This window comes from Protopterus annectens, chromosome 9.part0 (genome assembly GCF_019279795.1).
Source record: "Protopterus annectens isolate FY-2018-M chromosome 9.part0, PAN1.0, whole genome shotgun sequence".
NCBI lineage: Eukaryota > Metazoa > Chordata > Ceratodontiformes > Protopteridae > Protopterus > Protopterus annectens.
The window spans coordinates 1,110,421,353-1,110,565,531 of record NC_056743.1 but is presented as its reverse complement, the minus strand read 5'-3'; positions in this window follow the sequence as shown (position 1 = coordinate 1,110,565,531).

Genomic DNA, 144,179 nt, shown 5'->3' with positions numbered 1-144,179 from the left:
CTTAGTAACAGTAAAATAGCTAATTGTAACTAAAAGTATCCTCTAGTAAACTGCCTAATGCAAATAAAATATTACATGGTATAGTACTGGTTTATTTCAAAAAAGCATGCACTAACATTACAAGAAAATGCAAGGTCAAGGTACTGCCTAAAGTACTTACATTCTGTAGCTTTTTGAATAAAGTGGTAAGGCGTTTACATACATCAGTATGGGGGCTGCACTTTTTATAATAGAAATTGTCCCAGACAGCCCATTTTTCTTAACTTTTTAGTAATTTCTAGCCACCTGGTGGTGTGAACATTGGCTCTAGATGATCACTGCTGATGTGGCACCCTGACTTCATGAGAAAAAGAGCATGATGAATGGATGGTGGGGCGGGGAGTGGATAGCTGGACAGACAGACTACATTCGCCAGATTAGTCCCATTAGGAATGGCCTATTTTTCAAAGGAGATAAGAGGTGGCATTTATAGTTATCAGAATTGTTTTTGGCTATGTGACTTAGGCAACTGCTTGACTGTTTGTGATTAAGGATCAGAAAGGAAAACAATAATTAGATAACTGAATTACTAAATGAAACCTGAATTACTAAATGAAAATGCATAAAACATTATGTGACTCATAAGAAAGTGATGACATAGGATGGTAACATTATGAAAAATATAGTTATGCTTCGGAAGATATGTTTATTTTCATTATATTATGTCATGAAGGGTGTTTGGGCATAACAAAAGTCATTATAAGATAAAGAGTTTTGAAAACGTTATAAGCTTTAATAAAAATCAAAAAAAACTCCTACTCTCTAGGATATGTACAATGAGAACTTTTGCATTTAACTGAGTGACCACCAGTTCATGTAGATGGGATCTTGGTTCAACATCTCATTTGAAGGACACCATTTCAGGAGTTGAAACTTCCCATTAGGGAGCATTGCACTTTCAATACTGTATTATGAATCAAAGTATCTGCTTCAGGTATAAAATCCATATACTTTTGAACTTCCTGGCAATAAAAATGAGTGTGCTTCCTGTTGACAGGTTCAGGCAGAACTATTCTGGATCTCAGGTGAGAAAGTGGTCATTAGTGTTCAATGGTCTACTCTGGAGTTGTAATATATGAGGTCTTCTGCATCAGTCAGTCACAGCACTATAGATTGGGTAAGAGTCAATGGAATAATGATTAAGGTATATTGGAGCATCTGAAAAGAACTATAATGGGCTCCTTGTAATATGTCTTTGGGAGTCAGGGTAGCCTATTTCTTACTGGTAACGTAATGGCTCTTTTGAAGAAGCACCTTTCAACATATTGCAAGGGGAAACAATCAAGTCTCAGTGAGGCACAGTAAAGCAGGGTGAAGGAGTGGGAGATAGAGTCAAATGTTTCTGTGAGATCCACAATCACAACCCCTGTAAGATTGCCTTTTCTCCACTCAATACATGGAGTTAGTAAGACAACTTATAGCTGTAATTGCACAGAGGACTTTACCAAATCCAAGGTTAATGTCAGACAATTGCCCTCATGCAGAGAAAAAATCTTAGCTACTCTGACACTATTATCCCTGGAACCTGAGACAGAAGTGGCATTGGTCAGATTGACCACTGCTGACCTAAAGCAGAGGGTCTGGCAGTTATATAGAGGTATAACTTTTGTTTCTTTCTAGACGTATTGAACGTTACCTTTACTTAGTGAAAATATGACATTCTGAGTGAGGGGAATGGTGATAGAAGAGTTACAAGTTGTCATAAATTTAGGGAACAAGTTATCAATTCATTGTTTCTCAGAAGATGAAAATCATTCCCAGTAGTTTCTTTTAGCAATAATCCATGACTTGGTGTGAGTATCATAGGATTTATCTACAAACAGCATGGTTTGATCACAAGGATGAAGCCCAAGGGATTAAACAAATTCAACCATGGCTAAATCCTGTGATGCCCACATGCAGGAGTGGATTATTGCTATTATACAATAACTTTATTTAATAACGAAATGTCTCTTACCTTTTGTAAAATAATGCCATTGTATAAATGGACTTTAGTGCTCTTCCATTTGCTGCTAGTAGACTGAGGCATGAAGAATGCGTACTCCATCTCAGCTAAGCCTGTAAGCGCTTGTAAATAACATTCAACTTTTATTCCCCTGAAGTGCTAGTGAGTTTTCGGTTGTGTTTTTTTTTTTTTTTTTTTTTTAATTCAGATGATGTAAAGTTCACGGAGGAGCTTTATGTCCACTTCTCCAAGCCAGCTGTTATTTGGGCACAGAATGCCCACAGAGTATGCGCTTTCATACCTCACAGCTTACTGAAAAGTTTTGGGTTTAATAAAAGATGACAGGCGAAAGCACATAGTCATTTTAAAGTTTTGGGTTTAAACAGACAGCTTGCATGCTTGTTGTATAACAGCTGTTTCCTTCACATTTTTTTTCCAATTTCCTCCAGTCATCGAGTGAACTTTAATATCTGCTTATACTTTCAAGAACTTCAAACTTGTTGGTGCATAGGGAAGACATAATATTTTTTCTGCTTTTTTTAAGGTATTTTGTTTTCTGCCCAACAAAGCAGATTAGTGATACAGAATAAAGTGTGATGCATGTTTTTAAATAGTTGAGTCTCCCCTCACTGCAGCAACAGTCAGACTTCTTTTTACTCAATTGTCTCTGTTTACAATGGGCACACTGATTCTGTCACATTTTTGAATATGAATAAAGCTTTATTGTATAACTGTGGTTTGAACAGCAACTGGTCTGAAGTTAAAGTGAAGCTAAAACACAAGTAGTCACTTCACTGAATGTTCAACCTGATAAGTATAAGCTTGTCGGAGATTAAGGAGTTGGCAACCATATGGAATGTGCACTACGTGCAAGCCAGTTGTGAAAATGTGTAATCTAGACTTATTTGACAACTAGACAAAAAGCAAGATAAATCAGGTGTTTGCACCCACTTTCAAAAAATGTTTGTCTGTCTAAAATGCCTTGGAGTACAAAGTATTTTGTATTTTTCTTGAATACTTTGATGTATTTATAAATGTTGATTTGTTTAATTAATTCCAAAACAAAGCAATCAAACATAACTGTCAGTGGATAAGCCTTGTTTTTGTATTTTGTTCAAATAATGTTCCAATTTTTAATCTTTCCTTTTACCTCGGGCGTACTGCAGAGAGTAGGAGTCTTGCCAACACTCAGTTTGGTTTGCAAAGACTGTTTTAGCTAAAAGGAGGATAGTATAATATTTAAAAAAAAACTTTAGTGTATTGCTGCAGACAATGTGTTGCAGAACATGTTTCCAGATATTATTAGCAAAGTCCAAAAAAGACGGTATTGATATGCTTTAATGAATCAATAAAATAATAGTGAATTACTATTTTAACACTATTTAAATCTTATGGGAAGGTAATCAGTGAAATAAGCAATTTTTTGAGGTGTTTCACTATCTGTCGGCTAATTGTGAGATTCCATTTGAGGATTTTTTTTCTTCTTCTTCTTTGGGACTAGATTAAATGTGATGGGGCAGGCAGTTTCTTTGGCTAGGGTTAAATCTCCTAGTATGATATGCACACATAATATTATTATCTGCATATGTAACTTATTGGTGAAGGAATGTAAATCATTCACAGAAATATACTACAGTGACTGCTAAGCAGCATTTTCATTAATTCAGCAAGGACTGTGGTCAGCGTTCCTCACTTTTTTGTGAGCAGACCACTAAGAGTCTTGTACTTTATAACTGCATTACCAAAATGAATTAGCAAAAGCAAAATGCAGAAACCTGTAAGTATTACACGGCATAAGATAACTAAATATATCCTCTTGTAGGCTAGAGCTTGAACAGAAAGCTATTTTGAATAGTTATTTAATGTATCTTGTCTACTCCAGTATGGGCCAAGAGTAAACATTACTTATCTTCTTGACAGCAGGTTCATTAACATTTCAAACACAGTAATATTTGGAAGTCATATAACATTGACAAAATGCTGTTTTTATTTCCTTGCATCTGTCCATCCATTGTAAATTTAAAAAATGCAATACTAAGCATCAGTATGCTAGGCTATATGGCAGCAGTGACTTTTGGAGTAGTGTATATTCATGGCAGTAGTGACTGTTGGAGTAGTATATATTCATGGCAGTAGTGACTGGAGTAGTGTATATTCATGGCAGTAGTGACTGTGACTATTGGAGTAGTGTAAATTCATGGCAGTAGTGACTGTTGGAATAGTATATATTCATGGCAGTAGTGACTGTTGGAGTACTGTATGAGCAGTAGTGACTGTTGGAGTAGTGTATATTTATGGCAGTAGTGACTGTTGGAGTAGTGTATATTCATGGCAGTAGTGACTGTTGGAGTAGTATATATTCATGGCAGTAGTGACTGGAGTAGTGTATATTCATGGCAGTAGTGACTGTTGGAGTAGTGTATATTCATGGCAGTAGTGACTGTTCGAGTAGTGTATATTCATGGCAGTAGTGATTGTTGGAGTAGTATATGCTCATGAGAGTAGTAACTGTTGGAGTAGTATATATTCATGGCAGTAGTGACTGTTGGAGTAGTGTATATTCATGGCAGTAATGACTGGAGTAGTGTATATTCATGGCAGTAGTGACTGTTGGAGTAGTGTATATTCATGGCAGTAGTGACTGTTGGAGTAGTATATGTTCATGGCAGTAGCGACTGTTGGAGTACTGTATATTCATTTAGCCTGTGTGGACAGTTTAGACTTCATGTACATTGAAAGATTATAGGGTGGTGGTGTTCTTTTACTAAAGATCCCACCTTCTTCCTGTGTTGCATCTGTAATGTTCCTGTTACAGAAACACAATAAATAATAATAATAATACCAATAGTAGTAATAATAATAATAAATGCAAAAAACAGCATCTGTTTGTGGCAGTGCAGTGAAAAAATGGCGTTAAGACAGAGACAAGTGCCAGTATGTCATTTCAGCTGTACTGTAATGCCCTAACATGGAACAGTGAAGTGTTGCAGAAAAAGTTTTGTGTTGACATTTGCAGCTGAAGCTCCAAGCAAGATATCCAGGAATTCTTAATAAAATAGCCTAAAAATAATGCCTAGTTTGCGTTAAAATGATAGGTTCATTGTATAAAACATAAAAGGTTATTTAGCTGTTGGATATCTCCTTTTGGTTTTCAGTTTAAGGAGATTTAGCACTTCTTTAATTATTGTTTGCAGATAGAAATAAACAGCAGTGAAGTGTAACACAATATTTTTTCTATGTACTTCTTTTTTATTTTATTCTTAGCATTCATACATTTTAGGGGAATATGTGAAGACAAGATGAGGTTGTAATTGCAAGATGAATATTTCCTCTTTTCTCTAGAAAATAACCACAACATCAAATGTGCATTTTCTAAGTGCTAAAATACCAGACTCTATCTCTATTTGTGCAGTCTTCTGTAATTCGCAAACTAAAAACAAGCCCTGAAAGTCATGCATGCACGCAACATCTTGTTACATGTAACAAGGTGCTGTTTATGTGCAGTGCACTTCATAAACAGGTGTTAGCAGCTGTTGTGATGAAGAAATACAGGCCCATGAAAGTCACTTCACATCTGACATGTTCTACATTATCAGGTGTGCATGGTCAAACATGTATATGTCTTAGAGGGAACAGCATTGATGGCATTTCTTATCTGGAGAACTAGCAGTCAGATTGAGAAGCAGAAACCCATCCACACTTCAGTTTCCTGATATCATGGAATGGCATATGTGATACTCAGCAATTATAAGAGTAGGTGTTACTAAGTCACATCTAACCCTATGTTTATAACATCTGCTCTGTCAAATGAGTTACAAAAGCACTAAAGTTCATATGCTGTTATTTTGTTTATTAGACTGCTACTACTACTGTCATTTTCATAGCAAATATAATATTGTTGTTGTTGTTTGAGTTTTGTAAGGGGGCATCTTGCTGTCCAAGATTCAGTTTTATGTTACCTGAAAGAACCATTATAGGTATAGGCAAAGCCATAATGTGAAGTCAAGGTACATTAAGGTTTGTAGTAGTAACCCTGTAAGGAGATTTTCCTGTGTTTGCTCCATGGGGAAATTGAGAGTAGGAAGCATTGGCTATTTATCCATCTATGATCAATAAGTGAGATGCATGGTAAACGCAGAGCTAAATTGTCAGCATGGCTAACTAGTAGAGGATTGATTAAATGTATTTAATGAAACAGGAGTGTTATACTATGTTATTAGCTGCTTGAGCTGTTACCAGCGGGATTAGAACCAGTAAAATACAATGTTTGAGAAGAGCGTTTGAAATATGATTTCAAGTGCCATTTTTATGTCACACTTAAGAGGCATAAGTCAGTGAGTGACCTTTAGTCATATGGTTTGCAAAAGACAATCTCTGATATATTCAAAGAATTTCTGAACTTCATGAGCCACAGAGAATAGACTTATGCACTGGAAGGTGGATTCAGCAAGCCACACAATTGCAAGTCCTGGAAATTCCAGATTTTACTGGATAATTCATGATAAGAAAATATATCAATAGCTTAAAAAGGAGAAATATATCTATATCTACATATATCTATATCTATATCTATATATATATATATATATATATATATATATATATCTATATATATATATATATATATATATATATATATATATATATATATATATATAGGCCTAGAAGCATAAAAAATCCCACACCAAGCTTATTGTAAGGAAATAAAATGATGAGCAAGGAATTGTCTCTGGATATTAATTTGCGTAACATTGTTTAATTATTTTAGAAGCATTGAGATACTTTACTGGTTGCACCAATGCAAGTAAAGTATTTCTCTAAATGTATGCATAGTAATGTATAACTTATAAGGGGGTTCTTTCATTAGTTCATAGGCACTTGATATACAATTGAGAACAGAAGCATAGCTTTACATTTCCAAGGTAGTTTGTAATCTTTATATTTTGCGTATGAATAACCTAGAAGTGGACAGAAACAGAGATATGCTTGGGCATTTATTTGTTGCCCCTATGCATGAGGGACATGGGTGTTCCAGCCAGGAGTGACTTTGCATGCAGCAGCTCATAACAAATGAGTCCATTTGTCAGATTACATCTGAACAGAGTAATAGAAGTACTTTGCTTCATAGGAAGTGGAAGACAGTTTCATAGAAGAGATATTCTCTGTGATGCATACCTATCCATCCAACAAGTTCTATTTATGTTGCAAAAGAGATTAAGATCCCTTGAGTGAGTGCTTACTTTACCATTGGATTTACAGGTGTGTAACAGGTCTGACAAAATAGGTCTGCTGAGGCTCTAAACATGAGGCAGAGGTCACCTTTTAGCAACCTGTATGATATCTCCTGTTGATTTATGTTAGTTCTAATATATACAACAACAAGGGTAGGTGAAGGGTTTTCATTTCTTGATCTGTTTTACAGCTCATTTTAGCAGTCTGCATTTACTTTAGTCAAGGTTTTTAAGCCTATGTTAGTAATTCATTTAAATAACTATAATGCACTCTTGCCATTTAAGTTGTTCAAACTGTTGGTATTAAGCCCTACTTTCTTTCTTCTAAGGTGACAATCAGGCAAGTCCATGACTTTCATTTGTCTTAAGGCAGTTCCATGCTAGTCAGCTAGATAGCTGAGTGTCAGAATTTATTATTAGGCCAAGCTGTTACTGCTGTGTTCTTTTGAACCTCTACTGATTTGTGATATTACTAAAACATACTGCAGCAAGGAAAAGAACCCAACCATTTGTAGGTTTGCTGTAGAACTTTGAAGTGTTGTTTGCTATTCACCAGTGTGCTTGAATAAACATTTTTAGTTTTCACTTGTATTTGCACAGCCAGGAACTCATTTGCTATGAGCTGCTGTGTGTTGTCACAATTTTCCACATCTTCTTCTTTTGGCTTTTTCCCAGTTAGGGGTCACCACAGCAGATCACCCGTCCGCTCATGATTGGCAGTGGGTTTTTTTACTGTGTCGAGTTGCCAGCCCGGCGCCAAACCTTCCACAGAAGGCACACACACTCACACCTGTTTGTCTAAAATACCATTTCTGCAAGACTTTGAATAAATACATTTAGTGTTCTTATTCTGTTTACTGTAATAGTTATGCCTTGGTTTAACTCTAGTGGGAGAAGAGAAAACACCTAGCCTTTTTCTAGGCCTCTGCTTGCTATATAGCTTTGAACAGTGTCATTTTGCAATTAGCCAGTGTGCTTATTTGATTATTTTTAGCTTTTTTTAAGTTTTCTGTGTTACTATAAATTGCCACATCATACAGCCATGTTTAACCATGAACTTCATAGATTCAAGCACTTAGAACCTTAAATTTCTCTAGAAAAACCTACTCCGGGGGACTTATAGTCAGAACTTGCCTTAAGAGGCCCTGGTTTGAGTTGAGCTGAGCACTGCTTTTCATTTATAGAGTGTTTGTTTTAGACTGATTCTCCCTCCTCTAAACCTCTTAGATATACTTCCTTCTATAGCCTTTCAGTCTGCATTAGTATGCACCTGGAACCTGAACAAGGGATTTACAGTTTCCAGTCATCTTTGTTACCAGCTTCTTTGAAATGAACATTCATGGTACAGTGTAGCAATTATCTCATCTTTATTGACAACCACCAATTACTTAAACAGACACAGTGTGCAATAGATGCAGTTATATAATGTAATTGGAAGCAAGGCTCTCACACAGAGCCACAGCAAACATGTTGTCAGTTCGGCGCAACACTACACTAAACCACCCACACTCAGCTCTGACCAAACACATTGACCTATGTATCCTCAGGCTCCTAAAAGAAATTTACCTAAACCACAAAGTCCTCCCACATGTAAGCTAAGAACCATGTGTCCTTTACAGCCTCTTAAACACACAACACAGGCAGTTCCCACCACGAAACATACATCTTACAGCAACTCATTTCCAAAGTCCATAAGGCAACCCCCCACAATCCAATATTTTAATTATACATAGGTTATTCTAGGTGAAACACACAGATGCACCACTCACCAGGCTGTTCAAAAAGAGGGTCACAGTCATTTGCTTAAGTGCCAGGATTCACCATTCACCATATCATACATGTGCTCAAGTCTTTGAACCACAAGTACACATGTGATAGTGCATTTCAGTGTAAATGACTTGACACATACCTCCCTGGACTGTAAGAAGACAAACATGATCAAGCTTACTAAATATATGAATGAAGCAAATATGCAGCTAGTCTTGAGCAGTGTATTACCATCACCTAAAAATGATGCTGCAAAATGAGCAAAAGACAATTGGCTTAGCTTCTAGTATCTTTCAAAGGGGTTAAAATATATATTAGCCTAAAGGAGTTGGTAAACAGTCCTAACTACTTTTTTAGGTGTAGATTGTACCCATCCCCTCAAGGCTTTTATAAAACTATCTTTCGGCTTTTCCCAATTAGGGGTCACCACAGCGGAATTCCGGTCCACTAATGATTGCCAGTGAATTTTTATGGTGTCGCATTGCCAGCCTGGAGCCCAACTTTCAAAGAAGGCACACCCACACATGCTCACACCTACCTGCATGTCTTTTAATTCACTTGACCGCAGGGAGGACATGCAGACAACACATAGAACGTGCTCCAGCCGAGAATCAAACAGGAGAACCTCTTGCTGTGAGTTGACAATGCTAACCGCTGCACCACCGCGGCCTCATTATTCATCCCCATAGTACCATTTTTAGCAATGTCAGTCTTTAAAGCTTCCACTATAACAAAACAGAATCTAGATATCATATAGGTGTATCTGCCTTTCTGCCAAATCATTAAATCCTCAGAAAACATGTAACCAGTTACCTCTTTCTTTCCCATCACATCTCCAACATTTGCTGTTAAAATTCTTTGGAGCCTGCTTGAGGAATAAAAATATCTATGTAAATACTTCCAAGCAAACATCCTAAAAATCCTAAATTTTCTAGATTTTGTTGCATATTTGGGAGAGATACATACATTCCCCCTTTGTTTCTTTGTGAATTGCTTATCCATTCTCTCTTCCCAATCTTCCTAACCTTTTCTGATTGATTCTTACAGTTATCATAAAATATTTTATATGCTCTACAAATTATTCCTTTAATGGCCATTTCTGTTCTAGATTCTGCTAAGAACTCAACCAGTGCTGGTCTTTTGTTTAAGACCCCCTATTTATTTCTCTTTGTACTGTGATATCAATCATTGATATGGAAGGCACTCTCTAACCTGCAGTCCAAAGAAGTTCTTAGCATTTTCCCATTCTATTACCTTTCCCTCTAAAGTTATTTGCCCCCAATACCTTGGTTCCTTTGCCAGTTTTCTCCAATATACTCCCACTCCCTCTTGCCTATTGTCTGTATCCCTAATTGCAATCATCCCTATCAGCAGAACCTCCTTTTCCCATTCCTGTATTAGCTTAGTTCTTAGAATAACTCCTTTTGCTACTTTATGAATATAATAATGTGGTTATTTTTGTTCTCCTTAAAGGTTTGTATCCAAAATCTGAGTCTCTCCTTGTTGCTCAAACTTCCTCCCTTTTTCTTCATCATCTCTTTCCATTTTGAGTTATAGTTTTCTGTTGTGCTATGTATAAGAGCCTTAACAGTGTTGCTGTAAAATACCCTTTCAAATCGGGTAATCTCAATCCAGCCTGCTCTATTGGAAGAATAAGATTATCACACTTGACATATGTAGAGATATGTTGTCCAGGATCAGAGATTTAATCATTTCACTGTACTCAGCTATCATTAGGCCTGTCAGTGAATATACTGTCCCTTTTGGTATGTACCTGTCCAAATAGTTGTCACAACTAGATCAACTACAATGCTTTCTAACTAAAAAAATCAGGAGATGAAATAAAAATTATGCAGTTTGTTTCAATGTCGTGTCCCTGTTCTTAGTATTGAGGAGGTAAGAAAGAGTAATCCATGGGCCTCAGTTTGTTATTGGAAAAATAGATCCTGTACTATTTTGGTGGCTGGGGCTTGATTTAGCTCAGGGTCATAGGGTTTTGAGCAGTGGAGCAATACTCTAATCTTTGTGGTTTTTCTTCTATGCTTCGATGAATGGGGAGTTCATTGATGTAGGCAGTATCAGTTTTTACTGCTATATTAGTAAGGATTGACATTATTTTATGACTGCAAATTGAAAGTTCAGGTGTATGGGAGACGGTGAGCACACTAAGGACAGAGGAGAAGAGAATAAGTAATTTTCTTCCTTGCAGGAAACAAAAACGGAAAGAAAGATGGATAGAAGGATAGATTTAATTTTTATTCTGGAAATAAGTAAGTGTGGAATTGAACATCTCCGAGTTTTCCTGCACAGAAAGTTAATACTGGAAATAGACAGTCCCGGTTTTATCAAAACATTAAAATAATGAAGACAAATAAGCAGAGTATAGTTTTCTTTAATGCAAGAATTACCATGCGAGACTGATACCTGCTAGTGTCATGAATCTGGTGAGGTATATACATACAGATTAGGCATAGCCATTATTATACAAGTACTGCAGATTTTGTTGAGATCTATATACAGTAGATTTGAAGGATTTGCAATAATTATTTAACTTAATATAAATCACACAAAGCAGTTTACAAAGTGGATGTTTTTCATTTCTTCGTGTTGCCACTGATGTTCTGAAAAATAACCTGTTTTTAAATATGGTAAACATTTTTATTACAGCATCACATTTTAAGTTGCAACATAGGTTTACAAACATTTTATAGAACAGAGAACAATATCAGTTTCCAATCTTATTGACATGCAGTTCACATTTTTATTTTTACCAATTTTGCTTCAGCATTACATAACTTGCATAGTTCCTGCATTTCCTTAAACCTCAGTCCTTCTCCTGAACATCCTTCTGCATTTATTGTTCTCACAAATACCATTTCCCCTATGAAATTTGTTGATACTCTTTTCTAAAGATCCCACTTCTAGTTCTCTTATCTCTTTCATAATATCTAGCATATTGGGAATAGAGTTTGATTTCCCCTTTCTAGTAATTGTTTTATGATCGCTATTAATATTAAACTTTGTAAGGCATTATAATGTCTTGACAATTTAGATCATATATCCTAGCTCAAAAGAATCCTGTCCGTGGGGGCCTGGCCAAGATGGTGACAAGATAGCAGCATTATTTTTCTACTCTGCTATTTAAAATAATATTTTCCGCAGGAAATTTTAATTTTAAGATATGTTAAATATTTCTTGTCAAATAACTGACTCTACATCATACTGAAGGATATTATCTGAAAATATTGCCATTCAGCAATATTTTCCTGTCAATATTACATCAGAAAAGTCAGCACTTGTATTTTTGAAATTAGTCATCTAAAAGCCAATATACAAGACTTAAAGAACTGCTATCAGTTCTTACAAATATACAAGAACTTTTAATAAAGATGGATACATTGGATAATAAACTTGCACTTTCAATAAAAATGGATACATCAGATAATAAACTGGATAATTTTAAAGATACATGTACAAACCAAATGGAACAACTACATGAGATAATAAAATGATAAACAACTCAAATCTTGAGAAACAAAGAAGCTCTAAATGATATAGAAGGAAGAATGTAGGAAGGAGAACATAATACAGACTTTCTACTAAAACAAAACATTTTATTGTTAAAATTGATGATGTGGAAAACAGATCAAGAAGAAATAATATTCAAATGCATGGTTTACCACAGAAACCAGAAGGTAAAAATATGGTGAACTTTCTCATATCGTGGTTGCCAAAAACATCAAATTTACCTGAATCCATGTCCTTTGGTACTGAAGGAGTGCATAGACCCCTGTCTGTTTTTTCATTGAATAAAAATTCTCCTCCAAGGTTCATAATTGTTAAATTCTTCTCTAGTCAGGACAAATAACTGATATGTAAAACAATGTGGAATAATTCTCCAATTAAAATAAATGACATAATAAGATTTGATACTGACTTTTCTACAACAGTAATGACATAAAGAAAATAATTTCTACCATTGGTGAAAGGGATCAAAAAAAAGAGAGATTAAAGCACATTTGTAATTTCCAGATAGACGTAAAATATAACAGATGATACTAAAACATTTGCAAACCTGGAATCTGCTATGACATTTTTAAAAACAAACCGAGATCAAAAAAATGGAGCCAGCAAATGGTGATAGAAAAATATTGTATTGAAGTTAAGGCATCACAGCAAATACAAACATACCGGTTTCGGCTGGTAAATTACACAGCCTTCATCAGTGTATGAAAAAGCCATTGTATTTACAAGCTGTTTAAATATACATACAAAGGATATCATTGGTGGAATAATTATAAATATTCATTAAGCCCAGGGGAAAAAAGCCCACCCAACTTAATTATCCACTTTTTTTCTTTACAGTTTAAAATGCCATGCCAACCAGCTTTGTTTCTCCGATCACCCTGAATTACATCAATAATAGTGAAAAGAAATTTTGCAGATGGATGTGTCAACTGGTGTTTATATAAAGCATTGGTCATCTTTTTTTGTTTAATGTTACTGTAGTGTTCTGAAATTCGTAACCTGATGCACCTAGAGGTTTGTCCAATATAGAATGCACCACATTTGCATGTGGCCAAATAAATGGCCCAATCACGAATACAATTACCGAAAATGTTTATATCAAAAACCTTTGCACAGTTTCTACTTGAAAATTCCTTTGTGGTGCATATATATTTACAATTTATACAATGACCGCAAGGAAAACAACCATACAAACTGTGCCCAGAAATAGTAGTCTGAATTTTGTCCCTAAACGTGTAATCCCTAGTCTTATAGTGGTTAAAGTAAGATTTCAAACTTTTACCATTTCTGTATGAAAACATACATTCGTCAGGAATAATCCTAGCAACTTCTGGATCACTCTGTAGAATGTTCCAGTGTCGCTGTACAATCCTAAGTAAACCATTAGTATTTCGTCCATAAGTTGTAGTGAGTCTAAGTGGTTTAGATGATGTATTGGACTTATCCTTGTACTCAAGCAGATCAATACGTTCCATATTTTGAACCTGACCTATTGCAACTGCAATGGTTCCTTCCTTATAACCCCTTTGTTTGAATCTTTGTGTGAGATCATCTTGATTCATACGATATGTGGAATGTTGTGAGCAAATACGTTTTGCTCTAATAAATTGGGACTTTGGTATGTTTCTGGCTATGTGTGGAGCATGATAACTAGAAGTATGTAGCAACGAATTGTATTGTGGGAACTTCCTGAAAATCTCTGTCTCTAACGTACCATCCGGAAGTTTGTGTATGGAAACATCCAAAAAGATGATGTTGTGAGTGTCATGATGTTCTGTAAAACCTAAACCCCACTCATTGTTATTCAAATATTGAACAAATGCCTGCAAACTAGACTCGGTTCCCCTCCACACAAGCCATATATCGTCAAGATAACGTCTTCAAATATCCATGTCCGAAAGGAAGATGTTTCTGGTAAAATCATAAATTAACTTAGTTTCAACATAGGCCATAAAAAGGTCAGCATATATGGGGGCAAAAGAAGCCCCCATAGCTGTACCTTTGATTTGCCAGAAACATGCATCCTTATAATAAAAGACATTACAAGTAAGAACATATCTTGCCATGTCCACCAAAAATGAATTAAATGTGGAGCCATATATACCTGTGTGATTAAGCCAATATGCCAAAGCCTGGAGGCCAGCTTGATGTGGGATGTTGGTATATAAAGCACACACATCAAGCGTGCACAAGAACCAATCTTCTTCCAGTTGGGTATCGGATATAATTTGTAGAAAGTTTGTTGTGTCTTTTAACCTGGAACGAAGGAATGGTAACAGAGGTTTAAGGTGTTTGGTCAAAAACAGAGATAAGGGTTCAGTCAGATATTTTCTGCCAGATACTATTGGTCTTCCAGGAGGATGTTTAGCATCTTTGTGAATCTTCGGTAGAAAATAAATGTATTGAGAATTACAGTCCTTAATGGTTAGTTGATGTAAAGTATTATTGGAAATTACACCCCTGTCATAAGCATCCTTAAGGAACCGTTCAATACATTTCGTAAATCTTTTTATAGGATCCACAACCATATGTGTGTAGTATCTGGCATCAAACAACTGACTGCGAGCTTCCCTATCATAATCAATCCAATTTTGTACTACTACGGCACCACCCTTATCTGCTGTTGTTATAACAATCTGTTTATTTTTCTGAAGTTCTAGAATGGCCTGTTTTTCACTAAAAGTGATGTTATTATGTTTTAATGCCGTATCTGAACTAAGAAAATGGATATCCTTAAGAACACTATTTTGAAACTGGTGAACAACAGCATTCATAGGGGGAGAAAAATTGGATTGGTGATATGTAAATTTCCCTTTATCAGTGTCAAGACCAGAATGACCAAAAAACATTCTCAGATTAATCAATCTACAAAATTGCGACAAATCTTGTGCAAATACATCTTCAGAAATAATAGAACCAGGTATAAAATTTAGACCTTTATTCAAAATCTGAACATGTACATCAGACAAAGCATGGTCAGACAGATTCAGAATGTTCTTGACAGTACATAAATTTATGTCCCTAATGCCAACTCCAACAATCCCTGTACGTTGTGAATTTTTCTTGTGTTTACGCCCACCCCGTCTGTATGTGCTCCTAAAGGGGCACCTCCAGAGCTTCTTTTGGGTGATGGGGATCCTGTTGCTGCCAGGGATTCATTATCAGTCCCCGATGATGTATCATCAAAAGATGAAATACCATCCTGGTTACTTTTCCTCAGTATCGATCTAGGTCTTTTCCTTTTCCTAACTGCAGTGGGGAGATTATTAAATCTCACGTGTTTGGACTAGGAAGAGAATGGGTTGCCCCGAGAATAGTCCTCTTGATCCCTGTTGAACTTCTTCATCTTACGAGAGCGTAGTTCAGCATCAAACTTTTTCAGATCTTGGGCAACTCTATTGAGCTTACCCTCAAAAGAGGGCTCTTGTTCATAACATTTCAATTTGTCTGCCAAGATCATGATCTCTGACAGCCCCTTGTCTATAGCCCGATTATGAAATTTGTAAAGTTGGACCACAAAAGACATTGTGGCCTCATGTTGTATTTTTGACCACTGTGTGGTCAATTCATCATCTGCATTACTCACATGTGGGATAGTTCATATCCTTAGCCCCATTGGGGTCATGTTCGCAGCCTGATAGGCCTTAAAAAGCTTACTATGCCACACATTGGCACGTAGTGCCCTTAATTGCCTATTCAGGTCATCAATTAATTTTTGGCTTGATATATCAGAATTGCTGTTCTCAATCTGATCTACATTCCCATTTATATTGGAGCTTAGACCAAAGGCCCCAAGATCTTCCCTATCAGCCACCAGCCCTGAAATAAGATTTGATAAATCCATATTTATTAAGACTGGAGAAAAGATAGATCACTGAAAATCTGACTGTCAATAATGGTCAAATAATAATACCACGACAGCAGACTTAGAAATGGTTGTTAAGGACAATAACAGCTATCAAAGTGATAATATTCACAATGAAGAAAAAACTGCGTCCATATAATATCCAAATTCCAAAACAATTATGCAGATGATGAGACAAAAATTATTTTAAAATTGAAAGGGGCAGCCAAAGATAATGAGCAAAACCCACAAAGGAATATATATAAAAGTTTAATGCTGAACTACCATAGACAAAAAAGCTACAATAATTGTTATATTAAATATAATGACCCAGGATTAAACAAGCAATACCCTAAAAACTACTATAATATCTGGGGATTATTGGCCAAAAAACAATTGTCAAAACCCTATGTATATAAGTAGGCCGTGATAATAATTATCATAAATTGTAATGAGATGTTATCAGCAACACCAGCTACCTGCTTATATAGAACACAAAGTTGATGTGTTCTTCACCAAAAAACAGACAACCCTTTCCTACCATGAATTAACAAAAACATGGTATATTAATATTATAAACCCGTATTGATGTTAAGATGTTATAAATGTAGACAATAACCGAATATGTATATGCGAATCCCCAGCTCTCAGTCTGAATGGGCACCCATTTTAAAAACAAGCAATGTTCTTGTCCAAGTGGAAGAAGTGGATTGGAATAACAGTTCCCTGAAGAGACATTCAGAGAAAATGGATGGAAAGTGATTGAGAAGAAAAAGAAACTAAAGGACAAATACCTTTTTATTTAACCAAATACAATTTACTTTACATGTTGCTCATACATATCACCTGTTTTTTCTTCTAAGTATTGTCTTTTACAAGTTAAATTTAGAAGTGGGAAAAAAGGTGAAAGGAAAAACATGGATACATACATATGGTAAATAAGTTCTAACTTTACTGATAAAACTACACAATTTATAACTGAAATATAATCTATTAATAACTATAAAATAAAGAATGAAGTCCAGTAAATAAAAAAGCTTCTCGCTATTGTAACAGATAAAACACCATTTATTAACAACGTGGAGTGAGCGCTTTCGCCATAAGGCTTCTTCAAACTCTTATAACAGTTAAAAACTTTTTAAAAGTCCTTTATAATACATTCATTGTATTCTCATTGGTTAAAACTGCGTCACTTCATCAAATCTTAAAGTAACACAACAAGTATAAAACATTCACTCATTATATCAATAATTTACATGCTTAATACATAACTTATCAGTCTTACAGTGACCTAAGTCATCTAACTCTATACAATAAATGATGCGAGACAAGTTAACATTTATTCCGTGACATCCGTACGCATCTAAATGCATCTGAAGGATGAACGGAGTAACATGTATGGATCAGAAGTCATGACTATAGTTACGATAAAATATAAATCTAGTGCAACTAGCAATGAATAATAACGTGTATGACTTTTTTAAAAACTGAAGGATCTTTCATGCAACATGTGCCAGATTAACCTAGATGGCTGTAAATGCTGCACGCATTATATATGGACAGGTACAAGCAAATACATCCACTAGAATAACATATTACAGTTTGAGAAATAAAGCATGATATTTCTTTCTCAATGTGAAAAATGCAGTAAATGCTGCACGCATTATATATGAGCAGATACAAGCAAATACATATCTGTGCTAGACAAACCTGGATGGCAGAAAATGCTGCACGTATTATATATGGGCAGGTACAAGCAAGTACATCTACTAGAATAACATGTTACAGTTTGAAAAATAAAACATGACATTTCTTTCTCAATGTGAGAAATGCAGTAAATGCTGCACGCATTATATATGAGCAGGTACAAGCAACTACATATACTAAAATAACATATTACAGTTTGAGAAATAAAACTTAACATTTCTATCTCAATGTGAGAAGATTGCACATAATATATCATAGAGTGACCAATGCAGAAGGATCGTCAAACCTAAAACAACAAGTGGATGGTCGTGTAAGTGAGTATGAATATGTATATGACGGACAACTAAATAAAAAGGTAGATGACATACTGCTATATAAGCATCAACATTACTCGGGTATTTAGCTGTAAATATATACTAGGTAGGGAGATGCAGATGAGATAGAATATAATAAAGTAATGTGTACATAGGGTAATAGAAAGACAACATATTCAGTAGTCCCACTAAGGACCAATGACCTATCTAGTATGTTCATTCATTAATTCTTTACTCTACGCAATTTTCTATTTCTCAAGAAAGGTTTAATCTGTACCTTATCATTAAGCCCTGGGTGTCTGTCCGATCTCCATCTAATAATCCATCTGGTCTCACTCTCTAAAGTTTTGTTTATCAAGTCTCCTCCTCTGAAACCTTGATAAATAGTCTGAATGACGTAAAATCTAAAAGTATGCTCTGTACCTGTCGCTTTATAATGTCTAGCCAGAGCGTTGAGGTCAGATCCTGTTCTAATTAGATAATTATGTTCTCTAATACGTTCCTTCAGCATACGCTTCATCTTCCCTACATAGTAGGCATTACATGCATTACAGAGGGCAACGTATACTATGTTCTTACTATCACAAGTAGTGTTTGTGTTGAAGTGAAAGATACGTTCAGTGACCGGATGTTTAAACGTGTTCTCCTTACAGATAAAGGGGCACTGGTTACATCTGCCACAAGGTATTGTGTTCGTATTCTCTGAGTTACTGCTATAAGGTACATTTCTAGGTCTACATAGTAGACTTTTCAGATTTGAATGATTCTTGAAGGTTACGTGTGGTATGGGACCTATCACCTTACTCACCTCTCTATCTGACCTTAGTATGTCCCAACGTCTATGCATTGCTTTTTTAACTTCCAATCCCATCTTACTGAAATTCAAATTAGCCCTGATTTCATTATTAACAGTGGGTACAGTACTCGGCTGCTCCAAGTATTCTGAGAAGTGCGGTCTTGCACTACTAGATCTAAGAATTTTTACCGTCTGTATGGTATCAGATATTTCTTCTTCATGGTAGCCCCTCTCTAAAAATCTATTCTTCATCTCCTGTAAACCATTTTCGTAAAGGGAATTGTCTGGGTTCAGTCTAGACACCCTCATGAACTGTCCCTTAAGTACATTACTGAATATATGTCGTGGATGCATGCTTTGTCTGTGTAGTAAATTATTTCTCTGGCACCCTTTCCTGTATATAGAGGTATTTAGCATGCCATTTGATAAACGAGAGATTTCCACATCCAAAAATGAAATTTTGTCATATGAAAAGTTCATGGTAAATTTCAAAAACTCAGTTGTGGACTCAAGATACGTCACAAAATCTTTAAGGGAGTTCTCATCCCCTAACCACAAGAAAAAAAGGTCATCTACAAAGCGACAATACATGCCCACGTATTCATTAAACTGTGTAGTACCATGAAGGTATTTGTCTTCCCATCTTGCCATTACGAGGTTGGCGTAGCTATTTGCACAGGACGTGCCCATAGCTACGCCATCCCTCTGTAAGTACACTTCTTCATTAAAAACAAAAATGTTGTTTGTTAAGACAGTCTCTAGTAATAATGTGATTAGATCTACTTTCTTAACAGAAAAGTCCGAATGTTCAGTCAGGTACTCAGAAATAAGTCTAATACCTGTATCATTGGGAATTACTGTGAATAAACTTACAACGTCCAGAGTGACTAATGGGAAATTATGCTCATCAGGTAGACGTTGTATATGAGAGTATAGATCTACTAAGAATTGTTTGGTATCCTTAAGGATTGTCTTATTCTCATTCACTAGTGGCCTCAGTGTATCCTCTAAATATAGTGACATGGGTTCTGTGACCCATCCTTGACCTGCTACGATGGGTCTCATCGGCGGATCAACCCTGTTTTTATGGACCTTTGGTAAACCTTGGATTACCGGTATAATTGGATCCTTAACCTTGAGGTAATCATATAATTGCTCAGTTATGTCGAAGGACATGACCAAATCATCTAGGGTGTGGTATACTCTGAAAACCTTATCAGTCAATTCATCTTGGTTGATCTTACAATATGTCTGTGCATCATTCAGCATAGTATTCATTTTATTTTCATAAAAACCAGTGTTCATAATCACAACTGGTCCACCCTTATCTGCTGGTCTGATGGTTATAGACCTATCATTTCTTAATGTCAATAATGCTTGTCTTTGTTTATAGTTTAAATTCTGTCCATGTTTAATGATTTTCTTATCCTCAAAAAGTTTATAGATGTCATCCTCTAAGACATTCCCAAAAACTTCAACAGTTGGGTGTGATTGTGGGACATACACACTGTTAGCACGAAACTTGTTCATTCCAACTCTACTATTATTTTGTCCAAAGTCAATCCTAAGTTGTAAGTTCCTAATAAATAACTTCGTATCTATAATCATATCTTCCAAGTTGCTGTCTTTAGTGGGAATAAATCCCAACCCTTTATTCAAGACTTGTACTTCATGTGTACTAAGAATTCTATCTGACAGATTCAAGACTAGGGATTCTGCTTCCCCCACATTTTCTTTATAGTGGGACCCTGCGGTTGCTCCTCTATAGATCCTTTCCTTTTCTGTCTCCCCCTGCTGTTTGACCGTTTTTTCTCCAAAAAATAATTCTGGGCTATGGGGAGTGGTGCAGGCAAGTTGTGTGAGGTAAGGGTAGTGCTGTTAGATTTCGGTCTAACTACAGCAGCTCCCGATCTCTGTACATCAGTGATACAACCTGTTAAACAGTCCTCTGACTCTGAGTTCATATTTCTACCCTCTGTATCTACTACAGTTGAGATGTCATTGGTTCTCACATCCTTGTTTTTCATTGCTGGTGATGCAATGGAACAAGTACTTATATTTAGACTGCTATTAATAACCGACCCATTTGAAACATTACCATCAGATGTTGTTTGAATATGTTGAGTGTTCTTATTGACAGCAGTCTGAGCGGCATAGCTGAGGCCTGAGGCACTGCGTTGCTCACTCAGACCAGTGTTATTAGCTTGTCTGGTAATATACCCTGGTGGTCTTGTTATGGTATTGTTATTAAATTGACCTACATTTCTATCCCTAGGCCAAGTGAACACGTGATTGTTTTTAAAATCACGTATGTCTCGTGTTAACTTAGTCTTCTTCTGATCTAACATCCTTTTCTCCATCAACATTACATCCTCTAAAACTTTCTCTAATTTCACAATATACACATTCTCAGTATATTTCATTTTAAAATCATTAAATAATTTGTTAACTTGTAGTCTCAGTTCGTTTTCTTCAGGAAGGTGAAAGTCAATCATTAGCTTCATGTAACTGAAGCTCAACTCTAAATTAAGTTGTTGCCAGCGATATAGCAAGTCCGGGAAATGATTCCCAGATGTGGGCATCTTCAAAATATGGAGCCCACGCGGTATAATACGTTTTGATAGGCATACTTCAAAGTAATGCCTTTGGACTTGCAGCCTTTTCAATTTTATAAAGATAGTTTCTAACTCTTGTAGCTCTCGTGTAACGTTGAAGTTACTTACTTCAGTTTATTTCAGTAAGATGGGATTGGAAGTTAAAAAAGCAATGCATAGACGTTGGGACATACTAAGGTCAGATAGAGAGGTGAGTAAGGTGATAGGTCCCATACCACACGTAACCTTCAAGAATCATTCAAATCTGAAAAGTCTACTATGTAGACCTAGAAATGTACCTTATAGCAGTAACTCAGAGAATACGAACACAATACCTTGTGGCAGATGTAACCAGTGCCCCTTTATCTGTAAGGAGAACACGTTTAAACATCCGGTCACTGAACGTATCTTTCACTTCAACACAAACACTACTTGTGATAGTAAGAACATAGTATACGTTGCCCTCTGTAATGCATGTAATGCCTACTATGTAGGGAAGACGAACCGTATGCTGAAGGAACGTATTAGAGAACATAATTATCTAATTAGAACAGGATCTGACCTCAACGCTCTGGCTAGACATTATAAAGCGACAGGTACAGAGCATACTTTTAGATTTTACGTCATTCAGACTATTTATCAAGGTTTCAGAGGAGGAGACTTGATAAACAAAACTTTAGAGAGTGAGACCAGATGGATTATTAGATGGAGATCGGACAGACACCAGGGCTTAATGATAAGGTACAGATTAAACCTTTCTTGAGAAATAGAATATTGCGTAGAGTAAAGAATTAATGAATGAACATACTAGATAGGTCATTGGTCCTTAGTGGGACTACTGAATATGTTGTCTTTCTATTACCCTATGTACACATTACTTTATTATATTCTATCTCATCTGCATCTCCCTACCTAGTATATATTTACAGCTAAATACCCGAGTAATGTTGATGCTTATATAGCAGTATGTCATCTACCTTTTTAGTTGTCCGTCATATACATATTCATACTCACTTACACGACCATCCACTTGTTGTTTTAGGTTTGACGATCCTTCTGCATTGGTCACTCTATGATATATTATGTGCAATCTTCTCACATTGAGATAGAAATGTTAAGTTTTATTTCTCAAACTGTAATATGTTATTTTAGTATATGTAGTTGCTTGTACCTGCTCATATATAATGCGTGCAGCATTTACTGCATTTCTCACATTGAGAAAGAAATGTCATGTTTTATTTTTCAAACTGTAACATGTTATTCTAGTAGATGTACTTGCTTGTACCTGCCCATATATAATACGTGCAGCATTTTCTGCCATCCAGGTTTGTCTAGCACAGATATGTATTTGCTTGTATCTGCTCATATATAATGCGTGCAGCATTTACTGCATTTTTCACATTGAGAAAGAAATATCATGCTTTATTTCTCAAACTGTAATATGTTATTCTAGTGGATGTATTTGCTTGTACCTGTCCATATATAATGCGTGCAGCATTTACAGCCATCTAGGTTAATCTGGCACATGTTGCATGAAAGATCCTTCAGTTTTTAAAAAAGTCATACACGTTATTATTCATTGCTAGTTGCACTAGATTTATATTTTATCATAACTATAGTCATGACTTCTGATCCATACATGTTACTCCGTTCATCCTTCAGATGCATTTAGATGCGTACGGATGTCACGGAATAAATGTTAACTTGTCTCACATCATTTATTGTATAGAGTTAGATGACTTAGGTCACTGTAAGACTGATAAGTTATGTATTAAGCATGTAAATTATTGATATAATGAGTGAATGTTTTATACTTGTTGTGTTACTTTAAGATTTGATGAAGTGACGCAGTTTTAACCAATGAGAATACAATGAATGTATTATAAAGGACTTTTAAAAAGTTTTTAACTGTTATAAGAGTTTGAAGAAGCCTTATGGCGAAAGCGCTCACTCCACGTTGTTAATAAATGGTGTTTTATCTGTTACAATAGCGAGAAGCTTTTTTATTTACTGGACTTCATCTACGTTTTATTGCCATCAGGGGTGCTCGCACATACTGCTTGACATTTTATTTACTCATTTGCGAAGACCCCCGTCTCTGCTTGTGGCTGCCTGCACTTGGATTATATCATAAAATAAAGAATGTCTAATATTTAATATATCACTTGAATTAATAAGTTTAGAAGATAAAAGGAAAGAAATCAGCACAAAAACATTTGAAAAGAGTTAGTTTGTTATATTGATTAGATAAGTAACAAACATTTAAAAAATTAATTATATTTGACAGTAATTTTATTTTACCAAAAAATCCCCAGCAATCTGTTATATTGTCTCTCAGATTTATGGCAAATTGATTATGATGTAAAGGGTGGGAGGGTATAAATCCCTGGGATTTTATTGTTTTTCTGCTTCATTCTTTATTTTTTTCAGGTGGTGATTCGATGTTGGGGTGTTGCTGTTTACATTGTAAGGGAATAATGAAATATCATAGTAAAAACAAGCTTAAAATAAGATTGGACACTATATGAGACTAATGTGTTTCTTGCTAATGTGCAAGAAGCTTATTGATGAGGGAGTACATCTGCCACATTCAGAAATGCAGGCTTAGGCTTATTGTCAGAAATAAATTCCAATTAGCTCTTTTTTATTATTTATAGTTTATTTCTTACACAGTTGATATGACTGGTTGAGTTTATTTAATTGGTTGAATGTATGGTTTGCATGGCTCTGCTGTTTTAGCTGTGTTGATTTACTAAGTATGAAGCAGCTGTTTATAGTTGAATAGAAGCAGAGAGGTTATAGTTGTGAAGTTTCATGTTCTTTCTTTTTTTTCTGATGTTGTGCCAAGTTGTATTATCTTCTTTTTACTTTCAGTTGATTTTTGGTTAACTTGGTTCCACCAAGGTCATACAAAGCTACGTGCTGTGAATGGTTGATATAGGAAAAGGAAAGAAGGAGAGATTTGTGTGTGTTAAAGAGGAAAGACATCCAATGCCATTTAAATTAGATTAAAGGTCAATGTTGAAATAGTTAGAGACTTTTTAATAGACAAAGAATTAATAAGAATACATTCTATATTTAACATTAATATGTGCAATGAAAAGTTTAAAAGTTATAAGACAGGCTGCAGTTGTTAGGTGAGCAGTTTTTAGAGAGTATGGTTTTCTGTTAAAATTTACAGGTGAGAAGTGAATATATTTACTGTTAACTGAACATGTTAGTGTTAAAAGGAGACCTACTTTGAGATAATGGAGGGCATCAGAATGAGGAGGTGGATTTTTATAAACATTCAATTTTAAACAAGGGAAAATAGTGGTACTCATTTGTATTACTAACACAATATTTTAAATTCTAGCTTGTGTGGTAATATTTGGTTTAACATATTTTCTTGATGCTACAACATATACATATGGCTTTAATATGCTAAATCTGTTTAGTCACTAAGGCTAAGAGATGTTCACCAAAGATAGTTTTTTTAAATTTTATTTTCACACAGCTTGAGTTTTGTTGTTGCTGCATTTCAACATACTAGTTATGGGTTATTAAGGTAAGATATCTTTCAGCAACAAATGTGAATATCAAACTATTGTTTATTTCAATTTAAAGTATCATATAACTTAATACATATCTTCTTTAGTTGTATAGTGGATTGTATTTCAATTGCAAATAAAGGCTTTATCTTGGTCTGATGATTTAGGGGCAGTAATGATGGAAGTACTGGTGCTATTCACCTATTTTCTGGCATCACATAACTTAAGTCCCATATTTGCCTTTTTTGGCAAATGAGAATTTCTAATTTACTACATTGGACACACATTAGTGCTATATAATAACCAGTGCTAACATAACAAAAAAAAAAAAAAAAACTGTTTAGACATAATGCTGTGATGTCCATATAGAAGATAGTGAGGGCTGGACTGAGTATGATTTGTGTCTGCGCTACTAGAACATGCTTTGTTTGCTGTTTTTAATTATTGTCATTTGTTTTAAGATACATAGTGAAATTTATAACTCGCCATTAAATGCAGATATGAATATTTTATAGAATAATTATTTGGATAAGTTAAGCGAGATTAAATTTAACAAGTAAAAATACAGCATTAACTTATATAGATAAGTATGCATTAGCTTATTTATATTGATGTTTAATTAATTTATTGACTAGAACTGTGTTGATTTAATATAATAAATATAATTTAATACATACTGACTATTGTAATTAATAGATTTAAAATACATATGTTAAATATTATCACGTGCTTACTGACCTACTTAATTTAAATTTAAATAATAGCAGTAGTAAAGTTTGATCTGATTTTATAGATTAGTTGGTATGTTTGAATGGAAATACTATTCAAACTAGGAGTGTTAAACTCCAGGAAGGGCAAATAGGAAGAATTAAATCTGTTATTAGTTGTTTACATTATACTTGCTTTTTATTGGTGTCTACATATATTAAGAGAATAGATTTAACATATAGGTTCAAAATTATTAGAGCTAGACTTATAAAGGAGCGGTATAACTTTTATAGAAGTGATTCATCACTTCTGATATTTAAACAACTATTTTTTTCCTGAATTGTGCTTCCATTAATGTTAATGGATTGAAAAATGGTTGTAAGATGAGTAGTCTAAACCAGCACTTAAAGATATTTAATGCTCAAGTTGTAATCTTGCAAGAAACACATTAAATGTAAGAAGAAATAGATAAAATTAATACAAATGACTATACTGTACTTACTAGTTCTCATAAAGAAAAGAAAAGGTGTAGCTATACTATGGAGGAGTGTTGCAACAATGCCTAGGATTTTAAGTACAAATAATGATGAGAAAAGAATGTTTTGTCTAGTGACTCTAGAAATAAAAGGGAAAATATATGCTTTAATGAATGTTGTTGGATTCCTGGAATAGGAGTGAAAGTTATTAAATACCAGTTTGAAGGGAGAATTCAGAATTTGAAAGGGAATATAATATCTGCATGTGATTTTAATTGCATATAGAGTTATAAAGATTCTAATGTTATTAATAGGTGCAGAATATCTGCCCCAGTCAAAGTTTTAAACAATTTTATAGAGTCATTTAATGTTATAGACACAAATGAGTTTTCAGAGCCAAATTCACTATTTTTTTATACAATTCTCACACAGGCATGGTACCCAATCTATAATAGATACATTGTATGTCTGAATGATACTGCTACCAGATTAAGTAAAGTTAAAGCAGTTTTTTTGTATTGTCACATCACAATGCAATTACATTTGAAATTAAGTTAAATACTAAAAACAATATTAAAAGAATACCAGCATATATAAGTAATTTAAAAGAATTTAAGACGTTTTTAAATAAAGAAGTTCAATCCTTTATAGATATAAATTGTGTAGAAGGTATATCAGAGTTATCTGTTTGGGATTCTTTAAAAGCATACTTATATAGAAAAGTTAGATGCTGGTATATAAACAAGAAAAAAAAAAACAATGGGACAAAGAACTTACAGATTTACAAATAAAAGCTGACAAGTAAAAATAGATATCCCAAAAGGTAACAAAAATCTTGTGGGAGAACATAATAGATAAATACATTAAATAATAAAATATTTAGACATTTTACAAAACAAAACTGAGAAACCTAGAAAAGATTAAAAGGAATACTTATTCTGTAAATCCTAAGAATATGCATACATTAGCAGTTAGATCAAGATGATTATTTAATCAAATCATATTAAGGTTGATTATATTCTGAACAGTAAAAAAGGTTACAGATTTAGAAGATACTCTAGGAGCTGTTAGGATTCACTTTAGTAAAATTAATCAACAGAAACCAAAAGATCAGATAAAACTAATTGATAAACCTATTTTAATGTCTGAAATTTCAAATTAATAAATTAAAACAAACAAAGCTACTGGGAATGATGATGTTATACCAGAATTATACAAATGAATGCCTAAAGAAGCTTTGGTTGTTCTATTAAAAGTATACCCAATAGTTAAAGGCTTGTCAAATGTTCCTCCATCTTGGAAATATACACTAATTTTCCCTATGTTAAAAGCTTACAAAGATGTTATAAAATGTTTCTTCTACAGACATGTTTCATTGCTGAATATAGATTACAAAATATTTATGGCAATTTATACAAAGAGAATTAAACAATCTCTTCCCATGTTCATAACTGAAGACCAAACTGTTTTCATAATGAATAGAAATTCTTATAGTAACATTAAAAAAATTATAATCCAGCTCCATAACTGGATACTAACCAACTCCTCTAACCTATATCACCAACCCTCTACACTACCAGATCACCTCAGTGACCACCTACCTACCTCTATTTTTAGGTATACCTCCCCAGCAAATAAATCAAACCTGTTCAGACAGTGCCGTAATCTCACAAACTTTAACACTACCGAATTCAACTCCATCTTATCCTCTATCAACTGGTCTTTTCTGACTAAGATCCCCCCTAAATGATGCTGTACCCAGCTTCAATAACATATTCTTAAACACCCTTAATTCCCTTGCTCCCTCCAGAAAGATTAGAGTAAAAGCTAACTATGCCCCATGGCTCTCCTAGATTCTAGATCCCTTAGGCTCCAAAGAGACAAGGCATGGAAAGCATGGATGAAATCCAAACAGCCACCCCTCCTCCAGAAATACAGATAACTCAGAAATCTAACCAAAAAACAAATCAACCTAGACAAAAAGTCCTTCTTTAACTCTGATCTAATAAACAGCAAATCAAAACCTCAGAAATTATAGTCAGCCATTAACAATATTCTCTCTCCTGGCCACCCCTCTACTCCCTCTCCCTACCCTAATACATATGACCAAGAAACAGCTATACTACTAAATACTCACTTTATCAATACTGTACAGACTCTCTTATCATCTAGCAGCAGCACTACTCCACCTATCCCTATCAACTTACCTGACAACAATTCTTTCTCCCTTCAACCTGTCTCCACATCATTCATCTGAGCTATTCTTCTAAAGCTAAAACCCTGCTCCCCCTCCCCTGACAACTTACCTCCTGTTTTCCTAAAATTAGCAGCTAACTCAATAGCATTCCCAATATCTATTATCATTAACAGATCTTTCCAGGAATCCACCCTGCCTATCCTGTGTAAATCTTTCTATACCATTCCCTTACACAAAGGTGGAAATTCCACAGACCCATCCAATTATCGGCCTATCGCCATCTTATCCCCCCTCTCTAAAGTTCTTGAAAAGAGCATTCATACTCAACTTTTCAAACACCTACTCCAACATAACCTTCTCACTCCAACCCAACATGGTTTCCGTCCCAGACACAGCACAACTACTGCCCTCCTAACATTCATTCACACCATTGCTGAGGCTCTCGACAACAATAAACTCATTACATGCCTGCTCTTAGACCTATCAAAAGCCTTTGACACAGTCTCCCACCCTCTACTTTTATCCAAATTCACCAACCTCAACCTATCACCCTCCACCATTTCCTGGTTTTCTAGATACTTGTCTGGCACACAGCAATCTGTTAGATGACTCTCCTCAACTTCTCCCTTCCTACCTGTTCCAACAGGGGTTCCTCAGGGCTCCATCCTAGGACTCCTCCTGCTCAATATTTTCACCAATGACCTTCACACTTCATGTAAGCTATCCTCTCTTATATAATACGCTGATTCTACCCTCATCTCTATCTCTGACAGCATCTCTGAACTTCATTCCCTTACTCAGCAATCCTTTCTATCTACTGAACAGTGGCTAACAGATAAGCTACTAATCCTCAACCCCAAAAAGACTAAACTCCTATTATTCCTCCCCGATCACTCTCCGACCTTAAAACATCCTTCTCAGTTAGCTCCTCAAACAATACTCTTATTAAACCTGAAGCTCATTCTAAACTTCTTGGAGTCATTATCGATGATGAACTTAAATTTAACCTACATTACCTACACTGTATAAAAAAGACCAACCAGAAATTAGGCTTATTCTATCGAAATAAAAAATACCTAACTCCAAATTCCAGGCTCACCCTAGCCCAAGTGTTTCTCCTCCCATTACTTCTCTATGCTACCCCATTGTTTACTAATATTCAAACCACAACTTTACATAAACTCCAACAAACCTACCATAAGACTGCAAGATTGATCACAAACTCTCCATACAAAACACACCACTGCACAGCCCTTACATCCCTTAACTGGCTTGAATTCCCTCACTTACTGCTGTTTTCACAACTTCAAATGGTTCACTCTATTCACTACAAGCCTGCATCTTGTCCTGCTCTTTCAATTTTCATCTCTTCCTATAAATCTGCTCGTACCCGCCGCACCTACAACCTACAACTACTTCAATCCTTCCAACCAAAGAAATCTGTAGGCAAACTCTTATATAAATGCTCTATAGTCCAAGCTTGGAACAAACTTCCTACAGACATATGCTCCACTATTCACCCAGCCCACTTTAAAGAAAAGCTCAAACTCCATCTACTTAGCTCCAAAATTTGTTCCTGCATAACCCCAACCTAACCCCTCCCTCTCCTATCTTAGCTCTCCCACCTCAATTACCTTGAACGTCATATCTTTATTGCTTATTACACCTCTATTATATGTACTGTTAACCTCCCCTCTATTACATCTAAGTACACCTTACTTTCTTTTCCCTACTCACATATACATGTCTGAACATCAGAAATTCCTCTACTTCGAAATACCTCTCTATACTTTTAGGTACCTTAAAAATAGCTCTAGTCTTACTAACTGTAAATATGCAAATAACTCCATCTTATTTTTTTTTTATTTCTCCTCCTCTATATCTTACACCCCACCAGATAAGATAACTGTGTGCTACCATGTATGCCTTGAATATTATAATGTTTGTATAACTCAATTACTTGAATGTTTCATTACTATAATGTATTTTTTATCAACGATGTATAACACAATAGCTGAATGTATTTTGTTACTGCATATCTTGGAGCTTTCCTCCTTGGGTCTCCACTGAAAATGGGCCAAAAGACCAGCTGGACTAACCCGGTTAACAAATGTCAATAAATAAATAAATAACAATCATAGATTTTGTTAATAATTCGAATGAAAATTCAACTTTGGTTAGCTTAGATATTAATAGTGCATTTGACTCTACATTAGGATTATTTACTGTCCATTTTAGAGGAATATAATTTTTTTAAAAACTTTATATAGCTTGTTAAACTTATTTATGAGAATTATTAAGTGTATATAAAATAGGTTTATATATTTCCAAAACAATTGCAATAACTAAAGGCACTCAGTAAGTGTGTCCTTTGTCTCCATTATTATTTGCTTTAGTTATGGATCCTTTTGCAAATTACATTAGAGCAAATATAAATATCAAAGTTATACAAATGGATGATAATTTAAATAGTAAAATCCAACACTTCACAGATTTATTTTTATTTAACATTTGTTTACTGAGAAAGAACCCATTTTCAGCAGAAGCCCAGTGAGAAATGCTACAGGCACATGTCTTTGCAAAGTGGGAGGAAAATGGAGCAGCTAGAGGAACTCCATGCCCAATGCAGGGAGGACATGCAGACTCTACATAGAAGGCACCCCAGCCAAGAATTGAACCAGAGAACCTCTTGTTGCACCACTGCACTGCCCAATGATGATATTTTATTAACAAATGATAATAATCCTCTGCATGCTTTATTTAATTCAATAGAGGACTTTCAGAAGAAGTCAGGACTTAGTTTTAATGAAAGTAAAACTAAAATACTACTTATAAATAGTAATACATATAAATTGATGAGAAAGTTACTAAGTGCATCATAGAAGACAAAAAATAATTACTTAATAATTTTGACTGATAATGTTAACATTATTATTACACCCATGTATGTTAATAGTTTGGATGTAATGAAACATCATATTAATAAACTGAATACATGTTTTTACAATGGAAGAGAGATTGTCTTTAATTAAAATGATTATATCATCCAAAAATAATTTATATGATATAGTCTATATCTCTTACTGCTCCTCAAGATCCTATAAAACAGTTTAATTCTTTGCTTTTAATTTTTTTCTGGTATCCAAAGATACCTTAGAACATCATATAGGAAAATGGTCAGAAGGAAGTGTCAGTTTTCCAGATCTAGACGTATATACTTTATCATCAATTATTGAAACCATAGCCTTATAGTTAAATACAAGAAAAAAATCTGGCTAAAATCTAGTCACTCAATAACAGTATAACAAAATATTAAGTATCAACTTTAAATGACTGTTAAGAGATTATTTCTCAGAAAGTAGAAATAAACCAATAAGATTAAATTATATTACTAAAAGGTTAAACATATTTAGAAACCTTATTAATAAAAATCCAGAGTACAAAGCATGGCTATTTTTAATATTTCTTATTGCCTATACAAAAGATAATATTAACACATTTAATTTATTCAAAATGTCAAAATTTAAAGAAAAAATAATATATTGACATCAATTGTTAAATGATGAGAAAATACATTCTACTGATTATATTATCAATAAACTCAATATAAATAAAGAAATGTGGTTTGACTTGCAAATTTCCAGACACACTATTGAACATAAAATAGAGTTAATGCAATCTGCAACAAGATTCACATTTCCTGAATTTATAGAATATGTGATCACACTAGAATGTCAGAACATAATAGGAAAATGTTATTTATCCAAGATATATAAAATGGTTAGGAACATGAAATTATATCATAAAGATAAGTACTGGGATTATTTTAGGTTAATTAATGGATATACTCCAAGCCAAGAAGATCTACGCCTACACTGAAAAAAATTTAGGATCATTGCTAATAATGTATGTCAGCTTGAACTAATTACAATTAAAACAAGATCAGGCAGAATTACTTCATATTATAATGCTTGGTTGAAATTTAAAGATCTGTTAGAAAAAAATAGATAATAGATAAGTAAAGAATGTTAGACATGGACTTGGTCAGAAATACTTTATTGTTTATGTAGGCAACTTTGTAAATAGTTAATTTAGTTATTTGTTAATAATAATTCTTGTTATATAGTTTTAATGTATTAAGTTTTAATGTTACGTATTGTTAGCTGATTTTAAATCTTTAATAAAAAGAATTAATAAGAAAAGAATCATGCCCATAGTAACAACTAATTGTTCCTCCAGAGTTCTGTCAAAGTACTCTGTATGTAATGTTTAAAAACTTCCAATTAATTACTCCCTGAAAAAAATCAAACTTCTCCTAGTTACTTTATTCATCATCATCACACCTCCAGCATTTGTTATTTACATGAGGAAATCTTCTCTGAAGTCAGTTTGGGCTACTAAAAATTCCTATGCAAACACTTCCATGTAAAATTTCTAAACCTTCCATACTTTGTTGCATACTTCAGAGCTTTACAAATTTCTTCTAGTTGTTCCTTTGCAAACTGTCTTTCAGTTCTGTTTTTTCTCAGTCTTTATAATCTCCTCTGTTTTTTATAGCAATCATGCAATATTTTATATTTTTTACTAATTTTGCATTTTTAAGAGCAGCTTCTCTTTTACAGTAGCTAAAAACTCTACCAGACAAGCAGAAAAATTCAATTAACCCTACACGGTCTGTTTCTACCATGTGCTTGTAGCTCTGTTACACACGCACACCATAGCACAGAGTCTTAGATTAAGTAAGTACTATGTAGAGGCACAAACCACTGCAAAAACAAGATAAACACTGTGGCGTGCTTATTACAACATAAGCAGCTGAACTGCATGCTAATCAACCAATCCAACACATTGGAGCAATTCAACAAGCTATAAAACAACCATGTAGACTCAGTGTTGGTTTTCCCTGGAAATTCCAAAACCTAATGGAATACAGCCACTGGAAGGAGTCTACACAGAAAGAATGTTAGGGGATGCTGTTGCTTTAATTCATTTGTATGTGCAAAAGGCTGAAGCTGCTGCCAATAGACCTATGCCAAGAAGGAGAAGAGTTTTCAGGCCTTGTTTTACTTTTCACACCATACATGATGTGGAAATTGTAGAGCACTACAGGGTGGATAGGGACACATTACAGGAGCTCAACAACCTCTGTCATCCTGAATTCAGAGCTAGGGACAACTGAGAGGAACCAATCCCAGTGGAGACAAAAGTATTGCAGCACTTAGAATCATAGCTACGGGTACCTTTCAGAGACCAACAGGAGACATGCTGAGGGTGACACAGGTATCAGCATCTAGGATCCTCCATCAATACCTGAATGCTGTGCTCCAACATGCCAGTGACCACATCTGTTTTCCCTCGTACTCCTGAAGAGAGGTCCAGAAATATGCAGGAGTTTTACCGTGTTGCACACTACCCTGAAATACTGGTTGGCATAGATTGCACACATATAGAAATTAAGGCACCACCCAGGAAACAGGATAGGTGCTACATAAACAGAAAGGGCTACCACTGTATTAACTGCCAAGTTGTATGTAATGCCAAGGGAATCATCTTGAATGTGCATGCTGGTAACCTTGTCATTTACCATGACTCACATATCTGACACACCTCCCACCTGTACCAGATGTTTGCCAGAGGATAGTCCTCAGGGTCATTTACTGTGGGATGCAGGGTATGCACTGGAACCCTGGCTGATGACACCGATTAGAAATGCACACCCACCAACTGAAGAATGCTATAATGAGGCACCTGCCAAACCAGAACTATCATAGAGCATGTGTTTGGGATGCTAAAGTCACAGTTGCAGTGTCTACATACAGCTGGGGAAGCCTTGCAGTACATACCATGGACTTGTACTGAAATATTTACAGTATGTGCCATGCTATACAACATTATCATGAGAAAACAGCTTCAGCAGGAGCAACAAGAGGAAGAATCATACATCCCACCCCAATGCCAAGGTCATAACAGTCACAGGCAGAGGAGTCAGAGGGTGACCACCACCTGTTGTGGGTGTAGGCAGATGTAGGTGTACTCAATATGCCATTGCATTGGCTAAGAGACAATGCATAGCACTCTCACTTGCCATGTATGGGCCTAAATCCTTCCTCCTACACACATACATATAATAACATTGGTCCCAGGCAACTCTCACAACCTTTACCTCCCCATGTATTGGCTGTGTACTGCTTGCATCAGACAGTCAGTGCTGGAATGAAAAATGTGGCAACTACTACATTTGCAAGGTAAGTCTTGAACCTGGGTATATTGCGTAATAATATGAATGAGTGGCATATCCTTGCATGTTCTTACTTGGTAATGTAAGCAAGTAAAAGGTGGGGGATTTGTACAGAAATGACCTTAACATGTGATAGCAGAGACATATTTGATGTGCATGTGCAGGCTGAATTCAAAATAAGGACAGTAACAATAGCAATCTATTCTTGTTTGTGCCATAACAGAAATGCAGATTTGCTCCCCCACCCCTAAAAGAACAAGCAAATGACATGTTTGACTAACAAAGCATCTTTGAAATGCTAAAAGTGCTATCAAATGACCTGTCCTTGATACATGTCTACAGATTTAATGCAGAATATTCCATGTGAAAGTACTACCAATCATGCATATCTGTGAAATGCTCAGACAAACTTGCCCATGCCATCAGTACACTTCTAACTAATGCATACAGATAAAACTGTAAAAGCCTTTGCTTATATATATATATATATATATATATATATATATATATATATATATATATATATATGTAAGCTCTTGAACAGATTATTCATAATTACATGTCAGCATATGCAGTATGTAGCTGACAAAATGCCACCATACCTTCTCAAAATCAGTAATCCTCTATGCAGATATATCCCAAAGTAAAAGCCTCTCTTCTCAGAGTCAAGTCAAAGTCTAAGTAAACTTTATTGTCATTCACCCACAGACAGTGCAAGTTAAACTAAATTACATTGCTGCAGTTCCAAGTGCATGTATCACACACAACTACAGATAATAACAAGGACACAGTGCAGTAACATATACATATACTAAAGAAGACTGACAAGATCTGAGATAACTTCTGCAACACGGGTAGCAGCCTTCATCAGATATTGCACATGTGGAAAAGCAATTATTGTATGGAGTGTACAGAATATACTGAATAACACAAGTATATTGTACATAATGCTCAATTACTACTTATTGCACTTTTAAAGCAGCTTGATATAGCTATTGCACAAGAAAACAGCTATACTACTGATTGTTCCACTCACCATCTGTTGATATATTGTAGAGATTAACAGTCTGATAGCATGTGAGAAGAAGCTCCTACTAAACCTGGAGGACTTACAATGCATACTATGGTGTAATTGTCCTGAAAATAAGGAGGCGAACAGTCTCTGATAATTATTTTGGCTCAGCCAATACATTGTGTTTCATATGGCCTGCCGAACTGGAAATGGGGACCCGATGATCTTTTCTGCTACCTTCACCACCTTTTGTAGGACCTTTCAGTCTGGGTCTTTGCAGTTCCTGAACCAGACTGTGAGATTACTTGTCAAGGTGCTTTCAGTGGTACCCTTTGTCACACTGCCAGCCCAGCTATTGGGAATTCTGTAAATAATTATATGTCATTTGTGAATATTAATAGGAAATGTAACAAACTGAGATATCGCCAGCACAGCTATCTGGAATTTTGTAAATAATTTTGTGTCATTTGTGAATATTGATATGATTAATACAGAAGTGTGTGTAAAGTACTGAGCTAAAATGTAGCCACAGCATACCCTATTGGAATAGAAGAGGAATGTACCTGCACTATTGTGACTGTTTAGATGTATATGTTTAATGGAAACTGGAACACGGGAGGGCTAACTTGAAAAAAATTCAGAGAAAATAGTTGAAATTAAATTGTTTCATAACCACATAATAAAAGAGATGTTATCTCTCAGTTTCATTGCAGTAGCAGACACAATGTCTAGGTTGGAAGTTTTATGCACTGTCTTGAAAGAGAAGTAATAAGTTTGAGATGTAGAAGTATTTTATTATTTTATGACTTCCAGGATCTGCAAACATCCGAGAGAGATGCATTTTTCACAGGGAGATGCTAAAATTCTGTTTCTGACAAAGGGGGGTTAGCTTGGTTACTGAAGTCAGGTGACAAAAAGGGATGTCATCCCAGCTAACCCAGCAGTAATATCTGATATTAATTTAGGAATTCTCTCAGAGAGAAACTGTGCATTTTGTATTTTGTCTTTGACCTAACAACATCAGCTGGAAACGCTCACTCACCTCTGCACTTGCTTTGCTGTAAGTAAGTTTTTAGGGGATAGTAACTCTTTTAAATTCAGATTGGAATATAGTAAAATGTAGCTTAGATGTTTTCTTTATTTATTTTAGACTGTCCTGCAATGTTGTTTTAAATATTTCCTGTAATTTTGAACTCTGATGTAACTAACTTGCTGAGTATTGTCTTGTTCTTTTATTATTCATTATTAAATATATTTAAACGTTTTAATTGTGGCTGGTCTGTTTAGAGATATTTAAACTCTTAGTGTACTTGCATATCTATTTGTGACACTGTACAGGCCACTCCTGAATAGCCTTGCTCTTGGTCAGACTGCCATTTGGATTAATAGTAACATTACACAGTAGGATTGGACACTCTTTGCAAAGGGCCTTAAAGTAGCTGATAAGAGTTGGCTGGTGGCAGTGAAAACTACCTTATAGTCTGGGCAAAAGTGGGCATAGCTAGTAAATCTGTGCCAGCCTTTCCCAGGTGTGTGTGTGTGTGTGTGTGTGTGTGAGTGTGTGTGTGTGTGTGTGTGTTTGTATATAAATCAAATCTCAAAGAGTGTGTGTGTCAGCTACTTGGGCAGGGACACAAAGCACTGGTTGGACAGAGAGAGTACTGGAGATCTTGGTTTGGGCACTCAGCTGAGATCTCAACCCTGTAGCTGTGCCAGTGGGAAGTCTTATTGGGGATCTGGAGAAAGAGGGATAAACCAGCTCCAGACTGACTGTGATCTCTGTGTGTTCTTAAGGGAAATTGCACTTTACTGTGTGTGTACTTGCTATCCTACCAATGTGTATGTCCCTTACTATTGCCAGTGGTGAAGATTGAGGCTCCTTGATTACTGGGCCAGTGCTGGGGTTAGAAGGTTTTGAGGAAAGAGGAACAGAGACTAGCTTCCCTCAGCTTCTGCAAGAAGTGCAAGCATTGATGTGCTTTCTTTACAATGTGGATGGCATCTGTTGATCTTTTTAAGTCTTCAGAAATATACACACCCAGAAATGTGGTGCTACTCTTTCTGTCTAATGTTTCCCCTTTAATCACGAGTGGGTGATGTGAGTCAGGAATGTTTCTACAGTCCATTACTAACTCTTTGATTTTATTCATGTTTAGGACCAGGTTATTAATGTTGCACCATTTAATGCAGTGATTTACCTCATCTCTGAAGGCAGTCACATCTCCACTCCTTATAAGACCCACTTCAGTGGTGTCATCCGTGAACTTGATGATCTTGTTTAAATTATGTCTAGCAGTGCAATCATGAGTTAGTAAGGTGAACAACAGAGGGCTCAAGACACATCTCTGAGGGACTCCTGTACTTAGTATTATGCTCCTTGAGCTGTTGTTACCCACATATACTTTTTTGGGGTATCTAAATGAGAAAGCCCAGGATCCAGTTGAATAAGCAGCTGCTGACATCCAGCTGGACATGCTTCTCAATCAGGTGTAGTAAAGGCAGAGCTAAAATGGATGAATAGCATTCTTACATAACAAATTTTGTCAAGATGCACTAAAGATTCATGAAGAGCATCTGTTGTAGAGTGGTTGGCCCTGTAGGCAAATTGAAGCAGGTCTAGTGATGCTGGCAGGTTTGCAGATAAGTGGTCGTTGGTCAGCCACTCAAAGCATTTTACCACCATTGAGGTTAGAGCAACTGGACAGTAGTCATTTAGGCTGGCTTGCTGTGATTTCTTTGGTAGGGGCATTATAGCCGTATTTTTGCAGCACCTCTGTACTTTTGCCTGGCTCAGAGATATGTTGAAAATGTCCACAAGAACTTTTGGCAGTTGTGCAGAGAAGTCTCTGAGCACTGTCCCTTAAATATTGTCAGGGACAGCTGCTTTTCTGGGATTTACTCTGCTTAAGATATTTTGGACTTCCACTGGGTTAAAGCGGAGTACTTCCTCATTTTGTATGATGGGAAGTTTAGTTGCCATGGTTTTATTCCCCTCATAGTACCTACTGAAGTAGTTAAGTTCATTCAAGGATTCAATGTTGTCATCACATTTTGAAGAAGCAGACCTGTGGTCTGTTATAACCTGTATCCCCCGCCACAGCCATGTCTCTGGTGTCATTGATGTGAACCTGTATTATCTGGCCGTACTCAAATTTTGCCTCCTTTATCCCCCTGTTGAGATTATCTATGGCCACCCTGAGTGCATCTTTGTTATTAGCTTTGTATGCAGCATTCCTTGCTTTCAGGAGCTCATATACCCAGCTTGTCAGTATGGTTTCTGGTTTGCCCATGTGGTGATACTTTTAATAACTGTGACATCAGTGTTCACCACATAAACAAGTCTGATCATCTTCAATTTCCCTAGCTATATGGTTGCTTTTCTGGTGTAGATTCAAGGCTGTCAGCAGTGTGATAATGCAAACGAGGTGTGAACTCATTGGAATTGCTGAATCCCAAATCCTTGTATCCATGTAGCCAATGTAAAGTGCAGGCACTCCCTTAGTGTTTATGTTTAATGGATTGCAACTGTGAATGATTACTGGTTGGGTTAAGATAAACAGAACAGCAATGCAGGCTGCCCTTTAGCAAGTGGGTGTGTCAGGTTAGTCTTACAAAGTGAAAAGACCAATGGTTAGACCACAGCTGAAGATAAAAATGGAATAATCCACAATAGGAAATAAATCACTTGCAGCTTCACAGTAGTGCCCTTTATAAAACCAAAAGTTGTAACTGAGATGTAGTAAAGGTAGAAAACGATTCACTTGCAGTTTCACACCACTTTATTAAACAAGAGTAAGCGCTTTCACAATCTAAGTCAGCTGATCGCTTCTTCAGACTCATAAAAACAGTTAAAACATTGGTATTTAAAATATGGTTCAACCAATGAAAACACATATAGAACTATGACATAGACTAATTAAAATTGCATACATCAATACATTAATTTGCCTTATATTCTGCATAAGATGAAATAAAATATACATATAACATACACATTTTATGTAATAATCCATATTACTTAATGTTTTAGTGGTTTGGATTTTAAAAAAGGTTTCAAGGAAACAGCATTGTTCAATCCAGGAGACCTATCTGCCTGAAGTAGTAAAATCCATCTTTGTTCTGCTTCCTCTACCTTATTCCTTATATCACCTCCCCTCTTACTTTTATTTATTATTTCTAAAACCATGAAATTAAAAATATGTTTCCTATCTTCTTCTTCCACATGTTTTGCTAAAGCACTTGTGTCTTTTTTATTTCTTATATCTCTAAGGTGTTTAAGGATACATTCCTTTAGACACCTATTGGTTTTGCCTATATAAAAGGCATGACTGACAGTGCAGAAGCTGAAATAAACCAAATTTTGTGTTCTGCAGTCAGCATAAAAATCTATATCAATTATAAATCCTAGTGTAGGATGTTTATATGTAGATTTATTATATAAATAGTCACATGCTGTACAATTTCTGCAAGGAAAAGTCCCCTGCCTATCAGATAGGATCATTCTTTCATTGTTTCTGGATTTATAACAGAGTTGCCTTTTTAAGGACCTCTTATTTCTAAAAGAAAAGCTGGGTCTATCTTCTAACAATTCTCTCAAGTCAGGATCCGACAATAAAACATTCCAATTCTTCTCAAAAATATTACAGAACCTTCTGATGTCACTTGAATAAGTTATAGGGAATCTAACTTTAAAATCATGACCTTCCTTGCTTTTAACATCTATAGTATTTGAGAAGAGCAGTTTACATCTCCCATCCCTATTTTCAATGGTATATTTAGAGCTTTCATTTATGTCTTTCTTACTATAACCTCTGTTTAAGAAGTCTTTCTCTAATATAGTCATTGTCTTCACAAAGCCTTCATCTGTATTATGTAAGCGGCTTATTCTCATATATTGTCCTTTCACTACATTTTTGTGTACAAATGTTGGATGCATACTAGTCTTATGTAAGATACTATTTCTCCATGTTGATTTTCTATACATCCCTGTTGTAAGTTCATCTAACGCTGTCTTCTTAACCAAAACATCTAGGAACTCAATAGAGTCCCTGGAATGTTGACTAGTGAATCTTAAAAATTCAGTGGTGCTATGTAAGTACTCCACCATCTCTTGCAACAAGTGCTTTAGCAAAATATGTGGAAGAAGAAGATAGGAAGCATATTTTTAATTTCATGGTTTTAGAAATAATAAATAAAAGTAAGAGGGGAGGTGATATAAGGTAGAAGAAGCAGAACAAAGATGGATTTTACTACTTCAGGCAGATAGGTCTCCTGGATTGAACAATGCTGTTTCCTTGAAACCTTTTTTAAAATCCAGACCACTAAAGCATTAAGTAATATGGATTATTACATAAAATGTGTCTGTTATATGTATATTTTATTTCATCTTATGCAGAATATAAGGCAAATTAATGTACTGATGTATGCAATTTTAGTCTGGCATAGTTCTATATGTGTTTTCATTGGTTGAACCATATTTTAAATACCAATGTTTTAACTGTTTTTATGAGTCTGAAGAAGCGATCAGCTGACTTAGATCGTGAAAACGCTTACTCTTGTTTAATAAAGTGGTGTGAAACTGCAAGTGAATCGTTTCCTACCTTGACTACTACATCTCAGTTACAACTTTTGGTTTTATAGGTTTAGGTTGGGAGGGTGGCTTAATGGTTAAGGTGTTTGCCTTACAAACACAAGGTGCAGGGTTTGAGTCTCACAAGGGATAATTGGCTAGGCTTAAAATGGCTCACAAGGGCAGTTAGCTTAGTACTAAACTATGAACCTATGAACCTATAAAGGGCACTACTGTGAAGCTGCAAGTGATTTATTTCATGACGTGGATTATTCCATTTTTATCTTCAGCTGTGGTCTAACCATTGGTCTTTTCATTTTTTTTCGCTTGAGGTGTATACCAGGCATTTATCCAGCTTTTGTTTTCTTTCACGTGTAGTCTTACAAAGTGTTAGATGACCTTTTGTCAAGGTTGGAAATGTAAGTAAACAGCACACAGTTCACAGGTTCTGTTAATTAACATCCAACCTCCCCTTCATTTGTTGGCAACTGAATATGATATTACCATTTAATATCCTCACACATTTTAAGGCCAATGATATTGAATGGTTTATAGCCTACATGTTACACATAACTGTTAATATAAGAGAAGAATGACCCACAAACACATAAAGGTAACACAGAGGTGTATATTTGCAAGCAATAATCATAACTGGCTGTGTGACCACTCAGTGCACTACATCCAAAAATAATAAATATGCAAATAGTTGTATAGTGTCATATTACCATAGATGATGTTGCAGTTGGTTGTACAAAGCTATTTTTTTATTGTGTGGCAAAGAGGGATAAAGCAACTTTACTGTGTTTTGAAAGATCTGGGGAATGAGATCAAATCCAGACCTCTGTAGAAATACCTCATGTGTACTAAAATTTCTAGTGTATATGTCATGCATTTCTTTTCCTCATGTCAGCTAATTTTCCCTTGTTTTTCTTTTTTTTTTGTCTTTAATTTTTTTTTTTTTTTTTTAATTTTATGTTTTGAGGGGGCAAGTGTTTGCATGATGCTGCGTTTAGAGCAATCATAGGAACAGAGGAAATGAATGGCGAGTTTGACTGTATTTCTCTAATTTGCTCAAGATGTGGCAGTGCACAAACTGGACAACTGGTCCACCCAGAAAGCAGACAGGACCCGGACAGCCAAAAATAGAAACCAGATACATTCAATTAATTCTATTCAGCACTGTGCAAACCCGCTAATCGACATTACATGGTGGTTAACAGACAGACCTTAAGAATGATAATTAAATTATGAAATGTCATGTAACTAGTCATGTGGCAGCAGGTGTAGGGCTGAAGTACAGATGGTTGTAAGTTCTAGTATAGGATGTGCAACCATTTTTTTTACTGTTGTGACATTGCAGTTGATAGCAATAAACTGAAACACGAACAGATGTTATTTCAACTTTCTTGTGGCAACAGGTATTAAGTGTAGGACTGTCATACACATGGTCCTCAGTTCTAATACAGGATATCCCATACAATTGTCCTGTTGTTCCACTTCCCATTATATTCAATCTCACTTATAATACTTTAGGTAGTGGACCTGATATTAATTGTGTATGAATGATGAGACATTGTTATTGTATTATCATATTAACCTTCCAATTGCAGTTATTTCATTCCTCACAACTTGGCATGGCTGCTCTCTACTTACCATGGCACAAACATTTCTCAGGTGTGCATACTCCTATCAAACACAATAACTGGAATTGACAGTAAAGCATCAGTCTCCATTGCTCTAGGTCTGCTGGTAGACAAGGCTGGCATTAGTGGAGAATGTGCCAGGTTTAGGGCACAGAGGTGGGGTGTTCAGGAGTCCAGTGTATATTTATTGGACTCCTAATAAAGCACCATGGCTACAAGCTTCTGCAGGTGGACTATTCTGGCTCCCAGTACAAGTCTGAGGCCTGAAATTGTTTAGCCTAGGCTGTATCCAGTGCCACTGGTATCCCGCACACTGGAGGGCAATGTAGGCATCATTTTAATAACATACAGAGGAGAAAGGGTGATATTCTTGACCATTGGTTAGAAGAATCTAAGACTAAGGACATCCCACAGTTGTATAAGTATCAAGTACATAGAGTCCTTGTAAAACTTAGAAAGATGAATATAGGCAAGACTGGTATACATAATGGTCTTCCGTTCTTTTCTGTTTCTTATCCAGCTGTCACTGATCAGGAGTTCAATGTTCAGGCCCACAGGTCTACATTAAAGAGATGGAGGGATGCAAGTGGTATGTATACAGCAGAAGAGAAGTGTTATTGTAGCATTAAAAGTTTTATAGCTTTTTTTGGCATTTTATAGAGTTGTATCAAATTGAGAATGCATATCCCAACTGTGAAAGCAAGTATGCATGCATTAATCTGTAGCACAAACCAATTGTAGGAGTCCAATATTAGAATTAGAGGTTGTGGGTTCAAATACCACAATTCACAACTGAATAATACTGTTATTAAGTCAATACTATTTACATTAAATTAAAACCTCTATAACAGTGACACAAATGTCCTGCTCTAAACTGTAATCTATATAATTGGAACATACATATGTACAATATATGCATATTTTAAGGATTACTTGCAGCAATCTGTAGTATAGTATGTCTCCGTTTGGAGGTATACTTAAATGCAAAACTAAAGATAATATAGCTGTATAATTATATTACTGCATTGTATGTTATATATGATGGTACTAATTTTATTTATTTTTTTCTCTCATCCCAGGCTTTATCTGTCTTTTTTATTTTCTTAGTTTTATTTTATCTTATTTTATTTTTAAAAATAATGTTTTATTGTATGTTTATTTTATTTTGTGTTTAAAAATATTTTTTTATTTTATTTTTATTTTATTTTTAACTATTTTTAATTTTATTTTATATTATTTTTCTTTTTTCTTTTTATTATATGTCATCAAAATGTGTCCATGTCATCCATGTGTACCACATCACTAAATGCTCCACTGCACAGCAAGATAGGTTAGGCCCATTGGATTAGCCTGCCCCCATTCAACCCACTCCAGCACCAATAACCAGCATGTCTGGGAGCCAACCTGGCAGCACTGCCTCTGCTGTCCCTGCATTACCTGCATCCTCAGGTAGTCCTGTCCCAGAGGCTGATCCAGTGGTATAGTACAGCCATGTGTTGCCACCCACCATCAGCTGGAGCACTGAGAGAGGTGGTGATTTCATCACCTGCAGCAAGTTGCCAGGGATGGGGTATAGGGTGGTCCACTGCATCATTGGTGCATGGCTATGCTGGAGGCTGCTCTCCCTCATATTCCACAGTAGTAGTAGGAGGAGGAGCAGGAGACATCAAGCACTCCAACCACCTGCAGAATAAGGTGACAGTGATGACAGTCCAGTGTGTGAGGATGTGATTCTCACTGACACAAAGCTTGATGGCCGTGGGCCTGGGTTATCCTCACATGGTGTCTCCCAGCCTTTTGTGTCCATCACCATTCCTGCCTCTTGACTTGTTTGTATTATCTGTCTACATTTGCTTCCTCACCTACCCAACTTACCTGGCCCAGACATACCTACGTACCTTCACCAATATTCCTCTCTCTCCCTCAAATAAAAAATAAATGGGCATCTGCCCCACAAAAAAAAAAATGTCCCATACATAGCTCTCCATTTTGCATGTGCCATCTTGACACACTTGATGTGACCCAATTGGCTATACAACATGATTGCATTATGGTCACCGCTCTTTCTGGAGGTGACAGTCCAAATTCAGTTAATATTCTACACATATTTTCAGTTTACACTATCAAAGAAATGCATATCTATGGTTCTTTCCTACCTCACTTGTACACATTCCTGTCCTGGTTTCCCTTTGTTCTACTTCCTGTTTGCTCTCCATTTCATCACTCTCCTATGTACCCCATTTTCACCATTTTAATCTGGTCAAAAAATAGACTCATACGCAACACACACAAGTTGATAAAAAAGCAATGAGTCCCTTCACTTTTTGGGGTCTATATTTGTGATGAGGTGCACATTGTGCAGCAATGGTGAGTGGTGTCAATGTACTGCTGTTACCTCCATGCAATGCCTCTTAATCCTACTGCACTATGCCAACACACAGCAACACATGTATTATAAAGTATTCATGTTATTGACTTAACAATATTTATGTAAAAGTATTTAAAGGTATTAAGTACACTTGGATTCAAACCTAGTACCATCTGGGCCCAAAAAGAAATGTATCAATGCATTAACAAGTGCTGACACAAAGTCAGTTAAGCAGCAGGTGTGTTTCATAGACTGAATAGAAACTGTCAGAATTTAGCAATGAGGCTCACATTTGCACACTGCTTAGTTACACACAGACATGTATCTTGCATGCATATACACTTTGCCAACTGCTGCACAAACCTGCTGCTCGCTGTGCTATGGAAAAGTAAATATTGTTATATATTAGTGCTGTTTACTGTCCATTTCCTGTCTATGGCATGAAATTACATGCGGAAACAAAACAAACTGAAGGCTCTATCTAACAATATGTCACATATTTATAGTACAGCCATGTGTTGCCACCCACCCAAAGCACTGCAACCCTGGTGTCTTAGTACTTTTTTCACACATATATTATCTACATTACAGAAAGTAATATCCAATGGTGTGTGATATGCAATGCACATCAATCAACTATTGCCCCATAAGCCTAAAAATCCTTAATGCAATGCTAGGGAATGAATCAGCATGGACCTTTTCCACAAGGACTTAGGTGACCTTCAACACATTGACAAAACCCATTTTGTTTTTGTTAAGGGCAGATCTTGCTTATTAAACCTTGTGTGCAACCTTGATACTGACCTCAAAGACCTGGATGAGGGACAACAAGACATAACACCTATGTTGAGTTATCCAAGTCTTTGGACATATTCTCCCACACATGTTTCATGGTGAAGATCTACCATCTGAGAATGAAGCCATACATTACTAGATGGATAGCCAACTGGATCAATTTATATAAAGTTACACAATTGATTAATTAATTAATCATCTTAATTCATTAGAGACAACATAAATTAAAAGGGCCATACATAGAGGAAAAAGCACAAAAAGGAATAACACACACCCCACACACTTAGTAAAGTGCTAATTAGAAAAAACAGCTTAGGAAATAATTCTACCTGTATATAACCAACTTTAAATAGTAAGATTATTTTCTAAGTTTAAACCTTTAGGTTTTAAAGTGCCAAAGTTAAGGATAAACATGCTTTCCAATTTTAATAATTTATATAGGAAATTCCCATTATTACAACTGCCAGGTCTAGCCAAGGCACAAAAGAAGAAGGAGTCCAACTTCCCATTATGTAACATATTAAAATGTTCTGAAACTGGACTTTCTATCCTCCCATTTCTAATGTCACCCATATGTTCCATAATTCTTAACTTTAATTGGCGTTTAGTCTGTCCTATATAATATTTTGGTGGGTTACACCCACAACCTATAATATAAACCACCCCACAAGATCTACAATTGAAAATATCCATAGCTTGGTATTTGATGCCATTGATACAATTTCCTGTTAAATTCCTAACATTTTGGCAAATTTTACATTTTCCACACTTGAACATACCCTTTTCTGATGAAATAACTTTTTCTCTATTTAGCCTCATCTGAGATTTAAATTTTAATTTCTCTTTCAGGTTTGCATATCTACCAAATGAAAAACGAACCTTACTAGGAAATAGATGGCCAATTTCATCATTATGATAAACAAAAGGCCACAAAAAATCTACTATTTCTTTAAGAGAGGAAGAAAAAGGAGAATATTTACTAACATAAAAAATTCTATTCTCATCATTCATAACAGATCTATTCTCCCCTTTTAATTTATGTTGTCTCTAATGAATTAAGATGATTAATTAATTAATCAATTGTGTAACTTTATATAAATTGATGCATTTGTCTGTGAATGATTATTCCTTTGAAGGCTGTGGAAGCCGAGGTACCAGAATAAACTTCTGTGTATCAATTTGAGGTGTTGTTCCTGCTCTTTTATGGTGGTTTCGTATATTACTTGTTCTATTTGGTTGTGCTGTGGATAGCCAACTGGCTCACTGACAGAACACACACTCTCAAAGTTGGGGATTGCACCTCCACCACTATCCCACTTACCAGTGGAATACCACAAGGATCTGTATTGGGCCCTCAACTGTTTGGAAACTACTTATCTGAAGCCCAGGCAACAGTAGTTGGCCTGTGGTTTGCCAGGTTTGCAGATGACTATTAACTGGACACACACATACAGAGACCCCAGAGATGTTAATATATTACAGAAGGGGCTGACACAGACAAATGATTGGTGGCAAACTCATGGATTGAACCTTAAAACAAACAAAGCCTCATTGTCCCCTTTGGCAATGAAGCAACCCTGCTAATTATGATATACATAGCATACCACTAAGCTGAAACAGTTTTGTGAGACTTGGGAACACATGTTGATAGCAATCTACACTTTTATCACTATGTGTCCATAGTGGTGCGACACACATTCTGCATTGTGCATCTCATACATATGGACATCACATCTAAGACCAGGGACGTCTTAGCTCTGCTGTACTCTACCCTTATCAGACCACTAATTGAGTACAATGCTCCCTTCTGTCTGTACCTCAACAGACATCTGCTGCAATTGAAGAAATTACAGAGGTTTGTGACTAGGAGAATCCGGTGCCTCCAAACATGACATACATGGAAAGGCAGAAAGACCTATCAATGTACTCAGTATCAATGCAGGCTGCTGAGAGGTGAACTATGTCTGGCCTACAGACAAGTCTCAGACCCTGCCCTAGTGGAAATGCTGGACATCTGCAAATCAAATGGGACAAGAGTAACATGCTCCAGGCTTCTCAACCTAGCCTGTGACATAAACAGAACATGCTAGGGAAACAGATATATACCCCAGTGATTGACACTTCTCTGTAATAGGCTCCCACTGCATGTGAAGCAGTGCTCCTCAATCATCCTGCTGAAGTGCAACTTTCAAAACTAGTTGGGTGATTGTAAAGTCACCTCTGGGGTGGCACCTATGTCCCTCCTGGACAGGGACAGTTGATGCTGCTCAAAAAACAACTCTGCTAACAATGACCACCTAACTATGCTCAATAAGTGTACTTGAGTTTTTACACAGCTAGGCTTGTAAACACCTTAGGGCTATTAGGCTAGTAACCTCCTATGAACCAATAAAGCTATGAACCCATGCAGGCCTCCCAACATTGTCTCCCACATGGTCTGCTGATGTCATCTACCATAAATTGACCTGCATACTTGTAAAAGGCAGACTTGTGCCATGGCGCTTGAGTAAAGTACTGTGTTCTGTAGTTTGTGTACTTAGGTAGGGGGTTGTATTCTCACTGCAGTCAACAGTGTGTGTGTCTAGACAAAAAAAGTAGAAGTGTGTATCCTGCAATTACTGCTCCAATGCCATGGATTGACAGTGTTTTGATACTTTCACATATCTACACACCCATTTCATGCAGGCCTTCTGACATCTTGTATCCCACATGGCTTGCTGATGTCATGTACAATAACTTGCCTTGTACTGTAAAAGGCAGACTTATTCCATGGCGCTTGCATAAAGTACTGTGTTCTGTAGTCTGTATAGTTAGGTAGCAGTTCTATTTCATTGCAGTCAACTGTGTGTGTGTGTGTGTGTGTGTGTGTGTGTGTGTGTGTGTGTGTGTGTGTGTGTGCGTGTGTGCATGCACTCTTGCTTGACATTACTGAGAACAATTTACACCACCATGTAGGACACTGTTATTGCATGTTGTCATCAGCTGTATCAAATTTGTGGATATGCAGTACTCTCACCGGGCAGGGTCAGAGACTGGCCTGGAGGCCAGGCAGATGTCACATCATCCTATGCAAGACTGATTACAGTGACATGGCTTTTAATCTATCCACATACATATTAGCATTGCTTATAGGCCACGTGTTTTCTTGATGAGAAAACCCTGTGGTCTCCCCAGCTGCTGCATGTGTCTGATGAGGTACATGCAAAACAGAGCATTATATACTATTACTATTCTGATGAAGTTTGAGTACAGTGCTGTCATACAATCCTAAGATATGAATATGATGGCATGACTTATGATGTGAACACGATAGGCTTTGAATACCAGTGAGGACACTTGGTGGTCGATGTTCAGATTGCTATCCACACCTGTTGAAATAACTGAACAAACTGCAGTAAACCACCTGGAACAGTGTTGCAAAATCCAATAGAAAAAAGGCTCACAAAAGTAGAGACGCTTAATTTATTTAAACCAGATAAAAGTTTTTGGGATGTACATATCTTCAGTTTTCAAAGAATATATTTCACATAGAGTCATCTCATTTTATATTCTCAAGCATAATAGCACATGACACAGCCAGCCAATAAAAAAACACATCATATTAACAGCTAATTGGTCTAAAATAAGTATTAATGACAAATAAAATACAGAAACAACTTTATATGCTTGCAAAGCATATTAGCACACATTTAAAACAATTACTTGAACATTTTTATATTACTTCATTTGCTATTCAGCTAAGTAAGGTTTTATAGTAACCATGTTGTTTAAACCAGAAAACTTAGCTTCTAGTCTAGTTATCCACCCATATTCAGCTATATCCAATCTATTAATCATAATGCCCCTCTTATATTTTTATAAACAACTTTCAAGACTTTACATTTAAAGGTATGTATAGTGCCATATTCAATAACATGCTTGGCTAAAGCATTTGTCATCACATTTCTCCTTATATCTGACTTATGCTCTATAATTCAGTCTTTTAACCACCTAGAGCATTTACCTACATAGAAACATGTACATTTTGTACATGTACCTAAATAAACAACAAATTTTGTATTACAAGTTGCCTGATATTTTATATTATATCTATTTCTAGTTATTGGGTGCTCAAAGTCAGATAGAAGACAAATGTTACTACAGCAACTACAATTATAACAGGGAAGTGTCCCTTTCTTTACGGTACAATATGTCCTAATATCAGTCTGGAAATCTTTACAACAAAGTTGTCTCCTTAAGTTTATGCTATACCTATATGTAAAATAGGGCCTTTTCCCCAGTAGTTTTTCAAGTTCTGGCATTGAAGTTAATATTCACCAGTTCCTTTTTACAATAACTTCTATATTTGTAGTCATTCTATTATATGTAGTTATATATCTCATATTAGCTGTTATTCCCTTATCTTTTACCTTACATAAATTTTCTATCCCTTTATCACTAAACAAAGGGGGGGGCAATAGCTATCCTATCAGTGAATATTTCTTTCATTGTTTCAAAAACAAAATGTTGATATCTTCTGTTAATAAAATCTTGCATTAATTTTTCCATTTGCTCTTTACATTTAACATTTTCTGTGTTTAGTCCACTTATTCGCATAGATTGTGCATTCACTATACCACAAAATACATGCTTAGCATGCATGCTATCGGTCTATATTAGAACATCAAAGTTTCACAACTGAAAATAGTGAAGCTGCAGAACACCGAATTTCTTCCTAGGGAAGGAATTTGGTTGGCCATTCCTGTGGCTTTGCTATGTTCAGCACTGTGGTGGAAAGCTACGGGTTGTTATCAGGTAAGTGTGCGATTGTGTGGATGTGAGGGTTAGGACATGGCGTAGGTGAGTTAGGGTTTGGGCGTGGGTCAGGTAAGTGTGCGATTGTGTGGACGTGATGGTTAGGGTTGGGTAGGTGAGTTAGGGTTAGGGCACGGGTGAGGTAAGTGTGCGTTAGTGACGGACCTTAGGGTTAGGGTTTGGGTTAAGGTAAGTGGATAGCTAGTGGTGTGTGTACAGTTTAGTGTAGGGTTAGATGTAGGATTTTAGGTGTATGTGTGTGGATTGCTGTTTGTTTGTGTGCGGGAAGAGCAAATTTTTCCCTTGGAAAAAATTTGCTGTTCTGCATGTTCGATGTTGTCAGCGTTCACTGAATAGGGGTTGATATTAGAACATTCGATGTTTTAAAAAGTCGATGTTCTAATATAGACCCCATGCTATCTATATGTGTATATCTATTTACCTTAACATCCTTGCTGTAGACACAGATGTTAATCACACCAGAAACATTAGTACGTTGTACATCTAAACATGATATCTCATTCTTAGAGTAATGCATAGTAAATTTTAGAAATGAAGTGGTATTATTTAGATATTCTACAAACTTTTCCAAAAGTTCCCCATTTCCTCTCCAAATCAAAAAGCAGTCATCTACAAAGCATTGATAGAATAACACTTTATCTCTGTATTGGTTCTTGTTCCCATATATAAATTCCCATTCCCATTCATTTAATGTTATATTTGCATAAGTATTTGCCATGGGCGTACCCATGGCTACTCCAGAGGTTTGCAGATATGGCTGCCCATCAAATAGAAATGCATTTTTAGTTAACACTACTACTATCATACTACAGAAATGTTCTATCTTTCTACCATCCATTTCTGAATTGTTACACAAAAATTAATGTATTGAATTAATGCCAAATGTATTTGGAATCACAGTAAACAGGGAACTTATGTCAAGTGTAACCATCAAAAAATCCTCTTTTCCATCATTATTCTTATACCACTGATACAGCTTATTCAAAAAGTCTCTGCTGGCTTTAATATAACTTTTGCAAAGTGGCAGATACTTACTTAAGCTACCTTGCACATATACTGAAAGTGGTTCTGTGACTCAGCCCCTTCCTGAAACAACTGGTCTCACTGGGGGCCAGGGCATAGACTTATGCAGCTTTGGAATGCCATATATAACAGGCATTTGTGGACATGGTACTGTTAAAAAAATTAAACAATTCTAATGAGATATCCCCCTGAAGTTGTGCATCATAAACATATTAACCTCAGATATTAGCCTTTTGACTTCTTCAAAACATATCTTCTTAAATGTACTAGTGTCTGACAAAAACTCTAACATCAATTCTATATAACACTGTCTACTAAACACAACAGTTGCTCCCCCCTTATCCAATTGTTTAAGGATAATCTGATCATTATTGTTCAAGGCTTTTAAAACTTGGTACTCATGATAATTAATATTATAAAAAAAAAATTTTCATTTTAATTTTACTTGCATAAAGTTGCCTTATCTCATGCTCTCAAACACTCAAAAAAGCATTCACAACCAGACAGTTAACTGGTATAAAAGTAGTAGACTTCTTGAAACTACATACATCTTCTATTGTAGAATCTTTGAAAATTAATTTTAAGCTGACATTCCTACAGAACACTCTGAGATCAGTTAATGCCTCTACAACAGTATTGCATTACATTGGAACAAATTGCAAGCCCTTTTTCAACAAACTAATACAAGATGAAAACAACACAAAGTCCGAAAGGTTAACAACAGTGTCCATTATCTTACTTTTTGGTATCAGTGTCGCCCCTGCTTGCTCAATGGTAGCAGACTGCTGTTCTTTCTTTCTTTCCATTGTAACTGGAACCTTTCTGTTGCTGTGATCGCCCTCTCGATTGTGGATGTCCCCATGCTTCCACCTTCTCTGGTAGCCAAGCCGAAACAGTTCTTGTGGAGTTGAAAAAAACCTCAACATGCTGGACACTATTTGAGGCCTCGCTCATTGCTGCTGCTGATTCTGACGTTGACACCTGCGTGGGATTAACTTGCCGCTGATTGGTTGAATCTCCTTCAATCACATCCTGCTCTGACCTATGTGTAACAGTGGTGGTGCTTGACGGTGTGAACGCCCCCTGTGTAATCTTGGCCATTTCACTGGGCAAATTCAGATTTCTACTCATTTGATTGGTAGATTGACCATTCCCTTCCCCAAAGGTGTCTAATTCATACATAGCACCTCGCAGGGTATGCTTGGTTATGGGAATATTACTTTTTTATCTTCTTTAGGCCAAGAGAAGATATAGCCCAAATTATAATCACTGATGTCTCTAAGCAGTTTAAGTTGCTTGACAGATTCTAATTTCTTATCAAATACGCAAATCCTTTCCAGCATATTTTGATATGTTCCAGCTGAGTTAACAAAAAGTATGGAACTGACAACCTCATTCTCAAGACTAACAATTTCTTCTGTTAGTCCCTGCACTACATTAGTAAAGAAATCATTCATTAAGCACATATAATCAGCACTAATCTTCAGATTTAACTGTTGCCATGTCTTTAGCAACTCTGGATATTGATTTGCCTATGCTGGCATCTTTAATATGAGCAGACCTCTCGGCACTACATTTAGCTCCAAATAAGCCTGAAAGCTCAGTCGCTGCCACTGGAACTTTTTGTATGCCTGAGTTTTCCTTTCCAATTTAATAATTATATGGTCAACTTTACCATTCTGTTAGGGAGCAGCTCCCTGATTTATTTCACTTACTGTCCCAATTTTTGTTAACAAAGGATTGCCAGACATTGTTAGCAGCCCTCAAACTGTCTGTTTATTATGAGTTGCTGAAGTATTTTCAAGTCCTTGCACCAAACAAGAAGGCTGTGTCATGATTATTCTCAGTGCCCACATCTACATGTATTCTCAGTGCTTGCATCACTGGGTTTCAGCATAGCAGGACTGTTGTCAATGCTGACATTAACATGGAAATCCACCTTTCAGATGGACAACATAAAAAAGACACATTTCAACATTTATTTGTAGATCATGTGCATTTGTCACCAATCATTTGTCTGTGTTAGCTCCTCCTGTAGTATGTTATCATCATTGGTGGACTCATTGATTGCACCCAGTATTCAATAATCAGCCAAAGGCCATATACTTTAGCCTGAACTGTTGAAAAATAGAGTCCAGACAGTGAAGGGCCAAGCACAGATCCCTGGTGACAGCTATGGTACAGGTTGATTCAACAACTTTCACAGTATATGTTCTGTCAATGAGCCAATTTGTTACCCAGCTAGTGACATAGGGATTAATCCCCAGTTGGCAGGGTCTCTCAGAGATACCTGCATGGGGGATTGTATCAAAACCCTAAGCCAGATCATGATAGGCAGTATGCACTATCTTACTTTCTTCCAGGCCTATCACATGGAAACGCTGGGCTGTGACATCATCATGGATCACCTATGGCATGAATCAGGACATACACCTTCCTAATAAGGTTGAATATGCACTTCAACACACCCTCCACATGGGCTATGTTCCAGTAGAATGGTATACATCAACATGCATCCATCTGAGTTGGGGGACAGCACCTGATGCATGCATGGATGGAAACATCCTGACTCTCCTCAACATGTCATCATGGGCATCTTCTAAATAGACACTAGTAATAGTCTAACTGTGTGCAACAGACCTGTGTGAATTGTTAATGTTAAATCATGTCTGTTATATCTGTGTGATGTCCTCAGAGGTCATCAAGGGCATGCATGGTGACAACAATATCATTTTGTGGAACTTGAGCAGGTCAAGGCATTTGACACAAATGTACACTGAGGTATTCAATCCATGCTGTTATATGTGGCCATAAACAGCTATATCACTAAGGGGATAGACCAGTGTATCACATATGTGGCATCTCATTATGTTGAAATGTGTGAATTGACCTATAACATCAGGGCTGTATGCTAGGCCCTTTCCTGTCCATTATTTAAGTGATGGACATCACAGATGACATACACATTCTGTGTCCAAACAGCTGCCTGAAGGCCTACAGATCATGGACAATCATTGATTCCATCTGTGATATTAGTATAATACAGACAGTATCAACACATACTGAAAAGTTCTGTCACAGCCATGACAACACCTACAATGATAAGAAAACATAGGGGGATTTGTTAAATCAAGAAAACAAACACACATCCCAAGTATAATGTGGACATCACACCCTATAATCAGACCAATAAGTATGTCCTGTGGTACATGGTAAGTGGAATGTCCACCAGCATGTGGTCACAGGGCTGACTTCTCCCTAGAATGTAAGACAAGTACTGAGTATGTGAAGGACATCCACATCAGAGGCCATAATACCTTCAGAGTTCCCAGACTTCATCACACCAATAACGAAGTACAATGCACCCTTCTTCATGTACCTTCCTACACATCTTTCAGTGATGTGTAACTGAAGTGTACCACCTTTGTCACAGTGAGCTGTCACACAACGTATTGGGCCATACCTAGGTATTCGTTTTGTGGAATATACATTACTGTCTGATGGTGCAGAACACCAATCAAGTTGTTACACCAGATGCATGTGTGCTACCTGTTCTGCTGAGGCATGCACTACATACATATGTGTTTGACAAATATTTATAGGTTCATAGGTTCATACTAGGCTATCTGCCCTAGGGCATTTATAAGCCTAGCCAGAGTGTGTTTGGCTTTCACCACCCATTTTAAATTAATTTTGCTATGCCCTTTTTCGAGGTTAGTATACTGTGCCTCTGTCTAACAGTGACACAGAAGTGATACCCGGGGTAAACCTACGATCTCCCATCCACTCATTAAGATTCCTCTTGAAGAGAGTCAATGAGGGACTCTGCCTAACCTGGACTGGGATTTTATTCCAGAGTGAAGAGAGCCTCTGGGTTATGAATCTGTCCCTCCAGCATGTCCTATTTATTTCAGTGCTGAGGTTCAAGTCTCTCGAGTGTGTAGCTCGATGGGATTTGGATTTTCTGAGGTGCAGCATGTCCACTAATTCCGGGTTGGACATGGCTTTATATGTCAGGCACAGATTGCCTCTGAGCAGACGGTATGCCACTGAGTAGAGCTGGAGTTTCTTTAACCGGGCAGCATATGGTATCTGTTTGAGCCCTTTGATCCTCTTGGTGAGGTAGTTTTGGGGTCTTTCCAGTTGCTGCAGGTGTCTGGTAAGGTACATCCCAAAAGGGGCATTGTACTCAATTATGGGCCTGATGAGGGATGAGTAAAGAGGCACAGTGACCTCCCCTGATCTAGATGTGAATCCCTTCATGATTAGGTGGGCTATATAAAATGTTTTTCTAACCACTTTGGCCACGTGGTTGTCAAATGAGAGATTGCTATCAACTTGGGTCCCCAGGTCCCTAATGACTTCTTCTGTACTTAATGGATTACCACCTATGTGGTAATTTGTGGGCACTTTGTTTTTGCCAAAGGGGATGACTATACACTTTTTGGCGTTTAGCTTGAGGCCATGGCTCTGGCACCAGTTGTCTGCTTCTATGAGGCCCTTTTGGAGGATGCTTGTGTTGGCTGGAGAGTCAATTATGGCACCCAGTTTGCAGTCATCTGCGAACTTGGTCAGCCACAGTCCTTCTGTGTTGGCCTGTACCTCCGAGAAATGTATACTGAACAAGAGAGGTCCCAGGACTGAGCCTTGTGGGATGCCACTTGTAACTGGTTTGGAGTCTGACATGGCTCCAGCAATTCTAACCATGTGGGTTCTGTCCTTGAGCCAGTTTGCAACCCATCTAGTGACATAGGGGTTTATATTTAAGCTGGTGAGCTTATCTATAATGCCTGAATGGGGTATTGTATCGAAGGCTTTTGCGAGGTCCAGTTAGGCTGTGTGGAACACCTTCCCCTTGTCAATGGCCTTGGTGACTGTTTCAAAGAAATCGACCAGGTTTAAGAGGCAGGAACTGCCCTTAACAAAGCCGAACTGGGTAGGATCCAGTGTCTGTAGGTCCCCAATATCTTTATTTATGAGGTCCATGATGATCCTTTCCATAGCTTTGCAGACCAAGCTAGTCAGGCTTATGGGGCGATAGTTTCCAGGATCCGTTGAGGCACCACCTTTGTGGAGAGGGACCACTGTTGCTTACGCCACTCTTTGGGTACATATCCCATAGTAAGGCTGAGATTGAACAGTAGTTTTATGTTTAGGTTTAGCTCTTCTTTGAGTTCATGTAGGACGCAGCTCAGGACACCATCTGGTTCCATTGATGCTGTGTTTTTTGCTTTGGAGAGGGCGGCTCTTACTTGAGCATCTGAGATGTCAGGGGGCAGCACTCTGCTGGGATAGATATTTTCCCTTTTGGTGGGGAGGGGGGAGAAGTTTGCACTGAACCTGTCAGCTAGGATGTTGGCAATGTCTGTGGGTTTGGTGTATTTTTTGTCATTTTGGACTAATTCTGAGCATATCTGGGAATTCCCACCCAAGTTCCTAACATAACTAAAGAAAGCCTTGTGATTATCCTTAGTGTCCTGTGCAATTTTTCTCTCGAAGCTGGCCTTAGACAATTTTATGATTGCCCATAGTTTTTTGCTAATACTGATCAGAGATGCCTTCCCTTTTTGGGATTTTGCTCTATCATGTAGTAGCTTCCTCCTTCTATTGTAGAGTTTGTTTATGGCTGGGGTCCACCAGACAGGACGTCTGCCTTTGGAGGATTGGGTCTTGGTTTTATTTGGGATTGCATGATCCATGCATTCCTGAAGGTGTTCATAGAATGCGTTTATAAAGGATTCTGTGGTCTGGGCCGTATTTTCCACAGGCCCGGGGGCTTTGAAAGATTCCACCTCGGTTTTGAGGAGTTTGAAATTTGCTTTAGAGAAGTTTTTCACTGTGGTTTTCTGGGCAGGGGGTGGGGTCAGGATGTGAATATCCAGTGAGATTAGTTTATGGTCTGATCTTACCAGTGAGGGAGACACTTCTGGTCTGGAGCATAGAGTCCCCATGTTGGTGATGATCAGGTCCAGTATGTTTTCCCCTCTTGTGGGAGTGGTAACAATTTGTTCCATAGCATTTGAGTTTATAAATTCTAGGAACCTTTGGGCTAGGGTGTTGGAGTTAGAGTAATGCTGCCAGTCTATGGTTGGGTAGTTGAAGTCGCCCAATATAATTTGGAGAGACTTTCATATTTTCCAGTATTCTCAGGAAGGCTGAGTGGGGTTCCTGGGTTTGGGAGGGTGGTCTGTAGCAGGCTATAAACTGGAAGGCAGTTTTACCCACTGTTAGTTGCACATTGATAGTCACTGATGCTTCGTGCTGTGCCACCAACTTGGAGGTGTGGGTATCTTTGAAGAATATTGATATTCCCCCTCCTTTTGTGGTTCGGTCCAAGTTTTGGGGCCGAAAAGCATGGTATGAGGTATAACCTGGTAGTGCTGGGGTGCTCTCGGGAGCCTTGAACCAGGTTTCTGTTACTGCACAGATATCAATGTTCTCCATGCTAAGGAGAGTTTCGAGTGCATGCATCTTGAGATTTAGACTTCTGGCATTGAGTAGCATTACTCTTAGTTTCTTATCCCTTGTGATACCTATGGAGGTGGGTTTGTCTTTTGAGCCTTGCCTAAAAAAGGGACTATTGGGGTAGCAAGAGCCTTTGCCAATATCCAAAATCCCAGGGGTGACAGGTGCAAGCCGTCCCTAGCGAAGCATCGTGGCTTGTCGAGCATGTCATCTCAGGGTGACAGGCATTAGATCCCCATTTGAATGACACCAATACTTAAGCCAATTGTTGAAATTGATCATCTTGTCTTCATATTGTGGTATCATTCTTGGTGAGGGTAAGATGCTACTCATGGTCAGGGTCATACCAGCCTGGGCTACATGCTCAGAGAGCTCCTCTATGTCTCTTTTCATATAGTCCAGGGAGGTACATCTCAGGTCATTCACACCAGCATGGACAATGACTGAGTCATATTTGTACTTGCCTTGGAGTGACCTGAGTGCTTGTGTTATCTGGCGGATCTTAGCGCCCGACAGGCAGCTCACCGTGACCTTCTCCTTGTTCAGCCTGGTGAGCGGGACGTCAGTGTGCCTGAAGATAGAGTCACCTATTACAAGTGTATCAGGTGTGTTGTTTAGCCTTAAGGGCTGTGACTGTTTGGCGCACTGGCTTTGTGAGCTATGTGTTGCACGTGTTTTGTTTTGGGGTAGCGGTTGCTTGGGTGTCTGCTTTAGAGGTCTCTGCTGCTTAGGCAGATTTTTATTTAGAGCCTCCGAGTATGTTTTTGTGTGTTCATGTGTTTGGTTTGCTGTCGTGGTAGGTCTATGTGAGTCTGGAATTGTAGTGAGTGTGATTTCCTTCTCCTACTGACTGGTTATACCAGTACTGAGTTGAGAGAGCTTAGCCTCCAGTTTGGCTATATGGTTGCATCTCTCACATGTGTTGGAATTTGTTGGGAGGAGGAGAGGGTTGTCTGTGTACATGAGGCAGTTGTAACATTGCCTCAAGATTCCCAGATTCACCAGCTGGACCAGAGAGGAGATTGACAACTGACCTTTGGACATGCTGGAATAGTATTGGGAATTCCTTTATAATTGGGAAAAAGGGCCAATGGGAAACAAGGTACTCAAGGGGAGTTTGTGAGGGTGTAGTGCTTTTAATTTTTTAGTGCTGACTTAGTGAGCAAGTGCCAGGTAACTTAAATGCAATGTGTTACAGGTAACTTAAATGCAAAAACGACAAACAGTAACTTTCTTTCAAGTGAAACAAGTAAATAAGTACAGTAAGCAATGCAGATATCACTAGGGATCCACTGAAGCACTGAAAAGCTGCGTTTTAGGTGGAATTAGCGTATCAGGGAAATAACAAGCAAACAAACAACAAGCATACAAACAAAGCTAGATGTAGCAGGCCTGGATCTAGTCTATGCTACAGCAAACAAAGTGTACCAATTTCAGTAAGAAACAGTTCAAATATGCAGGCACTATAAGCCTTTAACCAGAAATTCCCAGCTCAGAAGGGCAGAGTCCAGCCTCTCCTCCCACAACAGTGCAGGCCACAAACCTTCCTAATGTAAAACAACTGGTTTGAAGCCCAAGTGCTTAATCCAAAAGACTTAGAATGATAGCTACACTTTAATTAAGTTACTACCAAGCAGTAATAAATGCAATTGAATACTTTAAAGAATGCCTGGATTAGTGCTCAAGTTATACAATCAAAGCTAGATTCAGCAGGCCTGGATCTAGTCTATGCTACGGCAAACAAGGTGTACCATTTTCAGTAAGTTATATGCCATGTGTGCCAGTTAACTAGCCTGCACTGATTATAATGTTGACAGAGGTATAACAGTGTCCCTTCTAACACTTCCAGCAGATGTAACAGTGCCAGGACAGTGTGCATTATTCCCCTCATAGAGTGTGGATGTATCATAATAATTCTACAAGTGTTTGCGCAGAATCATCTCTGATCCCTCTACATCAAATATGTTATGTCAGAGGCATGGAATTACTCATGGCATTATTCTGATATTGTCCATGATTTTGTTTGTTTCTTTTAATGTTGTCCATGAGCCTTTACCTGTGCCCCACTTGCTGGAGACCTCTGCTGAGATTGCACTCATATTCAGGCATATCAGTTTGCACAGCTTCACAATATGCACCCTACCCCAACTGTATGTCAAATCCCTGATAAATGCTCTCTGCATTATTGATGTAAGGATGCTTATTTCACACATCCTCCCCAATGCAATGTCACCTTGTGTGATAGTCACATAATACACATTTTCACTGTGCAGTCCGTACTGTACCATACTGATACATGATTGGTGTTGTCGCTACAACCATCTTCCATTGACAAGCCCTCATCTGCTGTACATTAGATTTTCACCTGTCCTCTTTCCATGTGTTCATTCCTGCAATTCATCTGTGTGTCCCTGTTCAATACAAACACTTCCTCTGAGTGATACTTGCAGTCCATGTACCATAACAGAACATTTACACAGCTTCAGTACAGAAGGTCAGGAATGTGATATCACAATGCACTGCACTGTAGATACACTGTCCTGTACTGTGTTTGGACCATGTACTTCACGTTCATACCTCTTAACTGTCCAGATATTCCCAGGATGTCCAGATGTGTTCCTTATCAAATTTGTGGCTTTCTGCCATATCACTAGAATGATCTCAGGACTGATGTGACTCAGTATTACATACATCTCAGTTCATACCTGTCAGCTGTCCTGATTTTTGTAGAATATCCAGTTTTTGTCTCATATTTTTGATCTTTTCCTCATACATTTTTTCTGGCAAATCACTGGCATGCCATTGCAGATTAAAGTCAGAAAATAATGACAGACATTTGAGTTTCAAGCAGTATAAAAATCTGTCCCTATTTTTGGCCTTTTGTCCTCCCATTATTTATGTCTTTGTCCACATTTTGTGCTCTAAGAGGTTGGGAGGTATGCTTGAGGCTCATTCTAGTACATTTCTATGTGACATCTATCCCACATATGTCCCTATTTCTGGTTAATTTTCACTGCTTTATTTTTCTCTTTGTGCAGATGTCTTGAACTAACAGACTGAGAGCTATCTGCAAAGCCCTGGTGATCATTGTAGCATTCCGCACAAAACCACGAAATGTAGGTGCTCTGCTTTTAACAGAATTGCTATCTATGTTCGGTTACACTGTTTCCTGGCCAGCCACAAAACCTTGCTTATATGCAGCACGCAGCATGAATATACACTGTGTGGTGTTGCACATTGCTGCTCAAAGTGCATCACTGCTCACATATGTAAACTCCATGTAAGCCTACATAGACTTTATTGAATCCCAGCACAGGTCTTTCACTTAACAGTCCCTCAGCCTCTTATCTGTGTCTATGCACTATTATCATTTCCTGATATGGAAGTCAGTCTCTATCCTGCAGTCCTAGCCTCTGCTTAGCCTCATTCCACTCTATTGCTTTTCCCTCCTAAGTTACTTGCATTTGATAAATTGGTTCCTTTGCTAATATGCACCAGTAAATTCCAGTCCCCGCTTACCTATTTCCTATACCGCAATTTGCAGACTTTCATGTTGTAAACTCTCCGTTTCTCCATTTCTGTGCTGGCTTAGTTATGTAGTATGCTTTCAGCTACATTATCAATCTTATATTCTGTATGTATTTTTATTAACCTGAGAAGAAGCTGTAATAAAGTGATAAATTAGTTCATTTGGGAGGAAAAGAGGGCAAGAGTTAAGAGTGATAAGGTACTTCTCACCATAGAACAAGGTGGTTTCGATTTATCTGGTTTGAAGAGGTATTTTACAGCTACACTGCTAAGGTTCATATACATAACTCAAGCATAAGGTTATTAATCAAAATAGAAAAGGCTAATGATGAAACGTGTGTGTGTGTGTGTGTGTGTGGGGGGGGGTCATGATATAAAGACAGATTAATATTTTGAATGCAAGTCTGTTTTTTGAGATGCAAGTGCCATTTTCCATTTCAGTGCATATATATATATGTTGAATGGGATAGGAAACAAGAGTAGTGGATAGTGTGGGGTTGTTTAAGTGAAGATTTCATGCTAATGTTTTCTTTATCACATGGAATGAAATTATTATAAAAATTGCTTTCAGTGAAAGGCAACAGAAACGATTTTGAGAGAAAGAGTGACCACAGCCACTAAAACATGGGTAGGGGAGATCACAACAACTGAATCAATGCATTGTTTATGGATACATGCAAAGCAGTGTGAAAAGGGTCCAACTCCTAGTGACTTATGAAGAGAATATGATAACATTAGACCAATGGCCCTTCAGATCGGCCACATCTTTAAACAAAGCCTGTAAAATATCTGTGCTGTCTCGGCCATTTCCTATTTAGTGTACAGCTGTAGGTTTAATTACTTTAAAGAAGTAATGATCTTTACCATTATACTTGCTGCATTTTCCTGTTTACAATTTGGAAATTCACTGTTTAAGCTTGACTTAGTCTGATTTTGTTAAACAGCTGAGTAGAACACATTGCTGTTATGGCTTTTAAATTGGAACGGAGTGCTCTCATTGGTGTTTGGCCGCCATGTTGTTTAGTCCATTGGTGTGCGGTTTCAACTTGTGTTAGATTTTACTACTTAGCTTATTTGAGTGTCTATTGTGTTACTGTATTGTGTTGAAGCTGAATGATTTTTATGTAATTTTATGTCCTGCCACCGTGTTGCTCATGTCTGTTCACATGCATTACTATAGCACCAAATAGCTGGAAAAATTTACTGGCAATGACTTACTCTGCATTCTGTGTAATTAAGGTGGCAATTGACCAGATTTCATATTGCTGAATAGAGTGATTGTCTTATTAATTATCACTGCTTCTTCCTTAACTAACTTATTTGATTAAGATTAAGTACTGCTTAGCTAAACTACTTAAATTGTGGTATATTTTTGACTGTCTCTTATTCCCACGTTATTCTTTTCTTTTTACTTCATCTACCCCCTTTTCTGGCTTCATATTAACATCTTTGTCTCTTTTCCTTACAGTCCCTTAACCATATTCAAAAAGTCCAACAAATAAAAAAAAAAACATGAAACAACTGACTGCATACAAAAATGTGATAGCGGAACCCCATACAAAACAGGAAAAAGCTACTGCAAGTTATATTTTATCAACAAACTGTGAACAGTGTAGGTTTAGTATAATCTTCTCTCTGTGATACTCCCATCCATTCTTCTACTGTGCAGACTACTGGACCCCTTCTCTCCCTTTTCCTCCCATTTATTGTACAAAAATATGCAGTTTTCCAAAGCCTTGTATTTATTTTATATTCTACCTCCCTGATGCTCTACTAAATCTGCTTTTCAGTTCACATAGATACAAATATGGCTTTAGGTACTGACCTGGGCTAGATGGTTGATTGTTTTTCTCATCTCACAGCTTTCTCCATCTTAGTTCAACCTGTTCTCTTTACACTTGCTTCACTTGGGCTCAGTCCGTTCTTCTACCTTACCCCCATTCCCAACCACCCTCATTTTCCTCAAACTTATAGACTCACTTCAATTAATCATATCCTCGCAACCACTCGATTTCCTCCTTCCAGCCAATCCTAGCTATCCAATCATTCAAAATGACCTCATCCACCCTATTACTCTAACTCTTAACTACTCTCACTTCTTTCACTCAACATACAATATGTTACTCATCCTTACTTACTTAACTCCCTCCTTCTACTCATTCTTTCCTACTCCACCTCCTATCACTCCCACTACCACGACTACCACTCTTCTCCTAGTATCCCCCTCAAGCATTACAATCCACTAACCTCTATGAACGTTTCAATAACTGCCTCACTGTTTACTCATGTTCAAACTCTCTTACAGAAATCTGTCCCTCCCTCTCCCCCCACAAAACCTAAACCCAAACTTTGCTTCTACAGCTCCCTTACCACAGCATACAAACTCTCTTTTCCAAGCCTTCTGCTGGCTGATGATATTCATGCAAACCTGGCCACCCTCCAACCCAACTACAGCCATACTCTAACACTTCCACTACATTACCTGACTTTTCTCCCTCCTTGCTCCCTATACCCCCTATCCAAGCTGCTCAACCTCGCACACAAAAACCTTGAAAATACTCTCCTTCAATATTCAAAGCATTGCTAACAAAGTTACTTCTTTTCATGCCATTATCTCTCTCTGCAACCCTGATGTTCTCACCCTCTCAGAAACATGGTTACAACCTCATATTACAGACTCTGAAATTGTTCCCCCTGGTTACAACTTCCTCCATGTCAATCGACACAAAAAACATGGTGGTACCAGTGTAGATATCATATACTCTGACAAACTCTCTCTCTATCCTCTACCTACATCTCCTCCTAACATCCCTTTAGCTGACATTCTTATTGTTAACTGTAAATTAAGTAATCACAAAAACCTAGCCATAGTAGAAATTTATATCACACCTGGCAACAACATCCCTACCCTCAAACAATTTCTCTCCTTGGCATCTCAAAACATCTCTTATGAGGCTATCATCCTGGGTAATGTCAATATTGATTGGAACTCCCTTAATTCCTACTCTCCCAATGCTAGCATCAGTCTCTTTGGATTCTCTCAACTCATCACTTTTCCTACCCATACCAATAAACACACAAATGACAGCACTACCTTTGACTAGATCCTCACCTCTAACCCAAATCTGTATCACAATGTTACCACTCTACCTGACTCTTTCAGTGACCATCACCATACCTACGTGTTACGATACTCACCTCATCTGCTAAAACCTAACCAATACAAAGACAGCTATAATCTCTCTAATTTCTGCTTAGATACCTTCAATGATCTTCTCTTCTCTATTAACCGGTCCTTTCTCTATACCCTCTCTCTCAATGAGGCTGCGCCAAATTTAACAACACCTTCTTGAATATCCTAAACTCATTAGCCCCCACTAGAAAAATAAGAACAAAAACAAACTTTGCTCCATGGTTAACCCAATCCATCCATAACCTAACCAGGAAACAAGTAAATCTGGACAAAAAACAATACTATCAAAAACCACCAGATAACCCCATCTCCAACATGAAAAAGTTTTGGAATAAAATCAACAAACTCTTACATCCAGGGAACCCTTCTCTCCCTAGCCCCTGTCCTAACAGCTCACCAAAAGACACTGCCTCCTATTTTAATTCCTTCTTAGTCAACTCTATAAATAAAGTTGACTAAACCTGACAACACCTCCCTCTACCCTTCTGACCCCCTTCCCTCTAACAATTCCATCCTATTTTGTCTTAAACCTGTCCCTACTGCATGCATCAAATCTCTTTTTACCAAACTGGAAACCTGCCCCCCTCTGCTGACAACTTACCTCCTCTAGTCCTTAAACTTGCAGCTAACCCTGTTGTGCATCTAGTCTGCATATTAGTAAGCAGGGCAATTCAAGAGTACACAATCCCTGACATCTGGAAAAAATCCAATGTCATACCCCTCCACAAAGCTGGCAATTCAGCTGAACCGTACGACTCCACAAGCAAACAAACTATAAAAACAGAAAAGAAACGCCACCTTCAGCTGAACCAACCAACTGCAGACCTATTGCTATACTGCCCCCCTTATCCAAAATTCTAGAAAAATGTAATCATAACCAGCTTCTCAAGCACATCATACAAGACAATCTGTCTTCTTGCCTTGTTGTCATAGCTGACTCTATAGTCAGGCACACTGATGTTCCACTCACCCAGGCTAAACAAGGAGAAAGTTACTGTCAGCTGCCTGTCAGGTGCCAGGATCCGCCACATAATGCATGCACTCATTTCAATCCACAACAAGTACAAATATGACTCTCTCATCATTCATGCTGGTGTGAATGACCTGAGACGTACCTTCTTGGACTACATGAAAAGAGACATGGAGGAGCTCTACAATCTTGTAGCCCAGGTAGGTATGACCCTAGCCCTGAATAGCATCCTGCCATCACCCAGAATGATACCATAGTACAAGGACAAAATGATTGACTTCAACATTTGGCTAAGCTTCTGGTGTCATTCTAAGTGGATCCAGTATATGTCTGCCTGGGATCATATGATCGACAGACCATGATGCTTTGCCAGAGATGGCCTGCACCTGTCACCCTTGGTATTCTGGATACTGGCTAAAGCTCTTGCCACCCCTATAGTGCCTTTTTTAAGTAAGATTCAAATGACAAATTCACCACCGTAACAGGTACAAGCAAGACAAATCTGAGGGTAATGCTACTCAATGCTAGAAGTCTAAACCTCAAAATGTTCTCACTCGAGGCTCTCCTTAAAATGGATAACTTCGACATCTGTACAGTGACAGAGACCTGGTTCAAGGCTATAGAGAGCACCCCTGCATTACCAGGTTATAATTCATACCACACCTTTCAGCCATCTAGCCTGGACCAAAACACTAAAGGCGGAGGCGTGTCCATATTCATTAAGGATATCCACACCTCCAGGCTAGTTGCTCTGCATAATGCATCTGAGATTATCCAAGTGCAACTAACTCTGGGCAAGACTGCAATCCAAATTGGAGCTTGCTACAGATCTCCCACCATGCCCCAGGATTTCCACTCCTCATTTCTTGATACACTGGAAAATATTAGGGTACAACCCAACACCCTAATAATAGGTGATTTCAACTACCTCACCATTAACTGGGAAAACTACTCATGTAGCAAATCTTTTGCTCAAAGTTTTCTGGAATTCATAAATTCCAATGCCTTGGATCAACTTATCCACACCCCCACCAAGGGCAATAATATCCTAGACCTGGTCATTACCAACATGGGTGACTGGTGTTCCACACCAGAGGTCAGTTCCTCGTTGGTCAGATCCAACCACAAGCTAATCACCCTAGACCTCCATATCCTGTCCCCACCCCCCATTAGGGAAACAACCGTAAAAAAATTCTCCAAAGCCAATTTCACGCTTCTTAAGACAGAAGTAGCAAACTTCACAACACCCATGCAGATGGACAATAGAGTTACGCCTGTTAAATCCTACACAAATGCACTTTATAAGCACATAAATGAGTGCATGGATCGTGCTATCCCTAATAGAACCAAGATGCTGTTCTCCAAAAAAAAGGAAGCCAATCTGGTGGTCCCCTGCCATAAACAAACTCTATAACAGAAGAAAGAAACTGTTGCAAAAAAAGTAAAATCCCATGGTTGGAGGAACTCCCCGGCCAGCCTCAGTAAGAAGCTGAGATCCCTCATAAAATCCTCCAAAGCTAGTTATGAAAACAAAATCACCACTGATTCTAATCACAACCACAAAGTATTCTATAGGTATGTCAAGAATCTCAATGGCAACACTCAGATCTGCTCTGAGTTACAGCACGATGACACCAAATGTACAGAACCAACTGATATTGCCAACATCCTGGCTAAATTTATCCCCCCCACCCCCTAAAGGGCCCATCTCTATACCGGAAGAATGCAAAGTTCCTGTAATCACGGCTGCACAGGTAAAAACCACACTCTCCAAAGCCAAGAACACAGCATCCATGGGACCTGACAACATCACAGGCTGCGTTCTACACCAACTACAGAATGAACTGGCACCCCACCTAAGTACCATGTTCAATCATAGCCTCATCTCAGGCTTTGTGCCCTCTGACTGGCGCACAGCGACAGCTATCACACTCCACAAAGGGGGAGCCACCCCGGGAACTACCGCTGCATTAGTCTGAAGAGCCTGGTCTGCAAGGCCATGGAATGCATCATCATGGAACTTATAAACAAAGACATTGGTAATCTTCAAACTCTGGACCCCACCCAGTTTGGGTTTCTAAAAGGCATATCATATCTCCTAAACCTAATAGACTTCTTTGAAGCAGTCACCAAAGCCACAGACAAGACTAAGGTGGTTCACACAGCCTATCTAGATCTTGCCAAGGCTTTTGACACCATCCCCCTCTCTGGAATTGTAGATAAACTCACTAAACTATGTATAAATATCTATGTCACAAGTTGGGTTGCCAACTGGCTCACTGACAGAACCCACACTATGAAAGTAGCAGACTCCAAATCCAACTTCAGACCAGTGACAAGTGGAGTACCACAGGGTTCAGTCCTGGGTCCTCTCCTGTTTGGTATCTACTTCTCTGAAGTACAGGATAACACAGAAGGTCTTTGGCTAATGAAGTTCACAGATGACTGCAAACTAGGAGCCAATAATAATAATCAAATCTCCTAATGATATGGACATCCTGCAAAAGGGTCTCACTGAAATGGATGCCTGGTGTCAAAGTCATGGCCTCAAGCTCAATACCAAAAAGTGCATTGTCATCCCTTTTGGTGAAAACTCTGTGCCCATGAACTACCACAAAGGCGGTAGTCTACTTAACACTGAAAATAGGATGAGACTTTGGGACACATGTGGACAGTAGTCTCTCCTTTGATAATTACATCACCACAGTAGTCAGGAAATCCTTCTACGTGGCACACCTCATCACAAAAGGTTTATCATCCAGGAAAAAAGAGGTCGTTGTTCCACTCTACTCATCACTCATTAGACTCATTATAGAGTACAATGCCCCTTTTGGTATGTACCTCAGAAGACATCTACAACAACTGGAAAGGCCACAGAAATACCTCACAAAGAGGATTACCGGCCTCAAACAGATGCCCTACGCAGACCGTCTCAAAAAACTCCAGCTTTACTTCGTCACATATCGCCTACTCAGAGGCGATCTCTGCCTAACATACAAAGCTATGTCAAACCCAGAGCTGTTGGACATGCTCCACTTAAAGAAATCACAATCCCTCCCAGCTACACACTCTAGGGACCTAAACCTTGTCACCACAATAAACAGAACATGCTGGAGGGATAGATTCCTGTCCCTGAGACTTCCCATACTCTGGAATAAACTACCTATCTATATCAAACAAAGCTCCTCATTAGCACTCTTCAAGAAAAATCTTGATGATTGGATGGGAAATAGAAAATTCACCCTGGGGATCTCTTCTGTGGCTCTGCTCAACAGGGGCACAGGAAAATAATTTTCTTTGGTGGCGAAAGCCAGGGTACTTTTTTGGCTAGGCTTATATAGGCCCCAGGGCCAATAGCCTAGTACCTATCTGTGAAAGGGTCTATATTATATGTTTGAAGTTTGAAAACTTCGAACATTAAATAATCAAATTTAAATGTTCAAAGTTTCAAACTTCGAACATATAATAAAAAAAAAAAAAAAAAACTCAAACCCAAAATTAACAGCTGTAGGCAGGGGGGGTAAGCCCCCCTGCACCCCCCACAACCCCTGCTCTTTAAATATATAAAATCTGAGACCGCACTACAGTGCAGTAAGAGAAATCTTTCCTTTACCACACTATAGTGCGGTCTTGGAGTTGGTATATTTAAAGACCGGGGGGTGTGGGGGTGCAGTGGGCATGCCCTCCTGCCTACACTAGTCAGGTAAGTTCCATTTGTTTTTTTGTTTTTTTAATTATATGTTTGAAGTTTGAAACTCTGAACATTTAAATTTGATTATTTAACGTTCAAAGTTTCCAAACTTCAAACATATAATATAGACCCCTATGAACCCCCATCCATCATGGTTTCCATCCTCACCACAGCACTTCTACAGCTCTCATTTCATTTACATAGGATATTGCCAAAGCATGGGACAATAACAAGCTAGTCTCTTGCCTCTTCCTTGATCTAGCTAAAGCCTTTGACACCATTTCCCATACCTTACTGCTCTCAAAACTTTCTTAACTTAACCTCTCCTCTTCTACTATAGTATGGTTCTCCAGTTACCTCTCTAACAGATTCCAATCCATCAAATGGCTTTCCGCCTCCTTCCCATTCCTGCCAATCGAAACAGATGTCCCCCAAGGGTCAGTCCTTGGACCTCTCCTTTTTAATATCTTTACAAATAACCTACACACATCCTGTCCAAACTCCTCACTAATATGATATGTAGACAACTCCACTGTTATCTTGTGCTCTGATAACCTTCCCCACCTCCTTGCTCTTACTCAACATTCCCTCCTTTCAATTAAAAAATGGCTGACCAATAATCAACTACTTTTCAATCCTAAAAAAAAAAAAAAAAAACTTCTACTCTTCCTCCCCATATCACTGCAGCAAGACAAAAATACCTTCACAGTATCTTCTCTTAATAATACACTTATCTCTGCTGAACCACATGCTAAACTTCTGGGTGTAATCATAGATGACCAACTAAAGTTTGATATACATATTCAGCAAGCCATCAAAAAGACCGACCAAAACCTTGGTCTCTTATACAGACATAAAAAATACCTCACTATTAACGCCAAACATTCTCTAGCACAGACTTTCCTTCTCCCAACCTTACTTTATGCAGCCCCTATTCTCATCAATATTCATTCCAATCTATTAGCTAAACTTGAGACCACCTACAACAAAATAACCAGATTCACTGCCAGTCTTCCCTATCATTCTCACCACTGCATAGCATTAAAAAACCTACAATGGCTTGAGCTACATAACCAACTCCTCCTTCCCCAACTGTACCTTACACACACTATCTTAAATCAATCCTCCCGCTGTCCTGCCCTCAAAGACCTCGTCACTCCCTACTCTCCTAAGCATAACCTATGCAGAACAGACCTACACCTCTTAGACATCTACAAACCCAATATAAATATTGGCAAACTTTTATAGAGCCACTCCATTGCCAATGCCTGGAACAAACTTCCTCTTTCTCTAAGAGCAAACGGCAACTTCCTTAACTACTAATTCCGCTACCTGTCCTTGTCCCACTCCCACTTAAACTTCCGCCTCCCCTCTCAGCTCTCACACTTTACCACAACTACTTATTTAAGATCTTTATGATATTCTACCAACCCTGAATTTCTCTCTGATGGTAATTGTTAGAATCTAACTTTTTATATTATATTGTATATACTTAATATGTACCATGGCTGTTTAAACCCTCAGTATTACTCTTGTATTCTAGCATGTTCATTTATAAGTTGTATTCTGTTTCTCCTGTGTATATACACTTGTATGTAAATATTGTATGATATTTTGCTTTTGTATTTGTTTATCTGTGGAGCTTTTCTCCTCAGATCTCTGCTGAAAAATGGCTCTGCTGCCCAGTCGAACTAACCCAGTTAACAGATGTCAAATAAATAAAAATAAGGCCTATTGTTTCTGATTTCCTAAGCTTCACTGAAACCATGTGCATACTTGCATTCTATCAGGTCATCAAGTAGATTATTAGAGGAATCCATAGCATCTGGGTAAAAAGCGGCACATATTTAAGTCTGACCTGAGACTGCTTCTTTATATATAAAATTTGTGCCTCTCATTCATCCACTTCAGTTCATTTATTCATCCATTTTTTTCTTCTCAGTTCTGTCTCTCCAAATGACCCAGTATCATGTGTAAATATCACATACTTCTGTATCCTGTTTTTGGCCAGCACTTGCAGTTTTAATTCACATTCTAACCTCATTCCCCGCTATCATTTTAGCAGATTTGTTGTGTATACTCTGAAACGTTTTTTGCACTTTTGTGTTTAGGATTCTAGAACTTCACTTAATAATCCAGAGACAGCCTTACCAGCACACCGTACATTAACAAAATGTCATTTCCATCCCTTGTATCCACCTTGCCACACACAACATAGGATTCTACTGACCTTCACCATATCCATTTCATATTGTTCTGTATGGCTGACTGCAGAGATGGTGCTCACTCCTATTTCATCCCCAGTTTTACCTCCATCTATTCCTTTTTATTTACTAAAATGATATCCTCCTTCAGGTTTATGTTGTTCCTATTTGTCTCCAAATATCTTCTATCATTATCATACATGGCCCAGACCTAAAATTGGCTAATAAATCAATATCCCACCTATGCTGTTTATGTTAGTTATACCATAAACCTGAAATCTCTGCCCCATTTATATTATGTTTAGTTTTGACGTTGATTTTACTACGTTTTATTATTTTAAAAATGTATTTTATTGAGGAGAAAACATGCAACATATTTGATTTTCTTCGCTGTATTATTTGAAAATGAAAAAAGTCAGTATAAATAAGTACTACGTATTTTGTAGACAGATGTGTTTTAAACAACATTTTTGCTTGTACTCTTCTGATATGTTCTTTTAATTTAAATATTTATACTTATTTATTAAAATGAAAAAACTGATGTTCTTTTATTGCTTGTTCATGCAGGGTCCCCAATTGAATTCACACTGACTTTGCCTTCTTTACTGGAATGTGACTAAAAAGAAACCATTGGACAAGTTTCCTTCCTAGTTATTAACCAAACAGTCACCATGGAGCATAAGAACATTTTTTTTATTGACAAATTAAGCAGCAGAACATGAAAGATGCATTTATACTTATAATAAAATATGCACCGAATGCTAGTAAAGAAACACTGCAGATCTCCTGTCCTGCATATCACATCAAGTTTCTGTTCAGCAGCAAATTCTGCAGATATTGGAAGTTCCAAGAGCATAATAGAAAGTGTCCAATATATATTATTGTAAACACCTTTGGCACTTGTCTTTTGTTATAAAAATAATTAGAATCCAATGCTGCTACCTTCATATTTTAAATTGATAATATTAAGCACTATACAGTGAAAAGAAACCGAGCGGCTACCCTTGCTATCTGCTTTCAAAGTCTGCATTTTGCACACATTGACCATTTTCAGATCTGTACAGGTTTTATTCTTGCTGCAAAGGTTAGCAGAGCAGTTTATATGAAAGTACTTGAATCCATAAGTTACTGCTGCTGGCATGTACAGCCCCAAGTAATTGGGCTGTGATTGACTTTAAGGGGCTTCTGTCTAGCAGTGCCGTCATTTGATTGTTCTGATTGATTTACAAGGCGTCTGGGTCCTATAACATCCATCAACTTATACGTTTTGGGATTCCCTGTGGTGTTATAAACAGTGACTCCAAATCTAATGTTTGGGTATCAGTAATGAAAAGCTATCAATGGAAAGAGATTTGTACCCTTGCTAGAGATTTTTCTATCCCAACTGTTGTTACTGGTCTATAAAACAATTCCTTTGTAAGCAGATGGAAAGTGAATACAACATGCTATGTGTTGTGGGCATGTTAAAAGTTACAAAATGTAGCTTCCTAATGTGTATGTGTTATATATGTACTTTTTAGGGGATATGAGCAGGATATCTGATGTTATAAGAACAAACAATGCTATCATATTGTTTGATAAGGAAAGGTCCTAGATAGCCTATACAACACATATATGATGAAAGTATGTTGCCCATTTGGTAGTTTTTCGCAGATGGCATATAGCATAATAATTTAGCTAGGATTCATCCTACTGGTCCAAGTTTGATTTTCAGAGCCTCTGCTAGTATTCTTTATAACTAATGGAAACCTATGCAACTACCTTAAGTTGCCCAGTTTGTCACTGCAATAAATTCAGGCACATGTACTATTGGCAAATTGTCATGGATGTCACAGAGAGAAAGATAATTTCTAGATATCTGTCCTTCTAACTATATTCTAGCTATCAGGCTTTCAGCTTAATCTGATATCATGGAAACACTAAACCTCCTTTTCTTTTCTAAATAATCTGTTCTTGTTTTACCACTCTGTCATATGTATAATGCATTACCTTCTTGCAATCAATATGCATTATGTATATTTCCATGCACAGCTATTGACCATCCGTGTAACAGAGAGTACATCTAAAATACTATAAAATCCTTGCAATTAAGTTAAGCAAGAAAACAGATCTCCTTTCACTGCAAGAAGTTATGATCAGCCCATTGATTAGGAATATTGACTGGTCTCAATGTAGTCTTGACTTCCTTGTCTAAAGCCCTAGACTGCATCACTATTGTCAGAAGTATTTAATACTTGACAAATCCAATATTGTTTTAAGTAAGTAACATAGTTTCTGGAAGGGTTAAGCTATAACAACACTCAACTATGATATACCAGAGCAGAAACACAGTTGAAGGAAAGGGACACAAAGACCGCTATATAAAAAATATTTAATACGATATGTGCTTTCATAAAATAAACTGCTTCTTCAAATCTCACTTCACAAATTGTAACATAGTTAATATATATCCTTATCAAACAATCAAATAACCAATAGGCACAAAGTGCATTATCTGTCTCTAAGCAACAAACTGAGTAAAAATTAATGAATGGCAATTCACCACCAACAGAATGTTACAGATCCATATTCACAAGAAACACAACAAATACTATATATATGTATATATACACTAGTATACATAAGCACACTAGCATATGATAGAACAATTACTTCCTGCACCTATGTGCTGTGAGAATTTGTTTAATTGGTTTCCATATATATATAAATAAATATATATATATATATATATATATATATATATATATATATATATATGTATATATGGAAAAAACATACGTGTGACAAAACTGTGAAATAAAAATACATATGTATATAAATAAACATATAAAAACAACCAAAGCACAAGCACACTAGCATATGATAGAACAATTGCTTCTCCACCTATGTACTGTGAGAATTGGTTTAATGGAGATATGATCATTGAGACCTGACCCTGAATGGGCTTGCAGTCTCAAAATCCATCTTAGTTCTACTTCTTCAGTTCTGTTTACTAGATCACCCTTCTGATAAGGACGATCTAGTAAACAGAACTGAGGAAGTAGAACTAAAAGATGGATTTTGACACTGTGAGCCCATTCAGGTTCAGGTCAAATTAATCACATCTCCATTAAACCGATTCTCACAGTACGTAGGTGGAGTAAGTAATTGTTCTCTCATATGGAGGGTGATCTAGTAAACAGAACTGAGGAAGTAGAACTAAAAGATGGATTTTGACACTGTGAGCCCATTCAGGTTCAGGTCTCAATAATCACATCTCCATTAAACCGATTCTCACAGCACGTAGGTGGAGGAAGTGATTGTTCTCTCATATGTTAGTGAATTTGTGTTTTGGTTGTTTTTATATGTTTATTTATATGCATATGTATTTTTATTTCACAATTTTGTCATGTATGTTTATATATATATATATATATATATATATATATATATATATGTGTGTGTGTGTGTGTGTGTGTGTATATATATATATATATATATATATATATATATATATATATATATATATATATAAACATATATACGCTAGTAGACTATTTTTAGTATTTGTTGCATTTCTAGTGAATATGGATCTGTAACATTCTGTCTGTGGTGAATTGCCATTCATTAACTTTTACTCAATATGTTGCTTGGAGACAGATAATGCAGTGTGAGTACTGGTGATCTGATTATGTGATGATATATATTAACTATGTTACAGTTTGTTAAGTGTGATCTGAAGAATCAATTTCTATTGCAAAAGAGCTTATCCTATAAAATAGTTTTTATATAGCTGTCTTTCTGTCACTTTCCTACAACTGTGTTTATACTCTGGTACATCGTAGTTGAATTTGTTTTGTTTGTTGACTTACTACTGAGCAGTTTATTGCCAAGGGTTTAATTGTGCTTTTTACAACAGCAATCACTTCATGCATACATCTCAAGTTCAAGATATTTGGTCAAAGTTAAATGGTGGATCATCTCATCTACTATGTTATGTTGAAAGTTTTTACAAATTTATACTGAGGTGTATATTAGAAAAAAAACTGTTACAGTATCAGAATCTTTACTTGCTTTACTGGAAAGGCTCACACAGACTCTGTCACAGTTTGCTTTGACTGAAAGGTTAGTTTGCTTTTTATCTCTTGTATTTTGTATTACTTTATTGCCTTTTTTCCCCACCCTCCCTCCCTGTTACTGTTATGTTCTTAAACACCACTGTCTTTCTAGTTGCCTGACCTTTATGTTAATTTGACCATATATCTTGTTCCCTCTCTCCTTTCACTGGCTGGTGTGAGTAAGCACAAGATTATCATTTTGTTCAAATCATTCCCTTCAACTATTTAAATTTATTGTCCATCCTACTGTATTCCATAGTACCAGAATACAAAAGTGCCCATCCCTTTCAATCTATCTTGCTCTTTTAAAAATAGTGGTTCTCCACTAAAACTTGTCTTTTTAGACAGCTAAAACTTAAATTACCCTCTTTCATATCTGTTTAGTGTACACTGCAGTGTTTAGGATAAATCATTTTTCATCTTACCTTTAAGCGTCTATTGCAAGACCAACAGTTATTGGAGAGCCCACATTCTGCCTCTCAGTAGTCATTTTGGGATTCGTGCTTCTGTTTTGTCCTGGTGAGAGAAGGATTACAGGGACATTATTTCCTTGAGACCGCTGATCACCAGAAAGCCTAATAACTGCTTTATAGGAGACAGCTTGGAATATGTGCTTATATTCTGATCCTCATGAGAGAAAGAGCAGAGTGCATTGATTCCTGACTGTTTCTGTTGGAGAGTGAGCGTCTGTGCTTACTGTACTTGTTTGGTCTGGTTGCTATTTTAGGCATCTACCAGAGAAAGACAACAAGTCTACAGGCCCTTGCATCATCTGGGACAAGACTGTGGATCATGAAACAGGCTGTAGCTTGCTTTTTTTCATGTGATTGGTGCTAACATTTTGCTTCTGGTGAGAGAAGAAGCAAAGGAGCATTATGTCCCAACAGAGTGAAGCTGTGGTGAGACCTGCATTAGTAGTAGCCAGGCAGTAGCCATTCATGCAAATCCCCTCTATTCATTATTCTTGACAAGCTAATTCTTTGTTTTCAGTAAGTACTGCTTGATTTGTTTCTAACTTCAGAATATCTGCCTAGATACTTCATCCTTAAATTTTTTAGGTCCATGTATTAGTTTCCCCTCAAGTGTTTGGCAGTGCTCTGTCCAGACACAGACACCTTGAGTGACATTTTTCCGGTAACAGCACAATTGAAATTTCTCCAGTACCTAGTTGCATACAGGACAACTAGTAAGCAGTGACAAGCACTGTCCACATAGTTGCAAGCCAGATACTCCTGACAGTGATTGATATTCTCACTCCAACTGTCTAATCAATAAAAAAGGGTCTGTTGCCATGGATATGAACTTTCCTACTGTCTTCGTTACTGGCTTGGTGAATATGGGCATCCTGATATTCAACAAAAGAGGAACCTTGTTAGCAGACAAAACGCCACCAAGTCGCAAACAAATCCTTAACGCTTTTATTAGAACAACCCAACAGAGCGTTTTCGCCACGGAACACCGTGGCTTCTTCAGAGATTCACATTATAGAACACAAACACTCCATTTAAAACTGTTGAATCAGGAAGTGACATCCTCCTGTTTCCTGCTAACGGCAGCTGTGTTTAAAAACACAAATATACAAAACATTTTAAAATGTCATGTTCAGACATCAATAAAAGTCAAAATAAAAATAAAATCAAGGCACATGTAATACAACATAATATGTCTCAAGCGGATAAAGACTTCACCTTTTTGCAAGTGTGTGTACAAAAATAGAAGGTAATGTTTACCTAAAAGGTAAATAAAAACTAAATGATGTATGCACAAAATATAAACACATGTGTGTGTACAGAGATATGCACTTCAAACAAGGGTTTTGTATACATCAACAAATCACCAGTAAGGGGGAGGACCTCCCTGCTTCAAAAAATGTATACATCTGTAAAGTTGCTACACATATGTGTAGCTTCCCAAGAAATCACAACCAGTGAAAATTATGTTTAGCTGAGGGGTTAAATAAAATAATATCATGAAACTCCCCTTCAGGTACATTAGTCAAGCTGGTTCCTTTAGTCTCTCCTGGTGCCAAAACACACTAAGTGTCCAAGTCTACCAGTGCTACCAAATACTTATACAGCCTCAGACCCCAGAAAACCGTGGCTTGCTAATCAAGCCTGACGGGTTTTACCTAAAATAACTTTTTAATTTAAGTACAGGGGCAATGTTGCAGTTGGTATTTAGACCTGGATGGCTAAAAGCGTCTAAACGCAACTGCCATTCTAACTCACAATTTTCCAGGATCAAAGAGAAAGGGCCTCCTCTAATCTTTAAGGGCACGTGGTCAATGGCCATGAAGTGGAAACTGTGGCCTGGGTACAGGGCAATATGTTTGGCCAGTGCGTTGTCATCTTTGCTGGTCCTAATTGCATACAGGTGCTCGTACATTCTATCTCGGAGGCGCCTATCGGTCTTTCCGATGTAGAACACCGTGCAGCAGTTGCACAAGGCAATGTAGATGATAGATTTGCTCTCACAATTGAGTGCAAACCTAATGACGTACTTCTTGTCTCTTACCTGGAATGTCTCTCCTGTTCGAACATTGTTACAAAACCTACAGAAGCCACATCTAAACATCCCTCTCCTTTTATAAAAGCTGTCCTGCTGCACATCCCTTTGTAATAGCTCTTTAAGGTTTTTAGATCTTTTAAAAGTGAATCTAGGTTCCAATCCTAGTTTACCTGCCAGTAATGAATTAGAAGAGATCAACCGCCAATTCTTACGGACAATGTCCAAAATGGCCTTAGAGTTAGTGCTAAAAGTGGTAATAAAACTCAAGGACATATCAAGGTCTGTCACGCTGTGGTACTCCCTAATTGCCACGTCACCACTTATTAAAGAAGTTCCATCTTCTATATTCAACCTGGCTTCATGAGGGAGGACATTCTTCTTGTCTAATAAAGGAGTGTAGAGACCCCTAGTTCTTTTAGATGTAACTTCCTCAATGAGTTCTAAAACCATTTTATCAGGGTAACCTCGGTTGATGAACATCTCCCTCAAACAAGAACATTCCTTAGCAAAGTCCACCAACGTACTGCACATTCTTCCTGCCCTCACCAGCTGTCCTTTGACAATAGATCTCTTCTGTTTATAAGGATGAGAGCTGGTGAAGTGCAGGAAAGAATTGCAGTAGGTGGACTTCCTGTATACAGTGGACTTGAAAAAATGTTGGGGTATGTCCTTAGTGAGTTTGACATCGAGGTAATCTATCTCAATGGTAGAAAATTTAAAAGTAAATTTCAAGAACTCAGTAGTGTTACTGATGGTTTCAACAAAGGTTTTGGCCTCCGTTTCCGAACCCCTAAACAACAGGAACATGTTGTCAAGGAATCGGGTGTAAAATGTGACAGGGGTCATAATACCAGGGAGTTTTTGTAAAATATTGGTTTCCCAATATCCCATCACGTAGTTTGCCACTCCGGCTCCACATGGGGAGCCCATCGCCACCCCACGTTTCTGTAAAAAGAAGTCACCGTCAAATATGAAATAATTACTGGTTAAAACTATTTCCAGTAATTCAGTGACCAGGTCAACCTCCAATTTAGGCGCCCAAAGCCTGTAACATTGACCCTGTCCATTCAACCGCTTCTAAATGCGGTATCAAGTATACAGGTCAATGACGTCTATGGTTAAAGATTATCATCACTGTTAAATGGTAGATTATTGACACTGTCCAAAAATGTCCATGAGTCCTTACACACACTAGGGATACCTTTAATATATTTATCCAAAATGTGTGTGATAAGTTTGGAACATGGATAGGTAATAGAGGATCTACTGTCAATCAATGCTCTCATCGGGGGGTCACTAATACTTTTATGAATTTTAGGGATCCCGAACATGACGGGGATCTTTGAACAAGTAATATCAATGTAGTTATATGTCTTAATGTCAATTTTCCCCGTCAAAAACAGGTCCCTAAAATATCCCCTAATCCTCTGTGTACTACCATTAACTTCATTTCTTGAAGATTTAATGTAGGCGTCACTTTCCAGAAGGGAAGACATCCTTTCATTGTAAGTGGCATTGTGAAAGATCACCAACCCGCCTCCCTTGTCAGGTTTTAACACTCGTATAGGCAACTGACTAATCTCATCTAACAGAAGCCGTTGTTCTTTGGAAATGTTGGAATGTTTAGTCTTAGTTCTATCATTGAAATTATTTTCTAAGAATCTAAAATCAAATTCACACATATTCTCAAACACTTCCAAAGTGGAGTGTAACGGGGGGTTAAATACACTGGTCAATTTCAAAGAGCATGTGTTAGTAATTCCATTTGCTTCACCTGCGTTCTCACCCTCGGCTTCTTGATTAAAAAACAACTTAAGGTTCATCTTTCTTACAAAACATTTAAGTTCTATAATTTCTTTCGCAACACTTCCGTTCCTAGTTGGAACGAAAGTGTTGCCAAAGGCCAACAATTCAACCAGTTGTTGGTCTATGGTAATGTCCGAAAAATTGTAGATCTTAAAATCACCTTTTTCATTGGTGAGAATAACAGGGTAATCTGTTCGTGTGGGTAGCCCAAGAATATCAGAGTCAACCACATGAGGAGTTAATGCCTCCATCCTACTTGATGTAACATCCACCAAGGATGTATCTAGTTCCTTCTCCTGTTCTTGTAAACCTTCTTGCTGCGTTGCCCTAAAAAATTGTTGCTGTTATTCCCTGTGTTATGCATGTTGTGGCCTTTATTAGCATTAGAGCCATTATCACTTCTGTCATAACCCCCTTTTGTTTTTGCAAAACCCTTTATTCTATTACTCCTTCTGGGTGTTGGAGTGACCTGGTTTTCTATGATGTCTTCTTCAATAAGGTCGTCTAGCCTATTTTCATCCTCACCTGTTTGAGGAATGAGGTTGTCGTTGTTTCTATTTAAACGGGGATGTCTAATTCCCTTTAAGTTTGGGTAAGCAAGTTTCTTCACATAAGCATCCCTGTCCCTAATCAATTTTTTGCTCTTATTTCCTTTCAATTTTAGCAAAGGGTATCAATACTGGACAAAATCCGTCCATAATCAAACCGGTACCTATTGAAATCTAAATCCTGCTTGATCTCTTTATCTAGATCATTAATTTCCTTCATTAAAACATCAACATGTACACCATAATGCTTAATAATCAAATCCAATAATTCAGCACCATGTTTCTGAAATAATGCCTCTAAATCAACAAGGAAATTCTGGTCTGGAACTAAACCAGAAGGCATAAAGTTATTTCGTAGGCCTTTTGGTACAATATTTTCATTAATGCATTGTTTGAAATATGCCGACTCGAGCTGCAGTTTTTTTAATTTCAATAATTTAGAATCAAAAGTTTTAAGTTTTTCTGATAGGCAAATGTTATCATTATTTGCAACAGTACCTGCGTTCATCCCTTGCTGGTTGAATGAAAAATTCGTAGTATCCATTAACCAGCCATCCAAGTCTGGGAGCCTGTTGTCAGGCCCAATGTCCCGGTGTGCAGTGTTAATCTGGTCCACTACCCCACTCCGAGAAGTTGACTGAACAACACTGCGGTCGATAGATGCTGCTACAGCATATGAACCAGGACGCCTCACAGCCTCCTCACCACTCGCACCTAATCCGGAAAACAGGAAACCGCCTCCCTGACTGGTGCTCACACCAGACACATCAACGGTCGACGAGTTCCGACGAACTGGTTGGGCTGCCGGAATCCAATCTTCATTGGTGCCTTGGCTCTGTCCCAGACTTGTTCCACTCGCTATCGGTGCATCCCTTAATGCCTGAAAGGTGGCATGCATACCATCCATCCTTGAATTGATCTCATCCAATCTAGCTGATAGTCCAGCTATCAGCGCGGTTAAGTCCTTGTCCATGGCAACACTACCAGTGGACATCCGCTCGGTTTACTGAAAAAGCTGCCGGTTAACCAAGAACAGACTCGGTAAGCTTAAATGCTGCAAACGAACAGGAATCCTCCAAACCACAAACCACGAAAAAATTGTGAAACGAAACCAAACCAAATATTCAACAAAAGAGGAACCTTGTTAGCAGACAAAACGCCACCAAGTCGCAAACAAATCCTTAACGCTTTTATTAGAACAACCCAACAGAGCGTTTTCGCCACGGAACACCGTGGCTTCTTCAGAGATTCACATTATAGAACACAAACACTCCATTTAAAACTGTTGAATCAGGAAGTGACATCCTCCTGTTTCCTGCTAACGGCAGCTGTGTTTAAAAACACAAATATACAAAACATTTTAAAATGTCATGTTCAGACATCAATAAAAGTCAAAATAAAAATAAAATCAAGGCACATGTAATACAACATAATATGTCTCAAGCGGATAAAGACTTCACCTTTTTGCAAGTGTGTGTACAAAAATAGAAGGTAATGTTTACCTAAAAGGTAAATAAAAACTAAATGATGTATGCACAAAATATAAACACATGTGTGTGTACAGAGATATGCACTTCAAACGCAGGTACTGTTGCAAATAATGATAACATTTGCCTATCAGAAAAACTTAAAACTTTTGATTCTAAATTATTGAAATTAAAAAAACTGCAGCTCGAGTCGGCATATTTCAAACAATGCATTAATGAAAATATTGTACCAAAAGGCCTACGAAATAACTTTATGCCTTCTGGTTTAGTTCCAGACCAGAATTTCCTTGTTGATTTAGAGGCATTATTTCAGAAACATGGTGCTGAATTATTGGATTTGATTATTAAGCATTATGGTGTACATGTTGATGTTTTAATGAAGGAAATTAATGATCTAGATAAAGAGATCAAGCAGGATTTAGATTTCAATAGGTACCGGTTTGATTATGGACGGATTTTGTCCAGTATTGATACCCTTTTGCTAAAATTGAAAGGAAATAAGAGCAAAAAATTGATTAGGGACAGGGATGCTTATGTGAAGAAACTTGCTTACCCAAACTTAAAGGGAATTAGACATCCCCGTTTAAATAGAAACAACGACAACCTCATTCCTCAAACAGGTGAGGATGAAAATAGGCTAGACGACCTTATTGAAGAAGACATCATAGAAAACCAGGTCACTCCAACACCCAGAAGGAGTAATAGAATAAAGGGTTTTGCAAAAACAAAAGGGGGTTATGACAGAAGTGATAATGGCTCTAATGCTAATAAAGGCCACAACATGCATAACACAGGGAATAACAGCAACAATTTTTTAGGGCAACGCAGCAAGAAGGTTTACAAGAACAGGAGAAGGAACTAGATACATCCTTGGTGGATGTTACATCAAGTAGGATGGAGGCATTAACTCCTCATGTGGTTGACTCTGATATTCTTGGGCTACCCACACGAACAGATTACCCTGTTATTCTCACCAATGAAAAAGGTGATTTTAAGATCTACAATTTTTCGGACATTACCATAGACCAACAACTGGTTGAATTGTTGGCCTTTGGCAACACTTTCGTTCCAACTAGGAACGGAAGTGTTGCGAAAGAAATTATAGAACTTAAGTGTTTTGTAAGAAAGATGAACCTTAAGTTGTTTTTTAATCAAGAAGCCGAGGGTGAGAACGCAGGTGAAGCAAATGGAATTACTAACACATGCTCTTTGAAATTGACCAGTGTATTTAACCCCCCGTTACACTCCACTTTGGAAGTGTTTGAGAATATGTGTGAATTTGATTTTAGATTCTTAGAAAATAATTTCAATGATAGAACTAAGACTAAACATTCCAACATTTCCAAAGAACAACGGCTTCTGTTAGATGAGATTAGTCAGTTGCCTATACGAGTGTTAAAACCTGACAAGGGAGGCGGGTTGGTGATCTTTCACAATGCCACTTACAATGAAAGGATGTCTTCCCTTCTGGAAAGTGACGCCTACATTAAATCTTCAAGAAATGAAGTTAATGGTAGTACACAGAGGATTAGGGGATATTTTAGGGACCTGTTTTTGACGGGGAAAATTGACATTAAGACATATAACTACATTGATATTACTTGTTCAAAGATCCCCGTCATGTTCGGGATCCCTAAAATTCATAAAAGTATTAGTGACCCCCCGATGAGAGCATTGATTGACAGTAGATCCTCTATTACCTATCCATGTTCCAAACTTATCACACACATTTTGGATAAATATATTAAAGGTATCCCTAGTGTGTGTAAGGACTCATGGACATTTTTGGACAGTGTCAATAATCTACCATTTAACAGTGATGATAATCTTTTAACCATAGACGTCATTGACCTGTATACTTCGATACCGCATTTAGAAGCGGTTGAATGGACAGGGTCAATGTTACAGGCTTTTGGGGCGTCTAAATTGGAGGTTGACCTGGTCACTGAATTACTGGAAATAGTTTTAACCAGTAATTATTTCATATTTGACGGTGACTTCTTTTTACAGAAACGTGGGGTGGCGATGGGCTCCCCATGTGGAGCCGGAGTGGCAAACTACGTGATGGGATATTGGGAAACCAATATTTTACAAAAACTCCCTGGTATTATGACCCCTGTCACATTTTACACCCGATTCCTTGACGACATGTTCCTGTTGTTTAGGGGTTCGGAAACGGAGGCCAAAACCTTTGTTGAAACCATCAGTAACACTACTGAGTTCTTGAAATTTACTTTTAAATTTTCTACCATTGAGATAGATTACCTCGATGTCAAACTCACTAAGGACATACCCCAACATTTTTTCAAGTCCACTGTATACAGGAAGTCCACCTACTGCAATTCTTTCCTGCACTTCACCAGCTCTCATCCTTATAAACAGAAGAGATCTATTGTCAAAGGACAGCTGGTGAGGGCAGGAAGAATGTGCAGTACGTTGGTGGACTTTGCTAAGGAATGTTCTTGTTTGAGGGAGATGTTCATCAACCGAGGTTACCCTGATAAAATGGTTTTAGAACTCATTGAGGAAGTTACATCTAAAAGAACTAGGGGTCTCTACACTCCTTTATTAGACAAGAAGAATGTCCTCCCTCATGAAGCCAGGTTGAATATAGAAGATGGAACTTCTTTAATAAGTGGTGACGTGGCAATTAGGGAGTACCACAGCGTGACAGACCTTGATATGTCCTTGAGTTTTATTACCACTTTTAGCACTAACTCTAAGGCCATTTTGGACATTGTCCGTAAGAATTGGCGGTTGATCTCTTCTAATTCATTACTGGCAGGTAAACTAGGATTGGAACCTAGATTCACTTTTAAAAGATCTAAAAACCTTAAAGAGCTATTACAAAGGGATGTGCAGCAGGACAGCTTTTATAAAAGGAGAGGGATGTTTAGATGTGGCTTCTGTAGGTTTTGTAACAATGTTCGAACAGGAGAGACATTCCAGGTAAGAGACAAGAAGTACGTCATTAGGTTTGCACTCAATTGTGAGAGCAAATCTATCATCTACATTGCCTTGTGCAACTGCTGCACGGTGTTCTACATCGGAAAGACCGATAGGCGCCTCCGAGATAGAATGTACGAGCACCTGTATGCAATTAGGACCAGCAAAGATGACAACGCACTGGCCAAACATATTGCCCTGTACCCAGGCCACAGTTTCCACTTCATGGCCATTGACCACGTGCCCTTAAAGATTAGAGGAGGCCCTTTCTCTTTGATCCTGGAAAATTGTGAGTTAGAATGGCAGTTGCGTTTAGACGCTTTTAGCCATCCAGGTCTAAATACCAACTGCAACATTGCCCCTGTACTTAAATTAAAAAGTTATTTTAGGTAAAACCCGTCAGGCTTGATTAGCAAGCCACGGTTTTCTGGGGTCTGAGGCTGTATAAGTATTTGGTAGCACTGGTAGACTTGGACACTTAGTGTGTTTTGGCACCAGGAGAGACTAAAGGAACCAGCTTGACTAATGTACCTGAAGGAGTTTCATGATATTATTTTATTTAACCCCTCAGCTAAACATAATTTTCACTGGTTGTGATTTCTTGGGAAGCTACACATATGTGTAGCAACTTTACAGATGTATACATTTTTTGAAGCAGGGAGGTCCTCCCCCTTACTGGTGATTTGTTGATGTATACAAAACCCTTGTTTGAAGTGCATATCTCTGTACACACACATGTGTTTATATTTTGTGCATACATCATTTAGTTTTTATTTACCTTTTAGGTAAACATTACCTTCTATTTTTGTACACACACTTGCAAAAAGGTGAAGTCTTTATCCGCTTGAGACATATTATGTTGTATTACATGTGCCTTGATTTTATTTTTATTTTGACTTTTATTGATGTCTGAACATGACATTTTAAAATGTTTTGTATATTTGTGTTTTTAAACACAGCTGCCGTTAGCAGGAAACAGGAGGATGTCACTTCCTGATTCAACAGTTTTAAATGGAGTGTTTGTGTTCTATAATGTGAATCTCTGAAGAAGCCACGGTGTTCCGTGGCGAAAACGCTCTGTTGGGTTGTTCTAATAAAAGCGTTAAGGATTTGTTTGCGACTTGGTGGCGTTTTGTCTGCTAACAAGGTTCCTCTTTTGTTGAATATTTGGTTTGGTTTCGTTTCACAATTTTTTCGTGGAATATGGGCATCCTGAGGCAATGTAGAAATTGCCTCATGTTTACTGACAACCAGTCAATTCTCAAACAAACTGATATGGTATGTGAGAGATGTATTAACACAATGTCACTGGAGGCAAAGCTCTCACATAAAAATACTCCTAATGTCAATAGGGTTGTCGGTAGTACACACACTGCACCCACTGTGTAAAATTCAAACCAGACAAATAGACCCTCATATGCTGAGGCACTTACATGTAACCTTCCTAAACCACAAAGACCTCCTGGAAGAAGTACACATAACAAATACCCTCAGCAGCCCCAAATGCCCTCTTTTAAAACAACACCCACATCAACACATGGAGCTACATCTCATGGAGCCTCTACCTCTAAGCCCATAAGGCAAGTTACACACACAATCTAACATTGTCAGTATGGATGGAGATGATCAATAGACCACAGAGCTTTGCCAGGGATGGTCTGCATCTCTCCCCTCTAGGCTTTTGAATATTAGCTAAAACACTGTCTTCCCCATAGTGCATTTTTTATGCAATACCAAACTGAAAGTACTTCTGACATAGCAAATCAAAACCAAGACAATCTAAAGGTATTACTGCTCAGTGTGCTAGGAGTCCAAACAAAAAAACTCCACCCTAGAAGCTGTCTTTACCCTAGAGAATGCTGATGACTGTGTGGTCACTGAGACGTGGTTTAAAGCTATAGAGAGCTCACCGACAGTGCAGGATTATAATGCCTTACACACATTTAGGCCAGCTATTTCACAGGCAGGGACTAAAGATGGAGGTGTCTCTATATACATCAAAAATAAATATACTTCAAGGCTGGTCAAACAGGACAATGCACTTGAGCTGATCCATGTTAAAATCACCACAGGTAACATCCAGTGCCATTTCTTGCAAGCTGTAGGTGCCTTTCTATGACCCAGGATACCCATACCATGTATTTAAACTTATTATAAACACTAACCATCCAACTCAATACCATGTTCATGGGTGACTATAATTATCCCACTGTTAACTGGGAATCCTGTATGACACCAAACATACATGCACAGAGATTCCTGGATTGTGTAAACAGAAACTACCTGGACCAGATAGTCAATGCACCAATCAGAGGTGCAACAATACTGGATCTGGTCCTCACTAATATGGGAGACTGCTGCACACCCCCTACTGCAATGCCTTCCCTGATAAGGTCAGACCACAAAATGGTCTCCTTTGAAGTAAAAATAAAACCTGGATCCCCAGCTAAACCTGGAATATTCATGAACTATTCTAAGGCTAATCTCCTGCTATTAAGTGAGAACCTGGTAAAATTTCAAGCCCTCATAAACCCTGAGAACACTTCTGCCTATGCAGAACTGTTCGCAGAAGCCCTGTACAAGCATGTTAATAGCTGCATAGAGGCAGCTGTACCCACCAGGAAGAAATACAAAAATAACTCAAAAAATAAGCCACCCTGGTGGAATCACAAAATCAATAGGATGTATAACAGAAGGAAGAAAAGCATAGCAAACATTAGGAGGTGCAGCTCCCAAGCAGGATAAAATCACTCTCATCTAACTAAACAAACAACTCGGAGGACAAATAAAGTCTACCAAAGCCAAATTTGAGGTAAATTTAGCCTCTCAGGCCAAGGACAACTGCAAAGCATTATTTACCTATGTCTGCAATGTCAAAGGCAATACACAATTCTGTGCAGAGCTCAGTGTAAATGGAGCCATCTATATTGAGCCAGAAGATATAGAGAATCTCCTGGCTGATAAATTCACCTTGAACTTTACCCCTCTCTCCCCCTCAGCCTTCCCTCAGGAAATACCTTCAAATATAACTCCCCCTACTATCACTAGGGAACAGGTCCTTAATGTTCTAAGACCAAGAACACTGCATCAATGGGCCCAGACATTATCCCAGGATTCCTTCTAAATAGCATGAAACATGACTTATCAGGGCCTCTGGAATTATTATTTAACTGTAACCTCTAAACAGGCTTCATGCCTCATGAATGGAGAAAAGCAACAATCATCCCTCTGCACAAAGGTGAGCCATCTACATACCCTAGAAACTACAGATCCATAAGTCTCACTAGTATTATATGTAAAGCCATGGAAGGAATTATCATGGAGATGATCAATAGGAATATGGTAAAGCTCCAGACACTGGGCCCAACCCAGTTTTTTTTTGTCAGGGGCAAATCCTGCCTACTCAGCCTGGTGGACTTCTTTGAGAAGGTCACCAAAGTAATAAATGAGGGCAAAGTCATTCACACTACCTAATGACCTGGACAAGGTATTTGACACAATACCCCACTTGGGTATTGTTGACAAACTCAGGAGATTAGGTACAGACCTGTATGTCACCCAGTGGATAACCAATTGGCTAACAGACAGGACCCAGGAAGTTATAATTGGCGAGTCCACCTCTACAAAGAGGCCAGTCACAAGTGGAGTCCCTCAGGGATTAATCCTGGGATCAATCTTTTTTGGCATTTACTTTTCAGAAGTCAAGGCCAAAGTCAGTGTCTCTGGCTGACTAAATTTGCAGATGATTGCAAATTAGGAGCTGTCATTGAATCTCACACTGACACAAATGTTTTCTAGGAGGGGTTAACACAGGCAAACAACTGGTGTCAGAGCCATGGACTAAAACTATATGCTAAGAAATGCATGACAGTATCCTTTGGGAAGTCATCCCATCAATGGTAACTATCATATTGATAACACACCCCTTTTGTTAACCCAGTAGTCAGGGACTTAGGGACACACATAGATAGTAATCTAGACTTTGATCATCACCTGTCTACACTGGTGAGGAAATCATTCTATGTTGCTCAACTTATAAACAAAGGTATGGTATTTCAGTCCAAAGAAGTCATTGTTCCACTGTATTCAGCATTCATCAAACCTATTATTGAGCACAATGCCACCTTTGGTATGTACCTAACCAGGCATATCCAACAATTGGAACATCCACAGAGGTTCCTTAGTAAAAGAATACAGGGTGCAAGTAATATGTCCTATGCAAACCACCTCGAGGCCCTATTCCTGTATTCTGTGTCCTGCAGGCTTTTGAGGGGAGATCTAGTCCAGGCATAGAGGCCATTGTCAAACTGCACTCTGATGGACCTCCTGCATATTCACAAAACAAACAGCACCAGGATTACACATTCTAAAGACTTAAACCTTGCATGTGATATAAATATAACTTGCTGGAGAGAGAGGTATGTATCCCAGGGAATAAACCGTCTATGGAACAGGCTCCCCATCTATGTGAAGCAGAGCTCCTCCCTAACCCAATTCAAGTGCAACTTGGACAATTGGATAGGAAACTGGAAATTCATCTCTGGTTTGGCACCTGTGTTTCTAATGGACAGAGGTAACCTGTAAATGGTTCATCTCCCAGGCTCATGCTTACACTTACCAAGGGTATTAGAACTTGTCAGAGATTTGGGATGCATGGCTAAGCTAAAAATGGCCCTTGTGGTCGTTAGCCTAGTAAACACCTATGAACCTATAAAAATCAATGAATCAGAGGAAAAAGAAGAAAAATGGGATAATATATATATTTTTTTGATAACAAAATGTCATTAAAATGACCTGACTCCATTCTGGAATTCTCAAATCAAACATTTACTTTTTTATATAATTGCTCATGACACAATACACAGTAAGGTTAGAATAGGTAGAGATGGCCACACAGTTTTGCCATGGACGGATGAATGATCTGAAACATTGTTGCTTTACGTCATTGCAGAGTAACACAGGTATAAAACAGAAATGAAAGAAATGTGAAAGATGTGTGTAGTGATGAAGTAACAACATGCAATATGAAAAAATGTTGCGGTGTAGGCATACAGGATGGTATAAAGATATGTAAAGAGTATAAAAATGCAACAGAGAAGTGTGGAGAGATACAGGACACATCAACAACAAAAATATTGATGTTTTTATTCTGTAGATAGTTATATTATACTATATAAGCATGTTCTTTGGTCTTTGTGACCTAGGGTGTACCTGAAAAGAATTGTCAAATCAATGAATCAACCTTGTTAACAAATCATAAAAAAATAAAATAAAAAGTATTGGTTAAGACTACATTTTACAGTATGTTTCAGATCTCACTTTTACTAGGTCATGCAATAGATGTACAGCAAACCTAACACATGGTTTATACTGCAAGCTATATAATGAGAGACTAATAGAATATGATATGTATATTCTTGGGGAAAATGGTCAGGGTGGACAGGACAAAAATAAAAAGTACCTCAAAGGAAGAAGGAATAGTTCAAAATATGCTTTCTGAAGATGAGACTTACTGGAGCAAGAAAGTATTATATGAATCCAAGAAGCTGACAGCTTGACAAATGATACCTCATGAACAGAATAGCCTTTTTGAAGACAGTTTAGACAAAAGTGCAATATAAATTCAAGCAGTATGTCACAGAGCTATAATTTTTATGATGTATGGGGAAAACGTATGGGGTTTGTAAAACAGTGGATTGACATATGTAATAGATACAAAACTAGATCCTTTACATAGGCCAGTTTACTTTTTTATTTCACAAAAGTCCTCCGCTCCAAAACATATTATACCAACTCATTTTTGATGAAATGTGTGATATGTTAAGAAGGATGTTTACAAAGCAATTTCAGAAATATGAGGCAGCAGTACTTAAAATACCTTCTCATCAAGCCTGGCAATTTAACCAGGAGCTTAGAGTACCATAAGGCAAACAGCTTACAGTATTTTAAAATAATTTCTTCAAAATTTAATGCCAATTAAATGGTGTGGAGTAAATGACATGCAATCAGTTTTGACTGTGAGCATGGTAGCTTGTACGTTAGCAAAGTCTAATCCTCATGTATACAGTGAGTGCAATTTTCAAAGGTGAGGCTAAAATAACTAACTTATGCAATGAATCTGGGAAAAGTACAGTAGATATAGCAATAATTATACATTCAAAAGCCACAAAATCTAATTCTGTCTACAGCATGGTGGCTTAGGGGTAAGCTATCTGTCTCACTGCTCCAGGGTAAGGGGATCACTGCTAACCTCTGACCACTGGTTGGTAAAATTTTACATATTATCCCCATGTCTACATGGATTTTCTCTGAGTGCTTTAGTTTTCATCCATCTCCCAAAAACATGCTGACTGGCAGGTTACAGTGAATTGTCTATGCATACTATAATATATGCAAACTCAAACGTGAAATTATTTATCCTTTTGCATTGTGTAAATAATGAACTTGTTTTTCTCAATACATACCTTTGCATCAGTTATATATTTATAGTTTCAATTTTGTAATGGTAATGCTAGCTGTTATTCCTGAAGGTTGGTAATGCTACTTCTTATTCCTGAAGGTTGGTAATGCTACCTGTTATTCCTGAAGGTTGGAAATGCTACTTGTTATTCCCGAAGGTTGGTAATGCTACTTGTTATTCCTGAAGGTTGGAATTGCTACTTGTTATTCCTGAAGGTTGGTAATGCTACTTCTTATTCCTGAAGGTTGGAAATACTACTTCTTATTCCTGAAGGTTGGTAATGCTACTTGTTATTCCTGAAGGTTGGAAATGCTACTTGTTATTCCTGAAGGTTGGTAATGCTACCTGTTATTCCTGAAAGTTGGAAATGCTACTTCTTATTCCTGAAGGTTGGTAATGCTACTTGTTATTCCTGAAGGTTGGTAATGCTACCTGTTATTCTTGAAGGTTGGAAATGCTACTTCTTATTCCTGAAGGTTGGTAATGCTACTTGTTATTCCTGAAGGTTGGTAATGCTACTTGTTATTCCTGAAGGTTGGAAATGCTACTTGTTATTCCTGAAGGTTGGAAATGCTACTTGTTATTCCTGAAGGTTGTAAATGTGAGCAAGACTGCAGCAGTTACAGCTGAAAATGGTCCATTGTCTAGCTAGCTCACTTATCACTTACCAAATGATAAATAAATAACAAAATGACTCCATTTTTTAATGTATTTCACCCATTCCTGCCTCCATGTCCACTGAGAATCTAAAATCTTAGTCTGGCAGTATAGAGAAATGTTAAAAACTAATCAATTTAGAAGGCAACCCCTGCATTTACAGAGTTTGGATAGATTCACTGGAGAGTGATCTAAGGAGACCCATCTATTAAGGAAAATATATGAAATTTAACTGAACAAATCTTGTGCAGTGCAATGTAGGAAACCGTGAAATAAATAAATGCAAATGGCATAGAAATTCAGCAAATAATTCTGACAACACAGACTCTGACATGGATCATAAAATTAATAAAATATAAAGGCAAATTAGGAAAAGATAAAAAAATACAATAAGGTATGTTGAGTTAGTAGCTATCATTAAATGACAAGTGAATCTTTTAGCATAAATCCATTATTAGAATACACTAATTCAAAAACTGATGTAATAAAATAATGTTGTAGCTGCTTACACATTACTAAGATCAGTAAATAAGAATAGAGATGCTGCTGCCGAGAACAGTGAAAAACCACAATAAATGTAATATTCATCCTGGATCAATCAGTGCCTCTATTGTACAGGTTAGAGAAACAGAGTTTGTATGAGGCAACTGACAAATAGCAAAGCATTAAAATAGGTTTATATGCTGCAGTCTTGCTCATATTTCTCAACTTCAAGAATACCAAGTAATATTATTACTACAAAACTGAAACTATAAATATGTAATTACTAAACCAGTGCAGAATTCAAGTTATTTAACTGATACAAATGTACGTATTGAGAAAAAAAGTGCATAATCTGCTGAGATAGATTATACTTTAAATGAGATCTAAACAAGTGATCATGTGTTCCTCCACATTGTTATATAAATTAAGCTGTATGTGATGAAGAAATTAAACAGCTTTTTTCCAAGCACATAAGAAATACTAATGAACAATAGGTACATACATTTGTGTCGTATGTTGAGTGTTAGATGATGAAATAATACAGTAAAACCAGGAGCTCTGTCTTAGCTGTTGCAATACAGTATTTCATGGAACAACATGACTAAAATAACTAAGTCTGCTGGGTGGTAAGCTATTTAACTGTAAACAATGCTTGGAAAAGGACAACAGTGTGCTTATGAAGGATTACATCCACAATAAAGAATGTGGCAGTTACGTGGTTAAGCAGTTTGCTTTACAGCCCCAGGTTTCAATTGTGATCTGTAGTCACTGTCTGCTTGGAGAATGCAGCCTCACAAGTCCAGGGTTCAGTCCTGATATCAGGTTACTCTGTGTGTTTAGTTCACATATTCTCCCTGTGTTTGTAGTGGTTGTTCTTTGGCCACTCATTAGCTTTTCTTTATTGTACCTATGTGTATATCATGTATTCCTGTTGTTGCAGCCTAAAGAAAGTTAAAATTCCAGTTTGTTTTGGTATTTACAATTAGCACAACTGCAGTAAAATCTAGAGCATTGCGTACATAAGAATACATACTAAATAAATAAGAAAATTAAACATTAAAAACAATAAATATAAAAAGCTGGAGGTCAGTATCATAGCTCAGTTCTGAGTCCAAACAATTATGTTGTTAGGGAGGGTTTAAAGCTAGTGAGCCCTGGAGAAACCCCAACCACCACTGAAAAATGATAGAATGCTCATCAAAAGAATGAAGCCAGAACCTTGGGACATCCAACAGCCCCAGGGTAAATGACCATAAGGGACAAGCAGGCAGAACTCAGGCCAGTAGTTCATTAAGATTAGGGGAATTTCAAATCATGAAGAACTCTTTGGAACACCTGATAGTAAAACTTTTGACCACACGATGCAAAGACAAGTTTCGTTAGAGAAGAGACAGAATCTGGAAAAGATCAAGGGCAAAGGAAGATGTGGTGAAAGAGGCTACGATGGGCAGACAGCATTACTACAACAATGAATATGACGGTGCAAATACATAAAAAAGCAGCTGGTAACAGGCCTGGTATGCTAAAGTCCTTGAGGTCATGAAAAGTCAGACTCGATTAAATAAGTAAATGCTGGTTCATTTATCATGTAGGGTGCAGTGCTGCCTTTAAAATTCCCACACCTTCCATTGATTATTTGTTCATAGGCTATTTGTTCCAGTATTCTGATTGTGTCATACTACTATATATATATATATATATATATATATATATATATATATATATATATATAAAACAAACACCAAAAAAAAACAATTACCACCAAAGTATACTGTCACAAAAGTCCAATAAGTAAAACCACAGAAACGATGGCAAAGCACAGCAGAAGTGCAGGTAGACGTCTTCAAAAGGTTGAAACTCTTTAATGGATGAAAAAAGGTGAGCACTTTCACAAATAAATTGCTTCATCAGACCTCATACCCATAACAATGTAATTTCCTTTTATACATCTTAGCAATAAAATAAACCAATCAGCAATCACTTTATATTTAAAAGCATATCAACCATACAAACACTTCAAATTTATATTAAAAAAAAACATGTAAATATAAATAGAAAATAGGAAATATAGAAGATAAATATAAAAATGGAAAATACACATAAAAATATAAAATATATACATATATATATAAAAACTAATGGTCATTTCCTAAGTTTCCTATTTCTCAATCTGGCCATAATGGCTATATGGTCATTAAGCTTTTTGCCAAGATAGGCTCTGAGCCTAATAATCCATCTCAGCTCTTTGTTCTCTGTCTTATTAGAAATGTCAGCCAACCTATCACCCTCTAATACAAGCTCCAATACATTAAATCTAAACTGATGAATGGCTCCCATCTCTATGGTATGTTTAGCTATGGTACTATATATATATATGTCCTCTCCTATATCAATAGAGGTGATCTCTGATCCGTTCACACAATCATCTATTCCTTTTTTCAACATAGAATGAAGAATATTCTATGCATCTAGCTAGATAAACAAGATTCCTACTATTGCAATCAGCACTCACTTCAAATTTAAATATCTTATCTATATCTGGATGTTGAAAATCAGTACCTTCATGTATGTATTCACAAAAATTACAATTACCACATGTAATGGTACCTATTCTCAATGATAATTTCTCCTTATGTAAGTCAGCCTTAGGATAACAGAGCCTTTGTTTAAGATTTCTTGTATTCTTAAACATAATAAATGGTCTTTTACCTACTAATTGTGCTATTTGATTACCAGTGCATAACATCTTCCAATTTCATTGTAGGATATTCCTTATTGTATACCATGCATGTTTTCTGTGCAAGGGGCCTGTGATTTGAAAACAGCCCAAAGTTAATCTTTATCTGCCACTGGCCAGATGTATTTTTTTGAATGTGGATTTCAATGCTGTTTCAATGAATGTGAAGTTCAAGGGCAGAGAAGTTTTAATACTAAGTCTATTTTCATTGTGAGACTGCATTGCTTTGTTTAGCAGATGTCTATTAGTGTTTATGCTGTAAAATGTAAAATAAAACTTTTAAATGAAATCCAAATCATTGCAGAAGTAAAGCAGTATGCACATTACAGTGCTTATTGTAAATGGGGCCAAGTAGTGGGACATTGGAATAGCTGCAGGGGGTTTGTGAGGAGGGAAGGGCAGCAAACTCAGACAGCCTCAGCTGAAGTATACCTCTTAACTATCCAGATTTTTGCAGAATGATGAGATATTTGCTTCTTATTTTTGGTTTGTTCCTCATAAAATTTGTGGTTTTCTGGCAAATCATTTAGGAAAGAAGTCAGTAAATAATGACAGACATTGAGTTTCAGACTTCATACTCTTCAGAAAAATGCATACTAAAGCAAGACCTGTTGTTCTGTCAACTGTCTAAGTTTATACAACAGTAATTTTTAGTACTGTTTGTATGTTCCCCCAATACATTTGGCCTTGTCCAGATTTCCTGCGTTAAGAGGTACATGCAAATAAATTACTTTATAGAATTAGGTATATCCAAACCTCGCAACTGTGTCTGATTTTGGCTCAAAATGTTGCTTTCCCCCTAATAATCCTTCCGCAAAATGGCAAATGTGGAAGAAAGAGTTAAGGATTACTTTTAATTTTAGAAATGCATGTAGATTCTCTTATTTTGTCAGCTGCTCAAGTCAACAGTACTAATATTAAAAAAGTGTCCCTTCTTTGACAGGTACCCAGCTGTATTGTGCAGCTGTTTTATATTTTTCCATCACATTTTTGGTCCATTTTTCATAAAATTGTGGTTTTCTGGCAAATTAGTGACAAATCATTAAAGATTGAAATTAGAAAATGACAGACATTTCAGTTTCAGGTTTCATATGCTTCAAAAAATTCATACCAATGGAACACCTACTATTCTATTATCTTTCTAAGTTTATAAGAGCAATATTTAAAAATTGTCTTTATTTTTGGGCCTTTGTCCCACTTCTGTTTATGGCTTTGTCCAGATGTCTTGATCTGAGGCTGAGAGGTATGACAAATGTGTCAGGGCCATCACCATCAGCCAGAGACATTTCAAATTGTGACATATTTATAGCACCCCCACTCCCACATGTAGTGACTCTGGAGGTGTCCATGCAAGGCAAGGAGCAGTTATACAGTGTAAGTGTGCAGAGTATCCCCCCATACAAGGTAGACACAAGTACTACAGTGGCTTTTCACCTGTTCTTGATTTTGCAGAATGCTCTGGATTTCTGTCATACTTTTATACTTTTGAGTTATGCTTATTATTCAGAAAATGCATGTTGTTGCAGTACCTGCTGCTCTGTGTTTAAGTATTAATGCTTTAATGACCATCAGGTAAGCTTGTTTGAGATTGTAAGATGCAAGTAAAGATTAATAAGCATACTGTTAAAGAATTACCAACATTGAAAGCCTTTTTGTTGTTGCCATGCAGAGAATATTTACATAACTAGATAGCATACAAGTCTTAGGTATTAAAATGCATATGACAATATTTGCAGTAAAGGACAGGATTACAGTATTTTCAGAAGCTCATTACATTTGTTGGTGACTTGCAGTCATCTTTGTAGGCTTTACCCATAAACTAAACAGAATGCCAATCTATCATGTGTGGTCCATAACCTGTGCAGTAATCCTTATCTTGAGCTTGTTTCTTGTTTATGTTTTACTTTGATCATGTTTTCCCCATGAAACAAGTAGATAGTTGTTAACAGGCAGCAGGTTTTTTTTTTTGGATAAGGAACATTTTTACAAATGGGGGTATCACAGAGATTGCAACTTTCAGCATGTTACTTGGTACTTTTATAAAGCTGAATATAAATTATAATTAGAACTGCAGTGAAAGGAGAAGTGGTTTGAGTTGAGTGCTGCTTGTTTTTTTAGACTTGATTTTGACTGGCATTCCAGTAGTGTATTTAAAAAGTAATTTATTTTTTCATGCCTCACAACCTTTTTGTTTCCATCTAGATATTAAATAAGCTGTCATGTAGCCAATGCATTGAAATATCTTTTTCTTCTACAATTCATTTTGTCTTGATTGGACTCTTATAAAGATGGTTTGGCACACAGGCAGCATATTTAATTATTAAAGTCCCTGTTTCAGTAGTTTTTAGTATAACTCTACCCCTTTCTAGTTGGCCACACCCCTTCCCATTGGTCCTACCCATTCACCTGTCTCCTGCCACCCCCTTTGATTTGAAGTCACCAGCCACCACTGATAAAGGTTCTATAATTTCAGAAACTTGGTTCCAACATATTGCTAGCATGCCCTCTATTTTTAGGGTTCAAAGCCTATCATACATTCAGATCTACTGGAACCTGCAGAGGAGTATTCATATTTATTCATAGCCCCACTGACACTTGCCATATCCTACATGAAACAAAACTGTAATTGGCTGAAGTACTTATCACAATCAATAACATGAAATACCATGTTATTGCCAATTATAGATCTCCATGCAAGTCCCCATCAAACAATGCAGAATACCTTATAACTATCACAGAAGTTATTCATTGAACCAAATACTTTTCTCATGGATGATCTCAGATATCCATACATTCCTAACCAGCAACAAATATGCCCAGGTATTTCTTGACTTTGTAAATGATAATACAATTGAACAAATTGTTCCCTGGCTGCCAGAGTTGTCTGCCTTCTAAGTATTGTCCTCAGTAATGTATCTCCCAGTGATATTACTATTGACTCACTAATAAAATCAAACCGTGTTAATGCCACCTTTCACTGAATACCTGCTTTGTGATCCTGATCATCTCTAAATTCAGGGTTTATTCAAAAATCAGTTGTTTACTTTTTTAAAATTATTTTACTTAAAATTATAATAGTAAACATTACCTCATTCTGTCTCATACTCTTTTGAAATGTACTCCCTCACAAATAATTGTATTGAGGCATCCATACCAATCTAAGGAAACATAATTGCAGGTTTAAATGTAAACCCATATAGTGGAATGTCCACATCAAAAAAAGTTATAACAGAGAATGGAAGAAGTCCTTGCTACTTGTAAAATATTTTTTTTATACTATTATAAACAAGATTTTAAACTGGCAAGTAAGTTGTTATAATGAGGAATGAAAAATTATACTGAACAAAATTAAACGACAGCTACAGGTCAATTTTTGCATTGTTGATCTTTTAAATCTGTCTTGAAGAGTTTCATTTCAGTAATGCACATTATATTGTGCAACAACATTTTCAAAACTTGCCTATGAATACATAAAATCTGGAATTGCAGTATCTGTTTTGGGACATTTATATTTCTAACTAGCAACTCATCTGATTCCCTGAGCTCCCAGAAGGCATATGGTCATGAAATTGTATCAATGAGATTTGAGCAGATTGGAGAACATAATAATTTGTAAGGAAAGTTTAGCTGAACCATGGCTAGATAGTGGTGAAATCCTAATTACTGAAGATTCTTTATTAGCAAGCAATGATGTTTTTACCAAGATGTCTAGAAACAAATTTGTGTTTAGCATGCAACATTCCATTTCAATGACAGGATGAGTATGCAAGTTAAGAGAGAAGATTGGAATTGGTTTGGAAACCATAGAGTGAGTTGGGACTGATTTGGCCTCACAGAGGTTATCTATTTCATTTTTCTTTATTTTAGTACTGGCATTTTCTCTACGGCCAAATTTTAGTTGATTATCTAGAATTAATCAAAGATCTTTGAGAGACAACCTTTCCAATACCAGTAGATTCCTGGGAAGTAGTAATAAACTGAGGCCTATCTTGAGTACATGATCAGGGTTGGCTATATTGGAAGATGGGAGAATAGTGGGAAGATTAGCATTATTATTATATTTGATATATTTTTTTGAGGGGAAGCAGCTTTGATTTAATCTTTGTGACCTTTAGATACAGTCTTACATCAGTGAATCAATCTTGCAAGTAGGAGACATCATTTTTTTAGTTTGGAAGTGGTGAACAAAAATATCCTCTACTGCAATTGTGGAGTTATCTTTGAAATATGGTACTTTAGCTAGCTTCTGTTGTTGATCCATGGCTGTAAAGGTGAAAATGTTTAAAGCTCCAATGGGAACTGAGCTTGACCTGTCCTGTGGGATTATTGTCAATACGTTTGTGTACAGAGTCAGGAAAGTGTTGGATGAAATGCTTTGCTACCACACTGGCCTTAAGGTCAACATTGTGGGTAGAGAAGCTGAATAACTGACATCCAGAACATATGGTGTTATTGACTTGTTCTTTCTGATCTGAATAGAAGGATTTCATACTGAATATGACTGCTTTTAGGGTGATTCTGTGCAGCCAAATTTAGATTTGTTTTGGAAATTCCAAAGATGATCTCTGTTAGACTTCAACATCCTAATGTTTGTTCAGATCCAAGATATGTAGACCTGACACATTTTTTCCATGATGAAAGTAACAAATTACACAAAAATCATCATCTATTGGCCCCCTTCCCAACATCCTCAACACTTAGCCCAGGTACAACTATCTCATACAGAAATCCTTCCACTGTATACATCAGGTTAATTAATTCCGGAACCATCACCGATAAACCAGACCAGGATCATGTCTGGATAATATTAAGACAGTTTGTGAAACATGCATGCAAATATCAACCCCAAATATCTCAACAAACATCCATGACCATACTATCATGTGACTGGACTTCCACAGAGGAAATGACTATTTTAATAATGGAATGAATACAGTAGTGGCTACTTCAGCTTTTCATCCTCTCCAGATGACATTAGCCTGAACCTGTTTATGACTGTCATATCCATCTTAATACTGGTTTATCACTCAATACTGACATCTTCCTCAATATTACTGCTATACTTCTCAGTAATATCTGGCATGTCCTTCAGTAATAACCTCCAATAATATCTGGCGTATACCTTAATAATAACTAATATATATCTTAATATTACTGGCATATCCCCTCAATAATAACTGGTATATCTTGCAATATTATTGGCACATCCCTCAGTAACTCAATAATAATGGGCATATCTCGCAGTAATACTGGCATATTTCTCAATATTACTGGCATAGACCTGAGAAACTGGAACATCTTTCAATATTACTGGCATATCTCTCAATAATAACTGGCATAGCAGACAATATTATTTCATATACCTCAGTAAACGTGGCATATTTCTCAATATTGCTGGCAACTCCCTCAGTAATTACTGACATAGCTTTCAGTAATACTGATATGGCTTTCAATGATACTGTCATATCCCTGAATAGTGGCATATTCCTCAATAATAACTGGAATATCCTTTAATAACAACACAAGTCTCAAGTGTAATTATCTGCTACAACCCCCATCACATCCACTTCTGTCTTCCTTGAAATTTAAAACTTAGTACCTCACCAGTTCAAAAATTAAACCAATATTCCTCTGTTGGCTGACTTTAATATCTGCATTTTATGCTCTGGAAGATATGATCTTACTGGACATGAACTAATATCAGTCAGCATTTGAGTTGACTTCAGCATTTGAGTTCACTAGACCAACCCCCCACATCCAACAGTCACTCCTTGCTTGATTTCATTATCACCAACCCTGGTAAAACTTGATCCATCAACCATCAGTGACCACTGTCTGTAACTTTTCACTGGTCACATAAGAATCCCAAAGCACAATGTAGCGCTAAGAATCAAATCTAGTGATAGCATCTGCACACTGAATAATGCACTACAGTCCATAACCCAGGCTTCTGTCAGTCATCCTATTATGACCCTACTCTAATATGACAACTGCTAGAGTTTAAGAACTCATTCTTCCATAATGCATGTATCTAACCTTATCCACTCTGATACATAGCCCAAGATGACTAAATACCTCCTACCCTTCTGAAACAAAGAAATTGCACCTAGGCAAAATAGAAGCAAACTCAACAAGTGGCAGACTACCCCCACAGTCTTAACCCTGTGCAGCTAGGCAAAGAAAGACATTAATAAGCAAAATTATATGTATATCAAGCAAAAACAAACTAGTACTTTTTATAAAGCATACATGGGCATGATGTGAGCACAGGCAGCCAATGCAGTGATGGATAGTGGTGAAACAATATGATGTAAGCAGATTTAAAAAGTGTGGATACAAAGAGTTGGACAACAGTAATCAAGTTAGGAGCATTTTAAATACCATCAAAAGCATTCTTGTGGTAAAAAGATGAGCACCATGGTGAGTCAGTGGGTAGATTTCTACCTCACAGCCGCAGGGCCCAAGATTTGATCCTAACCTCTGGTCACTGAATGAAATTTGCATATTCACTATGTGTTTGTCTTGGCTATCTTAGGATATCCGGGCTTCCTCCCAAGAACATGCTTGACTGGAAACACTAAGATGGCACACACACACACACACACACACACACACACACACACACACACATATATATATATATATATATATATTTATACACACACACACACACACACACGCACGCACACGCACACACACACACACACACACACACACACACACACACACACACACACACACACACACACACACACACACACACAGATGAAACTAGTAAACCAACCGAATAATGACACAAGCACTTTGCTAAAAGTAAAGCTAATAAAAACATTTTCATCCAACAATTTCTTTAAATGGACTTTGTCAGACAAAATGTAAATCAGATTCCTCATTTTAAATAATCAATGTGGTATAAGGAACTTGTTGCAACCTATCAGTCTTGTAATGCAGTTAATAGCCAATCAAAGAATAAAGGCAGTTCACTTAAAATGTGAGAAATGCAAAAATTGATATATAAAGAGCACTTTTACTAAACATCTAAGAGTATCATGTACATTGATCTCTACTCACTGTAATAATATTTGACCTCCATTTTAGCTCATTGTTAGAGTCAGTATACATTTCTCACCATGATCATTGTCTGTGTTACATGTAATGGTAACTCACACTTTTGTGAGTATATTAGCATGCATTACTTTCTGAACTATTACTGGCCTATGTCTTATATCACCAATGTTAAGTGTAATGTTATTATCTGTGTGGGATATGGCATTAGCAAGCTGAGTAGGGCGGATTGCAATACTCTTTCTCTAGCTACACTCTCCACTGCTTGCAATGGCATTCATTGTTTTTTTTTCCAAGCAAGCTGAATGAGATTACCTTAAGCATGTCCTGGAACTTCTCTTAGATGCTCTTCAATGGATACCCAGGTGAAATCTTCAATAGGTACCCAGACCACCTCCACAGCCTTCTTTCAGTGCAGTATAACAGCAGCTCTGCTTCTAGATCTTTCTGTATTCTTAATCTTCCATAGATACTGAGGGTAGCAAAAGGTTGAGGAAACCTCATTTTTGCTGCTTGTCTCCACAATCTCACGCTTTGGTCACTGCCCAGATTTCAGACTGCATCACCATTCAGCAATACTTGCCCATCTACTTTTGGTTCATTAATCCTCCGTGTAGTCATATTAATTCTCAGAATTGCTGCCTTTTGACATATTGTCTTGTAGTTTATCTTCAACAAGTTCAGAATTTGTTTCATGCAATTCTCCTCTGTTTTAGCCTTTTTCCATTTTTCTGTAAGATGGAGTCTGTTGTCTAATCACCATGATATTCACACTCTGCGTACACTACAGGTTATGTAAAATTTCTACTCTGTTATTATCATCGGATGGCTTAACTACCCTGTTTTACTCTCCCTTGCCTTAACTGAAAAATCTTTCACGATGTTACCAACCCTGCTACACATAAAACAGGAAGAGGAAGTAGATTACCAATCTCTAGAATTCTTAATGAAAGAACCTGTGTATGTAAAGACAATTCTGTAGTAATGGAAACATCCTATTTATCATATATCTGAAACAGGAAAAGCTTGTCACATTTTGCTCAGAGACATGAAGTTTATGATATGTGTAATTCAGATTACCCAGGCCATAAACTTGTGGCATGAGAGACATTGTCTTTACACACATAAAGCAGAAGGCCACTTTGACTTTTTATACCTCTGAGATTCATAATATAAATGACCTTCTGTAATTAAGCTATGTGCATGTCATCAGGGTAGCCTTATCTATCTATCAAAGCTATGATATTTTGGCCAGAGTGATCCAAGTTATCAAGGTGGTGATTTCTGATATGAGCAGCCCGGACTATATTTAGATCATAAATATGTGATATGAGTGGACATGTCTGTCCAAACCATGAACTTGTCATATGGTGGAGTAGTGGAATAAAAACCCTATTACCCATGTGACATGGGTTTAAGCTTGGATGACTGATGTGGAAGGCAGGGTGGGTGGGGCTGTGCCTATCCTGGGGTGGTGATTTCCCCAGTGTCCATCCCTTTCACCCTTGTAGTATGTTGTGGAGATTGCACATAGCACCCAAAGCAGCAGCCAGTCAGGAGAGATGTGCTCTGTGGCTGCTCATTGCAGTGATGATAGCTCCTGTCCTCTCATGTGATGGAGTGGTCATACATGGACATGGTGGGAGCCCAGGTATCCAATGTAGTGATGGAGATGGGCAAACTATCATTAGGGTGGGTTTAGGACACTTAAATACAAATACTTCCTAACCTTCTCTGATGTATGTGTGAATAACAGTAGTTCCCTGCATAACACCCTGAACAGATCAGGAGACTAAGTCCCCACTGTCAGAGAAGCAGGGCAGGTGTGCATTTGGGAGGTCTGATCAGTATAGGCTATGAGCTAAATAGATGTAGAAAATGAATTTGTCATGAGTAGCCATGCCTGTATTCACCACCAACTATGTAATGCAGACCTAGTCTGACATGAATCCCATAATGTGAATGATCTTATTTGTATTGCATTGAGTTTATGATGTGTGTGTGTGTGTGTGTGTGTGTGTGTGTGTGTGTGTGTGTGTGTGTGTGTGTGTGTGTCCTTGGTTATTAACCAGCAGAAATACAATGAACTGTGAATACTAATGACACAATAGCTTGAGTTACACTACAAATATTTAACAGGAGGATTCCATCACCCTGCATGCCCGCTGCACATAACTTTACCTACCTGCACCATGAGCTAATAATGTGTACCCCTACCTATCACACACATAAGTTACTAGGACTCACCTTTGATGAACAACTAAAATTTGATGACCATAGATGTGGTTAGGAAAACCCATCAGAAGCTTGGATCACTGTATAGAATATCTCCTTATTTAATAAACTTGGCAAGAAGACAGATTGGCTCAACCTTCCTGAACTCATCTATGCCACTCCAGAATTGATTAACATACAGGCCTCACAATCTAGCCTACATGAGCAATCTTATAATAACGTTACAAAATTTTCCACCAATATGCCCTATAAAACATACTAGTGTCTTGCTCTCTTTAAAAAAAAACATGGCTAGAATTACCCCACTAGTTATCCTTCTCACAGCTATTAACCACCCATAAACTCCTCAACAAACCTGACCATTGCCCAGTCATAAGCACCATTCTTCAGTATAACTCACCCAACAGACAACTCCTATCCTCTTACAAACTACTTCTCCACATGACCCAATCTAATAATACAGCCGGGATCTCTATGTATTCCTCCTTTGTGTCTAGACTACAGAATTCCATGACCCTGCTACTCAGACAAAATGACAATAACAAACTTTTCAAACATATCCCAACAAAGTGACCAGGTTTAGTAATAACCAGGCAGTAGCCATTCATGTGACTCCCCTCTTTTCATCATTCTTGACAAGCTAATTCTTTGTTTTCAGTAAGTACTGCTTTATTTGTTTCTAACTTCATAATATCTGCCTAAATACTTCATCCTTAAATTTTCAGGGTCTAGTTATTAGTTTCCCCTTAAGTGTTTGGCAGTGCTCTATACAGACTCAGACACCTTGAGTGACATTTTTCCTGTAAAAGCACAATTGAAATTTCTCCAATACCTAGTTGTATACAGGACAACTAGTTTGCAGTGACAAGTACTGTCCACGGTGATTGATATTCACTCCAACAATCTAATCAACAAAAAAGGGTCTGTTGCCATGGATATGAACTTTCCCACTGTCTTCGTTACTGGCTTGGTGAATATGGGCAACCTGAGGCAATGTAGAAATTGCCTCATGTTTACTGACAACCAGTTAATTCTCAAATAAAGTGATATGGTATGTGAGAGATGTATTTGCACAATGTCATTGGAGGCAAAGCTCTCACATAAAAGTACTTTTAATGTCAATAAAGCTTTCAGTAGTACACATGCTGCATCCATCACACATAATTCAAAGCAGTCAAATAAACCCAGATATGCTGAGGCACTTACATGTAACCTTCCTAAACCACAAAGACCTCCTAGATGAAGTACAGATAAGAAATACCCTCAGCAGCCCAAAATGCACTCTTTCAAAACAACACCCACATCAACACATACATCTACATCACATGGAACCTCTACTTCTAAGCCCATAAGGCTTCGAATATGAGCTGAAATCTAAAGGTATTACTGCTCAGTGCTAGGAGTCTAAACAAAAAACTCCACTTTCTGGAAGCTATCTTTTCCCTAGAGAATGGAGATGTCTGTGCAGTCACTGAGATGTGGTTTAAAGCCTTGGAGAGCACACCAACAGTGTAAGGTTATAATGCCTTCCACACATTTAGACCAGCTACTTCACAGGCAGGGACTAAAGGTGGAGGTGTCTCTATTTACATCAAAAATAAATATACTTCAAGGCTGGTCAAACAGGACAATGCACTTGAGCTGCTCCATGTTCAAATCACCATAGATAAAATCCAATACCACTTCCTTGCAAGCTATAGGTCCCCCTCTATGACTCAGGAAACCCATACGATGTATTTAAACATATCAGAAACACTAACCACATTCATGGGTGACTTCAATTACCCCACTATTAACTGAAAATCCTATATGAAACCAAACGTACATACACAGAGATTCCCGGATTTTGTAAACATAAACTCCCTGGACCAGATAGTCAATACACCAACCAAGGATGCAACTATATGGATCTGGTCCTTACTAATATGGGAGAGTGCTGCACACCACCTACTGTAATGCCTTCCCTGATAAGGTCAGACCTCAAAATGGTCTCCTTTGAAGTAAAAATAAAACTTGGACCCCCAGCTAAACCTGGAATATTCAGGAATTATTCTAAGGATAACCTCCTACTATTAAATAAGAACCTGGCAAAATTGCAAGCGCCCATAAACCCTGAGAACACTTCTGCTTATGCAGAACTGTTCACAGAAACCCAGTATAAGCATGGTAATAGCTGCATAGAGGTAGCTGTACCCACCAGGAAGAAGTACAGAACGAACTCAGAAAACAAGCCACCCTGTTGGAATCACAAAATCAATCGGATGTATAACAAGAGGAAGAAAATCATGGCAAAAACTAGGAGGTGCAGCACCCAGCAGAATAAAAGCACTCTCATCAAACTAAATAAACAACTCAGAGGACAAATAAGTCTACCAAAACCAAATTTGAGGTAAGTTTGGCCTTCCAGGCAAAGGACAACCACAAAGCATTCTATAGCTATGTCTGCAACCTCAAAGGCAATACACAATTGTGTGCAGAGCTCATTGTAAATGGAGCCACCTATAGTGAGCCAGAAGATATAGCAAACCTCCTGGCTAATAAATTCAGCTCCAACTTTAATCCTCTTTCCCCGTCAAACTTCACTTAGGAAATATCATGAAGTATAAATCCCCCCTACTATAACTACCGAAAAGGTCCTTAATGCTCTCTCTAAGATAAACAACACTGCATCAATGGGCCCAGACAATATCCCAGGATGCCTTCTAAATAGTATGAAACATGATCTATCAGGGCTTCTGGAATTACTATTTAAATGTAGCCTCCAAACAGGATTTGTGGCTCATGAATGGAGAAAGGCAACAGTCAGCCCTCTGCACAAAGTGGGCCATCTACAGACTCTGGAATTTACAGACTCATAAGTCTCACTAGTCTTGTATGTAAAGCCATGGAAAGAATTATCATGGAGATGATCAATAGAGATATAGTAAACCTCCAGACACTGGACCCAACCCAGTTTGGTTTTGTCAAGGGCAGATCATGCCTATTCTACCTGGTGGACTTCTTTGAGAAGGTCACCAAAGCGATGGATGAGGGGAAATTGTTTACACTGCCTACCTTGTCCTGGCCAAGGCATTTGACACAATACCCCACTCAGACATTGTTGACAAACTCAAGAGGTTAGGTAGAAACCTGTATGTCACCTGGTGGATAACCAAGTGGCTCACAAGACCCATGAAGTTAGAATTGGGTAGTCCACCTCTACAAAGAGGCCAGTCACAAGTGGAGTCCCTCAGGGATCAGTCCTTGGAATGGTCCTTTTTGACCTTTACTTCATAGAAGTCAAGGCCAATGTCAGTGGTCTCTGGCTGACTAAATTTGCAGATCATTGCAAATTAGGAGCTGTCACTGAATCTCACACTGACACAAATGTTCTCCAGGAGGGGCTGACACAGACAAACAACTGATGTCAGAGCCATGGACTAAAACTAAATGCTAAGAAATCCATAATAGTATCCTTTGGGAAGTCATCCATCCCTGGTAACTATCATATCGACAACACACTCCTTAGAGTTGACCCAGTAGTCAGGGACTTAGGGACACACATACTGTAGATAGTAATCTAGCCTTTCATCATCACGTGTCTGCAGTGGTGAGGAAATCATTCTATGTTGCACAACGTATAAACAAAGATATTGCATCTAACTCCAAGGAAGTCATTGTTCCACTATATTCAGCATTCATCAGACCAGTCATTAAGTACAATGGCCCCTTTCGTATGAACCTAACCAGGCATATCCAACAATTGGAACATACACAGAGGTTCCTCACTAAAAGAATACAGAGCGTAAGTAATATGTTCTATGCAGATTGCCTCAAGTCCCTATCCCTGTATTCTGTCTCCTACAGGCTTTTGAGGGGAGATCTATACCTGGCATGCAGGCCATTGTCAGAACCCACTCTGATAGTCTTCCCGCATATCCACAAAACAAATTGTACCAGAATTACCCATTCTAAAGACATAAAACCTTGGCTGTGATATAAATGGAACCTGCTGGAGAGATAGGTATGTATCCCAGAGACTATCCCGTCTATGGAACAGGCTCCCCATCCATGTGAAGCAGAGTTCCTCCCTAAACCAATTCAAGTGTAACTTAGACAACTGGATGGGAAACTAGAAATTCATCCCTGGTTTGACACCTATGTCTCTAATGGAAACAAGTAACCTGTAAATGATTCATTTCACAGGCCCATGTTTACACTTATCAAGGGTATCAGAACTTGTCAGAAATTTGGGATGCATGGCTAGGCTTAAAAAGACCCTTGTGGTCGTTAGCCTAGTAAACACTTATGAACCTGTTAAACTCAGACAACACATCAGATACGTGGCTCTCATCTTCTTCCATACCACAATAACCCTTTACTTTCTTCACCTTTCTAGACAGTTTTTCCTCCCTTCTCGCCTCCCTTACCTGATATGGATTAAAACTATTCAATTCAGTTTGTGGCATGTTCTCTTCCTTTCAATTTCTCCTTACCTATTCTCTATTCTTACTCATGCTACACACTCAAATGCTGTTTGTTCTTTCCATAATATTTCCCACTCCACTTTCTCTACTTTCTCTTTCTCCTCTAGACCTAGAATCTTTTCTGCTTACCTACTCTCTGTGTAATCTTTCTGGCTATTACCTGAGAACTCCTCTTCACCACATCTATTTATGGTGTGTATGAATGCTTTGTATATGGAATTGTAGAAAATTATCAATGTAATTGTAAATCTGTATGCTCATATGCTTTTGCTACTATTTGTTAATAAGCTTACACTGTATTATGTTATCCTACTACAAAAATTATTGTAACTCTTTTTCTTCTTTGTGTATTTTGCTTTTTTCATATCAGTATTTGGAGCTTTTCTCTACAGGCCTCCCCTGAAAAGGAGTTTTGCTTTTGCTTTTTCTGACTGATTTGGGCTATCAAGGTAAACAAATGTAACTAAACAAATACATAAATAGTCAATCAAATACATAGTTTTATTCAATTTGGCATAACTGACCTCTCCTCCACCCTTCATCCTACCTCTGTACTGACATTGTTGTCTCTAGCAAGGCTTGCACTTCAGTTGTCATCATAGGTTTTGACAGACCATTGAACCCCCCCCCCCCAACTCTGTTTTTCATTTTCTGCTACACTGTAATTACAATACTTCTGAGTAACTGGCTAACCCAGTTGCATTTCATTGCAACATCATACCTTCTGCTCAACATTGCTTTGACAAAAAGTTTTATATGACTGCTTATTGGAGAAACTGCACTGTACATGTTTTCTGATGCATGTATTTGATTGCTGTGGTCCTGCTTCATTCATAGATGTCTCAGTGAAATAGAACCTTATTAGTCTAATAAGCCCCATGGTGGTTCATAGCACTTCACCTCTACACCCAGAAAAAAATCATACACACACACACACACAGCTGCAGATACACAGGCATATCCTCTTGCGCGATCATACATGCACACACATGCACCAAGGTAGTGATAGGACCACCGACTCCTGAATCTAGTATGACAGTTCTCTGGTATTATTTGGCTGTATCCTGTCTTTCATTTTCTATTGCTTTTATTTTCAGTGTCTTAACAGATGTCTTAAACTCCTCTCATTGGCACACTTTTAATAATCCTGTTTTAAAAGTTTCTGCTGTTCCGGAGGAATGCTGTTGTATCTTCACTCACCCACCTAAAAGCTTACATACATGTTTTTTTTTTTTTTTTTTTTGCTATTTTCATCATTCACAGTCTCTGACAAGCTGTTTCTTTTTTCATGTGTTATAATTCACACTGAACATGGTCAGAAAACCCTTCTCCGGTATAGGCTGCTTTACTAAGGTCCTGTGAAAAACAAGAGTTGCTGTCAATTAGATACTTCAAACTGAGATGATAGTTGCACTGAACATGTGATATGAAATATTACAAATCAAAGCTTTAGGAGTGTAGTTCATATTTCATGGATCATTGGAAAACATGAACTAATGTAATACACAACTAAATCTTCAGCCCTGGTTGCAAGTGGACCATAAATCAATACCTCATCTACTCAATGATGCATGATTTCTCAAACCAAACACAGGGAACACTCCATACAAAAAGCTGTTTTAGTATGCTGACCCTGTATGTGTGCACCACCTGTGAGAATAGCATTACACTTTATCAAGAGATGCAGCTGTAACAGGGGTTGCGTATTTATCAAGGGAGTTTGACTGGCAAACAACCTTCTTATCAGTGGTGGGAAAAAGTCCCTCCTGCAAAAAAAAAGGAGATTTTATACTTTTATCACATAAATTGTCATTTTCAGCAAATACCGCATCAGTGCAGTTCTATTGAGCAAAAGTCTCACCGATTCCTGATTCACTGAACAGACCCTCATACTAAAGAAACATTTAATCCTTTATCACTACATTAAGAAATCAAGTAGGAAACAGTATCAGATGTCATGATTTACTGTGAAAAAACTTGTTCTATCAGTTGTACCCTTCAAATCCACCTCAGGTAATGACTTCACTGGTGAGATTCTTGGTAGGTAAATCACACACATTACAAGCTCAGGCATGTACACTCTTAGCAATGCCTGAATTGCAGGATTTTCTCCATTTTTTTTTCCATCTGCGTTCCCTTTGTATGAATTTGTTCTTAAGCCTTATTACTACCTCACATAACTGAAAACTCACGAATGAGATCCTAAAAGCTTGACTTTACAGTGTCAGAGAATAAACTGCACCACTTCAGCACATTGGATTTGCATTGATCTCAGTCATGAACCATTCTAATTCATAAACATGATGTCCACAGACATACATTTGACTTGATGTAACCAAATTGAGGATTCCTTGATATGTGCATGTCTTGAAAGCCCAGGGCATCGGGCATTATCCTCATTTTATACCTGACAGATGTTTCAGAGCCAGCATGATGGCCTTCATCCTTACAGGCATCATGAAGCACACAGGTCAGGTAGCCACACAGAGAAAAATGTACAGGTGGCATACACCCGTACTAAATTATCATATACAAGGGTGATAAAATCACTGCTGAAGTCTCAGTGGTCTAGGCGCAAGGCTCAAAGTAAATCATGCACTGCAACACTAATTACCAATAACATAAACATAAATCACCAGTAAATAGCATGTCCTAAATGCAGAAGAAATATACAAACACAAGTAGAAACATATTAGTGATTAGTGACTCAATAGATAGGCACAGTGACGCTGCACACAGGAGACCTGACAAAAACATGGTGACACTAAGTTTTCTCTTATGTGCCAGTACTGAAGATGTTACCTTGCCCCTGAAGATATGTAATCCAGACAAATATGATTATGACATGGTGATGACCCAAGTTGGGGTAAATAACCTGGCATGCAAAATTCTGAGGGCTATACGAGAGATCTGATGGAACTTTCCATGCATGTCTCAAATGCAGGAAAGACACTAGTACTGAGCAGAATCCTACCATTGCCAAGAATAATATCAAAGTATAAAGAAAAAGTGATTGGCTTTAACAATTGGTTAAACGCCTGGGGTCAGTCTTGGGGGATACAGTATGTCATCATGGGGTGAGATGCTTGACAACTGTACTTGCTTTGCCAAGGACGTTTTGCACCTCTCATTCCAAAGATTCTGCATACTGGGAAAAGCTTTTACTGTCCCCATTCTGCCTTTTTAGCCAAGGTCCAGATAATGGACACCTTAACCTAAGTTACAAAACAAACCAACCATTGGAAAATATCAGGGTGGTTCTACTTAATACTAGAAGTCTAAACAACAGCCTGCCTAGCCTTGAAGCCCTCCTGCATTTGGAGCACATCCATGTATGTATTGCTACAGAAACCTGGTTCAACAGAGCTGTGAGAACTCCTTCTGTACTTGGGACTTACTAGTCATTTAGGCCTGATGGAGAGTATGGTGGTATATCCATATTTGTTAGAGACCACATTACTTTGAGACAGATGCATGCAGACTCTCAAGCAAAACTTATAGAGCTTCATATCATACTACACAGGATCAACTCCCAGATTGTTAAAGAACCAACTAAAGACAAAATATACTTGAACTAATCTTAACAAACATAGTATCTGTATGTACCATCTAGAGCCAGATCATAGCTAAATGAGGTCCTAGGTATGGTAATGGATCAGAGATCTCAATTCCTCCATAGCAGCTCCCTGCCAGGCACTCATTCTAGTGTCCAATTACTTGGTTATTTCTCCCCAGTTACTATAAACACTGTTCTGACTTGTTATTGAGCATAATATTTTCTTCTTTACTTCTAAAAATGATTACAGATATTTGGATTTAATTTAAAACTTTTTTTTTCAAATTTTATAGCACAAACACTGATAGTCATTTGCTAAACAAAACAATACAGTCTCACAAGGGAAACAGACTTATGAACAGTAAACTTTTCTGCCATTGAAACTCACATTAATTGAAGTTGCATTGAAAAAAGAAAAAGCATCTGGCCAATGGCAGACTAAGTTCAGGCTATTTTCAAACATTATTTGATTCAACTTACTGATTGTATTAAATTATATTCCTTGTATAATATAGCAACACTTTTGGAATGCATTTTAGATGAATAGTTTTGAACATTTTTCCAGTAAGCAATGAAACAAAATGTAAGAAACAATAATGGCAAAACTACCCATTTTAGAACATTTTAATCATAAAAGGCCCCTCAAACTTCTGTCATTACAATCCACCAATATCAGTCAATATGCTGCAGAAGTATAAAAGTCATCTGAATAATTCCACATTAATGAAACGTGTAACTAATGAAGAGGTTGCTACTGGTAAACAGCTTTACATTTCAGTGTTTTGTCTACAAATTCAACACCTGCTGCCCTTGAGCAATAAATTTCTTAAGTTACATTAGAAAAATAAATAAAAAATCAGTAAGCTGGTAATATTGCAATAGAGAATGGCTTGTGAACTGAAACAGGTTCATAGTTCATAGGTTCATAGGTTCATACTAGGCTATCTGCCCTAGGGCATTTATAAGCCTAGCCAGAGTGTGTTTGGCTTTCACCACCCATTTTAAATTAATTTTGCTATGCCTTTTTTTGAGGTTAGTATACTGTGCCTCTGTCTAACAGTGACACAGAAGTGATAGCCAGGGTAAACTTACGATCTCCCATCCACTCATCAAGATTCCACTTGAAGAGAGTCAATGTGGGACTCTGCCTAAATTGGACTGGGATTTTATTCCAGAGTGAAGGGAGCCTCTGGGTTATGAATCTGTCCCTCCAGCATGTCCTATTTATTTCATTGTTGAGGTTCAAGTCTCTCAAGCACGTAGCTCGATAGGATTTGGATTTTCTGAGGTGCAGCATGTCCATTAATTCCGGGTTGGACATGGCTTTATACATCAGGCACAGATCGCCTCTGAGCAGGCAGTATGCCACTGAGTAGAGCTGGAGTTTATTTAACCGGGCAGCATATGGTATCTGTTTGAGCCCTTTGATCCTCTTGGTGAGGTACTTTTGGGGTCTTTCCAGTTGCTGCAGGTGTCTGGTAAGGTACATCCCAAAAGGGGCATTGTACTCAATTATGGGCCTGATGAGGGATGAGTAAAGAGGTACGATGACCTCCCCTCATCTAGATGTGAATCCCTTCATGATTAGGTGGGCTATATAAAATGTTTTTCTAACCACTTTGGCTACGTGGTTGTCAAATGAGAGATTGCTATCAACTTGGGTCCCCAGGTCCCTAATGACTTCTTCTGTACTTAATGGATTACCACCTATGTGGTAATTTGTGGGCACTTTGTTTTTGCCAAAGGGGATGACTATACACGTTTTGGCGTTTAGCTTGAGGCCATGGCTCTGGCACCAGTTGTCTGTTTCTATGAGGCCCTTTTGGAGGATGCTTGTGTCAGCTGGAGAGTTGATTATGGCGCCCAGTTTGCAGTCATCTGCGAACTTGGTCAGCCACAGTCCTTCCGTGTTGGCCTGTACTGCCGAGAAATATATACCAAACAAGAGAGGTCCCAGGACTGAGCCTTGTGGGATGCCACTTGTAACTGGTTTGGAGTCTGACATGGCTCCAGCAATTCTAACCATGTGGGTTCTGTCCTTGAGCCAATTTGCAACCCATCTAGTGACATAGGGGTTTATATTTAAGCTGGTGAGCTTATCTATAATGCCAGTGGGGTATTGTATCGAAGGCTTTTGCGAGGTCCAGGTAGGCTGTGTGGACCACATTCCCTCGTCAATGGCCTTGGTGACTGTTTCAAAGAAATCGACTAGGTTTAAGAGGCAGGATCTGCCCTTAACAAAGCCAAACTGGGTAGGATCCAGTGTCTGTAGGTCCCCAATATCTTTATTTATGAGGTCCATGATGATCCTTTCCATAGCTTTGCAGACCAAGCTAGTCAGGCGTATGGGGCGATAGCTTCCAGGATCCGTTGAGGCACCACCTTTGTGGAGAGGGACCACTGTTGCTGTACGCCACTCTTTGGGTACATATCCTGTAGTAAGGCTAAGATTGAGCAGTAGTTTTATGTTTGGGTTTAGCTCTTCTTGGAGTTCATGTAGGACGAGCCGGGACACCATCTGGTCCCATTGATGCTGTGTTTTTGCTTTGGAGAGGGCAGCTCTTACCTGAGCATCTGAGATGTCATGGGGGCAGCACTCTGCTGGGATAGATATTTGCCCTTTTGGTGGGGTTGGGGGGGAGAAGTTTGCACTGAGCCTGTCAGCTAGGATGTTGGCAATGTCTGAGGGTTTGGTGTATTTTTTGTCATTTTGGACTAATTCTGAGCATATCTGGGAATTCCCACCCAGGTTCCTAACATAACTAAAGAAAGCCTTGTGATTATCCTCAGTGTCCTGTGCAATTTTTCTCTCAAAGCTGGCCTTAGACGATTTTATGAGTGCCCGTAGTTTTTTGCTAATACTGATCAGAGATGCCTTCCCTTTTTGGGATTTTGCTCTATCATGTAGTAGCTTCCTCCTTCTATTGTATAGTTTGTTTATGGCTGGGGTCCACCAGACTGGACGTCTGCCTTTGGAGGATTGGGTCTTGGTTTTATTTGGGATTGCATGATCCATGAATTCCTGAAGGTGTTCATAGAATGCGTTTATAAAGGATTCTGCGGTCTGGGCCGTATTTTCCACAGGCCCGGGGGCTTTGAAGGATTTTGCCTCGGTTTTGAGGCATGTGAAATTTGCTTTAGAGAAGTTTTTCACTGTGGTTTTCTGGGCAGGGGGTGGGGTCGGGATGTGAATATCCAGTGAGATTAGTTTATGGTCTGATCTTACCAGTGAGGGATACACTTCTGGTCTGGAGCATAGTGTCCCCATGTTGGTTATGATCAGGTCCAGTATGTTTTCCCCTCTTGTGGGAGTGGCAACAAGTTGTTCCATAGCATTTGAGTTTATAAATTCTAGGAACCTTTGGGCTAGGGTGTTGGAGCTAGAGTAATGCTCCCAGTCATTGTTTGGGTAGTTGAAGTCGCCCAATATAATGGTGTTTGGAGAGACCTTCATATTTTCCAGTATTCTCAGGAAGGCCAAGTGGGGTTCCTGTGTTTAGGAGGGTGGTCTGTAGCAGGCTATAAACTGGAAGGCAGTTTTACCCACAGTTAGTTGCACATGGATAGTCTCTGATGCTTCGTGCTGTGCCACCAACCTGGAGGTGTGGGTATCTTTGACAAATATTGATACTCCCCCTCCTTTTGTGGTTCGGTCCAAGTTTTGGGGCCGAAAAGCATGGTATGAGGTATAACCTGGTAGTGCTGTGCATCTCATCCGAAGTAGGCCATGTCCCCATCCTCCCTTAAAGTGCTCCACATTATCAGCATTTCATCTAGATGGTGTGAGAATAGAACTCTCAACCTTCTTCTCTTCACTAAAGGGGAGTAAACTTTCTGTTGTGCTGTTAACACTGCTTTTGAATCCTATAGCATAAACACTAACAGCCATCTGCTAAACAAAAGAGTTGCACACTGAAAACATAGAATGAGCAGCAATAAACTTCTCTTACTTTGAAAGTAACAATTCCTTGAAAATGCACCGAAACTCTCATTCCTTAAAAATGCATTGAAACTCTCATTTCTTGAAAATGGACTGAAACTCACATTACTTGAAAATGCACACTAATGATGGCAGTTGGTGTAGAGTATTACGGCCACTGTCTCTCGTAAGCAAGGTATAGACAAGGTTTGAGTCTGAGCAAGTTAATTAGTCAGTCTGCCACCCCTAACTAGGGCATGTCTCTCACACACACATACACACACATACACACACACACACACACACACACACACACACACACACACACACACACACACACACACACACACTCACACACACACACGCTCCTCTGTTCTTCTGTGTACCACAAGGAAGAACATCTTGTACCACTCAGAAGTCTCATAGCTACCACAGCAAGTCCAAGAAGCTATTCCAAGTTCTCTGGTAGTTCCAGTTTTTAAATCTGTGCATCTGCAGAGGCACAGAACATCCTTAAAGTAGAAATGTAATTTCTGTCAGCAAAGCATAAAGTGTTTCCTTAAAGTAGAACTATAATTAATGTCAGCAAAGCAACAGCAAGTTCTCTGGCAGCAGTGTGAAAATAACAAAAGCCAGTTCCAAAGTTTACGTTTGTGCATGAACAGATGCAGAGCACATCCTTAAACTAGAAATGTAATTTTTAACTGTTTAATGCATTTTTTTTATTTTTTTAAATGTTGTGGCAGCCCCCCCCCCCCCCCCCTTAGACAGCAGGGCCTAGGCAACTGCTTAGGTAACATAGTACTGGATGCATACGATCCTCAAGTTTTTCTCCTGAATTTTCAAGTTTCACCACAAACATGAACCTCCAGCAAAATCTCCAAGCCATCAAAAGCAAATATCTTCAATATTCAAAAACTTCAAATGTACAAAACTCTTACAGTTCTGTGATAACGTCTCCAAAGTTGAGTTTTATGGTGTCAACCATTATGAGCGATTCCATTCAAATGTCATGCTATCATCCATAATGTTGATACTGCAGACAAGTTCTACTTGAACCTGAAGAAATGTATTAACTTGACAGTCCTAAGCAGATACAAACAAAAGCTGAAGTTTAAAAGCAATCCTATGTAATGGTCCACAAGCAATAGTAAGCTATGCAATAAAAAAAAAAAGAAATGCCTAAACCTATGTAGCATAACAAAAGACACCCAAATAAAGGAGAACATCAAACACCAGCTAGATAAGAAACTGAAAAAGAAAATCAGAAAAATGAAGGCAAGCCATGAATTCAGACAAGTTAGACAAGCCAAAGATAATTATAAATCATCATTTTATGTCAGGAAAAAAGGAATGAAAGTCACCACTCAAGGCTTATACATAGTGGTACCACCCACTCCAATTCAGTGGATGTAACCAACGCTGCAAGTACATTTAGTGCTAACATCACCATAACAACAGCTATTCCAAGCCTAGTCATCCTAGATACTATGAAGCTACTAACTATCACAAAGGAACATGTGCTCCTAATTCAGTACCATATAGACTCCTTGGGGGTGAACAGTGCCTTAGTTATAGGGTCATAAGGAATCCAGTAGTCTGAGAAGTCTTATACCTCCAAAAAGTAAACAGTCCAACCATCTCTAGGGATGGAGACCTAACTCTACTTCATTAATAAATTAGACAAGGTTGAGGAACAGATTTGTCATGCAATGCCTACTCCATCAGTGTAACAAATTTCCTGTCCTAGTTATGCAGTGTTGTGGATTGTCTGTTGTTTGTGAGCAATTGTGTGAGGTAAGGAGATGATGTTGCTAATGCTCTTCCTTCTTAGGTGCCATGTTGTCTTCATCTTATTGCTGTATACATTTGTCATACATGTGTGATAACTGCATGTGCACATGAATTGCTTACCACAAATCAAACATGTCATGCAGCAATATTTATGTAGTGTGATAGCCATGTCTGTAAATGGAGTTGTCTGTGACCCTTCATCTATCATACTTGTACTGTATGCAGACATGATCACTGCACAAATCCATGTGTGTTTTATCCATTCTCTGTTTCATTTACCTCATCCTCCCCTCATCACTATCTATCCTTTATACATTCCCCTCCTTGTCTGTCCTCCCATGTGTGTCAGTCACACCCCTTTTTTTATTTTTGTCTTGTTTGTGGTATCAGTTTTGTGCTGCCTTACTGGCTGTATTTACCGTTTTCCTTATAAATTATTTTCCTGACCCCCTTATTCTGTTATTGTGTTGCATATGAGAAAATGGGGCTAGGGGCTCACCCAAAAAAAAATTAACCATCACTATCTTTAACACTTCCCTTGGACTGCATCAGACCAAATGCTTGGTATCCTATCAGCCATCACACTTTTTGCTGTGCCATGTGTTATATACATTATTCCAAACAAATGCCGGAGTTTAAAAGCAAACCTGCATAGTAATCCACAATCAAAAATCTAATCTAAACCTATGCAGCAGGACAAAAGACACCCAAATACAGGAGAACATCAAACAAGTAGATAAGAAATCAAAAAAAGACATCAGAAAAATGAAGGCAAGCCATGAATTCAGACAAGTTTGACAAGCCAAAGATAACTGCAAATCCTTCTTCAGTTATATCAGGATAATAAGAAGTAATGCTCAACATTGCTCAGGGCTTATACATAATGGTACCACTGACTCCAATTCAGTGGATATAGCCAACATGCTGGCAAAAACATTTAGTGCTAACATCACCATAACAACATCTATTCCAAGCCTAATTATCCTAGATAGTATGAAGCCACCAACTATCACAAAGGAACATGTACTCATAATTCAGTACCATATAGAGTCCTTAGGGGTGAACTGTGCCTTGCTTATAGGGTCATAAGGAATCTCGTAGTCTGAGAAGTCTTATACATCCAAAAAGCAAACAGTGCTACCATCTCTAGGGACAGAGTCCTAAATCTAGCTCTTTAATAAATTAGACAAGGTGGAGGAATAGACTTATCATGCAATACCTACTCCGTCAGTGAACAAATTTCCTTATGTGGTGTTATGCAGTGAGACAGATTGTTTGCCTTTAAAAATTAGTTGGATAACCTGATAGGTTTTCAAAAATTCACCCATGGCATGTTTGGGTTGATGTATGTATCCACATCATAAGGAAGATCTAACCAAACATGTAGCTCCACCCTGTTCTGAATACTACCAATGTTCAGGGGATGCTTTATCTCAGTTAAATGTTAGTAGTCATAGCTGGCTACAGATAACAAGCTGCAGTGTGGATGTGTGTAATGAAGCGCTAATGTTTTGCCTTGGCAGAATGTGAATGGTTTGGACTCCTGCAAAACTGTTGTTCAGTGTCTTCTCTGTTGACCTTAGTCCTGATGCCTGGGGACACCTCCTTGTACCAAAGCCGCACCCATATGCACCCTTCAATATCTGTGCTTAGCATGATGTGCATATGCCAGATCACAAACAGAAGGACTGAAAGCTGGCACTGGTGTCAGCCTATGGTGCTTGTGTGATCTGTATGTACTCTTGTGTAGTCTACCATCATTCTTTACAATGGACCTATATGGTCAATGTGGTGTCTTTGAGCCCTTAATGTAGAGTGGCACTGATACATTCAAGGCCACAGTAAGCTTCGCATAGAAGCACAGTATCCTCTTCTGAAAGAGTTCAATGGACTGATCTATCATATGGATTGTTAAAGAAGACCCCACATTCCTTCCATATTCTGTTCCTCATAATCATCACTGCATTGGTTAAAGAAGACCCCACATTCCTTACACATTCTGTTACTCATAATCATCACTGCATTGGTTAAAGAAGACCCCACATTCCTTACACATTCTGTTACTCATAATCATCACTGCATTGGATAAAGAAGACCCCACATTCCTTACACATTCTGTTACTCATAATCATCACTGCATTGCACAAATTTGCAACAGTTACTTCTGCCTTCTTCCTTCTTCATGAGGATTCCTGTATACTGAGAGGTGATGGGACATTGTAACCATGCTTTCCAGATTCTTTCCCACTTTAGAAATGTGTTGCAGTGTCCCCTAAGGAGCATTCTTAGATGTTATATTTATTTATTTAGTTATTCATTCATTTATATTTGTTCATTCATTCATGCATTCATTTATTTATTCATTTTTGCTTTTATTGACCAGGATAGTCTGACTGGGCATGAGAACACCTTTCCAGTGGATGTCCAGCGAGAAGAGCACCACAAAACTGTAGCAGAATGCACAGTAGTAATTAATGTGGTACAAACATGAACAAGCCTGGCATATATGGCCTCAGTGGCACCAGATAATATCCACATTGTTTACTAAACAATCTAAAACAAGATCTACTGGACCCAGTTGGTGTTCTCTTTAATCATAGCTCCATAACTGGCTATGTTCCTGCAGAATGGAGAACAGCAACAGTAATTCCCCTGTGCAAAGGGGGAGCCATCAACTGACCATGGGAACTACAGATCCATAAGTCTAACCCGCCTTACCTGGAAGGCCATGGAAAGAATTATCATGGACCTTGTCAGCAAGGACATAGGCAACCTCCAATCACTGGACCCAATCCAGTTTGGCTTTGTTAAGGGTAGAACATGCTTATTAACCTGGTAGACTTCTTTGAGGGGGTGGGAGGTTGGCATAATGGTTAAGGTGTTTACCTTACATACCCAAGGTGCAGGGTTCGATTCTCACATGGGGTAATTGGCTAGGCTTTAAAGTGGCCCACAAGGGCAATTAGCCTAGTATTGATCTATGAACCTAATCTATTGAGAATGTCACCAAACCCATGGATGAAGGTAAGACAGTGCACACAGACTTTGCCAAAGCTTTTGACTCAATTCCCACTTGGGCATCATTGAGAAACTGTCCCAGCTGGGGATTAAACATTACCTTACTGGATGGGTAGCCAACTGGCTCACGGACAGAACACACTCTATCATAAAATTGGTGACTCCACCTCCACTAGTATACCTGTCACCAGTGGAGAAACACAGGGGTCTGTGTTGGGACCCTTACTCTTTGGCATCTATTTCTCCAAAGTCCTGGGCAAATTATATGGCATCTAGCTCACCAATTTATTTATTTTATTTATCATTTTTTTATCAGGAAAGCCTGACTTGGAATGAGCCAATTTTCAGCGGAGGCCTGGGGAGAAATGCTCCAGATGCATGTCTTTAGAATTTGGGAGGAAACCCACATACATGCAGGGAGGACATGCAGACTCCACACAGAAGGCAGTCCAGCTGAGAATTGAACCAGCGAATCTGTTGCTGTGAGGCAACAATGCAAGCCACTGCACCACTGCTCCATTCTCCAATGACTGCAAGTTGGGAGCAGATATTGATTCCCCCAATGATATCAACATATTACAAGAAGGGCTAACACAAATGAATGCTTGGTGCCAAAGCCATGTCTAAAATTGAATGCAAAAAGTGCATTATTATTCCCTTTGCGAAAATGGAATTCTCTACAAATTGCAGTATTAATAGCACCTCCTTGTGTTCCATCCTAGTGACGCAAGACTGGGGAACACAGGTCAATAGCAATCTGAAATTCGATCACCAAGTTTCCACAGTGGTAAGGAAAGCCTTCTATATAGCACACCTCATAAGCAAGGGCATAGCATCCAGGTCAATGGATGCTATAACTCCACTGTATTCAACTCTTATCAGACAACTAATAGAGTATAATACAGCCTTTTGTATGTACCTCACCAGGCACCTACAGCAGCTGGAGAGACCTCAGAGGCTTTTCACTAAGAAAATATGGAGACTGAAAATCTTGATCTATGCTGACAGGCTGACAGCCCTATCAGTTTACTGTGTATCTTATAGGCTGCTGAGAGGTGACTTGTGCATGGCCTATAGGGCAATCTCTGACCCTGTCTTAATGGAAATGCTGTGCATCCACCAGTCATGGCACAAGAGTCACTTGCTCTAGGGATCTCAACCTAGCTTGTGACATTAATAGAACATGCTAGAGAGGCAGAAATGTCTCTCAAAGACTGCCACTTCTCTGGAATAGACCTCCTATTCATGTAAAACAGAGTTCCTCAATGACTCTGTTCAAATGTAACCTAGATAATGGATGGGAGACTGAAAATTCATCCCTGGGGTGGCACTCATGTCCCTCATGGATAAGGGTGACCGGTGTTGAACAGACCCACTCTGTTCATAAATCCATTCTGTGAACTACTCAAAAAGAATAAATGGGAATACTTGGGACTAACATGGCTAAGCTTGTAAAGGCTCTAGGGCCGCTATCCTAGTAACCTCCTATAAACCTATTTACATATGACAGGCATATGTAATTGCATAATATTACATTACAGTATTGAAATACAATGTAAGGGGAAATAGTGGGAATAACATTCAAAGATGTAGGTCACCATGGATAAGTAGATCCATGAACAGCACCGGAGGATACCGGTTTGTGTGACAGACACCATGGCTCAGGTGTCAACTGCATCTTCCTGCCTATCTCCAACACGAAGAGGGCAGCTGTACCCTTGTATGATCCTATACTAGTGGACTGATTATGTTGGTCAGCAGTGCCTGCAACCACATGCTGGTTTGCTTTGGTATTGGTTTTGTCTAGAAAGAAAGGCAGTGATGTTGTGAGATTAACAGTGCATTGCAAATGTAGGTATGCATGATATTCTAATGTTATACTCAAACATTTTACATTCCCACAGGACTTTGTGGTGATTGTATCAAGCCTGCAGGTCCTGAAATATATGTATGATAATGGAACTACTGTGTTATAGTCAGACAAAATGCTTAACGTGCACCCCAGTTCACCATCCACAGTTGCAGAAGGGGCACTTCTGGCACAGAACAGCACATTTGCATGCCTATTTGTCAGCACATCAGAGCACCAATACCACTGAAGAGCTCTTCTGGGTAACAACAAAGGCTGAAACAACACTAACTTCATGCACTTTAATCATAATTTGACTTAGGAATGGGGTCCATTTCCATCATAGTATTAGAAACCCAAAAGGCTCGTAGAAATTAAAAAAGACTAAAGTACCCCCATGGCAATGAGATACAAACAATTATAACACATTCCTACCCATGTGTAGTAAGAACATCCATGATTAGATGGATAGCCTGTAGTTCAAACCGCACCACTAAGAAACATCTGAAGTTCCTTTGTGTCATTTATTATTACTGTTGATGGTGCACTATTGGTGACATTTTTAACTGCCTCAGTGTACACACTAACGCAGACTACTATGCTCAGTCTTCTATGGCTGTGAAATATTGATGACAAACTTGCACTGTGTGTCCATAGCTACCTACAACAGTCAGTCTCCCGACAATATTATTCCACAGCTGCTAATCGTAGAGCATCCTCCCACTCAGTAGTGGCATTCCATGCTGTTGTAACATTTTTACCTATACCTTATTGATGGCAATTATAAAACTATCATTTTGCACTCTGTATGCAGCAATTTATCTGAAAGGGACATTATGGTTCACAAAAATGTTACACTATGAGATGTGTATATATGCATGTATTCACGTCTAGAGGATTTGCAGACCGTATAGCATGCAGCATTCCTTAACCCTATGCAGTCGTCCCAATACCCACAAGTATATATAAACATAAAGACCGATCCTTTGGGAAATACACTTCCTCTACTGGATACTATCTTCCAATATACATTACAATTTCTATATTAAAAGGAATGCAAAAGTCTTAAGCAGAAGCAGTATGCAGATATCTGAACAAATTTGCAAATTGTACAAACATACAGAAATGTTACATAAACAGTGCGTTTTTAACAAAAGTTCTTAACATTGATTCAGAAGAAACTGAAATTCCTGTGACTCTGTAATGGCAATTCACTAACTGAAGTTTTCTCTTGGCACACATCTATTTGTATGAACCATTACTCCTTGCATTAAATGATGCATTATTGACAAGCTTTGTCTACAATGCATTTCACATAATTCCATTGACTTCATTTTGGGAAAGAAATGTCATAGTGTAGCACCTACTCAGTTCACTGGCAAAGAACATAGCACACAGCAGACAGTCACCGAACACCTCACGGCAGTTGCACATGCATGACTTTGGGATCTAAGGCTATTACATTACCTGTTCATCTACAATGAATATTACAGTGCTGACATTTCATTCTGCAGTAGAGAGCTACGGTTTATGACTTTGGAGCACTTGTGCATATTATCTGAAATGCTGTAGTTATGTTCAGTATGAGAAGTGTATTACCATACCAAACAGTTAATGAGCACCTGTCAGTGGTAAGGAGAAAGCATTGATAATGCTCTCATGTCTTAGGTGCTATGTTGTCTTCATCTTATGTTAGTATGCGTTTCTCATACATGTGTGCTAACTGCATGTACGCATAACTTGCTTATTCCAAATCACACATGTTATGCGACAATATTTATGTAGTGTTCTAGCCATGTCTGTAAATGGAGTTCTTTATGACCCTTCATCTATCAGACTTGTACTGTATGCAGACATGATCACTACACAACACACACATATATATATTTTCAATAGACTAAATTGAAAAATATATTCAGTATATTTATATACATTATATATTTTTTATATTTATTTGTAGATCATATAAATACAATGTTATAATATATACATTATACACATAGTTTTTATTTACAATTTTGAAAGTCCAATGTTTATTGAATGATGTTAAATTGGAATGTTTTCTGGTTATTTGGAAACTGAAGGTTTTTAATATTGCAAGAAATGTGGTTAATTGAATTATTGATTAATTATTGTTGTTACATTGAACAGTATTTAGTTGTAGTAAGCTGGGTGGGTTAATTAAGACTCTGATGAAGCCAGTGTATCTGGTGAAAGCGCTTAGTCAGTCGATGTGCTTTCTGCTGTTCATTTGTTGGAAATAAATTTTAAATTTATTTTTACTTCACTTGCAACATGCTTTGTTCTTGCCCTGATCTGCAATTATTCTTGGGTTTGGTGTCTCATTGCCAGTTGCCTTCATATTGTGGTCGACATTCATCATCAACTTTGGCGGACTCCTGTGTTGGGGTCTTTTTTTCTTGTTTGGGATCATTTGTGTTGGTTGACCCGGTGTTTTGGCGTTGGCGAGACAAGACCGTTAAATGGAGAACATTTTAAAGGAACTTACAACTGTGTTGGGCAAATTATTGCAAGTATACAACTGGGACAATGGTAATGATGGGGAAGGGTCGGTGAACAGTCCCACCGACACTGAAGTTGAACTATTCACGATGCATTCTACCAACGAGATTACACCTGGACAAAGGGTGAGCAAAACTTCTACTTTTAGTGAAGTTGCCAGTAGAAATAAGATCATTTCAGGTGTTTCAAACAACACAGAAGCTGTTCCATCGGGTTCTAGGAACCACAACACCCAGCAGCGTAATCTCACTTCCTGGTTCGAGGCTCCGGAGTTGAGTGTGCACCCGGATTCATTGACCGACAACTGTGGGGAAGAGGTAGATCAACCTGTTCTTTCTTTGAGGGAACAGATTCACAAATACGAGAAGCTGTGTACCAAATATCGGGCGATACAGCTCGACAGTTTGTTTCTATCTAAATGTAAGGATATGAAGCAAGTTCCGATGGGTCTACGCCTTTGGAAGCTGCCGACAGGTGTTGAACTGGCTTCTGAGGCATACCGTGAATTAATGGAGTTATATCAAAGAGCAGGTATGGAGTTATTGGACATTATACTTCGCAATAATGACATTAAATTAAGAAAAATGCGTGAAGAGATAGTAGTACTCGATTCTAGCATTACGAATGATTTATTATTTTACCAACAGCAAAGTCATTTTGAGAGGGTTATTAAAAATGTTGAAATTTTTGTTAGGAAAAATATTGCTGTGAAAAACAAAAAACTCAAAAGAGATGGCAATGATTACAAAAATGGGGTTGCTTACCCACCAGGACGTAATACAAGGTTTAGAACACACGCAAGGGTGGACTCCAACCGTCTACATAGTGAAGTTGAGGAAGGTGAAGGTAATGACATTTTTTTAGAGGAGCCGATTATGCCTCGGAGATCGGAGAGGCTTCTAAACAAGGGCCAGAATTACAATCAACCTCAACAAAGGAGCCCGAGGGGGTTCAGGAGAAATCGTTAGTTGAAGTTTTTAACTGTGACAACTGTGTTAACTTTGATATTTGTGATGACATTGATGCTCTTTTTGTTTGCAATGACACCTTGGAACATGTTTTCTGTGATGATTATGACTTTGGGGGGGTCAACGATAACATTGTAAACTGTGCAGTTGATTCCACTTTCCAGACAGAACATGTTCATGTGTTTGGTGAATATGACAAAGAATTTAATGATGGTTGTGTCATTACCCAGGAAATGGTGAACAATATGGATATTACAGGACTACTAGGCAACAGAGTTCCTGTAGATGGTTGTCAGGATGTGTCTAGGATCAATGATGGGGAGCATTACACCCATGTAGGGAATACAGGGGATGGTATATCTACACCTCAAGAGGGAATGCGACACATTATTGTCAAAGAAAGGGGATTTATTATTTACAACTATACAGAGCTTGTATTAAATGAATCACACTTTGAATTGTTTTGTAGGGGCGACAAGTTTGTACCCAGTTACAGGTTAGACTTAACACAGTTGTTAAAAAATTTAAAACTTTATGTGAGAGAGTTAAACCTAAAAATGTATTTCTCTGTGAGCCACTCGGACGTTTTAGACCGGGGGGAAGGGTGGAACAACACTCAGTTGAAAAGGAGAAGTGTGTTTACACCACCTAACAACAAGGAACTTATTGTTTTTGAGAATGTCGTTGAATATGAATTAAGGAAGATTTGTGCACAAAGGATTAGATATAATGACAATTTATCACAGGAAGAAAAGAATATACTTCATGATTTTGTAAGCTCGGGGCAATATAGATGCATGAGACCGGACAAGGGTGGGGGGATGGTGATAATGTACAACATTGATTACATTGGTCAAATGATGGAACTGTTGAGTGATGTTGATACATACTGTAGAGTCTCTAAACATGAGGTCAACGTAGCTTATAGAAGGATTGATTTGTACCTTTTGGATAGTTTACATCAAGGTGCCATCACGGAGGTAGAATACAACTACCTTTCAGTAAGATTTCCTAGAATGCCAAAATTTTTTGGCATACCTAAGGTACATAAGGGTACTGACCATCTTCAGTTTCACCCTATTGTTTCTGCAAAAGGTTCAAAGACTGAACCATTGGCTTCTTACATTGACCTACTTTGTAAACGGGCCTTAGTAGATGCGAGCCACATATTGAAGGACTCGTGGCATTGTCTTGAGAGACTAGGTTCGGTGGATATAGCGAACATGGGCAGTTTCGGGTTTCTGACCATAGATGTTATTAATTTGTTTTCAGTCATCCCCCACCAGGCTGGTCTCAATCTTTTTTACGACAGTTTACTTTCTAGTCCTAGTTTTGATTTGAATAAATTGGAAATCTGTCATGAATTAATGGAATTGGTCCTGGAGAATAATTTTTTGATGTTTGAAGTCGAATTGTTTAGGCAACAAACTGGGGTAGCAATGGGGGCGCGCTGTGCCCCGGTTTTTGCAAATTTGGTGCTTTTAGCATGGGAGAAAGAAAACATATTCAATTCCGGTTACACTGAAAATATTCTCCTTTACAACAGGTTTCTGGATGACTTACTCATCCTTTGGCGGGGGGATGAAAACAGTGCCATGGAGTTCATGGCATATTTAAACACAAGCTCGGAGTTTTTGAAATTCACACACAATTGGAGTTGTGAGTACACAAATTATTTGGACATTCGGATTTCTAAAAATGACATGGGATTTAAAAGTAATATTTATAGAAAACCCAGTTATGCAAACTCATTGTTACACTTCACAAGTTGTCACCCTTTACACCAAAGAAGGGGACTAGTGAAGGGTCAAATGGTTCGTTTGTCAAGATTAATTAGTGATGACACTGAGTTTAAACAAGAAGTTTATACCCTTATTGGTTTATTTTTGGAAAGGGGGTACCCTTTAAACTTGTTAATCAAAGTTAAACGTGAAGTATACAAAAAGAGGAGGAGTAGGTATGTCCCGATTCTGAAAGTAAAAGCTTTTGAGACTGGTCACACAAATAAAAATGAGACTTTGTTGGAAGGGAACAATATTAGGTGTAATCCCAAATTTATTTTGAAATACAACGACATTTCCTTAGACATTTGTTCAAGCTTGAAGGGTCTATGGGAACATTTTTTGAGTAGGGAGACAAGGAACATATTGGGTGATTCTCCTATTATTGTTTATAGTAGGGGCTCTAATTTAAAAGACATTTTGGAGAGGAATTTGAGGGACACTAGGCGTTCCTTTATGAACAAGTGTGGTTGCTGCAAATGGTGTAGGTATATAGCTGTAGGATCTTACCTCACCATTACTAGTTTTGAACGAACTATTGCTTGCCCTGGTATGTGTAATTGTCTAACCAAGAATTGTATTTATGTGGCCACTTGTATGTCATGCGACGCATTTTACGTTGGCATGACAACAAGAAGCTTGAAAGAAAGAATCCGGGAACATTGTGGTTCCATTAAAAGAGGGGATGAACACAATGCACTTTTTTTACATTCTAAAGGATGTCCTGGGTTTAAAAAGTTTTTGTTTTTTATAGTAGATAAGGTTTTTTCTGACTATCAAGGTGACATTAACAATTATGTGGCACTCCATGAAATGGAGTGGCAAATCAGACTGAATGCTACTAGATCACCTGGGATTAATGAGAACATTTCTTTAAAACCCTTGTTAAAATTTAGGGCAAGTTTAATATGAACCAGTAATATGTATTGTGTTGGGGGAACATCTCACAACACACACATATATATATTTTCAATAGACTAAATTGAAAAATATATTCAGTATATTTATATACATTATATATTTTTTATATTTATTTGTAGATCATATAAATACAATGTTATAATATATACATTATACACATAGTTTTTATTTACAATTTTGAAAGTCAAATGTTTATTGAATGATGTTAAATTGGAATGTTTTCTGGTTATTTGGAAACTGAAGGTTTTTAATATTGCAAGAAATGTGGTTAATTGAATTATTGATTAATTATTGTTGTTACATTGAACAGTATTTAGTTGTAGTAAGCTGGGTGGGTTAATTAAGACTCTGATGAAGCCAGTGTATCTGGTGAAAGCGCTTAGTCAGTCGATGTGCTTTCTGCTGTTCATTTGTTGGAAATAAATTTTAAATTTATTTTTACTTCACTTGCAACGTGCTTTGTTCTTGCCCTGATCTGCAATTATTCTTGGGTTTGGTGTCTCATTGCCAGTTGCCTTCATATTGTGGTCGACATTCATCATCAACTAACTGAAGTTTTCTCTTGGCACACATCTATTTGTATGAACCATTACTCCTTGCATTAAATGATGCATTATTGACAAGCTTTGTCTACAATGCATTTCACATAATTCCATTGACTTCATTTTGGGAAAGAAATGTCATAGTGTAGCACCTACTCAGTTCACTGGCAAAGAACATAGCACACAGCAGACAGTCACCGAACACCTCACGGCAGTTGCACATGCATGACTTTGGGATCTAAGGCTATTACATTACCTGTTCATCTACAATGAATATTACAGTGCTGACATTTCATTCTGCAGTAGAGAGCTACGGTTTATGACTTTGGAGTACTTGTGCATATTATCTGAAATGCTGTAGTTATGTTCAGTATGAGAAGTGTATTACCATACCAAACAGTTAATGAGCACCTGTCAGTGGTAAGGAGAAAGCATTGATAATGCTCTCATGTCTTAGGTGCTATGTTGTCTTCATCTTATGTTAGTATGCGTTTCTCATACATGTGTGCTAACTGCATGTACGCATAACTTGCTTATTCCAAATCACACATGTTATGCGACAATATTTATGTAGTGTTCTAGCCATGTCTGTAAATGGAGTTCTTTATGACCCTTCATCTATCAGACTTGTACTGTATGCAGACATGATCACTACACAAATCCATGCTTCATGTGCTTTATCCATTCCCTGTTTCATTTACCTCATCATCTCCTCAGCACCATCTGTCCTTTATACATCCCCCCTCCTTGTCTGTCCTCCCATTTGTGTCAGTCACACCCCTTTTTATTTTTGCCTTGTTTGTGGTGTCAGTTTTGTGTTGCCTTACCTGCTGTATTTACTATTTTCTCTACACCTTATTTACCTGCCCCCTATTCTGTTATTGTGTTGCTTATAAGAAAATGGGGCTGGGGACTCAGCCAAACAAAAAAATAACCATCACTATCCTGACTGCTTCCCTTGGACTGCATCACACCAGTTACTTGGTATCCTATCAGCCATCACACTTCTTGCTGTGGCATGTGTTACATACATTGAGTTCCCCACATATGAGTCGAGCAAATCTTATGCAGTAAATGTATAGTATATTTTTGTTGCATTGTCCAGCTGGGCCACATAATACAGACAACATTTTACTTACGGGTGTGAGTACAACATGTGCATGACTAGTGGTAATAGCAGCACACTGTCAAAATGTGCAGGTTTTTTTTCTGACTTGCAAAAATCTTACTTCACAATCTGCTGGCCATCTTAGAGTTGTTCATAACCTGGATGAATATTGCTTTCATAGGGAATATAATCACAATGCTCTGCATACCAGTTGGAATCCAGCGCTAGATTTAATTTAATGATTTCCTGAGAATACAAACTCTGTGACAGAGAAGGAAGAAGCTGTGAGAATGCCTCTAACACTGCAAGAGATGTGAAGTAAAGGGTTGGATTGATAGGCTTACACTGTCTCACTCATTCTAGAGAGAAAGAAATGTCTGGTCAGTCAAATGGCCTTTGTATGAGTGGATTCTTGCATGACTGCAGTGGCTGGAAGACCAAGGGCTGTGGTCTTGGTGTTTTAGGACAGTGATGGTAACCTTAGGCTTTGTAGATGTGTGCATGTGAGCATGCACACAACAAGAACAAGCAGAGAATTCCCCCACTCTGATACAAGGGTGGGAGGGGGTAGGGACCTAACAACAAAACCCCTGATGGCTGCCTGGATGACAACTCGTGAAGAAGGGAGGGCTAGTGGTCAATACACTGGGTGGGGGAAATATAATAAATATAAAATGTGACTGCTCATAGTCATGCTGTATACATACGGAGAGACAGAGAGAAGGAATCAAACCTATATCTGCAAGATATAGCTTCCTATCTGCTTATATCTTTACTCTTCTGTGATCGCTTTAGATTTCATTAAATGTTTCTAATGTGTTTTGCCTAGTAGAATACTAGCATAACAATGGCATATGTTTAGTCTCTCCGCTGTCATTCTCACACATGTATACAGTCAAAGACATGCATACAGACAAACGCACACACACACACACGCACACACACACATAGATAATCTCTTTTCTTCATTCCACCACTGTGTGACTATGCTTTTTTCTCTCTCATTTCTGTCTGTATATTTTTCTTTTTTATTTTAATTTAATTGGCACAATTAAAATGCAATTACTGCTAAAGCTACAACAAATGGATGATAGCAATGCAAGAAATGGAAGTTATACAAAACCCAATTCACATAAAGCACATTTTTATAATTAAATTTCATATCTCCAAGCAGTATAGCATCTATCACCTTAGATTCTTTTTAGTCTTGTTTTGCATTTTGATTTCCACCCCACTGTTTTTTGCTGTCTTCCCAAACATATTACCTATTCCACTTTTGATTTAAATCCCCTTATTATTTAGGGAGCTGCAAATTAAGACAAGCTTATCAGCACTGTTTTCATCGATCTTTGTCTAATCTTTTTTATTAAAACAGTTTAGCAAGAAAAATTATTAAAAAACAAGTAATGTATAAATGATTGCAATTTAATACCAAACTCTTTTTGCATGCTTGTTTAGCTTTTTCTATAACTAGCATATGTTTTAGTTTAGATATTCAGGATAAGTTAATGCAGCCAATACAATGTGATACTCACGATGGGGTATGCCATTCTTCTGGTTTCTGCTTAGAACTGAAGACAGATTTACTTATCTAACAAACACCTAGATTGGGGGGGGCAGGGTTCTTAATGCTTTTCCAATGACTATGTGACCCTGAATGTGGGAAGGCTGTAGTTCCCCTGTGCAGGGCATAGGTATTCATAGTGTGATAACTGCATCAGAAAAAAAGCACTTATTTTTGTGGTTGTTGACTCTTGCTACTTCATTTAGCTCAGTTGTGAAGTCTTTAAAGGATCAGTAAAGTATATAACATTAATATACAACTTGAGTCGGCTACACATGTCCCATTCAGCCACTGAATGTGTATGATTTTGCCTTTTGCCTCTCATCTCAGGAGTCTTTAAGGACTATAAACATAGGTTTTGGAGTTAAGGTCTAAATGAGACGTGTTTTAACATGGCTTACCTACACAATCTCAAGGAGAAAATCCTCAAGCTTCAGTGGATTGCAGAAAAAAAAGATGAAACAGCATAATGCTAAACACTGGTCAGTTGGTCAAAAAGGCTCATCAATGTCTTCACTTTCTCAGAAGGCTCAAAAGAGAAAAGCTTCCACTTACTGTTCACTCCACCTTCTACAGAGGAGCTATTGAGAGAATTCTCACACGTAGCTTCACTGTTTGGTTTGTGAACTGTACAGTAGCTGAAAGTAAGAAGCTACAGAGAGTGGTGAGAGTTGTTGAGGAAATCACGGGCACCAGTCTACCATCAATCCAAGAGCTATTCACAACAAGGATCCTTAAAGCAGCCCACAAAATACTTAGACTCCTTGCATCCTGCACATGGCTGGTTTTTCATCTGTCATTTGGCAGGAGACACTGCAGTATTCGCTGTAGGACCTCCAGATTCATTAGCAGCTTTTACCCAACTGTGATGAGACTTATTAATCTTGACACCAGCCCTAGTGACTCCACCACAGATTAACTTAATAACAGTGGTTTGTTTGGAATGTGCAATCTGTATCTACTTAGTTATATGTTTATATTCAAGTGTAATTGTCTGTTACTTGCTTTATGTAATATACATAAAGAGTGACAATTTTAGTTCATGTGCAGTAACCAAGCTTACCTCTCATGCTGCTACTGTACACTATTTATATAACTACATGGAGGGGCTAGCATTTTTTCTTATGTTCTTGGGGCATAGTCATTAATGTCTACTTCCTTTACTTGATATGTCTTAATGTTGTATTTGTTGTATCTTATGCTTCTTTTGTACTCTTATGGTGAGCTGATACTCATACTTACATTTAGGTTTACACGTGTATAGTCCTAAATGACAATAACGTTGACTTTGAATCTTTAAATTGTTTATTTTTAGTGAGATTTCTCCCTTCTTCAAGTTGGTACAATCTAGGAGTTGGTGTAATATGAGTTCAGAGTGTGGGGGTGTTTTTTACCCACTTGTTTTTTTTTTTTTTTTTTGTTCTTTTGAATCATCTGCTTTCAGAAAGTTGGTGTTTCATTGGAGAACCATTTAAACACCATTAAAAAAAGGTTTCCAATGGACATAACTAAAAAGGGTTCTGTATATGGCATTGTGACACCCATGCACTGGCCCAGTAATCAAGGAGCCTCAATTGTCACCACTGGCAACAGTGAGGGACGTACACAATGAGAGGATGAGAAGTATACACACAGTAAAGTACAATTTCCCTTAAGAGCACACAGAGATTACAGTAAGTCTGGGGCTGGTTTCTGCCTCTTTCTCCAGATCCTCAATAAGACTCCCCACTGGCACAGCTATAAGGTTAAGATTTCAGCTGAGTGGTCAAGCCAAATCCTCCAGCACCCTCTCTGTCCAACCAGTGCTTCGTGTCCATGCCCAAGTAGCTAACAAACAAACACACTCACATACACACAGACACAGATACACACACACACACACACACACACACACACACACACACACACACACACACACACACACACATACACACACACACACACACTTTGAGATTTGATTTATATACAAGCACACATACACTCCTGGGGAAGGCTGGCACAGGTTTACTAGCTATGCCCCCTTTTGCCCTGACTATAAGGTAGTTATCATTGCCACCAACCACTACTTATCAGCTACTCTAAGGCACTTACAAAAGTTGCCCAAACCTACTGTGTAATGTTACTATTATCCAAATGGTAAGTGTGACCAAGAGTAAGGCTATTCGAGTGGCCTATACAGTGTCACCAAATACATATGCAAGTACTCTAAAGCTTAAATATCTCTAAACAAACCAGTCACAATTAAAATGTTTAAATATATTTAATAATAACTAAGAAAAGAACAAGACAATACTTAAACAACACAATAACTACAGAGTTTAGAATTGCAGGAAATATTTTAAAACAACTTTGCAGGACAGTCTCAAATAAATACAGAAAACATCTAAACTAATCTTTACTATATGCCTATCTATATCTAAAAGATATTTTGCCCTAAATAACTTATGCACAGAGCAAGGCAAATGTAGATGAGTGGATGTTCTTGCTAGGTCCAAGAAAAGGTACAAAATGCACAGTCTTTTCCTGAGAGAGTTCTTAAATTAATAATCAACATTACTGCTGGGTTAGCTCGGATGAAATCACTCTTTGTCACCTGACTTCAGTTCCCAGACTTAACAGATACTTAGAATTTAACATTTCTGTGTCAAAAATACATATCTCTCAGAAGTGTGCAGCTGCTAGGAAATCATAGAGCAATAAATGCACTTTTACATTTGAAACCTAGTAATTATTTCTGTTTCAAGGCAATAGGAAATCCTCTAGCTCTAGACATTGTATCTGCTTGCTGCACTGAAACTGTGATAACACAATCATAAAACACTTTACTTTTTAACTTATTTTCTTGATGTTTTGCAAGTTAACTCTGTATGTTCCAGCTTCTACTATTAATTATTAACTAATTATTTGCACAGGTATATCATTTATATACATTTCTGTTCTTTTCTAGTAGATACACTGTGGTTACATTCTTGAAGCTCAGTACATATACAGTTCTTTTACATTTGTAAGGCAAGCATATGAATCATATTAATATTCACAAATGACATATGATTATTTACAAAATTACAGATAGCTGGGCTGGCAGTGTCACAGGCATATCTGCATTAGTAAAATTCTTTAATACAGTCCTCCTTTGAAGAATAATTTGTATTAGTACCAGACATATGAAAATAAAACATTTCTTTTATGGTAATGTGTCATGATTGCAGATGCATTATGCCCAAATACTAAAGAAGTGTTTCATGGGCTTATAAAGACAAATAAGAGCAGAAAATTATAAGAAATATACCTTTAACAGCAGAATACATGGAAAAATGTTAAATATAATTAAAAAGTAAACTTGCATTCCCAAAATCTAAAATGTAAAGCTGTCTTCAGTCATTCATACAGCAAGGCATAGAAAATAAAGGAGGACAGTTATGAAAATGAAACCAGTTTTACATAGCAAAGCTCCGTCAGTAATTTTAAAAGAGCCACTCTCCCATGGCTATTAAGTAAATCTAAATTTCATGAGATGCATGTCCATTTTTATGCTCTAGCCCTGCATTTTGTGATGTACAGCAGTGCAGCAGTCCATCCAGGTTACTCCCTTGCCTCATAACTGAACGGCAATTTCTGCCCTTCCAGTTCAGGTTTTTATGGACATATACAGTCACACACCAGAATGCAATAATGAAGAAATTCTCCTAACATCATGATTGCACCTCTTGTTTATGTTATGGGAGAAATTGCTTTTCAGACCCTCAGAAAATGTATCCGTATCACTATTACCTATATACAATGTTAAAGAAAAAGGCATTGTTACCCCTTCTACCTCCATCATTCCAAACAGATACATTAATTTATGACATCTAAAATGTCTGATACTGTGGCAGGTGGTTAATCTCCCAACAGAGTGATCAATCACAAGTTAAATGTTTTAGCTTTAATTAATTACTTACTATAAAATAACAACTGTCAGCAAAAGTCAACACAGTAAAAGTTACTCACAATACTCCTATTCGCTGTACTAGGTGTCTTGGTCCCACAAGGGACAATATAAATATTATATCATATACAATGATTTTTAACAAAATGCACTGAGCACTTTAAATAATTAGTATATTTAATTGATTGATTAACCAACTAGTATGATTGGTTGAACATTTGTATATAACCCAGCATTTAACTAAGGATTGTGTTCTGATTAAGTCTATTATTATTAGATGAAAGTGCTTAACAAGGAGTAACGAAGAGTTTTGTAAATAACAAAGTGTTTTTTTCTGGATTCACACTCGTGTCACTTGTGGGACCAAGACACCTAGTACAGTGAATAGGAGTATTATGTTAATTACTTACTACATTTAACCTACTTTGTAGGCTCTGTGGTTATTTTTTTTTCTGGTTAAACAATAATCATTTTGTCGTTCAGTTAATCTTGGTATGTTTTTAAAAGTCTGCTCACTGTTTTCAATATTTTACTTCTAGTCCTTTTATTAGACTAGAAACAATATGGCAGCCATAATTAAATAATGACAGTGGTATGCTTATTGCAGACCAGTAATATGGAGTTCACATTTTAAATGATGGGACAATGTTCATTTTGAAACTTTGTGAAACATTGAATCATTTAATAACTCATTGTATGCAATTAATACCATTCTCAAGTTACTCAGACATAACTTTTTTTTATGCTGCTTGCGTGAACATTACTTTTATTTCAGTGGCATTTCTTTTTTCTTCCAACCTTATATGATAACTAATAATCTCCACAACTAATCAGCAATTCTGCATGATAGCTACTATAAAGCTATCATAGTAGCATTGGATTGAATATGATAAACTACTTGCCAATTTTAACAAGAAAAAAATAATTACTGTCTTAGAAAATCTATATAAAATTTACACAATATTATAGAATTATACATTTACTTTGCATACATACAATAACATTTAGGTACATATACAGGTCTATATATGGTTGTAGAATGAAACAGCAAATGCTCATATGATTGAATGTTTTTTCAGCATGTAAATAACAGTGAATGCTCATATCAACAACATTTGCATTAAACAGAGCTTTTGCTATTAGCATTTGTAGAGGATCATGGTGCAGTGGGCTAAAGGAATTTATCCTTACCCTGCAGTTGTGTGATCTCAGAGTTAGTATATATCAGGGATTGTGCGGGGTGCAGGGGGACTTGCCCACTCAAAAAAAAATGTTTTTTAATTTTTGTTGTTTTTTGATTATTCGGTCTAAAATGTTTATTCTTTTGATGGTCAGTTTTGTGAATGCTCAGTGTTTGACGATACTTGTATATATAGATATAGATACAGATATAGATATAGATACAGCTATAGATACAGATATAGATATAGATACAGCTATAGATACAGATATAGATAGAGATACAGTTAAAGATATAGATAGAGATAAAGACATAGATGCAGATACAGATATAGATACTGTAGCTATATATATTTTTCTCCCTCTCTCTTTATATATATATATATATATATATATATATATATATATATATATATATATATACACACACACACACACACACACACACACACACACACACACACACACACACACAGTAATAAACTTCACAAATGACTAATTTATGATTTATATATAAATATATATCATGGACCTTATCAACAAAGATATAGGTAATCTCCATACACTTGACACTACTCAGTTTTGATTTGTCAAAGGGAGATCATGCCTGTTAAACTTGGTGAACTCAAGACAGTTATCAAAGTCCTGGATGAGGGGAAATCTGTGCATACAGCCTACCTAGACTTAACAAAGGCTTTTGACACTATCCTCCACTCAGGCATCATTGACAAACTCACCCAGGTAAGTATCAACCTATATTATTAGTTGGGTCGTTAACTGGCTTATTGATAGAACACTTATAGTCAAAGTAGGGGAATCCAACTCCAACAGCAGACCTGTAACCGGTGGTGTTCCACAAGGATCAGACCTGGGATCTCTACTGTTTGGAATCTATTTCTCCAAAGTACAAGCAAAAACTAAAGGTCTGTAGTCGACAAAATTTGCTGATGACTGCAAATTGGGAGTGGTAGTAGAATCTACAAATGATGTCAACATCCTACAACAGGGTCTTACACAACAAATGATTGGTACCAAAGTCATGGCTTTAAACTCAATGCAAAAAAAATGTACTATCATCCCATTCAGTAAAAGCGATATTCCTGCTAACTACCACATCAATAGCAACAAATAAAGTACGCCCTCGGTGGTAAGAGACCTGGGCACACAGGTTGACAGCAACCTTACTTTTGACCACCATGTCTCCACAGTGGTAAGGAGGGCATTCTATATTGCTCCTCTCATAAGTAAAAGCATTGCCTCAAGAAAAATAGAAGTTATAACCTCCTTGTAGTCTTCCCTCATCAGGCCAATAATTGAGTACAATGCCCCTTTTGGTATGTGCCTTTCCAAGCATCTGCGGCAATTGGAGAGACCATAAATGTTCCTCACAAGGAAATTCAAGGTCTTCAGCACATGTCCTTTGTGGATCAACTGAAATCACTGTCACTGTATTCTGTTTCATATATACTACTCAGAGGTGATCTGTGCCTTGCATACAAGGCAATCTCTGACCCTGGCTTACAGAAAATGCTGCATATCTGTAAGTGAAATGGTGCACAGGTTACTCACTCTAAAGACCTTAACCTGATATATGACTTCAATAGAACCTGCTGGAGGGACAGATTTGTCTCTCAGAGGTTACCATACCTTTGGAACAGACTCCCACTTCATGTCAAACAGCGCACCTCATTGGCCCTCTTCAATCACAATCTGGATGATTGAATGGGTAACCATAGGTTCACCCTGGGGGGGGGGGGGTTCTACCTGTGTCTCTCTTGGACAAAGGCAATAGGTGCTGATCTTGGAAATAGTAGATCTAGGCTAGGCATGTAAGGGCCCTAGGTCCTTAAGCCTAGTAACTTCCTATGGTCCTATAGTATAACATATATATATATTCCTATGGTCCTATAGTATAACATATATATATATATATATATATATATATATATATATATATATATATATATGTGTATGTGTACAAAACACTGAAAATTCAAAATACTGAATGATGGAATTTGTCTCTTCTCCACTGTTGTGTGATCTTGGAGTTGGTATATATAGTTAGCAGGGGGTGTGGGGGGCACATGACAGGTGCGTGGGGGCTTGCCCCCTGCATTAGAAATATGTTTATATATATATATATATATATATATATATATATATATATATATATATATATATATATATATATATGTGTATATATATCTATATGTTGTTGTTGTTGTTGTTTGCCTTTCGGCTTTTCCCGGTAAGGGGTCGCCACAGCGGAACTCCAGTCCACTAATGATTGGCAGTAGATTTTTATGAAACACCGAGGTGCCAGCTCGACGCCCAACCTTCAACGAAGGCATGACCATTTACGCATGCATGTCTTTCAAATGCTACCCAACCGCGAGGAGGACATGCAGACTCCACACAGAAGGCACTTCCAAGCCCAGCCGAGAATCGAACGGGAGAACCTCTTGCTGTGAGGTAACAACGCTACTACCATACCACCGTGGCATATATATATATATATATATATATATATATACGTGTGTGTGGGTGTGTGTATGTGTCTGTGTGTGTGTGTGTGTGTGTGTGTGTGTGTGTGTGTGTGTGTGTGTGTGTGTGTATGTGTGTGTGTGTATATACATATATATATAGATATATATATATATATATATTTATATATATATTTATATATATATATATATATATATATATATATATATATATATATATATATATATATATATATATATATATACATATATAAAATATATACTGCAAGAAAAAGCTCTCCAAGCTAGAGTTTTCACTGCCGGATAATTTAAACATTCTATAATTGAGGCCCATGGGTTATATGCAAATGAACCCCTAATGAAATTAAATGCTTCAACTACACATGGCTTCTGAATGTCAATGACTTTTTTACCTTTTAAGTCTTTATGGCTACATTCAGGCCAATAAAGCCAAACCTGACTAGCTTTGGACATGCAAGGTTTTGACCTTTTTACTGACTTCATCAGTGCACCATAAGTTGATAGTTTAGCTGTACTTTAGAAACACAGGGTTCTTAAACCCAGCTGATGCAAATAAAGATTAAGGTGCTTGCAAAACATCCCAACTAACATCCAAACCAAAGGGTAAAAAGGCCGCACAGACAGACTATTCAGTATCTACTTCTAGCAAGCTACATAGTAGTATCCACTTGCTTGTAGTTTTTACATCCTCCTGGCAGATTCAACATGCATTCAAACTGCTAATTGTACTCTGGTCAGCTGCATCAGTTCGGGGCTTTATCACTGTGTACAATCAAAGCTAGCAATGTTAAATGATTCCTGAGTGCACACTAGAATGAATCATTGTCTCTTTCTGATGTCCATTGAAATGCTTATACCAAAGGTCTTCCTCATCTAAATTCTTTATGACTCTTAATAAACATTTCTTGTCCAAAAGATCTTCCTGTGTAAACATGGAGTATAAATATAAGGGCTAAGTCTCTGAAGATCAGTAAGATGCTCAAATGTAGTTTACAGTTTTGTTGTTCAGTATGTTTTCAAGTGGGCAACGAGGAGAAGAACTTTATTAAGGCTGTTCCAGTTTAATTATGCTACATCAAAAATTCAAGATAGTATTAGCAAAAACTGGAATATAATAAGGTACAACCTCGATATAGTGGGTGCTTTAGGAATTGGCCCTAAGTTTGTATTTAAGACGAGACATAATTTGAAAAGATTGTATGAAGTAAATGCCCACTACAAAATGAAAAAGATAGTATAGGTGCCAAAAATGTGGAAGTTGTGGGCAATGCCATATTTTGGAAAGTGAAGGCATTACCCTGGCAAATGCAGCTCGTAGCAATCTAATTTTTAGAAGGGGAAGTTGTGCTAGTAAAGGATTAATTTATTTGGCAATCTGTAGAAAATGTACTTGTTTTTATATTGGAAAGAAGGAAAGAACATTAAAGAAATTAATACATGAGCATATACATAGCAGCAAAACTAAGAATGCTAATAATGCTGTATAGAAGCACTCCTTACTGAAAACCTGCCATGATGAATTTTTATTCAGTATTTTGGAGCAGGTAGAGATGGATCCCGGGGGGGGGGTGGTGATTTGGGAGAATGCTTTGCAGTACAAAGAATTGGTGTGGCAATTCAGATTGAATGCTTTTAGTTGCCCTGGCATGTTTCTATGAAGACTATTTTGAAATGTAGGGCAGGAAAATTGTCATAAACTTTTCCCTTGTATTATTCCTGTTAACACCTACTTGGTTACAGAGTGTTTCAGCTCACGTTTAAGGAAATACATTGAGTGGACTGCTTTTTGAGTTTTTTTAAATCATTTTTAACGCTGTACATATTTAAACAGAAATGCTTTTTATATCTCAAAGAATTTTTAGAATGTGTTTTTATATATTTTCTTTATATATTTTGTATTGATTTGGGAAACGTATTGATTTTATATATATATATATATATATATATATATATATATATATATATATATATATATATATATATATATATATATATATATATATATATATATATATATATATATATATATATATATATGGGTCTACTTTGAAAGACCGACACGCTACTTCGCCAACACAAAAATCACCGATGCCAGATAACCGACAACACACAAAACCGACAACGCAAAACACCGAACACCATAACACCGACACACCGAATGTAAACAACACATTACACTACATAGCATAGCCACTAGCCCTAACCCAAACCCTAACCCTAAGGTCCGACACTATCGCACACTCACCCTACCTGCACCCTAACCCTAACTCACTTAACCCATCCCTAACCCCAAGGTCCGACACTATCGCACACTTCTCCTACCTGCACCCTAACCCTAACTCACTTAACCCACCCCTAGCCCAAGGTCCGACACTATCGCACACTTCACCTACCTGCACCCTAAACCTAACTCACTTAACCCACCCCTAGCCCAAGGTCCGACACTATCGCACACTTCACCTACCTGCACCCTAAACCTAACTCACTTAACCCGTCCCTAAACTACAGTCCCTCACTATCACACATTTACCTTACCCGAACCCTAACTCCGACACTAACACACACTCACCTTTCCCACAGCCTAACCCGAAATCCCACAATATCGCACACTTACCTCACCGCTCCTAACTCCGTCACTGTCGCACACTTACCGGGTCGCGATCACACATTACCCTTGTCGGTCTTTTTGCTGTCGGCAAATCACCCTGTCGGTAAACTTACCTGTCGGTCGTTTGGTCTTCGTTTTCCGCATGTCGGGAATCGTCGGTTCGGTCTTTTAAAGTAGACCCATATATATATATATATATATATATATATATATATATATATATATATATATATATATATACACATACATACATCCATACATACGAACATATATACACACATACTTTTTTCCCTTGGGGTAAAGATACTTTGACATGTCTTCAATGTGCTGCTCCTTTAAGAGCAAATTGATTTTTCTCTTTGTAAATTGATTTGTTAGGTTTAGGAACTGTGGTGCTATTTAAACCGGTAGTTGTGTGCTGTGTTTCTTTCTGATGAATCCTGAGAGTAGCAGTACAAAAGCACTTAATTCTTCATTAAACTTTTGGATTTCCTGATTGAGCTCCCTCTTTGTCTTCATGTGCCTGGCTAGCTTTTTATCTGTTTAGCATTTCCAAGTACCATACATGCTGGGAAGGTAGCTGCAGATCACCTCGATACCCTCAGCAATTGTATCCTCTTGGTACTGGCAATACTGATTTTGATAGCAGATTCAATTATTATGGGCCTCAGCCATGAATTCATATGTGTGTCATTCATATACTGCACTATC